The 125,540-nt window shown below is 39.9% G+C and overlaps 3 protein-coding genes and 1 pseudogene across 4 annotated transcripts; 2 read left to right on the plus strand and 2 right to left on the minus strand.

Moving 5' to 3' along the window:
- Positions 1-11,999: 11,999 nt before the first annotated feature.
- PSMB1 (proteasome 20S subunit beta 1) lies at positions 12,000-30,120 on the minus strand. Its single transcript, XM_063096980.1, has 6 exons — positions 29,941-30,120; positions 25,188-25,295; positions 21,838-21,919; positions 20,359-20,488; positions 13,730-13,836; positions 12,000-12,329 (listed from the first exon to the last, which is right to left on the minus strand). The coding sequence occupies exons 1-6, from the start codon at positions 30,051-30,053 to the stop codon at positions 12,144-12,146; spliced, it is 726 nt and encodes a 241-aa protein (XP_062953050.1). The 5' UTR covers positions 30,054-30,120; the 3' UTR covers positions 12,000-12,143.
- Positions 26,488-27,275, plus strand: LOC134378186 (large ribosomal subunit protein eL33-like; annotated as a pseudogene).
- Positions 30,121-32,459: 2,339 nt separating the features above from the next.
- TBP (TATA-box binding protein) lies at positions 32,460-53,693 on the plus strand. Of its 2 annotated transcripts, none has more exons than XM_063097342.1 (8): positions 32,460-32,549; positions 35,621-35,825; positions 39,632-40,056; positions 44,666-44,753; positions 48,535-48,626; positions 50,885-51,052; positions 52,250-52,344; positions 53,047-53,693. In XM_063097342.1, the coding sequence occupies exons 2-8, from the start codon at positions 35,772-35,774 to the stop codon at positions 53,124-53,126; spliced, it is 1,002 nt and encodes a 333-aa protein (XP_062953412.1). In that variant the 5' UTR covers positions 32,460-32,549; positions 35,621-35,771; the 3' UTR covers positions 53,127-53,693. The 2 variants fall into 2 exon arrangements, with proteins under 2 accessions (XP_062953412.1, XP_062953411.1); XM_063097341.1 differs by having other exon boundaries at positions 32,466-32,549; positions 35,624-35,825.
- Positions 53,694-55,593: 1,900 nt separating this feature from the next.
- Positions 55,594-62,909, minus strand: PDCD2 (programmed cell death 2). Its single transcript, XM_063097446.1, has 6 exons — positions 62,623-62,909; positions 61,809-62,051; positions 61,299-61,430; positions 58,534-58,637; positions 57,222-57,335; positions 55,594-55,777 (listed from the first exon to the last, which is right to left on the minus strand). Exons 1-6 carry the CDS (start codon positions 62,903-62,905, stop codon positions 55,619-55,621), a joined length of 1,035 nt encoding a protein of 344 aa, XP_062953516.1. The 5' UTR covers positions 62,906-62,909; the 3' UTR covers positions 55,594-55,618.
- Positions 62,910-125,540: the final 62,631 nt, after the last annotated feature.

Consider the following 125,540-nt stretch of genomic DNA (forward strand, 5'->3'; position numbering starts at 1 on the left):
AAGTGTGAAAAGACGCACCTGACTTGCGACTTTGCCACGGGCCTCGGTAGCTGCCAAAAATCGCTCCCAGACTGCCATTTTCCTTCTTTGCATTTCCAGAAACATTTTCGGTTTCTTTGCCTTCACAGGCTGAGAACAACATTTACTTGTTTTTCTAAACTTTTTTCTTGTGTAAAAACTGGTATATATTAACAAAAAGGAAAAACAGCAGTAATCTCACCATCCACTGTAACCACTTTCAGTACTTTGATGTATTTCTTTCCAGTCCATTTGCTGTGTGTGTGTGTGCATTTGTCAGTATGTGATTTTACATTTTTACAAAAATCAAACCAAACATGCTGTTTTTATCCCAATTTTAAAATTTAGTAGTGATGATAGGCCTGGCAGAGAAGTGGTCCCACTGTATAATGTGTAGATCTGCAAATCCAAGTCACTGGAGCTTGAATCACTGCAAGAGTTGACCGTAACTGTGTGGTCACCAAGTACGGGATATTCTGAAATGGTTCTAAATCTAAATCATACTATATATACACATGTGTTTTTTTAAGTATAGAATTAAATGTGATTTAGTACTTTTAACTTTATAAGCATTCTCATATAAATTGGTTCACAAATCAGAAACCAATCCATGATTGGTAAACCCAATTTTGGGGTCTGAAAATAGTCATCATATCCTACTGGGTCATTTACAAAATTCACACATATAGAATTTTAAATGCAAAACAGAGGAAATGAATGAGAAAAACAGGTCATGAATCTCAGGGCTGTTTGCAGGAAGGTGACCCCAAGGGACCCTGGGGAGTGGCCAGGGGCTGGAGGCCAATAGGGTGCCGAGCCAGACAGAGGGAAGAAACGCATCCGGGCCAGCAGCAAGGGCATTCATTAGTAACAAGGAATTCTTTAAGAATCAAAGATATTTAAAGCTGCCAGCCAAAGTTTTATTTGCAAGAAACCACTGAATTGATTTAATTAATTATTTTAACGTATAATCATTAAGCAATAATAGTAGCCATGGAACTAGATCCAGGGGCGCAAAGGTGACAGATCTTTGCCGTCTAGGGAGTCACCTCTGCGCGGGACGGGTCAGAGACAGCTTCGCAGACAGGTACACCTGAGCCAAAACTGTGAGGGATAGACAAGAGTTTCCTGGCAGAGGGAGGTGGGGCGGGCTGTGTTTCCCTCCGGAGAGTGGGGCCAGCAGGTGAGACTTAGTAACAGTGACCATCATTCACTGAGGACTGCTGTGTGCCAGGCGCTGGGCCAAGGGCTCGACACACATTTTCTCGTGACTCCTCACTGGATGCCTGTGAGGAGGTGCTGGTATCACCCACATTTCACAGGTGAGGAGCTAAGGCTTAGGGGCGTCCAATACTTTGCCCGAAGCCACACAGGTAGGAAGGGACAGGTTGGGCCTGGTACCATGGCTTTTGGATTTCAGAGCCTACACTCTCCAACTCTTTGACTGTCTTTGGGCAATGATAAGCAGCTTGGTGTCGCCAGAAAAGCGAGGATCAGAAGAGCAGGTGAGTGGTGACCAACCCCTAGGAGTGCACTGTGACAAGAGCCTGCCTGTGTCCAGGGGGCTGCAGACACACCACGGCCTGAGCAGTGTCGTGACAAGGCCAAATGGCATTTCCGCTGCTCACTCTGGCAACGGTGCTAGCGCACACCTGAGGACAGGAGCCCACTCACAGGCACTGGCCGCTGCCTAGCCCTTCCCGAAAGGTCAAGAAAAGGAAAAGTCTTCTTAGTCCTCACACTTTACTTCAGGTAAATGTCCAATTCTTGCTAGATTTTCCAAAATATTGCCCCTGGACCTCCATTCTAACGTGATATTTTTTAAACATCCAGGGACTCATTGGAAAACTCAGGGTTCTCTTGGCACCCAAGTCCACTGGCTGCTGAGTGAGCCCAGCTCTGACTCATTTGGGGTGGAAATTCACATAAATCCCCTCCCAGTCTATATCTTTTCTTGAAGTCTTCCTTAGTTCAATCTACTGGCACATCCACTTGTCATGGCTGCACCTCTCTAAAGGAAGGGGACAGCTGTGACCTAGCCCAGGCCACCAGCCACCTTTGCATGGAATGCTTTTCCTACAGAAGCTTATTTTGGAATGTATCACGCAGGAAATTGAAATAAACAGGATTTTTCTTTTCTAGACAATTATTTGAGATAAAATCTGCTGCAGAAGGCAAGACAGTTTCTGCCTAGACCCTGACGTCACGAGGGCAACATGTGGTGCCCACCATGTGTCAGCAGGCAGTGAGTGGACACCCTTGCTGTGTCTGGGCTCCCCACGCACACTCGCCACATTCCCAACGAGGCCAAGAAGGCAGGGGACACCCTCAAAACGTGCCGGTAGCTGTAGTTCAGGAAAATAACAGAGAACAGCATTTTATGCCACAGCATAACAGTTTGAATTCAATTACTCTTCAAGGTGGTACAAACATAAAACAAATAGGTGTACAAAAGCTTTCCCTAGACTGTGGGGGATTGATTTGTGGCAAGCTATTAAGGGAAGTTCAGGGCAGCCAGGCTATTTTGAGACCGGTATCTTGGAAGACCCTCTCTCTCTCCCACAGACCTTTCCCTTGGCATCACTCTCAGAGACAAGCTGCCAGCCTGTGAGCCCACCCTGATGCAGGGTAGCATTTCTCTAGCCCGCTCCTTTTAAGGTCATCAGGGATCTGAGCCCCCACAGCAGGGAGCGGGTGAGGCAGCTGGGGCCTGCAAGAGTCATCCCTACGAATAGCTTGACTCTGATGTTTCTAAAAGGGAACCTTGGCCACCTGAGCCTCCCCAGAAGACGCCTAAGTCACATTTACCCTGCCGCTGCCATTGGTATCACGCAGAGCCATCTGCATAAGCTAGAACACGAGGGGACTTGGTGAGACACTTCAGCTGGTGGGTTAAATGTGGCTCACAGCTGTCGCTGAAGCACACTCCCCAAAATAGTCTCAACACAGAAATAACAAAAATACTGGCAGAGGTAGCAGTGAGACTAACAGCAATACATTTTTATTATTTTCCTTGAATTAACATATGTAAATCAGGTTGTTAACCTGCAATGGGTGTAGAAAACTGAGAGCGTTAAGTACAAGGGTTAAACTGTGAGAGGAATCACAAGAACAAGAAAAAAAATTCTCAGTTAATGGACCAGATAGTCTGGAAAATTTGTTATTTGAGAAAGCAAGTGACATTTATATCATAATATAAAACACAGAGCTGAGTACCATGACAGAATAGAAACCTGTTTCTTAAAAAAAGTGGAAGAAAAATGCATTGCTTTGAAGGAGAAGCTGAAAAATTGTGAAGGGCTTCCTGGTAAACCTGGACTCCCTGGGTGCAATGAGCTACTCCCCCAGGACTGTTCATGCAAAGGCAGGTGACCACCGCTCTGGGCCGGAGGAGAGGGGTCCTGCAGGAGTGAAAGGCTGAAGTCCTGCCCAGGGCAAGTCTGTGATTCCATAATCTAAAGAAGGTTTGTGGCTTTTTTTAGAAATGGAAGTTTGTCTCACATTGGCATAAACTCAAAAATCAATGATATTCTGAGAAATGTCATATCACAAACAGCTTCTATCACAGTACATTATTGTTTAACTAGTAGAAACAGGTCTAATTTGCTCACTTAAGCAATGATATGGTATGATTATGATACTATAATATTTTAAAATATGGTCATTATCTTTTAGAGGCAATAAAATATTTACTGATGAAATTATAGGATTTCTGGGATTTGCTTCAAAATAATCTGGGGGGTCAGTGGGGTGGGGGAGTGAATAGTTACTGAAGTGGGTGAGGGTACACGAGGAGGATTCATATACTGATCCCTCAAGTTCTCTTTGGCATGTTCCATAATCAAATACATGAATGAGTGAATGAATGAATGAAACATTAGAGGAATTTAACGAAAAAATACCTGTGCTTAGTATAAATCAAAGCATGCTGGGCACGTTAAATGATAAACAAAGATCTTGCCCTCTAGGAAACCCTAGTTTAGGACAGACACACCTACACCTTTGTCCACGTGAGATGGAAGAGTCAAAATGAGACATGCTGAAGCACCCGGAGGACCTCGATTCAGACCGGCTGTAAACTCTGAGCAACTGAAGATCTTATATCCATGTTTTCTCTCCTTTAAAATTCCAAGTTTATTTTCCTCTCGGATTTATGAGGAACACAGGACAAATACATTTATCCAAGTGACAAGAGAAAATAAATATGCCCAAGCCTACATCAAACCTGCTGACAAATCTTGACTGAGAGATGTTTCCTTCGGATTCGTGAACACTGTGAGAGAGAATGTTTTGTATCTTATCTTTAAAGTGTGGACACATCACTATTCACAGCTTCCAATGGAATAAAAAAGCATTGTTCATTTTCCATTTGGCTTTTCCTTATTTTTTTGGTGGGCATATGTTGACTCTAAGCGTTTATTGGCCCAATATTTTCCAGTGAAACTACATGCTTCAATATCATTTGCTTTATTAGAATTTGGTAAGGGCCGGCCCGTGGCTCACTTGGGAGAGTGCCATGCTGATAACACCAGGGCTGCGGGTTCGGATCCTATACAGGGATGGCCGGTTCGCTCACTGGCTGAGCATGGTGTTGACACCACCAAGTCAAGGGTTGAGATCCCCTTACCGGTCATCTTTTAAAAAAAAAAAGAAAAGAATTTGGTAATGTGTGCTAAAGGTTGAAACTCCTTTTCACTTTCATGAAGCCTGAAGGAAGTCAGGATTTTCTGTGATTTTCTCCAAACAACTCAAAGGCTTTGTACACATCTGTCTAAAAAGTCTGGGGTTTTTCTTATGCAGTTTCATAACCCAGGTAAATCACAGCATTACTCTGGCCCTGCCATCACCTAAACTGCCCAGCAGTCTTCATGCACAGAAGCAGCACTGAAAAGGCTCATACTCCTCAGTTAGCAAGTCAAAATCTTCCTCCAGCCAACAATCCACCTCAGAATATGTGTGGCTTATTAGCAGTCATGAAGACAATGGTCTTTATTACTTACCAATTAGGAGATGTTCAGGTATATCGATTGAAGACAACATGGCTGGGTAAAAGTGCAATACACTCTCAAACAAACTGATTTTTCACCAGCTCAAACCAAGTTACCAGTTCGATTTTTCTATTAGATTGATTACCAGATTGCAGACACAATAAAAATAAAATATTTTACAAAGTTTGGTTGGTCCTTTTGAAATCATGCAAAAACTTAAGAGGAGGTATTACATGTAGAATTCTAAATTTATGAATCAAGTTAAAAAAATTTTTTTAAATAAATGATGAAAGTCTATCATAGGAGATCTATAAAATAAAACCACCCATATTGAGCTATTCCACTATATTAATTTGGATGTTTTTTCTTCTGTATTATGTTAATGTTTTCACATGCCTGCATTTATTGTGTACAATTTTCATTTTGTTGATTTTTCTTTAATGTTCTGCCCTAGTCTTCTGCCATGTTGCTACAAGGTCTTCATAGCCACCACTTTTACTGTCTGCATGATATTCCATGTAGTGAATAAATTACTTAATTGTTTCCCAATCATTGGTTATTTAAGGGATTTAAAACTAAAACACTGCTCTTGCAACAAGTTTCTTATATATCCAGATGTGCTTGTGCCAAGTCGTCCACCAGCAGTGGCTGCACTAAGCCTATCTCACCCTTTTCTCAGAGGGAACCAGGAAACACTTCATGAGAAGGAACATAAGGCTTTCACAAGATGATTTCAGTCCCAATATGAGGAACAAACAAGTAACACTAGGTACTGGCTAAAAAAGGAGAGAAGCATTGCCTCCTTTCTGTTCTGTCTGCAGAGGGCTGGTTCCCAGCCCCTGCACCATTCGCCCCAAGCCCCTGCCACCCTCTAGTGGCCCTTGCTATAGCTGCACCCCTACTCCCCCCGCCCCCCCGCCTGCTCGTTTCCCCGGGCCCCAGGTTCTCATCCCTTTCCAGCATGTGATGTGACACACATTTCTCCCTTGCTGATTGTCTCGCTTCTCTGGTGTGATACAACATGAGCACTGAGGGAGGAGGAGTTGGTCTGTTCTGTCACGGCTGTGTCCCCAGTGCCTGGCAACAACAGTTGTTTCCTGGTGTGTTGTGTCTGCTCTCCACCTCAGGACAGAGGGGAGTTTTTCTCTGTATTCACTACTGTATCCCCAGGACTCAGAAAGTGCCTGGAACATAACAGGAGCTCAAAAAATGCTGCTGAAAAAAGGAATAAATCGAGCACAATCAATGTCTGAATAAAATATCCTAACTCAACCCCTAAGTAAACATAAATAAGCAAATTCCAATTTCTTAGGAAAATCATATTTTAATATCTAATGCTGTCATAAAGTAGCGATGCTGGCTTTGGTTGCTCGTGTTCTTTTTAGAGCCTGCGGAAAGGATTGTCATGAATCACATGGGCTCTCTGACTCTCACTACTGAGTCGCCGCCTCTCTGTCTTTGTTCTCTGCTCCTTCCTCTGGGTTCACACCTTCCTCCCCCCAGAAATGCTGACCTTGGTTGAGTTAAATGGCTTTCTGGAAAAGTTCTCTGTAAGAAGTTTCACAAGGAAAAAATTTCCCCATAAATTTCCTAGGAATGCTTCATGCTTCCTGACATTTAAGGCTTTCAGAACAAGATGGCTGGCAGGTCTTTTGCAGGTTTGCCTAAGCCTGTGAAGGTTCCAGAGAATATGTAAGTAGCACCTCCCAGGAAGCAGTAAGAACTAGGCTGGTGCAGTCCCACAGGATGACTTTGGTAGAAGCTAACTAACATCCCATGTTTTTGCAGATGACTCTTCTTAACATGCTAAATGAAGAGGTAACATAGCAAAACCATCACAGATCAGCAGTCTTTTCACCTTCTGGGTCACTCAGCAGTTCTCAACAATCAGTTCTAAAAAGCAAGTGAAAACTGTCAATAAAAGAGTTGAGAATGCAGACAAAAACTGAATCCAGCTATTACTTTAAAAATAGTTAAAAAGAAGTATTTAAAAAGAAAAACAAAATGAAATAGAGACTCAAACAAGTCTAGGACAAGCATTGGTGTTTTGAGGTTCAAATATTTGGTCAGACTCTGTATTAAAGCATACTTCAACCTCTGCTTGAGGAAATAGTGTCATTACAACTACACTTTCTTTTACCTTCAATTATGGCAGGTCTGCCTTGGACTTGATTTCTCATCTGTGCAAAAGAGAAAAAAGCAAAATTACCTGTAACATTCAGGGAAATGCATCGAACTCCTGCTAGTGGCACATGAAGGCAGCACAGGTCACCTCCTGGCAAACTAAGTTAAATATGAGGAAAATAAGTCTCTTCTTCCATTTTCTTCGAGTCTAGTTGAACACTACTTGAAATAAGTGGCCTGCCCTCTGGGACCTGTAACTTTGTTAATCAGAGATTTTGTTTCAAGACTTTATGGAAATTTTCCACTACTACCACCTACACAAAATCCTCAATCAAGAATCTCAATGGCATTTACAGACTTGGGTACTTAGATCATCATAACATCAAGGTTCATTTGAAAGGAATTTATTGAAGTACAAGAAACAAAAAGGACTTCTTGGAAGCACAGAACAAAGAAAATCCAGAGAGAGAGAGACGAATAAAATAATACTATAAATCAGTTCTGTCACTAGTCAACTGCCTAGACAAAGCATTTAATGTATCCTCTGGCTATGAGTTTCACTAAAAGTTTTCCTTACAAAAGTATTTAGGTCCAGAAAAATTCTGTGTTCTGATTTGTGTCTCCCCAAACCACAACCAGACCCCCTCCCCTCCTACCCTACTTCTAGCCCCCTACACACACCAAGGACATCGCAGTATAGATCACTACCAGTTTTGCTGTGTTTATCTCCTTCTGTCCTTTCTATTTTGATATGAGGATGAGCTGAGAAGGAGCATCGACACGGTGTCCCTCCTCCCAGCTTATTAAATGAGATTCACAATTAGGCTGAAGCTTCCCTCACAGGAACTCAGCGAAGTCTGAGAACTGGGAAAACGGGCAGCAAACTGTGGTCCTCACAGAGGTGGAGTGGCCCGGCTGGACAAATCAACACTGCCATCTGGTGGCCTCTGGCGGAGAGATGTGGGGCCCGGGCATGTCTCCACGTTCACCAGGACCTCAGCCAACTCTCCAGTACTGTCTCACTGCAGAAGAGGTCAGGCCATTGGTCTGCCTGAGGACAAAGCAGGGTGATGACACTTTAGATCACCTATAACTTCTAAGCAGCCAGCTCTGCAGACATAGATCCACACCCCATGTTGATTTTTAAATATTTTCCCATTAGAGAAGAAATATTTTTCAAAGGAGCCACTCAGACCAGGGAGAGCAATATGGCAGCTAAAGTCACTAGCAGAGCAGGTGCAGGTGGAGCTCTGTTGGGGCAGAGGTGTGGGCACCGGGCCTGGATGAGAGGATGCTTATGGCCGTATGGTTGCAGGCCTCTTTCATTGGAGCTAACAAACAGACAGTCACCACCTTGAAATGCATATAGATACACAGACTTTTCTTGTCTAAGAGAGAAAACGGGCACAGGAATATTAACAGGCAGACCAGTAGTGATCCTGTGGGTGTAATGATGCTCTCACACCCTTTATCCTGGTGAACAGAACTCAAGTTTACTATTTAATATAAACTGTATCAAGTTCATAGACACTCAAAAGAAATTTATAAAATCTGGAAAAGCAGGAAAAATCTCCGTATAGATGATAAAACTTTATCCGGACTTAAAAGGGTATGACATACAAAGTTCAAGGGACATTGAATGAAGTCAGACAATATTAGTTGAATCACTGAAATAAGAATGAGGACATCACAGCCACTTAATGAAGCAGCCAGCTAGTCAAGGACATCAAAGAGGTAGGAAGCTGAGTAGGGAGGCAAGGCTGACCTGTGGAGAGATCTGAAGGCCCAGAAGCAATATCTGAACTTTATGTGGTAATGAAAACCACTGATAGGTATGAACAGCCGTGGCGGGTTTGCTCTGCATGGGCCCAAGATGTGCAAGGCGCGGGGAGGCAGCAGTCATCTTGCTCCTGTGCTCAGTTGGCCAGGGCACCACAGGCTGTCATATAGCTATGCTGTTCTGTATCTGCTGGCTCGCCTGGTGTCCTGGGCTCCACTGCACACAGCTTGCCCCTTTCCCACAGCCTGTACAGTGAGTTTCAGGCTCCAGCACCAAACAGAAATCAGAGCCACAAGTAGACCTAACCAGCTCCATATTGTGTGACTGTATCTCATAGGGGTTGTTTCTCTGAGTGAACCTGTCTGCTGAGGAGTTAAAGGAGTAGCTCTCAAATTGTGTATGCATAATAGTCACATGGTTATTTGATTTTAAAAATGCAGATTTTCATGTCCCGGCTCAGAGACTGGGGCAACTTCTGGAGTGGGCCCAGAAGCTGGTTTTGAACAAGTGCCCTATGTAATTCTGATATAGGGGACCCACCAGTGACACTACTAGAATCTCAAATACAGGGAACAGGAGACCCTAGAGTTGGGAAGTATGTTAACATATATACACTCTAGGGCTGTGAAGGGCTCACCAAGGTTACAGGTACAGAAAGCACAGGAAAATGAAACGTATCATGGTAATAACAGACATTTTGGTAATAAAGACCATTTTCCTACTAAATTGTCTATATGCCTCTCAGGTAGGCTTGCAAAGTCACTGTGTCTAGAGCAGAAACTATGGCTGCATGTGAAATGTGGAGGCACAAGAGTGGCACTTGCTGGTCACAGACTCAGCTCATGTTTCTAACCTCCCCAGGCAACACAACCCCGTGGAGCAGCCTTGTTGAGCAGACTGCAGCAGCACAGTACTCCTGCCCTGTTTTCTGTTAAAGAAAAACATCTACATGCACTCAGTGTGTATAAAAGCAGTCATGGCTAACATCTTTAAAAAGTAGTTTTCCCTCAACAATTTCTAATATTATCGGATTCTTTCAAACCCTTTCATTCTGCACCGCAGGGAGGAACGTAGATCTGACTTATGAAGGAGTCTCTACACAAATGGCAGCCTCCTAATCAGAACCTTAAAGGCTAGCTGTAGAAATAAATCATATTTCTAAAAAGCCACCCAAATGTGTGGTGTCTGAGTTAGCCCTTGGAGCCACATGCCAGCACATTCTGGACAAGACGGTGTTGACTTCCAAAGTGAGACCAAATTTGTAATCTATGAGAATAATAGGGAGGGTAAAATAATTTGCAGCTGAAGGTGGGAAAAAGACATCATGAAACACCAATTATGTGCCATCAATCTTTACTCTATTTGTAGAACTTCCCTAGAAACCTTGGGAGGGGAGGATCTTATAGAAAATTCTAGACACAAATAGAATTTAAAACAGTAAAAAGTTGAACCCCCACATTTTGGCAATCGTTTAGAAAAATAAAACATACCTAGTCTACATAAGGATGAAAAATGTATACTTTGAGTGGGATAGTCTACAGTTTGTGTCATCGTGGTTAGTTTTAGGTGTCAGCTCGAATGGATTAAGGGATTTGTAGATAGCCAGTAAAACATTATTTCTGGGTTGTCTGTGAGGGTATTCCCAGAGGAGACTGGCTATGAGTCGGTGGACTAAGTGGGGAAGATCCACACTTGATGTAAGCAGGCACCATCAACCAGCTGGTGGCCCGGGAGAAGAAAAGGCACAGGAAAGAATTCATGCCTGGAGCAGGGACACCCTTCTTCTCCTGCCCCGGGTATCAGAACTCCAGGTTCTACGGCTTTTGGACTTGGGACTTAACCAGTTCCCTCCCCCACACCTTGTTCAGTCCTTCGACCTTGGACTGAGATCCCATCGGCTCCCCTGGTTCTGAGGCCTTTGGACTTGGACTGAACCACATTACCAGCTGCCCTCTCTCCAGTTTGCAGACGGCCTATTGTAGGACTTCGCAGTCTCCATCATCACGTGAGGCAACTCCCCTAATAAATCCCCTCTCATATCAATCCATATACCATATCCTATTGGTTCTGTCTCTCTGAAGAACCCTGATACAGACACCGTAAGAGAAATATGAACAAGATCTTACCATTGTGTCCCTAGTACTTGTGATAGTGAGTGATTGTATTTAACAGATATGTTTGCAGAATGAATTTTTATGTTAGCTACTAGTTTTTGATAATTTGAACAAAATTCTTTTTAACAAGAGGCAAAATAAACAAAAGTGGTTTCCTTTCTATGATTAACTGCCAATATATTAAAAATACCATTACATCATAGGTTGTTCTGCTACAAAGCAAATCATAACTCCTAGGTTATGTTGTATAATTTGACTTGTTCAACATCAAGAAAATTACTCAAATATTATAATGCAGTTAAAATGTATTTAAAGTTCAAAAACAAGAAATTCTTTAAAACTCTGTCAACATTTAGTTCTCAATTTTAACATTACTAAAGTGCTTGTAAAAATTATCCCAGATTTCTGCCAAAGCCCATGTCAAGGGTTATTTGCTTTTACTATTTTCTTTTATTCTGGTTGAAGATTTTTCTCCAAAACAGTCATTCCAGACTGCTTGCTTAACAGTCCCAGGAATGAAAAAATCTTAAGATATTCCACTTACATCCATTAAAGTCTTAATAAAACACCAATAAACTCTGCCTCTTCTGGGTAGTTTAGAGGCCCCTTCAGGCAAGCTGGTGGACCAAGAGCCTTCTTCATAAGATAAGTTGGCCAAAAAGGTCAACTTTTCCAAACAAATTTCTTGCTCATAAATGTAAGGAGAACCCAACATGACCTGTTTTTCATTTTTTTTTTTTTTTTTTTTTTGTCTGTGACCGGTAAGGGGATCGCAACCCTTGGTGTGGTGTCGCCCACATCGCGCTCAGCCAGTGAGCGCACTGGCCATTCCTATATAGGATCCGAACCCGCGGCGGGAGCGCTGCTGCGCTCCCAACCACTGCACTCTCTTGAGTGCGCCACGGGGCCGGCCCTTTTTCATTCTTAAAATACAAAAATAGCCTCTGAAAGGTAGAAAAGTGTGGGAAGAATAAAGAAAATGCAAAGAAATTTTACTTCCTAAATCAGTCTTGCTTAGAGATACATTATAATGAAACGAGTATTTCAGGTTTCTTTTTTAATTAAACAAATTTGCCCAACAGTTCCATTTTGAACTGATTAATAATCACAGCACGCGAATCAGTCCTTCCTCAAGGGGATGGTCTCCTCCCTGATGCCCTCTTTGGTCACAATGCAGATCCTGAGTGCGTCTCCCGTGTACACGTCCCTCTCAGCCGCAGAAATGAAGACGTCTTTCACTAGCCGCATGGCTCTGTCCAAGGACAGTGGGACATGCTCTACGTTCTGCATATTCTTAAAACCAACCTGGTGGACAGGAAATTCGTATGAGGTGTCACGTGACAGTAAGTATAAAAGAAGGTTCAAGCTTCCCCCAATATCTTCCCATGTCTCAGGATTTATAATGAATATATCACGCAAAATTAAAATGTCCCTCAGACTAAAACCCCTCCAGACCAGCTGAATTACACATACCAGAAACCTGACAAATATTCCCCAGCAAAGATCCAATTCTTGAGAAGTACATAATCTAGAGAGGTGGACATATGCCAGCAGAGTATTACAAGAGAATGTGCTTTAACTAAGAAGGAAAGAAAAGCTATAGAGCCCCAAGCAGGCGTCAACTAAGTCTACTAGATAAAGAAAGGCTTCAGCAGAGAGGACATCGCAGTACATGAGTGGGGACGGGTAAACTGAAGTTGAGGAGCCAGAACATTTCAGGCTGAAGGCATGGGATGGAGGCAGGAAGAGCATAATGCTGGGGACTGACTGAATTGTGTCCCCAAAGTTCACATATTAGAAGCTTAACTCCCAATGTAACTGTTGAGAGTGGGAAATCCTATTACGATAACTGAAAAGTGGGAGCTTTGAGAAGGTGATTAGATTGTAGGACCACGCTGTAGAGAATGGATTAAACATGATGATCACAGGTGTGATATGAGGGCTTTAGAAGAAGAGCACGAGAGGTTAGTCTCTCTCTGCTCCGCTATGTGAGACCCCTGGGTTACTGTTGCTACCCCCAAGACTATCACCAGATGTGTTTCCTAGATTTTGGACTTCCTAGCAATAAATTTCATTTTCTTACCAATTACCCAGTTCCATGTATTTTGTTATAAGCAACAGGAACAGACTAATACACCTATCATTCAGAAAAAAGCAGGGTGAGTGTGTGGCAGAAAAGCAATAAGCAGAGGAGCAGCAACACGTAACATATTTTGGAAAAGTGAGCAGGTGCATCAGGGAAGTGAGCTTGGAGGCAGAAAGGATGTCAGGAAAGAAACTCAATAATCCAATAATGCAGGTCTGAACTTAGCGAGCAGTAATGAAAATGTAAAAATGCACTTGGCAGTTAGAATACACAACTAAGTGACAAAGAAATGGTGAGTAAGGGGGAGAAAGACATTTCATGACCTTCAGGTAAAGATGGCAAGAAGAGAATTGAAAACATGGACCAATCACTGCGGATGTAAAAAATGTGGATGTCATGAGAATACAGGAAAAAAATTAAAGCCATGGGCGCAGGTGAGGACCCCAGCAGAGCTGTTAGAACACACACAGATGGGAAGGTGTGAGAGGGCAAACCAGCCAAACAAACCCCGCAGTAATCTGTAAGAAAGGCTTTGTTTCTCCCTTCTCCTAATGAAGAGGAGAACGTGGAGGAAAGCACTTCACTTGAACATCACGACCACCTGACTCAGTCTCATTACCTGGTTGTCAAGCAGCGGCTGAAGCATGGCACTTGCTGAGCCTCCAGCCTTGAAGGAATCTCTCTGGTAGGACCCCACCGGGTCAAAGCTGTACACGGCTCCCTTCCCTTAAAGCAGAAAACAGTCTCCATGAGGATGGTATCCCGATCACAATTCCAAATCATGGTAAAAATAAATCCAGTCAAACAGTGATACAAAGTGGACTACCAACTGGGCTAAAATTTCAGCCAACAGTCAGGACACATTTACTGTGTACAGGTGACACCCAGCAGACAGCCTGGCTCCTCACCTCCACCAAAAGAACTCGGAATGTGGTCAGAGCCAAGAGCCCAACACGGATGCTCAGATACTGAAGCTAACCTGCCTACCGGAAACTTTATGCTCTCTTCAGCTAATGTCACCAACTGCCAACCTGTGCACCGCCTCCCCCACCCCCAACACGTAGGTGGTTTCACAGATGCACTGGTTAATAGGTCCTGCTCTAAATTCTGACCAAACTCCTCATGACATTCCTAAAACACAAAGTAGTATAGTTTTTGTATAGACTTGATAGTTAGAAATTTTCCTAGTGAAAGAATAGTAAAAAACTTTTTTCCTAGTGCTAAATATGTGAGCAATCACACAGAAAACTTACTTGTTCATGTTTTAATTAATAGTAACCATACTCTTGTAGCATCAGTCCTATAAAAACCAGTATTTTAATAAAGGAGGAATTTAATATAAACACAAAGCCACCAACAAAAATTTACCTTTGCTTAAAATGTAACCACTTGCTTTGCACTACTGGAGTTATAAAGAATCACTTTTTTTTTTTTTTTTTTTTTTTTGGGTGAGAAAAACGGAATCTGAATTCACCCATTCTTAACACAAGTTACAAAGAAATGGGAGTGGATGGTGAAATGCACCTCTCAGACTCTTCTAAAGTGAGCATAAATTATGCCTTTTTTGAAGAGCAATCTGGCAGCAGAATCTATCAAAATGGAAAAGTATATACCCCATAATCCAGTGATAATCTCACTTGTGTAATAGGAATTATTCTACAAAAACGCTTACATAAACACATAAAGCAATAGGAACAAGGAGGACATTTCTGTATTATTTAAAAGAGCAAAAAATTACGAGCAACCAAAAATCCACTAGTAGAAAAATGGTATACCCACATAATGAAGAGCACAACAGGGTTAAAAGGTAAGAGAAACTTTGGAGCCAGTCTGCCTAGGCATGCGTCCACCACATTCTGACCATGTGGCCTGGTCAGACTACCTTGTTTCAGTTGTAACACAGGTATGATATACACAATCACCTCAGAGAGCTATGAGGTAACCTGCATACAATACCCAAGGTAATTTCTAGTACTCCAAATGTGTTCCTTATATGTTAGAAGAGCAAAGGATTACTATTATTTGGCAGCCTAGGAAGAGGAGGACTTATGTGCTTATGATGGGACTAGGCAACATATCCACAAGACAATGTACAATGAAGAGTTCTGTAATATGTATTGTATGATCCTACTTTTGTTTAAAAGCATAAAAAACCTGCATATATGTTTGTATAAGCACACATAGTCTGGAAAGATAAACTGTAGTTGGTTATCTCTGAGCACAGGACTGGAGGAAAGCAAAGAAGGGAATCACTTTGCACACTTCTGTATTGCTTATTACAAAGAACACGTCACTTTGCAATTTTAAAAAAGGGCTTTTAAAAACAACTGTGTTCTTGGTGTGAGAAATTATGAACCATCTATGAGGTATGACTTTAAAAAAATGTAACTGATTTTGAAAACACATTATACAAGAGCTGAAACACTCTAGTAGTTGCCCCAGGAGACATGAACTAGAGACATCTCCTTACTATATCCATGGACAACTGCAACCGTTAGCTTTGTGTATTTTTTTTCCATTGCAGAATCATATGATTGAATTCCCAGCTGGAGAAGGCAGCACCTAAAAAAACATGGGAAAGTGTTTTTGCTGGAAGCAAACTTGGGACACGAAAGATCACAGTGAGCAGTCCATTAACCTCGACACACTAATAAAGAAAGAGATATGAGGTGTAAAGGCAAAAGAACGATCCCATCAGGCAACAAGTAAAACAAGGTGCAAAAGCTTTTCTCAAGGGTAGAACCAATCTCAGAAAACCACACACAACAGACTCGAGGAAAACAAACAAGAGAGGGCAGGAAATGTTCAAGAGCAAAGCTTCCAAGACACCCTAGGAAAAGCAAGAGAGACACTTGTAACACCAGTGCAGAATGGCACAAATCATGATGATGAAGTGCTTTTCCTCACCAAAATAAATTCCAAAAAGCACAATGACTTCAATGTAAAATATAAAAATCAGCCAACTCCTAGAAAGAAACACAGGTAAGCTTTGGATGGGGAAGGCCTTTCTAACAAGGTAGGAAACTCAATGCCATAAAGAAAAACTGATGGATTTGACTGTATGAAACTCAGAAACTTCTGTGCAGCAAAAGACATCCCCCAAAAGTAAGAAGAAAACACTCTTGGGAGGCATCTACTACATTCCTTTCAGAGAGCTGACACAGGTGAATGGAGGTTTTGTAAATCAATAAGACTAAACTGCAAATAAGGAAATGAGCAAAGGTTAAGATGAAGGAGAAATGAAAGAGGCCAATATACATAGGAAAAGATGCCCCCAAATATATATAAATTAAAACAATAAAATATTTAATGGGCAAAGATGTGCTTTAAGATGTGTTAATTCTGATACTGGGAAGGATACATAAAAATTAGGAACTCATGCCCTCTGCTGGTAGAAGTGTGCTGCAACACCATTTCTGAAGGACAGGCCAGTCATGTCAACAAAATGAGAAAAAAATTCCTCTAACACAATAACTAACTAGGAATTTATTCCAGCAAGATAAGGATAATCAGAGAAGAACACAAAAATGTATGTATAAGGATGATCATTGTATTGTTTATGTTAAGGAAACTAGAAACAATCTAAATGCCCTTTACAGGTTAGGTAAATTATGGTATAGCCATACACTGTGTAAGTCAGCCATTAAAAATCATTATCTGTGTCTATGTTCACTAGCTTAAATCTCCATGATAATATATCCAATGTATGGTTACAAAAAACCATACATACCACAGTCTTACTTATTTAATAGTGCATGAGTGTGTGTATAAATAGGTATGTACTTACTATTTTCATTGCAGAAAAACTACAGCCATTTTTACTTTGGGGGTAAAAATTTTTAAAAGCCTGACAGCAGCTAAGAGAGTAAAGGCACAGAGGTCAAGTAAGATGGCTGTTGACCACACTGTCCTGAAGGTCCCCACCTCCATCAACACAGGAGACAAAGTCTCAAGACATGAGCAGAGGCTCTGGACTTGGGGGCACCAGGCTCAGAGTAGCTAGGGTTAGAGAGCAGGAAAAAAAAGCATAAAATGGAAAGTTGACGTAAGCTCAGCAGAGATCTCCAGCTGGCTTCCTTTTTGTAGGTATACAGGGCTTCTCCCCTCACCCCACCCCTGGCAAAAGATTTAAGGAAGCTTCATCTGAAGGAAATGCTGATTGCCTAAGCACCCAGCTGAAGCCTGTCAGCTGACAAGCCACGCTAACACAGACCTTCACAATCAGATTTTGGTATATTATTCTTCAATATGAATGGACAGCCAAAAATCAACAGAAATTTGAGGGAAGCCTCCAACATAGAAGATGGAGGCCAAAAGTAAACAAAATGAAAAAAAGCAATCTGACAAAATGCAGAGAACACAAGAAAATGTCAAAGAAAGTATAAAAATATCTAACAAAACCAGGAAAATTTAAAAAATAAAAATAAAGCCAGAAAATAAGAAAAAGCTCTTGGAAATTAATGACACCAGAAATAAAAGCATTCAGTAATGGATGAAAAGTTATCATTGAGGAAATCTTCATCAAGGAATATAAAAAGACCAAGAGATAGACAATATGTAGGGCAAAAAATAAGAAAATATAGGGTAATCACCCAGGTATTTGTGGAGAAGGTGGGGAGGCAAAGAGGAGAAAAAGCAGGGGGTTGGAGGAAGAGGAGAGAAAAAGGTAAAGAAAGAGGACACAATAAATGAGAAAAGACCCTAGACAAGGCGCATCACTATGAAATTTTAAAACACCAGGGTAAAGATCCTAAAAGCAAATTCTCAAAAACGGTCCCGATTTTTTTTTTTTCTTTTTCAGAAATCTCATGGGAGACGTACACCACCAAAATAAGGAAATAAACCAAGAGGAAGGCATGAGATCCAGGAAACAGGGAATCCAATGCCAAGAGTAAGCCAAAAAAAAAAATTCCCATGGTGATAGCCAAAGAAGCCCCAGGATGGCAGCAAGGTAGGCCTAGAGGAACTGGTCCATCCTGGAACAAGAGGCAGAGGGTCCACAGATCATGTGAGCTTTGACTGTGGGATGAATCGTATTCAGAGTGCATGCAAAGAACAAAAGGTTTAAAGAAATCCAAGCCAATTAGATATTTACAGAAAAAACAAAAGTTGTATAAGATATGAAACAGCATACTACTTGGCACAACAAAGATCAATATTTATCTGATTATAATAAAAATATGAAATATGTACTTTATCAAAAGTGTACCTCCTGTAGAAGGATGCTCATGAGGAAGAGGACACAAAAGAGCTGAGAACCAAAAGATACCATCACCTACCAGAACAAAACACCAAAAGATGGTTTCTTAAAATAATGAAGTACAAGTATAGTATTTAGGAAAAAACATGTAAAAGAGCTGAAAACTGTCTTGGGGCAATGGAAAAAGAAGGCAGAAGACTGCTTTATTGTATACACAAATTCCTCTATATAATAAAAATTAAAGACTAATTAAAGCAAACCAAACAAAGAGGAAAATTAAAAAGACAGTTCTAGATACACCTGAGAATACCACCAAAACTTGAAACACTGTCCCATGAAAACCAAAGAACATGGCTCTGAAGTCAAACAGGCCCAAACCCAAATCTTGGGTCTGCTCTTCAACAGATGTGAGCTTTCCCAGATTAGTCTCTCTGACTCTCAGAAAAACTCAAAGGACATTGTCCAGCTTGCTGAAATTCAATGGTTGCTACTGTGATGTTGCTAAAATGTGAATCTATTAACCTGACATTCAAGCCAGACATAAAGTCAGTCAAAAGAGGCATCAGCAGCCTCCAGCACGCTAGGTGAGGGAAGCTAATCTGTGACTGAAATTTAATTGCCTAGGTTACAGGTAATTCACTTCTACTTACCATTTCTACACTTTACATTTTCTTAGTTTTCAAGTAAGGCTGAAAGCCTTAAAAAGAAATTGTGTCAACCCAATCTGTCTATACCTAAACCACTGTAGATAAAATGAAGAGTCAGAGAGGGACAGAAAAAAAACCTCATTGAGAGATAAGGAGCTGAGAAAAGCCAGACCCTTTCCTACCCAGAATTTCCCCTCACAGATTGTAGGGTCTCCAGGTCCCCTCGCTTTCTATGTCCTGCCTGAGGAACACACAGTGCCTTGACCATTCTGTGACCTGGCCAGCTGCTTATTCTCCCATGGATGCTTGAACTGAAGTCAGGCCTTGTACACTCCCAGGCACTGATAAAGCTATTTAGGTTGCTGTTTGAAAACACTGAGAGATTAATGCTGTTTGTAAACATGTAGAAACTAGCCCTGGGCCTGAGCCAAATTCCTTAAACCCTCACATAAACTCTACAACTGGACCTCTTCATTGCAGACATACCTAGGTGGAACCTCTTTTCTTGCTATCCGTGGTGACAATCACTGCAGCACTCTGTATGTAAGTTACCATAATATCACCCTGGCATTGAGTGCTTCCTTCTTTGTAATCCCAACTGGCCTTGGGGCAGTCTCTTATAGGAACTCCCCTACTGCCACTTTTGAGGCAATTCCAGCCACAGGTTTAGCCAGATGGAATACAGAACATGAACTTACTCCAATGAAGTCCTCATCCAGGCATTTCTGTAACTTCTTATCACAATGCACTATTTTAAATGGTGGCACAGATCTGTCCTGAGAAAATGTATTTGGTTTTCGAAGCAACCAAAAGCCAATCCAAATCAGAACTGGTGGAAAACATCAATGCCCATGATAGGGTAACGTAGCTTTGGGTCAAAAATGTCAAGTAACAAGACTGATTTTCTCAGGCACTCCTGGTCTATGACCGAAAATAAGATGTGTTTCAAAAAGGTTCTGGGGAAAATGCATGTATTAACTGACTTCTAGGTCATTTAATGACCCAAATGACTTTTAAGACATCACTTTTCAAAAACTTTTTGAAGTATGTTTGTTAATAAATTGTCATTACTAAGAATCATGTTTAGGTCAAGCTTTTTTAGGTCAGATTTCTTTCTGTAAGATAAAAAGGCAAATTATCTACTACTAACTCACGCAAGATCCTGTGCAAACAGTAAAACAACTGCTCAACATTCACTATTAGAGCTTTAATACACCACTTGCTGTGTGCCCTTAAATGTCATTTCTTCTCCTTTTAGCTTCAGTATCTTCATCACTTTCATTTTCAGAAAATGAAGGTACTGGGCTAGATGTTGTTTATGGTTCTTTTCAACTCTGGATGGAAACACACACAACTAAGAAATGCCACCCCACTCCATTTTCCAGAAAGACAGAATTCTACCTTCTTCATCAAGTCCACCGATGATGTTGTAAACATAGTAGGGAAAGAAGCGCCTTGAATACAGGATTGTAGACAGCATCGCAGCAATTGCCCCCGTAGTCATGGCCTTATTATTGGAGTGCTTATACATCTGCAATTATTGATAAAAATCACAGGCATGTAGAGACAGGATTATAGACTAGAACAACGAACGGTGTACTAAGCAAGTGCACATCTCAGTGAAAGGGGACAGCATGCCTGTTTCCTTCATGATCAAACACAATACCAGTAAGATAAAAATAATTTGTTACACCCTATAATTTGGGGCTATAAAAATTTTAAGGAAAGTATGCTGCGTTTGCCCTCAGCTCTCTGGTTTAAAGACCCTGCTTTCCATGCTGCCCTTATCACAGGCACTGCTGATTCAAGAGCAAATGCACAGACAGGGCATACAAGGTGACCTGGGGAGAGTGTTCCAAATCTCTCTCTCCTTCCCTCTGCATCTGGACCCGTAGTCAACAAATTATAGACTGTGGGCCAAATCCAGCCCACTGCCTTTTTCTGTAAAGTTTTACTGGAACACAGCCACATTCATTCATTACATATTGTCTATGGCTACTTTTTCATTACAGCAGCAGAGGTGAGTAGCTGTGGCAGAGACCAAATGGCCCATAAAGCAGAAAATATTTACTATCTGGTCCTTTACAGATAAAAGTCTGCTGACCCTTGATCAGTCCCAGATATTAAGTCCCTCTCTTTGTAGAGCAGACACCTATGAGAACAGAAGATATAAGGGTACCATCCTTAATGTGCAACATCCTAATACAGAACAGTGGTCTTTATCCTCAAAGCATCTACGGTGGAGAACACAAGTATCCAAAATAGGATCTTGGGAAGACAATACATTAGACTAATAGGCAAAAAAGAACAGGATCACCCCTGCTAATGTTTTCATGTCAAACCTTCTGTTAGTTGGCTATCCACTGAAGCTTGTGGGGTGACAGGAGTCAATGGTTTATTCTGTGCCTCTTGTCTAAGCTCCTGGCTTATTCCTTCCTACTTGAGTTCACAAGTCCTGCCAACTAAGAGCACTATGCTGTGAAGAGGGAAAACATGCCAATGGATGGTTTTCCAAGCCAAGCTCATGTCTAAAGCCTGCCTGGGCTATCTCCTGCTGAAGAAACGCATATATTGTTTATTTCTGAGGGAAGAGTACCTGCAGAAGCAGTGTCCCTCCTAGGCTACCTCTCAAACAACAGAGAACCAACCCCTTATATTGTATAGAGATTTTAACAAATGGAATGTACTGTAGTTTCATATTATGCTACTTTAAAGATCCTGCATTAATGGTTTCATTTCATTTCTAGTATACAATATAGTTTCACCTGCTAACCCAGTGCTTCTCCAAATATTCTGAGCAACAGTCATGTTGTAGGCTTAAAAGAATCTCATGAATTTTTATTAATTTTTAATAGTGTAGACATACATAAAAGCATCTACCTTTAGCCTTGCTTCAATAATCTTTGTCAGGGTAAGACAGTCTCCATGAAAACCACTGCACCCAATGACTGTTTTGTCTGTTCTGTAAAAAGCACATTTCAGGAAACTGAGTTAGTTTGGCAATAGTAAAGCAAAACATGTCTTGGGCAATTTTAAATTTAAAACTCCTATTCCCATTATTACCAAAATGTTAATGAGACAACTACCCAGCTCTTTTTTGGGGGGTGGGGGGTGGGGGGGGTGGAATGTATACCTACATCTCACTCTGTAGACCAAATAAATTATAGGTAGATCAAAGACAATAAAAAATGCAACTATGAATGAATTAAATGGATGAATTTTTTAAAACAATCTTGGGCTGGGGGAGGCTGATTCAAATATGATACAATCCAAGGGCCCCAGAGAAAAGTTTCACAAATTTGACATATAAAAATTTAAAACTACAGAGAAAAATGTGATGAACAGTTAAAATATTGGTAGCACATACAACCAAAATCTAATTTTAATTTCCTTAGTCCATAAACGATCCCTACAAATAAGGAAAGCATTCAAAACATGATGGAAAGATGGGTAAACTTCTGTGAACACGTAAGCCACAGAAAAAAAAGACACAAGTCACCATAAACATAAAAAAGGCTCTATGTCACTCAGAAATGCAAATGTAAACAAGAGATGATTTCAATTGATTAAACTGGCTAATAATGCCTATCTAATGCTGGTCAGGTTGTGGAATATGGGTACTCTTCAGAAACCTGGACTCAGTATAAACTGGTCTAACTTTCTAGATGGATAATTTGGCAGTATATAGTAAAAATTTAAATGCACATCACTTTCATTCAATAACTCCACTAGAAATGCATTCCATCAATATACTCATATAAATTTGCAAAGATATGATCTAAGCTTACCTGTGAGTATACATTTTAATAGCTCCCCCAAACAAAACAAAAATGTCCATCAGTAAGGAACTGATTAAATTTTACTACATCCATACAAATTCAACCCTGTATCTCAAAAATTCTCAAATCCTTCTACCAATCTATAAGGAAACTTCAAGATCGTGTCAAGAAATACTTAGCAGAGACCACATAATAAACTCTTCCTTTTGGAGATTTATGAATGACTCACACAAACATACAAACCATACTTGTCCTAGTAGGGAGCCACTGACACCTCGGGGGTCATCACCAACAATTCCTGATCCATCCCTACAACTAACCTCACTGCAGAGTTAAAAACCTCCAAACTCCCATAAGGCTTTACTGCCTTTACTACCAAGATGGGTTGACAATACCAACAGGGAAGGACAAAATCTTCAAACTTCAAGAAGCTTTTCCCAAATATCCAGGTGCATCAAAGGAATGGGAGTTTTCATGCAAAGAGTAAAGAGTGAATATAGAGAATCAAATAGGCCGGGAAAAGGCTCGCTTGGCTCTAGGTCAGCTCCAAAGGGCATGGGATAAGGAGTACATAGGTATTTGTTAATATTCTCTATCTACCTAAAATATTTCATAACAAAAGAATGGGTGTTCACTTCAGTAGCAACTAACATCAACTAAAATAGATGTTACCAAGGTGAGCTAAAGCTTGCACAAGGATGGTATCTATATTATTTTTTTAAATTTTACTTATAATACTGCTTTTAAATTAAATTTTACATCTTAATAGAGGAAAAAAGGTAACATGGGGGTACTATGAAACTAGCGGAGAGGAGAAAGAGATGAAAGAAGTGGACAGAAAGAGAACTAGGATGATGAAGACAGACTTCAATAGTTTTTTAGGTTAAGATGTGAGCCATTCCTGGCACTAGGACAGGGAACAGAGCTGTCTCTTCTTCACCTAGTCCCTGCAATATCACAAGGTCCTGTCCAAAGGACCCAAAACTCATCAATCCCATCCCTACCACAATTCAGGTTTAATAGGCTTTTGTGACTAACCTAGGAATTAATGACCATTTATAAGCATTTTCAAAACTATAAAATACGAACCACTGCTAATGTGCAAGATGCACTTGAGTAATTTACACAGATGTTCTTTCTTTCAGCATATATGGATTTTCATCAGTTTTAGAAAAAATATGGCTAGCCCATTAAAACTTTGAGCCACAAATATAATTGCTTAGGGTATCTAAACTGAACGCTTCAGGTAAAAAAAAAAGGGGGGGGGCAGATTTAAAAAACATTTAACAGATTAATGGTGTCATGGTTTAAATGTTTGTCCCCTCCAAAACTCATGTTGAAATTTAATTGCCACTGTGATGGTACTGGGAGGTGAGACCTTAAGACGTGTTTAGGTCATAAGGGCGCCACACTCATGAATGAACGAAATTCATTAGCACAGGAGCAGATTGGCCCCCTCTTGCACACTCTCTCTCATACTCTCTCTCTTTGCCCTTGTGCCATGTGATGATGCAGCACAAAGGCTCTCGCCAGATGCCAATTCTTCAGTCTTAGACTTTCCAGCCTCCAGAATAATGTGCCAATACATTTCTGTTAATTATAAATTATCTAGTCTGTGGTATTCTGTTATAGCAGCACAAAATGGACTCAAACAAATGAATAAAGGGATGGAAAGATATGTGCTATGAAGTAATTACAGTAAAATGCTAATTGTAAGATCTAGGTGATGGCATATGGGTGTTCACTATTACCTTTGTTATATATTTGAAATTTTTCACAATACTGGCATAAAAACATTTACGTTACTATATTAGTCCATTTTTGTTGCTTATAACAAAATACACGGATTTTGGTATTTTATAAAGAAAAACAAAATTTATTGCTTAATTTTTTAAGTTTCTGACGCTGGGAAGTCCAAAGTGGGGGCAATAGTGACCCAGGGGTCTCATATGGCAAGATGACGGAAGCAGAGAGAGAGAGACAGACTCTCCCCTTCTTTAAAAGCCTTCAGAACCACACACTTGACCACCATGTTCAATCCATTCACTACTGCACAGTCCTACAATCCAATCACGTCTTCAAGGCTTCACCTTTCAATTACCACAACAGGATTTCCCACCCCCTTAACAGTCACAATGGGGGCTAAGTTTCTAATACATAAAACTTGGGGGGACACAATTTAAGCTTCAATGAGTTTTGCGGGGGCATAATTCAATCCACTAGTTACCAAAAGCACTGCTGGTACCTAGATATGGCAAATATTATAAGGACTACACACTGAATTACTAGGAAACACCAACTTAGAAAATTGTTTTCTAGCAAAAACACAAAACGAGCTAACAATAGGCAAACTAAAAACTCATGAAACAAATCATTTATAAGTGGAATCTCTTGCAGGATTAAGTTATCACAAAGGTGTTGTGAAATATGTCCTTAGAAGTATTTACTTACAATTTGTAACATTTTGGGCTGTCCCGGGTGTGAATTGAAAACCCTTCACTCAATCGAGTGTCAGAAGCAACAATTGAAAAATCTTCTCCAGCAATTGCCAATACAGTACTGAGGAAAAAAGTAAGGAAAATGAATTAATTCTTCACGACGGTAATCCTCTCTCTCCAAATACATGCTCCACAGCAGATACTGGGGTAAAGTTCACTGGATGGGAACAAGAACAGGACTCAAATGGAAGAGGAAAGATTAGGAGAGAAAGGACCCCTTGCTACAAGTCATCCGGAAAAAAACATAAGCCTAAATCGGGGCAAAGGCTTGTTGGCAGGAGGTAACAGAAAAGCCACTGAATTATCATCATCATCAAAAAATTAAATACTTACTTTGTGCAAGGTACTGATAATGGTAAAACAACTAGACACCATGTCAGTGTCCTTGAGGACCGTGTATAGACAGTGGTACTACAACACAAGCTATACAAGGGGATTAGCTTTTTTCATTTCTTTATATGAAAGGCCTTATATAACGTGTAGTACACAGCAGACACTCAATTATCTGTTGACAAATGAACAAAGAACAAACCTTTCTCTTTATGGTTGTACCATTTAAGATAGCTTACAGCATGAATTCCAAAAGCAGGCTGTCTGGGTTCTAATGCTGGTTCTCTCACTTAGCAGATATGAGGCTAGGGGTAAGTTACCTAACTTCTCAATGCCTCAGTTTCCTCATATATACAACAGAGATCATAATAGCGGCTACATCACAAGGATGTTACAAGGATTAAATGAGTTAATAATCATAAAGCCGTTATAACAGTGCCTGGTATATAGCTGGTCCTCTAGTAAGTGTTAGCTTTGATCATTGTGGCATACACATGAGGCAGCAGAGTGTGATGACTTAAGTACCTGAGATTGACCTGAGACAGAGACCTATCCTTGACACTTGTTAGCTCTGTGACCTTGGACAAATTCTCCAAGTGCAAGTTGATGATAACAGTACCTGTGTTACAAAGCAACGGTGATAAATAAGTGACATAATTTACATAAAGCACCTAGCACAGTGCCTCACATAAGTGGTGGGATTTGTGCTTAACCTCTAAAGTAGAAAAGGATGGCATCCCAGGTAATAAGAACTGAGGGAAAAGAGAAACAGGTAATAATTCAAATCGTACATTCGAGCAACTTATTCAGGTGGCACTTTTTGTGTGAGTGGAGGGACATTAAGGCTTATGCGATGGACAGGAATCCTACTAAATTAGATCCCAAATGCCAAGCTAAAGATTTGGGCATTTTTGCTGGAAACCATGAAGGTTCCAGCAAGAGTGAGAAAAGTTCCACCTGCAAAGTGGAGTTTTAAGAAGACTACTCTGATAATAATGTTAATATGTGAAATGGGACAGGCACTGTTCCAATAAGACGAATGCAATAGGAATGTAGCAGGGTAAATAGGAAGAAACTGGGTAAATCCAAGAAAACATTACAAGCACACTAAACAGACAAGTTTTTGCATCACCTAAACATGTCAGGAACTGGGAAAATTAATGACAACATCCAAGATCTTAAACTTGGATGAGCAGAATGATGGCATAATTATAAGGAATATCTTAAAGGAGGAGAGGAGCTTGAGAGAAATAATTAGCTTGCTTTTTGTTTTATTATCTTGAGTTACGGTGAGAGCAGAAAACCCAGGTAGAGGCCTTTCTCTCTCTGCCATCTTGCAGCCTGTGGAGGCCTGCTGGGAACAGGACTTCTAAAAGGCACATGTGTGTGGAAGGCTGTGGTCCAAGACCACCTTTGCTGGCTATAAGCAGGGTCTCTGGAACCATAAGGAGCACACAGCTCTTCTTAAAACTGAAGGTGTTTATGCCTGAGATGAAACTGAATTCTACTTGGGCAAGAAATGTGCTTATGTTCATAAAGAAAGAACACAGTGATTCCTGGTGGCAAACCAAACAAAACCAGAGCAATCTGGGGAAAGGTAACCTGTGCCCATGGAAACAGTGGAATGGTTCATGCCAAATTCCGAAGCAACTTTCCCACTAAAGCTATTGGATACAGAATCCATGTGATGCTATACCCCTCAAGGATTTAAATTAATGGAAAGTGAATAAATAAAAGCAGTTTTGTGCTCTTGTATTTTTAAGTGGTTTAAAGACTTATTGCCCTAAATTTAGTTACTATATGCTTAAAATGGTGGAGGTTATTCAGCATTTTCAGAGCACAAGGAAGTCAGAGCTATATGTAATGGTGCTTAGAGATTTAGAAGACAACGGTGTTTTAATGTATCTCAATACAAGGCCTTATGGAGGGGATAAGTGAGCTCTGAGACAGTAGAAAGGCAACTGCCTTCCTCATTAGACTGAAGGTAAGTGAGAAAAGCTTAAACTTATTTTTTTTTTATAGTACTTTGTAATAGTATGTACTTGTCCAGGATAGATTAGTTGGAGAAATTTAAGATTAAAAATGGGAACTGGGAACAATTTGAATGGAGATTATATGGATGGTATTTGGCAGCTCATCCGGATAGGCTGGGATGAAATACCCTTGGGCTTTGTGACTGGACAGAGCATTCCAGTACAGAACACTTGACCGGGAATAATACACAAACTGAAAATATCAAATAAAAAGCCATATGGATCCACCGCAGAAAAAGTCCTGTGGTGTATGGGGCTTGGGAATAGTGCATGGACAGGTAGCTTTCTTTGGCTTTGTGTTTTAATGTAATAAAGTGCATGACTGAGATATTTTAGCATATTACAAAGCAAAGTAAGCAGGGCTCTGGAGTATTTTAAACCTCCTAAAGATGTGCTAAAATAAAAATTTGAATTAAGGCATCAAAAAAAAGAACATCCAGGTAGAAATGTTTTATTGAAGTAGCCAGAATTACAGAAACTGACTTGGAAATTGTCCTCCTAGGGATGAGAGGTGTTGAGAGTGCTGAGTGACAAGGATGGAGGCTAATGATTTGGGGTTTAACCACATTTAAAGAGTTAGAGTAGAAAAAGGTAGAGAACTAAGGCTCATTTTGTAGAAGCAAAGGCTGCCTGAGAACCAGCTGCAATAACAACTGAAGAAAAAGAACAAAAATTGAGAAAAGGTAACTTGATTTAATAATCAGAAACTTGTAAGCAAGTTTTAGTATAGCAATGCCTTAAGCTGAATTACAGAGTGTTAAAAAGAGAATAATGAGTACTGAATACTGAACACCTTGAAAACTCTAACTATAAAGAATTTATGGACTGGCTGCTTAGTTCAGTTGTTAGATTGTGGTGCTGATGAGCATGGTGTTAGAGCAAGGTCCAGGGTTCTATCCATCCCTGAACAGGCCAGCTTAATTCTAAAAAAAAAGAATTTATAACTGCCTTATGAAATGGGTCTAACAGCCCACAATGCAAAAGCATACATACGTAACTCGGTGGTGAGAGCTATGAATTCAAGTCCTGGCTCAACTTCACATCAGCTCTGTGACCAGGATAATCTAACTTCTAGAGGTGCTCCATGGGGCTAATACCATCTAACATTCACCTCTCATGAAGATTAAATAAGATAAGTGCTTGCAATTTACAAAATGTGTTTCTCTTGATTCTCAACTATGAAGCAGCTAAGGAAAATAAGGAAATTTAGATTCAAGATGTTGAGAGGCACCCAAAGACCACACTGACCTTTAGCGACAGAACCAAAGCTAAAATCAGTCTTCCCATTCTCTAACATACACCAAACTTCTGCATTAATATTTCAAATTCATAAGGACCTGATTAATGTTTCTCGTTTTCTTAAAGAACCACTTGTTTGTTCGAATAGGGCGTGTATGTTTTAAGGCACAAGGTTTGATTGGTAAACTATGACCACTGTTTCAATTTACAGCTCTTCATTGTCAAAAAGTACTAAATAGAGCGTCTTTCTACACCTTAACTCTTTAGAGTATTGTCAAGGAAAATTATTGCTTAGGATAAAGCTAGTAATTTAAAAAACAAAAACAACCTGAACATAACATGCAAGAAGACACATAGTAAAAGGTCTCTTATTTTTTTATGAACTTAAGTTAAACGTTTAGGGGGGAAAAAAAAGGCACTGACGTATGAAATTAAGTCTGGCCACGGGCCAGTCCATGGCTCACTCGGGAGATCGTGGTGCTAACGACGCCAAGGCCACGGGTTCGGAACCCATATAGGGATGGCCGGTTAGCTCAATTGGGATAGCGTGGTGCTGATGACACCAAGTCAAGGGTTAAGATCCCCTTACCGGTCATCTTTAAAAAGTAATTTTAAAAAAAATTAAGTCTGGCCAACCAATTACCCCTCCTTATTTTATTTTTTTGGCGGCTGGCCGGTACGGGGATCCGAACCGTTGACCCTGGTGCTACCACACCAAGCTCTAACCATCTGAGCCAACCAGCCAGCCCCTCCACCTTCTACCTGCAATAGCAGAAAATGACTAAAGAAATGTGGGATTAGACATTTCGGCTACAGACACAACCGTGCACTTAACAACACCGACCGACCAATCACAACTTGTAAGCTGCAGATGGTGAGCCTCTCCATCCCCTCCGCCTGCTGGCCTGAGAAATGCGCTCAGACCCTACGAGAAGGAAAGGTGCATTCTCAGAGGTGTCCCCAGGGCAGGGCGACAGCGCGGACGCACTTGGCTCAGGGGACCGAGGCCCGCGGGGCAAAGGCAGCCCTTCCCGCCGGGACCCCGAACGAGCCGGGGGGGGGGAGGGGCGCGAGCGAGAATGCGGCGGCTTCCGCGGCTCTTACCCCCCGTTGAAAGCGTAGGGCGAAAAGCGCAGCTGTAAAGGGCCCGCGGCGCTGCGCGGCTCTACCCCCATGTCTCTGCCGGGCCCCCAGAACATGGCTGCGGAGGACAACATCTCGCGGAGGCGATGCCAGCTCAAGCTCCTGCTATCTCACGGCGAGATGGCGGCTCTGGCCGGAAGTTACGCCACTTCCGGCTTGTCCTCGCCCTCCCTGCGGGCTTCTCTATCTTGCACTCCTCGTTGCTCCTGGAGGTCAGCGGCGTCCAGGCCCGGCCTGTGAGTAGCCAGGCGCCGCCTATTCCAAGAAAGCGGAAGACATGTAAAGGGTTTTTTCCTAAGAAAACATTTGAATTCGATCCTGATGGACAAACTTTCAAAAGTCTAGCTGCTGTGGGTGGAATGTGTCCCCCAAAAGTTCATGTGTTGGAAACTTGACCCCCACTGTAACAGCATTAAGAAGATGGGAAATCCAATTACGGTATTTGAAGAATGGGGCTTTTGGGAGGTGATTGGACTGTGAGCCCTCCTGAATGGATTGATCCATTCATGGAGTAAAGAGTTATCGTGGAGGGCCTGCCCGTGGCTCACTTGGAGAGTGTGGTGCTGATAGCACCAAGGCCAGGGGTTCGGATCCCCATATAGGGCAGGCCCGTGGCTCACTTGGAGAGTGTGGTGCTGATGACACCAAGGTCACAGGACCGGATCCCCATATAGGGCTGGCCCGTGGCTCACTTGGAGAGTGTGGTGCTGATGACACCAAGGTCACAGGACCGGATCCCTATATAGGAATAGCCTGGTGGTTCACTTGGGTGAGCGTGGTGCTGACAACACCAAGTCAATGGTTAAGATCCCCTTACCGGTCGTCTTAAAAAAAAAAAAAAGAATTGTCAAAACTATGGAGCAAGGAAAACTCAAATACCCTGTTGATGCTAGTGTAAATTGGTCCAGCATTTTGAAAAGGGATTTGCATCACCTGGCATAGTTGAATATATACATACCTTATGGCCCAGCAATTCTAACCTAGGTTTATATCCTAGCCAGAAGACATGCACAAGGATGTTCATATAGCATTTTCTTTTTTGGTGGCTGGCCTGTACGGGGATCTGAACCCTTTACCTTAGTGTTTTAACACCACGATCTAACCACCTGAGCTAACCAGCTAGCCCAGTATTGTTCTTAATGGCCCCAAACTGGAAATGAGCCAAATATCCATAAACAGCAGAGTGGATGAATTAATTGAGGTATGGTCATACTCTGGGATATGTCATAGCAAAGAAAATTGACCAACTATAGCTAGTCAAGAGACACAGGGAAGATACATCAACATCGATAAGTCTTATAAACATAAAGTCGAGCAAAAGAATACATGCTCTGTAACTTAGTGCTATGCAATGAGCAGGAAGGGCATGTTGGCCATGTTGTGGGAGGGGTGTGCTGGCAATATTCTGTTTCTTTACTTGACTTATAACTATTTGTTAAGCTGTACATGTCTCTATGCACTTTCGTATCTTAATGTTATACTTTTATTCATAAATCCAAGCAGGCAAACAAGCAATTAGCTAATACAGGATGGACTACCTGATATATACATGCAATTCTGGAACCAGAAAATATATTTTTAAAGTAAACAAAGGATATACAAAGTATTTTCTTTAATAGTACGGACAGAGAAATATTCTATTTATTCAGGTCTCCCTACAGGTTAGCACTGTGCCAGGTTTGTCCTGGACACAAAAACAGTATAAAATGTTTCCTATCCTTAAGGAACTCATTGATAATGCAAAATACAAAAAAAACAAACAACAACAAAAAAAAAAACAAGTAAACAAGCAGCGCAATATATGATGATGCACAAACGAACCACAGAAGGGAGAAATCAGGATATGCTGGAATCTAATCAAGCATCAGGAAGCAGACTAAGAAACAACTACCCACAGTCTCTTGTGACAAAGTGAAAAGAGTGCATGACATGGTAGTGGCAGAATTAAAATATAAATGCATCTGTAAACACTGACCATATGTTTTTGTTTTTCTTATCATTTTGCATGTTTGAAGATTACCAACATCCACTGCTAACGTGAAAAGGAGCACGTGCTTCGGGTGTGCCAGGAACCATTGATGCATTTTCTCCAATCTCACATCTTTGAAGGGTAAGTGCTATTATTATGCAATTTTACAAGAGAAGAAACCTAGGCGGAGAGGTCAAGTAACTTGCCAAAGATAACACAGATGATTGGTTAAAAAAAATAAAAAATAAAATTAACATTTAAAAATCAATATCTTTCCTACATCCCGCGAGGACCAATTAGAAAAATCTATGGCAACGCGGCCCCGCCCCGGAACTCCTGAGGCACCCTGCCTCTTGTTTCCGTTAAGCGAAAACGCACAGGAAAATACAGGAAGTGACGGAGCGCCCACACTTCCCATGGCCGCTGCTCTAGCGCGGGCCGCCTGCTGAAGCCGAGGGAGGAGCTGGCGGAAGTGACATAACTAGTGCGCGCCAGGGGTTCGGTGGGGTCGGGGGGGGGGGGTCGCTGTGGCGGGTGCCTGGGCCGCCAGCGGTGTAGCTTCGTCTCTGCGGCCCCTTAGTGGTCTCTTCGGTGACTCGAGGTAACAGCCTTTTAGCTTTTTCTCTTTTCTGAGGGCTCGGGCAGGGGCGACCACTGCAGCGAGGCCGGGGCCGGTGGCGGGAGGAGACGCGGAACGGGCGCGCGAGCCCCGCGAGGGACGTTCTCCGGCTCATGCTGCTGCCGCTCCGGCCTGTACCGGCCGCTCGGCCGCCGCGCCCGCCCGATGTCCTGCTCTGCTGTGTTTCCAAAGTGGCTTCCCGTCGTGTGGGGTGCAGGACAGTCCCGCGTACGGAAGACCCAGAGTCAGCCCTGCCCGGCCCTTCCCTCCGCGTTTTCTCCGGGTTAGGAGGCAGGTTCACCCTGGCCTTGTCCCCTTGTTTTGCTACCAGCAGGGGTGGTTTTATTATAAAGTTGTGCTTGAGGCTTTTTAATATTTGTAAGAAGCGGTGTCTACCGGACTGCGGTCCCGATAGAGTTTAACTTATAAACACACAACACTTTATTTTACTAGGCCTCTATCTCTAGGCTTAGGCCAGCGTGGTTTTCCAAAACTCTGGGTAGGCTTTTCTGTGAAAAAATTATGCTTGCTTGAGTTATGCAGACACTAGAAGGCTGTGTAGAGTTAATGTGATTGCCCCCCAAAACTATCTAATTTGATGCTTCAGTTTCCAAGAGATGAAGACACTCTAGCTCTTTTCTGAAGATAAGTTAGTGCAGTAATCACTGTCAGGGAAGATGGTCAGTGCCATTGCTGGGAGTGAGAGAACCTCTGAACAGCCTGATCTTATGAAAACCCAGCCAGGTTTCTTTGGTAGACTTTTAGTTTGCAAAAAGTGGTGTGAAGGCACCAAAGGTTCCGGGTAAATACTACGGTGCTTTAAATCCTGCTGTCACTATCGTTTCCCTCAACTGTAGTAATGACACCTTAAACTGAACTTCTAGCCTCTACTTTTACTAACCTGAACCCACGCTCTTGCCAAAGTAGATCTACTCATACTGCACGTCAGAATCCCGTAACTGCTCTTACTGCCTATGTAATAGCATCTCAAACTCCCGATAGCGTGACTCCACTTCTACATGCAGTCTCTTCTCCTTCAGTGAGTGACCTTCCATACAGTCATACTATGCTTGTCGCTTGCAGCCTGCATGCCCTTTCAATCTTTGTCTCTTTGTGTTTGATTTCTCTTCTGCTCGAAGCTCCGAAGGTAAATTCCTCCTCACCTTGTTACACCCAAATTAGATGGTCCCTGCTTTGTGAAAACACTGCCCTCTCTTCAGAATACTTGGTCATTAGTCTATATTGTCTTCACTTTCATAGTGTACGTGCGTTCATTCATGACCCCATGTTATATGCCAGGCATGGTGCTAGGTGCAGAGATTGCAGAAACATGTATGCTGGTTTCTGCTCTCAGGGAGCTTAGCTTAGTGCATATCTGCTGTTAAAAGCACTTAGTTTTTACAGTAATTATTTGCATACCCTTCATATTGAACTTTGATGGTAGGGACTCTAACCTCTATTTCTGCAGCACTTCTGTTATTCTTTTTGAAGTTTAACAATGTCAAAAAAAAGTATGATTTTTTTATATTTATGATATACAGATGGTCCCTGACTCAGGGAGGTTAGGATTTTTAGGCTTTACCATGGCTTGAAAACTATATGCATTCAGTACAAACTATACTTTGAGTATCAGTACAACCATTCTGTTTTTTCACTTTCAGTATAGCATTTAATAAATTACATGAGATATTCAATATGTCAAATATATATATATATATATATATATATATATATATATATTTGGCAGCTGGCTGGTGCCAGGATCTAAGCACTTGACCTTGGTGTTACAACGCTGAGCTCCAATCATCTGGCTAACTGGTCAGCCCTCAATCCTTGATTATAAAACAGGCTTTGTGTTAGAAGATTTTGCCCAACTGTAGGCTAATGTAAGTATTCTCAGTACATTTAAGGTAGGCTGTGCTAAACTAAGGTGTTCTGTAGATTAGGTGTATTAAACACATTTTCATCCTATGGTATTTTCCACTTACTGGGTTTATTGGGATGTAACCCCATGTACGTCAAGGAGCATCTGTATTTCAGAAGCAGAACTTTTTGTGTTTTGGTCTGCTTTTCAGTGATGAGTATGTAGGATAGATAGTCTTTGGGGTCCTTTGCCCTCTGAAAGTGTTTGTCAGATTCTTTCATTTATTCAGGAAATATCTGAATGCCTACTCTGTACCAGCACATACTCCAAGCTCATATGGGTCTTTGGACATATAACTTGTAACCTTGACAGCTGTAAAATCTATGTGAGAAAATCTTTTTAGATGATCATAAATGTTTTAACTGAAATATAATAATAGCTAATTGTCCTGTGCTTATTGTATGATAACTAGATACTCTTCTTGATGGGTTAACTAATTCAGTCAGTCAATCCTATGTTGACTCAATCAGTTCTCACAGCAACCCTGAGCAAGTTAGGGGCCCATCCGAACTGAACTGAACAAAAGCTCTTTTAGTAGTCACTTGGATCTTTCATTGGAAAGTAATTTCAGATGTGTAGCCAATAAGATAATGATTTAAGAAAAGCCAGATTTAGGCACAGTTTGCATTAATGTGCTCTAAAGAAGTAAGGTTATTATATTTATAAAAATAGAATGTTTTATTTATCTTTGTATTTATTGAACTTTATGCCTAAGACATTGTGGGGAATGTAAAATTGAGTGGAATTTTTAAAAACCTGAATGAACTTGGCCTAGCAGTGCTGTGTATACAGTGCTTAATAAGTATTCTGCTTGGTATTATAGTTTACTTGGCAATTAGTTTTCTCTAGGTGTTTTCCACTAAAAGTTTTTAATTCTGTCATGACACCTTAATTTTGAGTATCATCATAGTATTTAAACATGTAACAAAACATTTTTGTTCTGTTGGCAATTTTGCATGCAGTCACAGGAAAGGTGGAAGGAATAAGGCTTTAGGATTATAACGTAAAAAGAAATGTATCCCAAAGTAGCTTCTTTGCTTTTCTTGTGTTTTGTGTAACCACAAAATTGGCTTATAACATTGAACCAGTTACCTGTATGCTCACATTAAACTTCAAACTTTTTTCAAAGCAGCATCTCTGTTTCTTGGTGTGTGAGGAAAACACAGAGAATTGAGGAAGTTCCTGAGAAGAGTGTGCTGGGGATGCTCTAGGAAAAGACTGAATGCTGAGACGAGTTCCAGTCCTAGGGTATCTGGTTTGCTCAAAAGAAAGTGAACATCATGGATCAGAACAGCAGCCTGCCACCTTACGCTCAGGGCTTGGCCTCCCCTCAGGTAATACAGCAGGAGGGAGGGCAGACATCTGCACTGCTGGAGACAGTATCAAAGGGAAGGAAGTGCATTTAATGATCTGTTATTGAAAATTTTTAAAGCCTCCCTTATTTTGTTTGTTTGTTTATTTTTATTTTAACTTCTCAATGTACTTTGTAGTTGATTTTCATGACCCTTTACCCATTCCTCTTCCTCCCTCCCTCTCTCCCCTCCCCCTCACATCATATCTGTTCACTTGTCTTAACAAGTTCAAGGAATTGTTGTGATTGTTGTATCTTCTCCCCCCCCTATTTGTTTGTGTATTTATTTATTAATTTTTTAGCTCCCACAAATAAGTGAGAATATGTGGTGTTTCTCTTTCTGTGCCTGACTTGTTTCACTTAATATAATTTTCTCTAAGTCCATCCATGTTCTTGGGAATGGTAGTATTTCATTCTTTTTTATAGCAGAGTAGAATTCCATAGTGTAGATATACCACAGTTTCCTTATCCACTCATCCGATGATGGACATTTGAGCTGGTTCCAACTCTTAGCTATTGTAAATAGTGCTGCAGTAAACATTGGAGAACAGGTATCCCTTTGGCATAATGATTTCCATTCCTCTGACTATATTCCTTGCAGTGGAATAGCTGGGTCATATGGTAGATCTATCTGTAATTGAGGAACCTCCATACCATTTCCATAAAGGCTGTACCATTTTGCAGTCCCACCAACAATATATGAAAGTTCCTTTTTCTCCACAACCTCTCCAGCACTTATCATTCTCAGTCTTTTGGATATTAGCCATCCTGACTAGAGTGAGATGGTATCTCAGAGTGGTCTTGATTTGCATTTCCTGAATGCTGAAAGTAGGAGTGGGTACAGACTTCATGAATATGACCCCAAAAGCACAGGCAACTAAAGGAAAAATAAACAAATGGGATTATATCAAACTAAAAAGCTTCTGGACAGCAAAAGAAACCATCAACAGAGTGAAAAGAGAACAACCGAGTGGGAGAAAATATTTGCGAAATATACATCTGACAAAGGATTAATATCCAGAATATACAAGGAGCTCAAACAACTTTACAGCAAAAAAACAAATAACCCAATTAAAAAATGGGCAAAGGAGCTGAATAGGCATTTCTCAAAGGAGGATATACGAATGGCCAACAGACACGTGAAGAAAGCCTCCCTTATTTTGTTGAGAAGTTCTGTTAGGCTTTTAATAGACACAATAGTGTTTTATTTTATTTTTATTTTTATTTTTTTTAAGATGACCGGTAAGGGGATCTTAACCCTTGACTTGGTGTTGTCAGCACCACGCTCACCCAGTGAGCGAACCGGCCATCCGTATATGGGATCCGAACCCGGAGCCTTGGTGTTATTAGCACCGCACTCTCCTGAGTGAGCCACGGGCCGGCCCCGACACAATAGTGTTTTATTTGAGGAGTTTGTTTGAAAGCTAAGTTATGTACTTGTACTTGTCTATAAAACAAGTTTTCAGTATCCTCTGTTGAACTATAATTTACATACAGTAAAAATGCCCATTTTAAGTGTATATTTTGATAATTAAATGCACCTGTGTAAATTATAGAGCATTTCAGTTACCTCAGACAGTCCCTTCCTGCCCCTTTGCAGTCACTTTCTTAGCCCCAGCTAACTAGTGAATCTGCTTTTCGACACTGAAGATGGGTTTTGCCTATCCTCGAATTTCATATGCTTTTTTGTGTGTGTCTGTCTTCTTTGCCCAGTATAACATTTGTATATCAAAAGTTAGTTCCTTTTTATTGCCAAGTAGTTCTCCATTGTGTGGATGTACCACAGTTTATCCATTCTCCAGTTGCTGGCATTTGAGTTATTTCCAGTTTGGGGCCATTAGGAATAAAGGAACTATCAACATTTGTGTACGGACTTTGTGTACACTGTGCTTTTATTTCTCATGGTTAAATACTTAGGAGTGGGATTGCTAGTACATATGTAAGTGTGTTTAACGTTGCTGTATAAAAAACTGCCAAACTGTTTTCTAAAGTGGCTGTACTGTTCTGCAGTTCTGCCAGCAGTGTGGGAGAGTTCTAGCTGTTCCACATCTTCACCAACTTTGGGTTGTCAGTCTTTTTACCTTTAGCTATTCTCATGGTTGCTTAGTAGTATGTCACTGTGTTTTTAATTTTTATTTTCCTGATGAATAATGATCCTGAGCATCTTGTCAAGTGCTTATTGCTTATTTATATGTTTTCACTTGTAAAATGTCCTTCATATCTTTTGCCCACTTTTGAATGGTTTATTTGTTCAGCTTCCTTTATTGAGCTGTAAGAGCTCTTTATGTATTCTCTTTACTAGTCCATATTCAGATGTATGTATTATAGATGATTTCTCCCAGTCTGTGGCTTGCCTTTTAATTTTCTTAATGGTGTCTTTCAAAGAGCAAAAGTTGTTAATTTTTTCTGAAGTCTAATTTATCAATTTTTTTTTTATGGTTAGTGCTTTTGTGTCTTAAGAAATTTTTGTCTACCCAAAATCATAAGGATTTATTACTTGTAGTTTTAGCTTTTACATGTGTGTCTGTAATTTATTTTGGGTTAATTTTTGTATATGATCTAAAGTAAGATAGACCATTTAAAACCTTAGTCTTAGTATTTTAAACTGATGTAACCTCAGTTGTTTTTCTCGCCAGTATTTTTATAGAAATAAGTCACAGACATAATAGAATAATACCTGTACTGTTAGGGCTATAGTATATATTTTCTTCTTTCATATTCTTTCTGCCACTATGTGAGTGAAACAATTTAATGTAAATATCTTAGACATTTTTAGCTTGTGCTTTCGGCCCAATAAAGTGGTGGAAGTGGGAAAGGATTGTGGCTCTTTTTGGGGGTCTTACACATATTTGATACTCTAATGAAAACCGTGGACTCTCACAGACAATTAACACAGAATATTGCATATAATGTTAAGAGGTTCACAAAGCCATTATGAGCTCTCTGCAGGCTCCATGGGGTCTGCAGATTTAGGTGCCATGGGGAAAGCATTGGGCTGGGTCTTAGGAAAACTTGATTGTGATCTTGGCTCATTTACTTATGAGCTCTGTGATCTTAGGCAAGTCATTTAACTTCTTTGGGTGTCAGTTTTCTTATCATTAATATGTGAAGAACAGCTCTGTTTTCCCTTTTCCAAAGAGCTGCCATGAGAGATAGATAAATTAATGAATGTAACAGTGTCTGGGAAAGTTCAGAAGCATTATAGAAAAGTAAACTGATACTATTCGATAGATTTTGTTGATTTACACTTTTGGGAGAGCATATGATCAACCTTTTTGAAATGTGTTCTAATGCTAACACTTCAGTACTTTTTATATGCATATCATTGTATTGAACACTGTTAAGTGAATATCTGTAGGGTAACTATATAATTTATCATCCAGACTGGGACAGATACTTTGAGAGTGAAATGTGGAACTACCCAGATGCTAGGGTAATAGTTTAAATAGGGATGTGTGCTCTCTGTAGTTATCTCCCTCATTCTTTCTAATGATCTTAGACCATTATTATCCCCTAGATATGCCTGAAAGGTTAGGTAACTTCCTCAAGTTCTCACAGGTAATAAGTAGCAGAGTTGGGTCCCAAATCCTAAGCTCTTATCTACTATGTTATATTGAAGAAGAAAGTGATGTGCATAAGAATAGCAAATTCCTCCGTAATAATGTTTAATAATCCATTATGCTCAGAAGGCATTTGTCTTTACACATCTCACCTGTTGTTCTACCAGGCAAGTCCCACAAAAACTCAACACCAGCCAGCCTAACCCATTGTTCTTCTTGCTTTCCACAGGGTGCCATGACTCCTGGAATCCCCATCTTTAGTCCAATGATGCCTTATGGCACAGGACTGACTCCACAGCCTATTCAGAACACCAATAGTCTGTCTATTTTGGAAGAGCAGCAAAGGCAGCAGCAGCAACAGCAGCAGCAACAACAGCAGCAGCAGCAGCAGCAACAGCAACAGCAACAGCAGCAGCAGCAGCAGCAGCAGCAGCAGGCAGCAGCCACTGCGGCAGCAGCAGTTCAGCAGTCAACATCCCAGCAGGCAACACAGAGTGCCTCAGGCCAAACACCTCAGCTCTTCCATTCACAGACTCTTACAACTGCACCCTTGCCAGGCACCACTCCCCTGTATCCCTCCCCCATGACCCCCATGACCCCCATTACTCCTGCTACACCAGCCTCTGAGAGCTCTGGGATTGTACCACAGCTGCAGTAAGTACTTGGTGGTGTGTCTCCTCTCCCTTGCTCTAGAGGGATCCCTTAGAGCTCTGTTGCTGTTCTTTGTTTTCAGGTATTTAAGAGAGTTGCACTAATGGTATTTATGTAATTTGTTTTATCTCACTTGAGAAAGGGAGGCAAAGCTGTCTTTGTGAGTCAGTGCCGTCAGTAGAAGGTGCTCTTAACATTTTCAGAAATGTGGCTGCTTGTGTTTATATACTTGGGCCAGTAAAATTCAATCGGATTTTATTGTTACTACAGACATTTTCCTGTAGCTGATGTGCTAAATCACAACCTAATGTAGTCTCTTTCCTGTGGGATATTTTAGTTCCTTAGTCACAGTGTCAGTATAGTTCAAGTAATCTTTTTCTTTTTTACTGTGGGGGCTGCAGATAAATCTTTCAAGATATCTGTCCTTCCACAGATGAGGATGGCTGTTCTTGTCCTAAATGGGTTTTTCTGTCTAAATGAAGTGGGTCCTATATGTGTGGGGTACAGGGGCAGGAAAAAATTTCTTCTGCTGGAAAACAGGCAAATATTTCCAGGTATCAGTCAATAGGAAGTGTATATAGCTTTTACTTTTAGGAAGCTTATGGACAAATTAAAGGGTTATTTACAATCACTATATCACCTCAGTTTTCTCATACAGTTGTCCCCCTCTTTCCTACTCCCTTTAGGTCTGGTATTTCCTATTTGTACTTAATCATCTCGTTCGTTACATGTATGGTTGTCATTTATAAGCCATCTTTGATCGCTTTTGGAACTAAGTAGTGTGTAATCACGAATCCTGATTGTTATTCAAAGACCTAAATCTTCCTTCCACTGTTTTGTTTGATCCCTCTCCCCCAAACAATTGTAAAAACAAAATAATTTTAATTTTAATTTTAATGATTATGGAGCAATAAGCTTTTGTTAGTTCACCTTTGTCTATACCACTCCCAGTTGTCTTGTATGTTTGTCTTACTCCCATGGACATTTAAGTTTGCACTTCGGGTTTAAATCATAAGTTATAACCAGTTTGGGTTGGGTGTTTGTTTCTTGCCAGTGCCTTAGTCTTTCTGATATTCCACAAAGCATCTAGTCAGCCACATTCCTGAGTTTCCACTATCCACTAAGAGCCCTACTGGGTGGGAATTCAGTGGCCTCTAAATCTTGTAGGTTTACGAAGAATTAAGGTAAATATTTAATAAATAAAAATATGTAAGAATACATTTAACAATTATGTGACTAGGTTTGTGATAGATGCAACAAAATTTACTTAATACAGTTCATAAGTGGACAAATGCTCAAGGCAGGTATGTATACAAAGGTGTTTGGAAGGAAACAGATGATGTAGAAATGAAAACCTTCATTGGGTTGATCAACCTCACAGGCTTTATGATTGTGTGTCAAAGGACTGCCATCCTCTTTTCAAGCAAATTATAAGCCATCAAGTTTTCAAAAGTACTGCATTTTGACAGTACAAGAAAAAACAGCAGAAGCAGTAGTGAGCTAGAGCCTACTGGGTATATGTTGTACATCTGGAATCAGTATTCTCAGGATGGTGCTCCAGGTCCGTGTATAACAGTTGATGGGCAGTTAATAGCATTTAAAAAGCATTGCCCATTTCAAGTGTGTATACTTCCAAAACCAGAAAAGTATAGAGTACAAATTTGGGTTGCTATGCTTACATTTTTATTGGAATTTCTAATAAAGTTTTATAAATTAATTTTTAAAAAAATATTTTATGTTCATTGTTCTTTATTAAAGAGGAAAGATCAGCAAGTATGGTATATTAAAACAGAATCTAGGAATTTGAATATAATAAAGATTCTCAACAGTCAAAATGGATAAATGTATTTTACATATAAAGTCTCTGTGGCATTCACTACCATTTTATTTATTCATTTATTTATTATTTTTGCTAAAAGGGAAATTTATTTAATGTAAATGCGTACATTAATAAAAAAGAAAGATCTCAAATTAACAATCACCTTTGCACCTTAAGAAACTGGAAATGAAGAGCAAACTAAGCCCACACATAGCAAAGGAAGTAAACAATAAAAATTAGAGCATAGATAAAAGAAATAGAAAATAGGAAAAAAAATAGAGAAAAATCAATGAAACTGAAAGTTGGTACTTTGATGAGATCCACAAAATTGACAAACCTTTACCTACATGTACTAAGAAAAAAGAAGACTCAAATAACCAAAATCAGATATGAAAAAGGGGTCATTACAACCAAATTTACAGAAATCAAAAGGGTCACAAGAGAATATTATGAATAATTGTTGGTCAACAAATTAGATCATCTCGATGAAATGAATAAATTCCTGGAAACCACCTACCAGGACTGAATTATGAAAAAACAGACAGTTTGATCAGAACCATAGCAAGTAAGATGAGGGATTATTGTTTTTCAGATTCCTGATGTAGGACTCCCTTGAGGATTTCTTGCAGGGCTGGTTGTGTGGTGGTGAACTCCTGCAGTTTTTGTTTGTCTGAAAAATATGCTATTTCTCCCTCAGTTCTGAAGGATAGCCTTGTTGGGTATAGTACTCTTGGCTGGCAGTTTTTTTCTTTTAGTATTTTGAATATATCATCCCATTTTTTTGTGGCCTATAGAGTTTCTGTTGAGAAGTCTGCTGATAGTCTGGTAGGGGCTCCCTTACAGGTGACTTGATACTTTACTCTTGCTCCTTTTAAGATTCTCTCTTTGTCTTTGAGCTTTGCCAGTTTGACTATAATGTGTCTCAGAGAGGATCTTTTTGGGTTGAATCATTTTCAACATCTTTGAGCTTCCAGGATCTGAACGTCTGTGTCTCTCCCTATACCTGGGAAGTTTTCTGTTATTATTTCTTTGAATACTGTATTTAAATAATATTAAGTAATATAAATATTATTAATAATAATATCATTTAATATTAAATAATATTATTTCTTTTCCATGCCATTTCTTTTCTTTTCTTTTTCTTTTTTTTTTTTTTAAAGGTGACTGGTAAGGGGATCTTAACCCTTGACTTGGTGTTGTCAGCACCACACTCTCCCAAGTGAGCTAACCAGCCATCCCTATATAGGGATCCAAACCCGTGGCCTTGCTGTTATCAGCACCACACTCTCCTGAGTGAGCCACGGGCTGGCCCGTGCCATTTCTTTTCTCTTCCCCTCCTGGAACATCCATGATTTGAATGTTTGTGTGCTTAAGGTTGTCTACTGGCTCTTAGATTTTCTTCAGTTTTTTAAGTTCTTTTTTCTTTTTCTTTTTTGTCTGCCTGGGTTATTTCGAAAAGGCTATCTTCAAGACCAGAAAATCTTTCTTCTGCTTGTTCTAGCCTGCTGCTTAAGGCTCTCAGTTGTGTTTTTTATTTTGTTGAGTGAATCTTTCAGTTCCATGAATTCTGATACATTCTTTTTAATGTCTTAACCTCTGTAAATTTCGTCCTTCATATCCTAGATATTTTTTCTCATTTCATTATGTTGTCTGAGTCTTTTTGTATCTCAGTGAGTTTGCTTAAAATTGTTGCTTGGAATTCCTTTTCAGTCATTTCAAGGCTTTTCTGCTCTACAAGGTCTAGTATTTGCGAATTAGTATATTCTTTTGGTGGTGTCACATTTTCTTGGGTTTTTGTATTTCTAGTATCTGTACGTTGATGTCTAATTATCTGGTAGAGCAGTCGTTTCTTCTGTTTCTATGGAGTGGGCTTTCAGGAGAGAGAAGTCATCATCTTGTTCTGGTCTCTGCTGGTGACTCTCCTTGTGTCAGTGCAGTCAGGTGTCTGGCAGGCTGCCTGCATGGCAGCTGTGGCTACTGCAGTGGCATTGAGCCACTTTTGCAGCAGCTGTGGCTGTCATGGGCCACCTGCATGGAAGTAGTGTTTCCAGCATGCACCTTGCCTGCTTCTGGGCAGGGGATGCTGCCTCTGGCTCCTGCCTAGGACCGTGGCTGTGCTCTCTTTCCTAATAAAGTTGTTTTTTACTATATCTTTATTATTTGTTTATTTATTTATTCTTTATAAGTTACTCATAATATGGTTTTAGGAATAGTAAAAAATGAAAAGGGTCCATTGGACCAAGATGGCTGCTGATGATATCTATTTATTCTGATTTACTGAGATTAGAAGAAAAGCAGGGTTTTTTTACTTTGCCAAAGATACTGAATTCTTATTCTTCCAAAAGATGCTTATTTTGAGAGAACTAGGAAAATCCATGCTTGCTTGTATTCATTATAAATAGTGGCTTTTCAGAGTGGGGTGGTAGTGGTATTTCAGAGCTCATGGATGATAATTGAGTTGATTTAAATGAAGGCCAAGGGCATGGCTCTGGGGACAGACAGACTCAAATCTTTGCTTTACCACTTAGGAGCCATGTGCATCCTGAGCAAGTTACATAAACCTTAAACCTCAGCTTCTTTGTCTGAACATGGGATATAAGAATAGTGCATTGTAAGTATTAAGTGAGATAATCTATGTAAAATAGTTAGCATGGTGTGTAATACTTGTTAATCAGCAATTTTTTAAAACTAAAGCCCAGTGAAAGAATCAGATTCTAGATAATCATCTAACACCTCATCTTGTAAAAGTTAAATAATTTAAATAACCATGTTTTCTTTTCAAATTCCTTGCAGAAACATTGTATCCACGGTGAATCTTGGTTGTAAACTTGACCTAAAGACCATTGCACTTCGTGCGCGAAATGCTGAATATAATCCCAAGGTTAGAGCTATTTTAATGTATTTTAAACTATTTAATAACACAGGAATTTACTTCTAAAATTCCCTAGATCAAAAAGTTTGTATTATATTTTGCTTAAGTTTCTTGACAACAACCAAATGAAGATCTAAAAAGTAAAATGTGTATTGTTTTTTATCTTTGGTGTTTAGTGACTAGAAGAAGTTCGCTCATTCAATTCATATTTTACTGAGTATCTACAACGTAACAGTCCTAGAAGTACAGCAGTCCACAGGATAAACTAAGTTTATATAGTCATTGTGATGGGATGCACATGAAATTGGAGAACACAATATGTACTGTGATCCTATTTTTGTTTTGGAAACTGTATAGAGATAGAATGACATGATGTCTGGAATTACTTCAGAATCGTCCTGTGGGAGAATTGGGATGGGGGCACTTGGATGAAACAAGATTTGCCAAGAATTAATAATTGTTAAAGATGGATAATAAGTACTAGGTGGTTTATTATATTTTTGTGTCTTTGTATAACTTTTAAATTTTTTTTATAATTAAAAGATTGGGGGATGGGGGAACACCACAAGATTTCTCACTTTAAGTTAGCAGCCTGAGTACATGTTAAAGGCTTTTGTGCTTGCACCCGTAGAAAAGATATTTTCTAAAAAATAGTGAACATTTACATTAAAAAGTGAGTGGACATTCTCAGAGGCCCAGACAGAATTGAGGTATCTGAGTCTGGAAGGAGATGATCAGGTTGAAGAGTCGATCCTGCAGAAGACAGCTCTCCCAACGTGAGGCATCTACCAAAGAACCACTCAAACACATGTAAACTTTTATATGAGGGAGCCCAATATTAAATTTATTTCATCTAACAAAGGAAAAATAAATTTTATATAAGAAAAAGAGTGGGCACAAGGAAAAACTTGGGACAGTTCTTAAAGTACAATCTTTGGCTTTCATTCCTTCCAGGGGAAGCTGCTGATAGCTGGTAGCTTGCAAAGAGGACAATTAGGCTATTGTGCCCCTGGGCGGCTAGGTGGGTTATCAGAGAACACAATTGCAGTTATTTATGGATTCTCCAGAAACCTTGAGAACTTACCTATGCGTGTGTGTGGCAGCTGTCTCTGTGTAATGTCTGTCAGTGTCTGTGTTAGTGCCTCTGTCTTAGTTGTGCCAGGTTAGCACCATTTCCTTTAGCACTGTATCTCAGTTCCCTCCTTTTGGTTAAACTCCCAGTCCAGGTTGACCATGAGGTCTCTCATAATTTCATTAGCTGAATGTCATCTTGGAACATGGCTGTGTAACAGCGTTTAAGTACCTGGATATTAGACATTGGTGGAAGGAGAAAAGAGCAAAACAATTTTCAGAATCATAAGAAATATGTGGAACCTACTTCATGTTCATTTTTTTAGTTTTAAAAAAACAGGAGAATAATTCCCAAGAATCAGCTTGGTCACTTTTAGCTAACCAAGTTTTTTTTCTCAATTGATTAATTGACTTTTATGCTTTTTTTTTTTCTCACTCTGAAATATTTATGCAGGTGAATTAACTCTTGGCTGATCATTGAATAGTTGTGGACAGTTCTGTTACCTGGGACTTTCTTTCTTAGCCAGTGAATTTATGAGATTTGTCTAAAGCTTGAGTTCTTTCATTTGCTTTTTTCGAGCCATAGTCCAGATCACGTATTCTAGTTCAGGAAATGATAGCCAGAGTAGAAATTCGTATACAAACCATTGAAATCCATGTTTTTGTATCCTTTTTATAAGTTACCTGAAGTTTTGTTTACAGTGCTTGGAAAAGCTGGATAATAAACTGAGTGGTAGAGCAAACAGCGAAAAGAGTTAATATTAAGGGGAAGAAGTGAGAGAAAGAAGAGGCATTAAACCATGAAACTTAAGTCTGTACAGTCCTGGGTCTTGATTCAGAGGTGTTGGGAGGAAGCTGTGTTTTCAGGAGTCGTTGCCTTCTTGGAGGCCTTTTAGTGAGACTTGGGGTCGATCTCCAGGCAGAATTGATACCCAGTTAGAGGATTCTGAGTACTACATGTAAACTGGGGAAGGAATCAGTACGTCTGTATCCTGATGCCTGAAAATAGTATTTTTGTTAAGAACAGTTGAAACGTTTTATCCTGGGCAGTTTTGAGGCTGACTTCTCTTGATGTCTCATTGCACTGTCTGCTGCCTGTGTGTGCAGTGATGTGTTTTTCATAAATGTAGCTTATATCTATTGGGCATATGACTATACAGGATGTTAGTTTGATGGTACTTGACAGTGTCAGAGTGTAATGGGTTGAGACTGTTAGAGGGGGAGACAGGCCAATTCTCATACAGTGAGAATTCATGGGGATTCTGAGGTATAGATCATCTTGTCATTAGGGCTAGGACTAAGACTTTAGGTCAAGGAAAATAAAGCTCTTTTTGGAAACTTGGACTATATTTTAGCATTGGTCTTTTAACAAAGAAAAGCTCCAGGCTGGCCCCGTGGCGCACTCGGGAGAGTACAGCGCTTGGGAGCGCAGTGGCGCTCTCGCCGCGGGTTCGGATCCTATATAGGGATGGCCAGTGTGCTCACTGGCTGAGCGCGGTGCGGCCGGTCACAAAAACAAACAAACAAACAAAAAAAACAAAGAAAAGCTCCGATCAACCATAAAACCTGTTTACAAACTACTATTACTGATATCTAAATTTTTTGATTTGGTACTGAATGTATGACATGTAGCATCTAAGTTCACAAAGGTAACCGAGGGTCTATGTAACCACTTACAGTGAGAATGTATGACATGTAGCATTATTAGTATTAATCTCTCATCTATCATAATTTTATTTAGTTGAATATATAATTTCATAATTTTTAGTCAAGTGATATTAATTTTCTGCCCAATAAAAATAGAAATTTAGTAAATTCAAAATAATTAGTCTTTTCCTGGGATTTGTGTAGAATAAATATAATGATAGCATTTTTACATGGTGATAAAATCACAGAGAAGACATAGAACAGTTTATTAACTAAAATTGTTAAATCAATCTAATTTGTCAGAGTCATCTTGATTAGAAATATATGGATTTTTTCTTGTGTAATTATAAACTAAAGTTTCTGAGTTACTTAAAAGTAATGCTTTGCTTTTTATTATGTAATCTAGTAACTGAGATCATTAATTCAACCCATTTCCCCGAGTTATAATTTTAGCAAGGAAAAGTTTCCCAAAGAGCCAACATGTTTAAAACATTAAGAAGCAGAAAATAAAAGAAAAAAATTGATCTTTTTCTTGTTTTGCATCTATGTAAGTGTGTACTACATTAATATTGTTTTCAAATGCAAATTGGAAAAAGGATTACACTTCATTACATATTAATATGCATGTAATCTGGTTTATTAATTGCCCTGGAGGAAAAGGCTCATCAGTTTATTTGACTAAAAATTCATATTAAAAAAGCAGAAAAGTTATAGTTAGAGAAGTTAGTTATGATCAGCAGCAAATATGAGGTAGAAATGGAGGCACTGGTACTTATTAAGAATGTAATTAAAGAAGCACATTTTGCAAACATTACTTATATTCCCTTGGTAGAATGCATAATGTGAAAAATACACAGATCTTGGTATACTTTATTCAGTAGTCACAACTGGTTAATTCTGTTTCCTACGCAAAGGAATACTTGTTACGTGCAATGTAAGCAAAACCTATACAGGCATACAGGACAAATATTTTATAACTATATGTCCCAGGTCCTTCCCACTAGTTGTGATGTTCTTTGACGTTGTCTAGTTTGTTGTGACCTCACTAATGATTTTTTCCTGACCATTTTAGCGGTTTGCTGCTGTAATCATGAGAATAAGAGAGCCACGAACCACAGCACTGATTTTCAGTTCTGGGAAAATGGTGTGCACTGGAGCCAAGAGGTAGCCTTAAGGAATTCATTCTGATCTATGGCTTGTGTTATCTCATGGTTTCTAGGTTATTAGGCTAGCATTTTAACATGTCATTGTTGTTTTCTTATTAAAATGGTTGATTCTGACCACTTTAGACAGCATTGATTTTATTTTAACATCAGATATGAGTTTTGGACATATGTTACAATGCTTATTTATCCATAGAATTCAGTTGCATTTTATCTGTGTTTGACAATAATACAACATCAAAACTAGTAACAAAGATCCCTTTCTGTAAAAAATTTTATGTATAACACAAATTCATCCCCAAGTGAAAAAAAAAATAGATCAAGAATTACACAGTTTCTTTCTTTCTTTTTTTTAAAAGATGACCGGTAAGGGGATCTTAGCCCTTGACTTGGTGTTATCAGCACCATGCTCACTCAGTGAGCTAACTGGCCATCCCTGTATAGCATCCGAACCCGTGGCCTTGTTGTTATCAGCACCCAAGTGAGCCACGGGCTGGCACAAGAATCACAAAATTTCAATGATGCTGTGGGGGCATAGTAAACTGTGTTGGCTCTGGCAGTGTGACAGCACACATATGTTGGCCACAGATACCTGCTGTCCTCATGGGACTAGTTGTAATTTGGAGTGTTTGAGTTATGTGGTTCTTAAGGAATGTACCCATGTTATACAGTGTCATTGCCTATATCCTACATTTGTTTGGAGTGGTGCTGTTTAACAAAGTCCACATACTTGGTAGAAATGAAGAACTAAGGAGAAATTAGTAACATTAGTTTCATAAAGCTTGAACAAATGAACTAAAACTTTTAAAATAAAACATGATTAAATTGCACTTGGAGGTGTCAACACACATTATGGTCTGTGGATGTTTTTGCTTATTCTGAACTTTGAAATAGTCTTTTAAGGAAAGGAAAGTAGTATGTTTCTGTTGCTTGTAACAGAAATAGCTGAAACTGGGTAATTTATAAAGAAATAGAGTTTATTTCTTACAGTTTTGGAGGCTGAGAAGTCCCAAGTCCAGGGAACACATCTGGTAAGGGCCTTGGTCGTGGTGGCTCTACAGCGCCGTAGGGTATCACATGGCAGATATGGCAGAAGCAGAGAGTGACTCACTTCCTTTCTCACTCTCCTTTTAAAGCCATCAGAACCACGCCCATGACCACCATTAAACCATCAGTGGATTAATCCATTCACTAGGGCACAGTCCTCACAATCTAATCACCTCTTCGAGGTCCGTGCTCTCAATTACCATAACAGGATTTCCCACACTCTTAACACTGTTACAGTGGGGGTCAAGTTTCCAATACATGAAAATTTGGGAGATACAATTCAACCTATATCAGAAGGCCAGTGATTTGGACATTGTGGCTCCTGGTCTCCAGTTTTTTCAGAAGGCAGGACATGGATCTGTCTTTGGCTTTCGCTCCTCTTTGGCCCAAACATGCAGTAGTAACTCTTCATTTAGGAGCCTTTTTATTTGCTTGTTTTCCCCTGGATGCAGCATCAGACGCTCTTGATTTATCAATGGATGCCAGATGTTTCTGTTTCTGTTTCTGTATCTTCCCAAGATAGGCTTTCATACAGGCTTTTCATGCTGCATTTAGCCCTCTTTGTCCCACAGCATGTGCAGGCTGAATATAGTATATGTTGTTGTTTATCAAGATAAGAAATCACGAATAAATTTTCTTGAAAAAAAAAAGGACTACATGTTTGTGTGATTAATTTTTGTCCTTGATCCCTGCACTTGAGTCTTTTGTTTATGTCATTACTGTTTCCATTCTCCTCTTAAACTAAGTTGCTAAGTCAGAGTTTTATCTCACAAATGATGTCTTAAGAATGGATAAAGGGAGACTTGATATGAAAGAGAATAAAATCAGTGTATGCACTTTAATAATAAATCTCATCAATATTTTCCTATCAAAATGAAGCTTGTTAGTTTTTAATCTCAGTAGAAATTTGTGGGCTAAAATATAATAATAGTGATGGTGATGAGGATATCACCCTTCACACCCGTAAAATCTAGGGCTATCAGTAATTTGGTGAGTTGGAAGGGTGATCATTTTGGTAGGCCTGCAGTTTTCTGTCAAGGACACTGGAATAAGTATAATAAAATTGTTAATGTCTGTCGATCTTTTCTCCTATTGGAAGGGGGGTGGCCAGTACACATTATTAGTTTCCTAATTTAGACTTCTTATAAATTATGCATCTGAATATTTTTGCTGGCTCTGAATATAAATAATTCACTTTTTTCCTTTCCCTAGTGAAGAACAGTCCAGACTAGCAGCCAGAAAGTATGCCAGAGTTGTGCAGAAGTTGGGTTTTCCAGCTAAGTTCTTGGACTTCAAGATTCAGAACATGGTGGGGAGCTGTGACGTGAAGTTCCCCATAAGGTTAGAAGGCCTTGTGCTCACCCACCAGCAGTTTAGCAGGTAAAGTCTGGAATGTATTGTGATTGCTTTTGGCAACCATTTTAGAATCTGCTTATGGTTTAGGAAAAAACATTTAGAATATTCAGTATATAAGAACAAATGTTGTGGTTATAGTTGCCTGTGTTATTGAAGTTTCTTCCTGATGTCTTCCCTCAGTAATACCAATTATCCTCACCAGCCACCTACTTCCCATGTCACTTGGTGACACCCAAAACTCCCCTTTACTGGAATGAATTTGATTTCACTTCTGTATGAATTGACTCCACGACCTCTTACATCAGTCTTCCCCAGTTTGAAAGACTTCTCTTTCAGTCAGCGTGTATCAGCTCCACCAGCAGCGTGTGAGGTTGAGTGAAAGGAACACTCTTTCCACTTGTCTTCCCTGCTACTTGCTGTTGAAGACTCACGAGGCAGGTGGCCCTGCCCACCTTGCACCTCGTCTCACCGTCTACTCTTGCTCTTGCTCGCAGCCACGCCAGCACTCCTTGCCCCTCTTGCCCCAGGGCCTTTGCCTGTGACACTTTTACACCTGGCACCCTCTTGTTTTACTTTTCACCCATCCCACTCTTCCTCAGAGAAACCTGAGTTTTTTCCCCTAGGTCAAACACGGATGTAGGGAGAGAGATTCTGACTGCTTTCAGTCTCTCTGACAAAATAGAGATTACTAGGATTGTAATAATATGCACCCGTAGTCGATTCAGCCAGACAACTTAATTAGGAATAGGATGATTCTCAAGCTAGTATCGGGTGTACTGCTTTGGTTAAATTAACTGACCAAAATTGCCAGATGGAGGATATTTCAATTTAGGGAGGTGAGATGTGATTAAAAGGCAAACTATCACTATTAGACTTTAGAAATAAATGATTATTAGGATCTTGTAAGTTAGTATACTTAAACTTGTCCAGAATGAATGTTGGTAAGGATCAGAGACTGTGTAACAAATACCAAGCTCTTGTTCTTATGTCAGAAAATCCAGATTCAATGGAATTAAGGTAAAGTGATAGGAGGACAAATGCCATTATTAATTGGTCATGAAGCGTTGATGATAAGTCAGCCTCACTTGCTGGAAGAACTGTGCTTTATCTACTGATTAGTTTGGTGGTTTACTCAGTATTTTTCCTTGTGTAAATCCTCATTTTATCTGAAAGCATGGGAAGCTCTTAATTTCTAAACTACTTTTGCCATTTTCCTTCTAGTTATGAGCCAGAGTTATTTCCTGGTTTAATCTACAGAATGATCAAACCCAGAATTGTTCTCCTTATTTTTGTTTCTGGAAAAGTTGTATTAACAGGTAAGTTGAAACAGGAAGTAGCATCTGAGAGTTCGAAAAAGTTCCAATGATGGCATTTTCTCAGTGTTGAAAAGAAATTTCAGTGTTGGGCTAGTTGGCCAGCAACTTGTAAAAAGGCCTTTGCCCTTTTTTTCTTTTCTTCTCACCTGAACACTCTGGTGAGAAACTCACCCACTAGAGGGAAAGAGTGAGAACAAGGAAATCCGACCACGGCCCTTACATCAGCCCTACTGGTCCTTCCGCCAGAGCATGACTGCGTTTACAGTAGGCAGGGAGGAGGGCAAGCATGGCATTGAAAGAGAGAGGGTGTTTTCAGTTGGAATTAGTCCTCTGAACTTTGAGATTCATCAGCAGTGTCATTGTGAGTCAGCAAAGGAAGATTCATGAGAGCTTAGTTGAAAGCAGCAGTTGGGAGAATATACGATTCAGTCTTCACAAGGGATGAGCTGTAGAGTGGGAGTCTGGAGTCACCAGATGCACTGCTTTTGTAATTAAAAAAATCATTTTAAGAAAATACTTTTTCAAAAACAAAATTGGGATTGTGACAAGGGATTCCACCATTCATGTTTTAAAGCCTGCATCTTAAATGGGTACAGAGAGAATCGTGCTTGCAGCTTTGTTTTCAGGTAATAATTTTACCTTCTTAATATGTTAAGCAATGACATTTCAGGCTCTCAGCTCTACTCCAACTTGTCTTCGTAGGTGCTAAAGTCAGAGCAGAAATTTACGAAGCCTTTGAAAACATCTACCCTATTCTAAAGGGATTCAGGAAGACGACGTAATGGCTGTCATGCACTCCTGCCTCCCCCACCCAATTGGTTTTTTAAACAAATCAGTTTTCGTACCTTTAAATGGTGGTGTTGTGAGAAGATGGACATTCAGTTGCAGGTTGCAGCACCAGGTGATGTTCTTCTGTATGTCAGCTGTGGGGTGCCAGGAAGGGGTGTTGTTTCTGCACTGAGAACACCGCGCAGCATTACTGTGAGTTCCTCGTACTGTGCTGCTATTTGGGCAGCACTGCCCATTTATTTATATTTAGATTTTAAACACTGTTGTTGAGAGGTTGGTATAAGGGACAAAACTTTAAGTGTTAAAGTCACCTCTACAGTTGATTGGGCTTTTTATTTTAATTTCTTCCCCCATAAACCGCAGTTTTTATATTTCTACCAGAAAAGTAAAAATCTTTTTAAAAAGTTGTTTTTCTAATTTGTAACTCCTAGGGGTTATTTTTGTGCCAGACACATTCCACCTTTCCAGTATTGCAGGACAGAATAGATGTATTAATGAAAACGAATGGCTGTACATATTTTTCTTTCTTCGGAGAATTCTGTACAATAAATACAGTTTATAAAAGTGTTCGATTGTTGTTATAAATGATACCCTGTAAGAGTCATGTGATTATACTGTTTTTTAAAAAGTTGTATTTTAGATATAATGCTTGAAAGAAACCATTTTGGTGTTTATTTTTTGTTTCAGTCAACATTTCATTGTATGTTGCAATGAAGACGGATGAAGTACCTGAGAACTTACAGTTGTTCAAGAAACATGTATTTATTGCCTTCCATATATTGAGCACCTCCTGTTTCGTAGGTACTTTGCATACTGTGCCTGGAACCCTCACAGAGCAGCAGTTAGGTTTCATTCCTGTTTTAGAGATGAGGGGATTTAGGCCCTAGTAGAGGGACTTGCCCCAGGTTACATAGCTGGTAAATGGCAAAAAAGGTCTCTGAGTGAGTCCCTCAGGTGTAGACACTGGTGCCCTGTCCACAGTCTGCCAGTTCTCTGGTGTAACATTTTTGGTGTTGTTTTTCTCATGGAATTTCAGGTGGACATTTGTAAGTTCTTGGGTTTCATTTTTGTTTTGTTTTTAATTTGTAAAAGTACAGTTTCACACAGCTCAGAAGTATGTAATCAGAAGGGGGAGGTCCTTCCTCTCCCTTCTGCCTGTTTCTATCCTTTGTTGGTGCTTTTGGTCTCATTTTTGGGAAAAAATGCTAAAGCATATATTCCATTTTGTAGCTTTCTTTTCAGTGTATCATAAATGTATTTCCATGATATGGAATCTAAGGAACTCTTACGTACCTTCATTTTTTGAACCATTCCCTTAATTACGGGAATTTACATAACCTCCAGTATTTGCTTTTACAGACAGTGCTGCAGGGAACATTTGTGTTTTTGTGGACAGATATTTCTGTAGTAAACTTTCCTAGACAAGGAATTGCTGTATTAAAGACTATTTATACATTCTGTGTTTTGATAGGTCAGTTCCAGATTACAGTCCAAAGAGAAAAGTGTATGAAGTGCCCTTTTCTTGCATTTCCCAATCATTAGTGGTGCCAGTAATGTATGGATTGATTGGGAAGATGACATTCTAATATTAACTACTTCTGTAGAGGATAGAAGTCTCTCTCCATGTATGTAGATCTTTACTTAAGTTCCTCAGTAAAGTTTTACAATTTTTTTCATACAGGACTTTTACATTTCATAAAAATTAATTCCTTAATTCCTAAGTATATTATGGCTTACTGTTTTGTCAATGGAATTTTTTCATAATGAAATTGCTGTTGATGTATATTCCTAATCATTTTACTGAACCCTTATTACTGCTGTTGGTTCTTTAGTTGATTGTATTGAAAGTTCTAGGCATGTAGTCAGCTATAAATAGTGATTTATCTTTTCTAATATTTCTTTTTTTTAATCTCAGTGTCTAGGACTTTTATATGCATACCTGTATAAAAATATTTTCTTTAACTTAAGGAAACCTAACAAAGCAAATGCACAGCATAATGTGTTAACCAGAGGCAGACACCCTTGCAGCCACCACCCAAGTGAAGAAAGAGTGTCACTTGCTGTCCCAGCAGCCACACCCCCATGTCCCCCCAAAAAGGAACTATTATTCTGACTCCATAATAATGACCTAAACACTAACAAAGGTTAGTCTTCCACTGAAAAATAATTGGTGTTTTTACGCCTGTTTTAATATGTAAGCCTCCCCCACCCCTTTTTTCCTTCCAGTTTACAGGCGTTTTGGCTTGTAGAGCTTCTTATAGTCTGGGTCTTGCTAACTGAAGCTCTTGGTATAGTTCAGCGTGTTCCTCTGTTCTCTATATTTCTTACAAATTGGCAGCTGGTGTGCAATTCCTAGATTTATCCTAACCCTCAAGCAACATCTTTGTACTTCTATCTCTGGTACAGTTATTTCCTTAGGATAAAGTACTAGAAGTGGAAGAGCAAGGTATGAGAAATTAGTAATGTTTTTAAGGCTTTAATGTCTTTAAGATGTATCTGTTACATCCTGCTTCCATACAAATTCCTCTGTATAGCCAGTGCCCAAGCTACAGCTTTCAGCACAGGTGAAGACAGCCAGGACACCCCAGTCAACACTTCTGCCCAGTCTGTCAGCCTTTAGGTAGTTCAGCAGCTGAGGCATGACCTGAGAAGAGGGCAACACAGTTAGAATGCTGCTTTAAGGCAGGGAGCACCATCTGCTTTTAAGAGACCTTCTTGGCCAGGGTGATTATAGGAATCCTGGTCTTTCAATCTCCACACTACCCAGCAGGATTATAGACATTACGTAACTAACATATTTAACAATCTAAAAATATAGTCGTCCCTCAGTATCCATGGAGGATTGGCTTCAGACACCAAAATCTGCAGATGTTCAAGTTCCTGATATAAAAGGGCATAGTATTTGCATATAACCTATGTACATCCTCCCATATACTTTAAATCATCTCTAGATTACTTATAATGCCTAATACACTGTAAATGCTATGTAGATAGTTGTTATACTGTATTGTTTAGGGAATAACAGTAAGGAAAAAAGTCTGTACATGTTCAGTACAGACGCGGTTTTATTTTTCTGGATATTTTCAATCCACAGTTGGCTGAACCCACGAATATGGAACCCATGGATATAAAGGGCCAACTGTATTTTGCAATTTCAAAGCCTCTCTCTACTTTATCGGGGTCTCTTTTCCATTTGACAAAGAAGTTTAGTAGTGGCTTAGTTTGTATCATTTAAAATCTGAATAGCAGATTTTGTTGTTACTGTGGCTCAAGAAACACTAGTAGTTATGCATACAAAAAGGAAATCTGTTGATTTATTTGTATAGACTAGAGAGGGATCTTCTAAGTAGTCTAATCCCAAAGAGTGAGAAGGCAGAATAGCCACCACAATATGAAATTCCTTCGCATAAATCTTGGTACCTCATCATGGGCATCAAGAGCTTTGGCACTAAGAACCAAGCAGAGTTTTGGATTCAGTCCCCATAATTCCTTTTTTATTCAAAGAAACAAATATTACCCACGGCTTTGTAAGGTTAGTTGAAGAGTATTTCTACCCTACCCAAATGGATTTTGATGCTATCCAATGGAGAAAACATTTCTCTTGATGCTTATTACATCAATTCGTTCTAACAAATCCAGAGATCAAGATTAAATAGTAAGGGCTCTAAAATACTCCTTTCACAAAGGATGGAAAGACCTTAATTAATGGAACAAGAGAATAAGGTATATTATTTACAAAAGTAACAATCGAGGCACTAAAAATAATGACATAATCAATCAATCACACTGGAAGGTGGAGGAGGGTCTGGATGGTGTGACTACATTTCATCATCATCACAGAAGTCAGTAAGCAGATAATGTCTGAAAAATAGGAAACTGACAAATATCAGAAAGAGCAAGTTATATAGAGACAGACAACTATCAGAATGAGCCCTGGGGTGGGGCAGAAAACTGCTGATTTTCATTATAGGGCACCTTCCATACTATCATATTGACCACTGCGCACATATTACTTTGTTGAAGTATTTTAATGTTTAAAGACATAAATCAAGGTTAAACACTAAAATAGTCTTTATTTAAGGTCATACCTGGAATTCAAATATTCTCTTGGCACCACAAGGGCAATCTGGAATATCCTTTTCTTGAGGGATATTTTCACCAGAAATCCAGATGGGGGCAATACCTCTGCCATATCTGAGAATCTAAAGTCAACAAAGATCATATTCAAATCATCAACACCTTACCTAAAAGTTTCCCGTCGTAACATGTTGTCTTATGACCATGTGGAGAAACTCCATACATGCCCCTACGCTCGATGGAGTGCTGACAGTTCCCCCATCAGAGCTGTCTGTGCCAGTGTGCACCGTTGATGCCTTCTCAACTTCTTGAAGGTGATTATTTCAGGTTATCTGACTCAGAGGACATCAAAATTGTATTTCCTAGATGATGCTTTTACTACCTAATATATTATCAATCATCGTAATCCTGGGAATTTATGAGGATACTTCAAAAAGTTGATGGAAAGATTGTGTTATCTTTCGATTTTATTTTTCCACAAGCTTTCTGAAGAACCCTCGTATTGTGAAACCACTAATAAGCCTGTTCTTCCCCATTACCAGGTTCTATATCCAAAATGCTGTCCAGAGTCCGTGTCTACCTTCATACAAGAACCTCAGTTAAAATTTTTAAAAGGGACAAATCCCAAGTGAAACATGGTTTCTGGATAAAAATCACAAACATAGGTAAATTTCATCGTAATAATCTTCTTGCAACAACTGAGTGGTTTTCCTGTATTTTGTTAAAAGTATACACATTGCTAAAAACCACCTTCTTAGTGTTTAGGACCTAGATCTATTCTTCCCATAAACACCTGGATATTTATTTGATCCAGTGACTGGTTTATGGGAATTTAGCTGAGTTTTCTTTAGTGATTTATGTTTATGGTGAGGGAAGTTTATGGAAATAATGTTGTGTTAACATGTTGTTTCGGTTTTACAAGCCGAAAGTACCCATTGGAAAATGGGAAGGCGGAAAAAAAAATTGTGTGTGTATGTGTGTGTATATGTATATATATTTGCCAATGGTGCCTAAACACCATGTATCTTAGACAACATCTCATTTATCTCTCATTCCTGATGCTCTCTTTAGAAAGTGAATCGTATATGATTAACAGTATAACCTTTAATCTTTCAATAACTATTAAATGGAGTGGTACTGCCAAAACCCCTTTCTATATGGCATATCTGTGTGAAGAACTTCTATAACAAGATAACAAAAGTCTGCTTTTATAGACTCCTGAGGAACAGACCGTGCTTACTGTTAAGAGTTACTTCTCAGTTACTATATTCGTAAAACATGACTTGAAAAGAATACAATGAGGAGGTATGAGTTCTATTTTACCTGTTCTGGTTCAAGGGCTATCTGAGTTTTAAACTTCTGGAAAATTCTGTCTTCCCTGGATTCATGTTTTGCCATGGAATCCAGTTCTTCCTCAAGTGCTTCACCTGAAAAATCAACATAAGTATTATGGAAAACAGGAATAATCCCCACAACTTGACAGTTCACACATGCTGAGGGAACAGAGTTTTAATCAGATAGCTTTCCTCATTCATTCATTAAAGCTGATGCTTTAAGACCATCTGAATTTCCAGGTACTCCATGCAGCATTATTTACTATGCAGGTTTCCATTCAGCATTTCTCTTTAAAACTTCATATTAACAGAATGGCCAAGTCATGGGCCTGGACTATACCCAGCACATCACAGTACACCCAACAAATGTAAGCCCTGCTTAACCACCATTATCCTCAAGCTGTGTGGACTCTTCAAGTTTCTTTGTGTCTCATACATTTCTAGCTGATATATTCACTCACTCAGTCATCAAATTCCTATGTTCTCCAAATTCCTTCCTGGAATTCTGGCTACTGCTGCCCCCAACAGTATAACCTTTAGTCCTTGTAACATGTATCAAAATATAACTTTGATATCCTTTGAGTTAGTTACACTGAAATAACCGCTTTGATGAAGTTGGGAAGGCATTAATGGTGCTCACTGGCACAGCCAAGTCTGACAGGAGCAAAGTTTCAGTGTAACCTTTAGTACACTAAGTGCTATTCCCTCAGGCCACACTGCCTCTTGCCACCCTTTCCCGTGGGAACTCAGGTCTCAGCTAGGACACAGCTACGTCCAGGAAGCATATTTTTTTCTTTTGGGAAATTTTCAACATACACAAAAGCAGAAATGCTGTAGTGAATTTCAGTATCATTTTTGGACCCACTAATTTAAATATATTTGATGTGTTTTAATACACTGCAATTAGTATCCTTGTGGATGTTCAAACTGTCCAACTTTTGCCAGTGGTAGCCTTTTCATATTGGTTCTTGATTCCTTCTGACATGACCCTAATAATCTTTGATACCTTCTTTGATCGCTGGTATCACCATGTTCCAATGTTATTTGAACATCTGCTGCCCAGTTCTGGAATCAACCATCTCTCCAGAGAGCCTAGAGCTCCTTTTAGGCAGATGTGATATTTAGACATCACCATCTGGGCATCAGGGATACCCAGTGCTACGGAGTTTGTCATTATTTCTAGGCCTTTACAGTGGATTAAACACGTGAGTTCATACTGACACTTCCAATATAAATTTAGACCTACAGAGTTTTTATTTAATCTTATCAGTCTATGTCATCTTTCTCCCACGTCCAACACCTCAGTTCTCAGTATCATTTGCTTTATCTCCCAATGTACACACAACGATCTCAAAATAACAATAGCAACAACATCTTTACTGAAAACACTATTTTCTTTCAGTTTTTATTCTTGGGGTATTCCCACTATGGATGACTGTCAAATCACTATGTTTTGAAGTCATTTTTTCTGTGGTTGTATGACTAAATTCAACAGTTTCCCTAACTTTTGATGTTAAGAACTGCTTTTTAAATCTGATTTTACTTAATAATTATATGAAATACTTGCATGGTTTCACAGTCACATCTACATAAAACATGGCGTATTCAAAGTCCACCTTTTATCCTGGACCCCTTCTCTCTATGCTCTCGTTTCTCCTAAAGGTAAGCATTTTCATGACTTACCCTTTTTAAAAATAAGCAATAATGCACATCTATAAAGACACATGCATGGCCTCTTCTAGGAAGTTTTTAGTGACATCACATGCATTCCTATGGCACCTGTACTCTTATCACTTGTCACATGGAATTTAATTTCCCTAAGTATGATTTTGGGCCCCTTCTCCAGGAGACTGAGCACCTGACCACTGGGGTGTTGCTTCCTGTTGTATCCCAACTGTCCAGGACAAGCTTGGGCACAAGCAAGGCTCTCAAATACACGTGTTTTGGAATGTATGACTTGTATAAACTATAAACCAGTGAGCTGACATTCCAATTTAGATTTTGTAAATCTAATTTTGTGGTGGTGAAGAGCTCAAATTCTAGAGTCAGCAAGATTTAGGCTCAAACTTATATACTTAACAGTTATGTGACCAAAGCAAGTAACACCCAGAACCTCAATATCCTCACCTACAAAATGGAGCAGAGTTTCTAACTTAATTGAGTTGCTGACAGTATTTTAATGAACTTATATACAAACAGCCCTTAGTACAGAGTAAGTGCTAGATAAATGTTGGCTACTATTATAAAATAGTATGTGTGTGTGTGTGTGTGTATATATATATATAAACTATTATAAAATGCCATTATAAAATAAGTCTCTAAGGTATTTGGTCAGTATAGGCACTACCTTAGAGTATGAGCTGTAGATAAACTGACAAAATCATGTATCTAAAACCAGCAAGATGAAAGAGAAACTAACTTTTAAAGAGTCCCTGCTGCACACCAAACATTGTGCTAGGTGCTCTATCTCGATCTCAGACCCAGAGGGACTTGCCAAATTCCCATCACCTTGTGCAGCCCTACCCAAGTGACCACCTGGATACTTCCTCTGTCTTTATAGGGAGCAGAACGTACATGATATATGACAGGAAGGGAGGTACACGAAGGAAATTTTCACTTGAGGCAGTATCTGGAAATTACAGGTTACAGCTTTCAAAGTGAGAGTTTTTTCCTCTCAGTATCTCTACTGAGCCCTTTCTTTTAAGCATTATATTTAATCACTTAATGAATGAATTTCTGAAACTGACTCCTTACCAATGTTCCGTACAACCTCTGAGTCATTTTTCTTTTCCATGACTTCAGGCATAATCTCATCCTCTGTTTCTGTTACAATTTCAAATTCTGGAAAAAGGAAGTTGTGGTCTGGAACTGTATATTCCAATTGATCTAAAACAAAAAAAGTTCCTAGGATTATTTGTAATCATTTAGTTTTGAGGACGGTCTAATATTCTATTTCTAAAGTATCATATTGTACATAGTAACAATTTTCCCTAGATTAACTAGTAAATGTATTCCTGGCATTTTCGATTAGGGGTTATAAATTAAGTGCCTATATTAAGGCAAGGCTGGTGACCTACTGAGTGATTAAGACTTCACAGCCTCTTTTTAATAAAGGTGTTCATATTACCAGTTATGAAAATTTAGAATATTAATATGCCTCTTCTAATTTTAACTTTAAAATTATCCTGGAAATAAAATATTTGGGTTGACAGAAGCTGTAAAACTGAGGTGAGATTTAAAAAGGAAAAAAAAAAGCCGACTCACTTGGTTGTGTACAAGCCTGCTTATGTCCTGATCTCCAGTCTAGAGCCTGATGGTCCTTACTGCAATAATGAGCCTTGTGGCATCTGGAGCATGTCTTGGGGCCTAGGCAGCCACAAACCCTGCAGAGATGTGCGCCAGACTTAAGTTGGAGACACACAGATTCTTCTGTTTCGCGGGGAGGATTCTCAGAAGGTGGCTCATATGAGTAAAAGTCATTTTTCCTGGGTAGCTGATTCCTAAAAACTAAGTCAGAATGAGGAGAAAAATTATAAATATTTTCATAAGACAAAATAACAAAATATTTGAGCCTCAATTCCACATAAGACTGAAAAGACACTCATTTCTTTAAAAAAAAAAAAAAAAAAACAGAAATAGCTCTCAGGGGGCTTATTTTGTGGAAGGAGAGAAAAGAAAATGAAAAATAAGAAGCCTTTAAAATCCAGAAAGGAGTTTGTCTGGCACACACAACTGAGTTGGCTCTTGGAGCTGGTTCGAGTTAATCAAATTAATAACGATACCAAGCATTAAAGTCAGATTGAGAAAACGTGAAAAAGCTAACGGGACCTTTTATCTTCCCATAAAAGACAATTTCTATTACCCGACTGTAACCACCCATACCTAGTACCAATTGGTTAGTCAAGGGGCTGGTGTTACGAGTAAGCGTGGGTACAGCTGTGAGTTCATTTGGTAAAACCGTGGACGCCGCTGGAAGAACGCGCGAGCGGAGAGCCCGGCAGACCGGGCGGCAGCAGCGAGGAAACGCGAAGATCACGATCACGGCCCCGGCCCCCGGCCCCGACGCCGGCGGGCGCACCTCGCAGGCCGGCGCAGCACGGCGGCTCCCGGCAGCAGAAGAGGAAGAGGCCGCGGTGGAAGGCGTCGGCGCGGCCGGGCAGCGGCGCGTACACCTGCAGCAGGAAGGCCAGAGGGCGGCCGCAGAGCGCGCAGGCCAGGCCGCCGGGCCCCGGCAACCCCGCCGCGCCCAGCCAGGCCGGCCGCCCGCCCACCTTGCTGGGAAACTGCTCGCTGCGCAGCCGCCACGCCGGCGCCTCCTCGGCAAAGCCCAGCTCCACCGGCCCGGCCACGGTAGAGGCCATGGGGCGCGCTGCAAACATCAGACCGCGGCCCGGCGCACGGCCGGAAGCCGGAAGCCGGCTGCCGGAAGGGAAGGCAGGGCGAGGGGGCGGGATAGAGCCCCCTCCGGCCGTTGGCGCGCTCTAGCCGCTACTCGTGGCCCCTGACGTCGGGGCGAGGCCGCCCGGCGCTCGTGTGGGCGGGGCCCTGCTGGGCGGAGCCGGACCCTGTCCTCAGGGCCGCCCGGGGCTTGGCGGCGTCGCGGTCGGCCCGCGCCTCCTCCGCGACCCCAGGCAGGCCCCGCCCAGGAATCCGCGGGCGGGGGTGCCTCAGGCGGACGGACCGCTGGCCGGGCGGGGGACCGCGGCGGTAGCCCTCGGAGTAGCGGATATTCACCACACTCACTAAGGGTTACGTTAGGGGGGTTAGGGTTACAGTAGGGTTAGGGATTGGGGTTCGGGTTCGAGTTAGGAGTTAGAGGTCCGGGGTTTGTGTTCAGGTTAGGGTTGGGGGTTAGGAGTCAGGGGTCAGGATTAGGGTTTGGGGTGGGGTATCTGGTTTGGGCAAGGGTTATGGGTAGGGGTTAGGGGTAATGGGCTGGGGTAGGGGTTGGGCATTGGGGTTTAGGGTGAGGGTTAGGAGTTGGGTTAAGGGTTTGGGTTTAGGTTGGTGTTATGGTTGGGGTTGAGGTTTAGGGTTGGGGTTAGGGGTTAGCATTAGGGGGTTAGGGTTAGAGAAATGGTTAATGTTAGGCTTAGGGCTGGGGCTAGGGCCTAGGTTTAGGGGTTAAGGTTAAGGTTAGGCTTTAGAGGTTGGGGGATCAGGGTTAGGGTGTTAGGGTTAGAGAGTTAGAGGTTAGGGTTTAAGGTTTGAGGTTGGTGTTAGGGGTTAGGGTTAGAGGGTTAGGGTTAAAGTATGGGTAGAGTTTGGTGAGGAATGAGGGTTTAGGGCTAAGTTTTAAGGTCTAGGGACTAGTGATTGGGGTTAGGGTTTACTGTTCAGGGTTAGGGTTATAGGGGGTGTAGAGCTAGGGCAGGGTCTGGAGTTCACAGGCCCCTTGAGCCCGTTGTCCAGACTGGGTCACAAACACTTCACACGCAGGTCTACAGCTTGGTAACAGGAAAAGGTCCTTGGAGCCTTGGGTGTAGAAACAATAGACTTTATTTTTAGACGCGAGCTCAACCACCAGCTGTTCAGAGCCCTGCCTCACATACTGAAGAGCACACAGAAATAGCAATAAGCTGGAAGATACTCAGGCATGGGCACTAATCCCACTCCCACACAACTTTACCAAGGATGTGCTGCATCACACCCAGTCGGACCTGAGGCAAGGGGCCCTGACTAAACTATTTTCCTCACAGAGGATTAGGGTTAGGTATAGGGTTAGGTTTAGAGTTTTTGGTTAGTGTTAGAGGGTTAGGGATATGCGTCAGGAGTCAGGGTCAGAGGGTTAGAATTAGATGTTTAACTCCTTTGTTGTGCTTCTTTCTCTTTGTGTTCCTCACACAGGGGCTCCTCCAGACCTTTCCTTCTCTAAGTCATTGTACTCACCATGAACTTCCTCACCTTTGGGAGTAGGCCTCACTTCTACATTTATTCACAGTGTTGAAGTCATCAACATGAGAGGTTTTCTAAATAATCTTTCCTGTATCAAAGTCCTGGATCTTTGTTCTTTCTTCAACACTTGCTCTTAGTGAGGACAAAGGTGTCTCTGGCCTCTTTCATATCTGCACTGGCTCCTCTTTCTCCTCCTGCCTGTTCTGAGATGTGGGAGTCCTGTCCAGGATCTGTCCCTCGCTGGCTTCCGTCTTTCTTCCGAAGCTTCATCTCAGGCACCTCTTCATGTGTTACTCGAGGGTAGCTAAATCCCAATTGTTTACCCTTCTTTGCCCTAGCAGTTCTCCAGAACTATTTGTAGATCCCTAAGTCTCCAAGTACTCTCAAGCCTCATTGTCCCATCACCATTACATAGTTCCACTAGAAGAGCACCCATCACACTGGTGCACTACTGTTTATTCATTTGTTTGCCTGCTGTGTGCACTTCCTGAAGGCAGGGCCTGGGCTTTGCAAGCTACATTTCTCCTCCTCATCATGCCAGTGGGCTGTGGCAGCAGGCAGGCCATACAGACTGCAAGCCTGTCTCATGTTCCTCATAGGTACACTTCAACTGGTAATTTTTCATTTGCTATTCTTTTGTATGCTATTCTGGTGAAGTTTTGTTTTTTTGTTTTCCTAAAACACTGTCGGACTCTGAATAGGGAGTGTGTCGTTTGAATGTTGGCTCTGGACAATTCTGATCTTTTTGAATACAACCATACTAGACAAGAAGTAGTGGTTTGGTTTCTGCCCTATCCCACAAATGACTTTTTAAAATTTTGCATACAAAAAATAGAGAAAATAAAACTTTAGCTATACTACTCTCTAATTGTGGAGAGTCTTTACTTAAACGATGAATACTTATTGCATGTTTCAAATTTGGGGCCCATATACAAGCTATGAGGGAACTTCTTACATGTGTCAAGGGATTTACAGATTGATACACCTATTTCCTTATGACATTTAATATTTCAGAATATGTGGCTTCAGGGACATCACCAACATCTTTCTGAATATCCACCATTGTTCTGGTTTCATAATGAAAAGAGATATTTTTCTGAGGTGATTGAAGGAGAAAATGAAGGGGATTAAGAGTATATACCTGTAGTAATTCTCATATATGAGGGGTCTTCAAAGACTTTGTGGAAATATTTGTATTACCTTTTTAATTCTATTTTTTCACAAACTTTCTGAAGTATCCTCGTATGTACACGTGGATATTCATAGACAAACACACACATGTGTGAAGTTGATCCTCATTATTTGTGGATTCCATATTTTCCAATTTGGAAATTTATATCCATGCCCTAAATTAATATCCATGGGGCTTTTGTGGTTATTTGCGGACATGTACTGAGTGGTGAAAATTTTGAGTCTCCCTGCATGCATGTTCCAACCTGAGGATGAAAAGGGACATTCTGCCTTTTTTCAGCTCTCATGCAGTCAACAAGTATCCTTTTTGTAGTCTATTTAGTTTTTGCATCTTGTGCTTTATGTTAGTGATTTTGCAGTGTGGAAGTGCTGTCTAGTGTTGCTAAACACAAGAAGGCCATAGTGTGCCTTATGGAGAAAGTGTGTGTTAGACAAGCTTTGTTCAGGCATGGATTATGGTGCTGCTGGCCATAAGTTTGGTGTAATGAATCAACAGCATATATTTTAAAAGGTGTCTTTAAACATAAAACAAGGTTATGTATTGACAGGTCGAAGAAAATGTTGTAGCTGCACAGTCTGTGGGAACCCTGTATTTTCCCTAGGTGTAATGGCTTAATATTTACTAATTTAGTGTCCAGTACCGTGAATAATGAGAATCGACTGTGTATGTGTATTTGTTTGTGTGTATGTGTGATATGTACGTGTGTATGAGCGTGAGAATGACAGAGATCCCCTGGGATGGAGTCAACTAAGCTCCAGAGAGAAGAAGAAAAGAACAGGAGAGCATCAGGCACACAGTTGTGGGGAAGAAGAAAGGAGCTAATGGGGCATGCATACAGTGACAGTTCCCTCTGCTTGCTTTTAAGTGTTCACAGAAAGCCTCGTTTCTTTCTGCAGTGAGCAGAAATGGTCTAATAGAGTATAGGGTAGAAAGGACTATGCAATTAGTAATTCATGTGTGCTGAGCAGTTTGGGAAGTGACTCTAGCACTGCCAGAAAGTTGCTTTGTTCTAAAGACACTGAGGAATTTTATCTTTCTCTTGTATTTTTAATTATTACTCTGATTTACCTTGGCCATCTTTTTTTCTCTTATACCTCCATTTGGGTTGTTTTCCTTGTTGTAGTTTAAGATCCAGGAAGATTTACTGGGTCCATGGAGAGGGTTTCTCGTCATTCAACCCAGCACCAGCACACAGCTGGGTTGAGTCCATGTCAAGGTATCTAAACTTCAAAAATGAAAATCAAACCAACGAACATGTTTACCTCACCAGATTGTAGCAAGCTTGATTTTGTTTTTTCCCTATAAGTTTTTGGGTATAGAATGAGGTAGGGCTTGGAGATAGCAGACTAACCAACTGTTCTGGTAGAAGCTGTCATTTCTTTTAAAAGAATAGAGAGATTAAAGGGATTGGAAACCTTTATGTGTTATTCTTGGATATGGACCTGTGTCTCTCAAAACAACCCATGCCTTAATGGTATTGTTAGCTTTAATATTCTTTTATAATTTGGCCCTGGTCTCTCACTTGCCAGAAAAATGGGTACTGTCATTTTTAAAAGGTAGTGAAATAAGTGGTATTTTGGTAGTCTCTGTGAGGCTGACTCTTATAGGTAACTGATAAGTATGAAGTGGTTTTTACTCTCTTAAAATTCTTGGGCAGGGCCGCAATAAACGAGGAAAATGATTACCATTCAATTGAAGTTCTACAAGAAGATTCTTGGTTTGGGGAGTAGCTTGGGATATTTGAGTAAAATGCACCTCCTTTACTGCTTCGTATACTTTCGGTGCACTGCATTCCAAAGCAAAGTTCATGCAACTATCAGAGGATCCACTTTTCTGTGTGGCCATTCTATCATCATTACCTCCTCCTCTGTTAAAAGAAGCTGCCTTTGAGGTAACAAGTCTTCATTAGTTTATCCTGTCAACTAAAAACCTGCATTTCAAAATAATCACTAACTACCAAGCAGAAACTAGCTTTGTTTAGATGATGTCTGTTGATTCTCTAGAAATCTGTCAGGCTCTATATTCTACAGCAGTTCTTGGCTGAGCTACTTTTTTGTTAAATGCAAAATGATTTTGAAGGAATTTTAAGTTCTGAGGTCTGGACTCACACTTGTGATATTGTGGCCTTTTCACACCCTTAATGTGTTTAGAAAATGCACTATTTTGACTCTTTTGAAACATCTTTGTGTGTTGTAAAATGAAGACAGGACTACAAATAAAAATAACACGAGTGCTCTATAAAAAGAGATACATTTGTGCTTCTTGAAGTCTGGAATCTTCTACCTTATATTCAAAATACAGAGGATCTTCTCCCATAGAGAAACAAATTTAGGATGACGAATTTGTACTTTGAGATTATAAAAGGTGAAAGAAGACAGAAAGAAAATAAGCCTGTGTCCCTTTTTGTATGAAAAGGAAAACTCGCAAAAAAAATCAAAACCTTTTATTTTTGTTGTATGACTTAATACCTTTTAGAGTGCCACCTTATAACACCAAGGTCATGGATTCAGCTCCCCATACAGACCATGCACTAGATAAATAAACAGATAGCCTAGTTGCACTTTTCTTTCCCCAAAATACAAAAAGCAGTAAACGATGTTTGCAATAGCTGAGAAAGTTTTTTTTTAAATATTATAAAAACTTTAGGATCTAATTGCTTCCAAATTTAACCTGATTTATTTTAGAATAAGAAATAATGCTGTAAAATAAAATTCTTGCATTCTAGAGAGTATTAGAAAGAGCTGTAATAAAAACTGTATTGTTTTAAAGCAGGCTTGAATGAATAAATATTTTGCATATCAATAATAGGCTATAACATTACTTGGAAGGTGCTGTCGATTAAATTGTGTCTCCCGATTAAATTGTGTCTCCCGAAGTTTCAGGCATTAGAAACTTAACCCCTACTTGACAGTATTAAGAGGATGGGAAATCCTATAATGGTAATTTAAAGGTGGGGTTTAGAAGAGATATTTAGATTGTGAGGAGCATGTCCTAGTGAATGGATTAATCCGTTGATGTTTTAATGGTGGTTAAGAGCATGGTTCTGATGGCTTCAAAAGGAGTGTGAGTCAGGAAGTTAGTCTCTCTCAGCTCCTGCCATATTCTGCATGTGACATCTTGTGTTGCTGTGAAGAGTCACCACGCTCCAAAAAGCTTTCACCAAATGTGTTCCCTGGAATTTGGACTTCCCAGCCTCAAAAACTGTGAGCAATAAATATTGCTTCTCTACAAATTACCTAGTTTAAGGTATTTCTACTATAAGCAACAAAAATGTACTAATACAGAAGATTTGGGGATTGTAGAGTTAGGGCTGGGTTTGGAGCTCACAGACCCCTCAAGCCCATTCACAAACCCTTCAACGCAAGTCTATGAGCTAGGTAACCAGCAAAAAGGTCCTTGGAGCCTTGATTGAAGTGGGAATAGTCTTTATTCAGCACATACACATCTGAGAGCTAAGCAGTCTAAAGAGAAACTCAGAAAACTCAACTGCTACAGCAAAGTCCAAAGGAAAAACTGAGGAGCTGCCAGCAGACTAAAACATGCTCTATTTTTAGACGTGAGCTTTACCAGCCAGCTTCTGCTTCACAAACTGAAGAACACACAATAGCAACAAACTGAAAAGATTCATTGGTGCACATGCACACTAACTCCACCCACACACAACTTGTTTACAAGAAATATGCTGCACTACACCCAACTGGACCTGAGTTGAGGGAGCCTGACTAAACTATTTTCTCCACACAGATGTTCTAATTTGCATTAAACATATTTACACTTTAAAATGCCTCATGAATTAAGTAAAGCTTTACTAAAAGCAAATGCTAAGAAATATGAACATATAAATAATTTTGCTATTTTAAGATCATCATTATCTGTTTTTCCAGAGAGCACTGTCAGATGAAGCAGGAAAAATGGAAAAGCATGGCCAGTCCTCCAAAGAAAAGGGAAATGCCAAGTCTATGGACAAACCCAAACAGTAAGCATGCCTTAGGACCATGCAGAGGGCATCCAGGCTACAGTGGGCTCTGTCCATGTAGAAATGCAGTCTTCAGTGCATACTTGTATGAATGAGACAAGGCTAAACATCTTTTAATGTGAATTCTGTTTTCCTCTCAACTTGGCTTTATTTAGTTAGGTCCCTTCATGAACTGTCAGGAATCCCCAACTTTTTGGAGTGATCCTTTTGCATTTGTTCCAGTCCACATGGTTTAGTTAGGGTATATTGTGTTCATGTTTTCAATCATCAAAATGTGTTTTATTGCCTTTGTGACTTTTGCTATAATCCACTGGCTATTTGGGGTTTGTTGTTTAATTTCCACATAATTGTGAACTCCTCAGATATCCTTCAGTTACTGATTTTCAATTTAAATCTATTTTGTGGGCAGACAAAATACTTTGTGTGATTTTAATCCTCACATTTATTGAGGCCCTTTTTTTTTTTTTTCTCAGCTGGCTGGTATTGGGATCCAAAATTGAGGCCTAGAAAACAGTCTTTTCTGGAGAATGTTCCATATGCTCTTAAACATAGTCTGTATTCTGTTGTTGGGTGGTGTGTTCTACATATTTATGTTTGTTAAGTCAATTTGTTTTATTATTTATTTGTTTATTTATTTACTTTGAATATTCATGAGATACAAAGCTGATTGCCCCCCCCTGCCCATGATGTGGGGGCCAGATCCATATTGTGGGCATACCCATTACCAGAAATTGCTTTTGTACCCTTTGTCCCCTTCCAATTATCCCCCAAACTCCCTCCCCCTCCCCCTCTCCCCTCAACTTCAATTTGTAGCCCTAGAATGTTCCCTCCCTCTGTTGGATAACGGCACTACTGTGGTCTTTCTTTCCTGCCTTCCTTTCTCTCTTAGCTCCCACATGAGTGAGCACATGAGGTATTTATCCCTCTGTGCTTTGCTTCTTTCACTCAACGTAAGTTTCTCCAGGTTCATCCATGTTGTTGCAAATGGGAGTATTTCATTCTTTTTTATGGCAGAGTAGTAGTCCATGGTGTATATACACCACAGTTTCCTTATCCAGTCATCTATTGATGGACATTTAGGTTGGTTCCATATCTTGGCTATTGTAAACAGAGCTGCAATAAACATGGGAGTGTAGGTATCTCTTCGACATGATAATTTCCATTCCTCTGGATATATCCCGAGAAGAGGGATTGCTGGATCATATGGAAGATCTATCTGTAGTTGTTTGAGAAACCTCCAAATTGTTTTCCAAAGTGGTTGTACTAATTTACATTCCCAACAACAGAGCAGTAGTGTTCCCTTCTCCCCACACCCTCATCAGTATTTGTTATTCACCATCTATTTTATTACAGCCAATCTAACTAGAGTGAGGTGATATCTCAATGTGGTTTTAATTTGCATTTCCCTGATGACTAGTGATGTTGAATATTTTTTCATGTACCTGTTGGCCATTTGTATGTCTTCCTTTGAAAAATGTCTATTCAGCTCCTTTGTCCATTTTTTAATTGGGTCATTTTTTTTTTACTGTATAATTGCTTGAGTTCTATGTATATTCTGGATATTAGTTCCTTGTCAGATGCATAGTTGGCAAAAATTTTCTCTCACTCTGTAGGTTGTTTTTTCATTCTGTTGATTGTTTCTTTTGCTGTGCAGAAACTTTTTAGTTTGATATAGTCCCATTTATTTATTTTTTCTTTTGCTGCTTGTGCTTTTGGGCTCATGTTCATAAAGCCTGTTCCCTGACCTAACTGCTGAAGTGTTTCACCTGTATTTTCTCTTAATAACTTTACAGTTTCAGGACTTATACCTAGGTCTTTAATCCATTTTCAGTTGATTTTAGTGTATGGTGAGAGATGCATATCTAGTTTCATTCTTCTGCATATAGATATCCAGTTTTCCCAGCACCACTTGTTGAAGAGGCAATCTTTTCCCCAAGGTAGATTTTTGTTGCCTTTGTCTAATATCAGATGGCTATAAGCCTGAGGAGTGATTTCTGGGTTCTCTATTCTACTCTGCTGGTCTGAATGTCTATTTTTATACCAGTACCATGGCTGTTTTGGTTACAATAGCTCTGTACTATAATGTGAAGTCAGGCACAGTTATGCCTCCGGCTTTGCTTTTTTTGCTCAGGATTGCTTTGGCTGTTCAGGGTCTTTTGTTTTTCCATATGAAGGGTAAGATTGTTTTTCCATTTCTGTGAAAAATGTCATTGGTATTTTGATGGGGATTGCATTGAATCTGTAGATCACTTTGGGTAGTATACACATTTTCACAATGTTAATTCTTCCAGTCCAAGAGCATGGAATATCTTGCCATCTTTTTGTGTCTTCTTTAATTTCTTTCAGAAGTGGTTTGTAATTCTCATTGTTGAGGTCTTTAACCTCCTTGGTTAAATTGATCCCTAGGTATCATACTTTTTTGGTGACAATTGTAAATGGGCTTACTTTCTTTATTTCTCTTTCTGTTAATTCGTTATTTGAGTATATAAATGCTACTGATTTCTGGGCATTTATTTTGTATCCTGCAAAGTTACTGAAGTTATTAACCAGCTCTAGGAGTTTTTTGATAGTCTTTAGGTTTTTCTATATATAGTATCATCTCGTCTGCACATAGGGAAAGTTTGACTTCATCTTCTCCGATCTTGATTCCCTGTATTTTTTTCTCTTGCGCAATTGCTCTGGCTAGTCTATGTTGAATAGAAGTGGTGAGAGTGGACATCCTTGTCTTGTTCCTGTCCTTAAGGGGAAGGCCTTCAATTTTTCCCCATTCATAGTAATACTGGTGGTGGGCTTGTCATAAATGGCTTTTATTGTGTTAAGATATTTTCCTTCTATACCTAATTTGTTGAGAGTCTTTATCATGAAGGGATGTTGAATTTTGTCAAATGCTTTTTCAGCATCTATTGAGATGATCATATGGTCTTTGTCCTTGAGCTTGTTGATGTGATGTATCACATTTACTGACTTTTGTATGTTGAACCCTCCTTGCATCCCTAGGATGAATCCCACTTGATCATAGTGTATAATTTTTTAAAATATGTTGCTGTATTCTAATTGCTGATATTTTGTTGAGGATTTTTGCATCTAGGTTCATCAAGGATATTGGCCTGTAACTTTGTTTTTTTGCTGTCTTCATCTGGTTTTGGTATCAGAGTTATGTTGGCCTCATAGAATGAGTTTGGGAAAGTAGAGTCTGTTTCAATTGTTTGAAACAGTTTCATGAGAATTGGTATTAACTCCTCTTTAAAAGTTTGATAGAATTCAGCTGTAAAGCCATCTGGACCCAGGCTTTTTTTTGTTGGAAGACTGCTTATTACTGCTTCAATCTCCTTGCTTGGTATTGGTCTGTTCAGGTTTTCTACCTTTTCTTGGTTCAGTTTTGGTAATTTATATGTATCTAGAAACTTATCCATATCTTCCAGATTTTCAAATTTGTTGTCATGCAGTTGTTTATAATAGTCTCTAATGATTCTTTGTATTTCTGTGGTGTCAGTTGTAATGTCTCCATTTTCATTTCTGGTTTTTGTTATTTGGGTCTTCTCTCTTCTTTTCTTTCTTTCTTTCTTTTCTTTCTTTTTTTTTTTTTTTTTTTTTTGTTAATCTAGCTAATGGTGGGTCTATTTTTTTTATCTTCTCAAAAAACCAACTTTTAGTTTTGTTAATCTTTTCTAATGTTTTTTGGGTCTCTATTTCATTTAGTTCTGCTCTGATCTTAATTATTTCTTTCCATCTACTGCCTTTAGGTTTGGATTGGTGTTGTTTTTCATGTTCTTTGAGGCATAGTGTTAGGTCATTTATTTGGAGTCTTTTCATTTTTTTGATATAAGCATTTACTGCAACAAATTTCCCTTTTAGTACTGCTTTTGCAGTATCCCACAAGTTTTGGTATGATGTATCTTTATTTTCATTAGTTTCTAGAAATTTTCTGATTTCCTGTTTAATTTCTTCTTGGACCCATAAGTCATTCAGGAGCCTATTATTTATTTTCCATGTATTTGTATATCTTCCAGTGATTTGCTTATTGTTTATCTTCAGTTTTAGTCCATTGTGGTCTGAAAAGATTGTTGGAATGATTTCAATTTTTAAAAATTTGCTGAGACTAGATTTGTGACTTAATATGTGGTCTATCCTGGAGAATGTACCATGAGCTGATGAGAAGAAAGTGTATTCTTTAGCTGTTGGGTGAAATGTTTTGTATATATCTGCCAAGTCCTGTTGGTCTAAGGGGTAGATTAAATCCTGTGTCTCTTTGTTGACTTGCTGCCTGGAAGATCTGTCCCATACTGAGAGAGGGGTGTTCAGATCACCCACTATTAATGTGTTAGGACCTATCTCCTCCTTTAGGTCTAAAAGTGTTTGCTTGATAAATCCGGGTGCTCTAGTATTGGGTGCATACATGTTTATGATTGTTATGTCTTCTAGCTGAATAGTTCCATTTATCATTATATAATGACCTTCTTTGTCTTTTTAAATGTTTTTTGGTTTAAAGTCTATTTTGTCCGATATAAGAATAGCTACTCCCACTCATTTTTGGCTTCCATTTGCATGGTATATCTTTTTCCATCCCTTCACTTTTAGTCCATGTGTGTCTTTACAGGTGAGGTGGGTCTCTTGAAGACAGCATATACTTGGGTCTGTCTTTTTAATCCAGTCAGTTAGTCTGTGTCCTTTGAATGGGGAGTTTAGTCCATTCACATTCAGAGTAGTTATTAAGAAGTGTTGTTTAATTCCTGTCATTTAATTGCTATTTAGGTGGTTTAAATATCTTTTGATCATTATTTCCCTTTTTATTTCTCTTCTTCATTGTGAGTTGGGGATTTAAGGCAGAATGGTTTAGCTTCTTTCTCTTTCTTCCTGGCATTTTTGTTTTAACTGTGGGTTTTGCTTTTTCTTGTGTATTCGTAATGATGGTCACCATTTTTCAGAATCCAGATGAATGAATGCCTTGAGAATTTCTTGCAGGGATGGTCATGTGGTGGTGAACTCCCACAACTTTTGTTTGTCTGGGAAATACACTATTTCTCCCTTATTTCTGAAGGAGAGCCTTGCTGGGTAAAGAATTCATGGCTGGCACTTTTTTCTTTTAGTATTTTGAATATATCATTCCTCTTTCTTCTGGCCTGTAGGGTTTTGGTTGAGAAGTCTGCTGTTAGTTTGATGGGGGTTCCCCTATAAGTGACCTGACACTTTTCTCTTGCTGCTTGTAGAATTCTCTCTTTGTATTTGAGCCTTGCAACTTTAACTATAATATGTCTTGGGGAGGATCTTTTTGGGTTGAATCTGTTTGGGGACCTTTGAGCTTCCTGGATCTGAAGGTCTGTATCTTGCCCTACACCTGGGAAGTTTTCTGTTACTATTTCCTTGAGTAGGTTTTCAGTACCTTTTCCCTTCTCCTGCCCTTCAGGAATACCCACAATTTGGATGTTAGAGTGCTTGAGATTGTCTGCTATGTCTTTTAGGTTTTCCTCATTATTTTTAATTCTTTTTTCCTTTTTTTTTTTTGTCTGCCTATTTCAAAAAGACCATCTTCAAGCTCTGTAATTCTTTCTTCTGCTTGCTCTACTCTGCTGCTCAAGCTCTCAGTCATGTTTTTTGTTTCATTGAGTGAGTCTTTCATTTCTAGAAGTTCTGCTACATTCTTTTTTATGGTATTAATCTCTGTAGATTTCCTCCTTCATATTCTGGATGTTTTTTCTTGTTTCATTGTGTTCTGTAATTGAGTCTTCCTTTATTTCTTCAAGTTTTCTTAAGATCATTACTTGAAATTCTTTTTCAAACATTTCAAGGATTCCCTGTTCCATGGAGTCTGACTTTGGGGCATTGCTGTATCCTTTCAGTGGTGTCATTTCTTCTTTATTATTTGTACTTTTAGTGTTTTTTCACTGATGCTTGGTCATTTGGTAGGAGGTTTCCTTCTTCCGTTACACTGAGGTTGGCTGTGGAGTGGCCTTGGTTGCTACTGCAGGGGGTGAACTGTCTTACTTGACAGTAGGTGTGGTGGTGGTTATGTTAAACCACTTTGGTTCCCATTCTAGACTCTGTGGTCATAGAATGAGCCCCTAACATGTGGCATTCTGCTGGGCCGAACTTGGTGGGTCATATCCATAGGCTGGTGCTACCCCCGGGTCTGAGGTGGGATGAGGGGCCATGTGGAGCCACGTGGTTCCACTGGCTGGCTGGCACTGGCAGGCTCACCTGTGTGGTGCCAGTTCAGGGGGGTGGGGTGGGGCCTGGAGCTCCCCCTGCCTGGGTCCAAGGCAGCAGAATGGGGGGGGGGCACATGGAGCCACATGGTTTCGCTGGCTGGCTGGCCAAGTCAATTTGTTTTATAATGTATACTATAATGTGTAATATAACCCAAAACTTATATACCCTTGCCTGTCTTTTGCCTAGTTATTCTGTCCATTACTGAAAGTTGCCATTGGCATCTCCAAATGCTTATGGAGAACAGTCTACTTCTCCCTTAATTTCTTGTCTGTTTTTATTTAATGTTGGGCTTCTTTGTTAGGCACATGTGTCTCTAATAGTTATGTTGTTCTCACGGCTTGACCTTTTTGTCACTATAAAGCATTCCTCTTTATCCCCAGTAGCATTTTTGTTTTAATGTTTGTCTGATATTAGTAGCTGTCTTATAGTTCTGTTTACATTGCATGTCTTTTTTCATCTATTAATTTTTTAATCCAATGTGACAATTCCTGCATTTAAAAAAATCCATTTCTGTTGTTTATAATAAAATACCGGGAACTGGGTAATTTATAAGAAAATGAAATTTATTGCTTACAGTTTAAGAGGCTAAGAAGTCAAAAGTCCAGGTAACACATTTGGTAAAGGCCTAGATGGTGGTGACAGTGACCCAGGGGTCACACATGGCAGAAAACGGTGGAACAAAGAAAGAGATAGTTCCTCATGAATTCTCCTTTTAAAGCCCTCAGAACCACATCCCTGACCACCATTCTTAATCTATCCACTGTGGCATGGTCCTACAATCTAATCATCTCTTCAAGCACCCACTTTTCAATTACCATAATAGGATTTTCCACCCTCAACAGTTACAGTGGGAATTAAGTTTCTAATATATGAAGTCTGGGGGACAACAATTCAATCAATCCACAGCAGTGGGGTACAGTGTGATGTTTCAATCCATCTATACATTGTGATATGATCAAATCATACTAATTAACATATTTATTACCTCACATTCTTATTTCTTTGTGGTGAGAACATTTAAAATCTGCTGTTTTAGCAACTTTGAAATACACAATACATTACTATTAACTGTGTTTACCACTCTGCAGTAGATCAACAGAACTTATTCTGCCTCACTGAATCTTTGTGCCCTTTGATCAACATATACCATTTATCAGCATGTCCCCATTTCCCATCTTCCCCCATTTCACCTCTAAGTAAACTGGAGGTTATTAGTAGCTTAGGTTTGACTTTTTTATAGAGCATGTATAAATGAAATTATGTGGTATTTTTCTGTGCCTGGCTTATTTCACTTAACATGATGCGCCCTAGATTCATTCATGTTGTCATTATTGACAGAATTTTCTTCTTTTTAAATACTGAGTAGAAATGGATTATATGTATATATATATATACACCACATTCATTTTATTCATTCATATGTTGATAATTGCTTCTGTAGTTTCCATATCTTGGGAGTTCTGAATAATGCTGTAATAAATATTGGAATGCAATCTCTTCAACAAAGTGATATCAATTCCTTTGGTTATATACCCAGAAGTGGCATCACTGGATCCTATGGTAGTTCTATTTTTAGCTTTTTGAGAAAATGTCATGCTCTTTTCAAATTAGCTGCACTAGTTTACATTCCCACTTACTGTGTACAAGTGTTCTCTTTTGTCCATGGCCTCACACACACATGTTATCTTTCATCTGTTTTATAATAGCTATTCTAACATGTATGCTATACGGAGAGTGGACTTCTGTGGAGTGGCAAGGCAAAAGCTTGGATACAAAGGAGCTGCAGATAGCTTGTCTTTTGCTCCAGATCTCCTTTAGGCATGTTTTCTCTCACACATAGGAGAAGACAGTGACATGTTCAGACATCAGGGACCACCCGCTGAACTCTCAGGAATGGGGCTTGCTTATGGTCACATGGCAGGTTGGGTACAGCCCTGCCACCCCCAATTTAGACCCCTTGAGATAAGCTTCCTCTCCTCTGGTGCCCACATTTTCTGTAAGGACCAAAGGGCCCCGAGACTTACAAAGGGTGGCTGTGCAGTCCTGTGGGTGATGGATCTTGGACATGACCGGTGCGTTTATGCACACAATAAGCACAAAATATCCACCAGCCTTGTCTTCCACTGCAGCACCAACCCCCTCCCCCTTTCCATTACAAGAAGCCTAATGACTTCTGTGAAACAGAAACCCTTTTGCTTCTGCAAGGGTGAAATTCTCCACCCTGGTCACAGAGTTTCCACATTAGCATAATGCCCCTCCTTGATGGTATCAGCCAGCACTTGGTGCCCTATGTAAGCTCTACTAACCCCACACCTGGTGCTGTCCTCCATTTTGAGGGCAGCCCTGGGCTGCCCTGCACTTTGAGCACAGCCCAGCAGATTCTTTTCCTTCAATAAAGCTTGAATGGTACATGGCATCTCAGCTCACTTTTTTTCAGTGGGATGCCCATGCTTTTTCATGGAAGGGAAAGAGAAATAGATCACACATAGTGAGATAAAGGCTGTGAAAGGATACAAGAAGGAAGAGGCATGTGACTGGGTGGGGGCACGGTGCTGCTTCAGATGGGGTGGTTCGGGAAGGTCTCCCTTAGAAGGCAGTATTTGAGCTTAGAGCTGAAAGATGATGTGAGGGAAGAGTGACCTGTATTGTCTGGGGAAGCACGCAAACAGCCTGGCAGAGTCCATGAGGCAGGAGTGTGCTTGGAGGGTGTTTCTAGAACACTCCCACTCATAAAGTGGGGAGGCGAGATGGTTAGGAAATGAGGCTGGAGACAGAGTGGGGCCTAGGCTATGTCAAGGATGCTGAGCATCTGGAATATTGGGTTCGGGGATGATAGAGACATGTGGGAACCTCTGGATGACCCCTGGTCCTCTACCTAATTTAATGCTATGTTGTTGCTATTATAATTATCTAGTAAATTTTTAGCAGGAGCCCCTGCATTTTTATTTTTCACTGGGCCCAGCAAATCATGTAGCTGGTCCTGGCTGGCAGCCAGTGTCCCTGAGCTCACTTTGATGAACATAATTAATCCAGTTAATCAGGGCCTCTACCCGGGGCCCCAGGCTTCCCACTGCAGGGAGGAAAGAACTTGAGTTGCCAACAGAGCAGGCAGAGGGTGTGGGTGCCAGCCTCCGTCTCTGCTGCTGTTACTCAACACAAACCTATTGAGCACCCCCTGTGAACAGGTGCTGTGTGGAGCTCTTACATGGGCTCACATTCTGGGCTGGGGAGACAAAGAACAGACAAATAGAAATACTGAATCAGGTTGTGAAAACTGCAGTTAAAAAATAAAATGAGGCAAGGGATTAAAACTTAGCATCCAGGGTCTTATAAATGCCAAGGCACTCATCACCACTAAAACATCTGTAACAGAAAGTAAATTGGTCATAACCCTTTGTTCTAAATTTCTATTGTTGCAGGAGGCAGCAGGAAGTCAACTTCCTGAAGTTTCACTATTACCCAAAGGTCACATTCCTTTCCAGGCCCAAATGCAAATTTGTCTTCAGAAGTGACTAATGAACTATGTCCCATAGCCCACTGAATACAATTTGTATTCAATACAAATTGAATAAGCTGTGTTCTTCATTTACATAGAAGACCTCAAAGAGAACTTGGGCAGAAAGTTAGGTGGTCACCTAGGCTGTATAAGACAACCCCTTTGTTTGGGGAGACACTACTTTGAAAGTGATCCCCAGTGTTCTCCTTACTTGTGAGTAATGAAGCCTTTTCTTCCTACCTTGGCCTTAGTGATTTTGCTCTCTCCGAGAGATGCACCCCATATAGTCTGGTAACAAATTTCCTGGTACCCCAGGTGAGACTTGTCTGGTTCTGAGTAAGGGTTCCAGTCTTGTTCCCATCTTGTCCCTGGCTAACTCTCCCTGTAAGACCCATGCACCATGCACAAATCCCACACACACCAGGATGGCTCACCTCACAAAGACCACGAGACTGAGACCGCTGCAATCAAGCAAGAGGTTTTTACTCCAGCATGCTGGGGTCGCTCCGTTTTCAGGTCAGAAGTGGCCCCGAGCTCTTAACTCATGCATCTTTTATACAGTTTGGTAGGCAGACTTTGGTAACAGGATGGGTTGTACACCATTTATTGGCCACTTTAAGCAATTCTTAAAACCATTGGGCTTTTAGTTTTGGGCGGGCAAAGGGAGGACTGAGGTATTGACCAACGGTCTACTCTTCCCTTCCCCCCTCTTTCCTCCCTTGGTGTCCAAAGATAAGGAACTGGTCATGCTGTTCCTGGAATCGAGTGAGCATACTCCCTTCCTGGAACTGGGTGTACTTTGGGCGGTTTGGGAAGTCCCAACCTCAGGGACTTATAAAACCTTGCACAAGCTAATTACAGAAGCAGAAAAGCTAGTCAGTTAATATTCAAGGATAGGGGAAGGGGTTCAGGTCCACATCCCATGTTACTGACTTGTTACTGAATTGGGACTGGGGCATACCTCTTGGAGCTTGGTCTTGCAGAAAGAGGAAGTCTCCTCACCAATTGGCAAACTTCAGCAGCTTTCGGGAATCCCATTACCAGGTATTGTAAGATCTGTGCACCATGCACAAATCCCACAGACTGGGACGGCTCACTTCACAAAGACCATGAGACTGAGACCAATGCAATCAAGCAAGAGGGACTTTATTCCAGCATGCTGGGGTCACTTAGTCTCCAGGACAGAAGCGCCCCGAGCTCTTAACTCAAGCATCTTTTATACAGTTTGGTAGGCAGACTTTGGTAACAGGATGGGTTGTACATCATTTATTGGCCACTTTAAGCAATTTTTAAAACCATTGGGCTTTTAGCTTTTGGTGGGCAAAGGAAGGACTGAGGTATTGACCAACGGTCTACTCCTCCCTTCCCCCCTCTTTCCTCCCTTGGTGTCCAAAGGTAAGGAACTGGTCATGCTGTTCCTGGAATCGAGTGAGCATACTCCCTTCCTGGAACTGGGTGTACTTTGGACGGTTTGGGAAGTCCCACCCACAGGGGCTTGTAAAACCTTGTGCAAGCTAATTACAGAAGCAGAAAAGCTAGTCAGTTAATATTTAAGGGTGGGGGAAGGGGTTCAGGTCCACAGTATTTCCTCCAAGGGTGAGTATCTCTCCTTTTCCCAAACCGGCTATCTAGAGCATTTGGTAGAAGGAAAATGACTGAGGTTGGAAACTACACATAATGTATCTTGTCAGTCTGTTTCTGGGACCTGGCAAATCTGGGAGGTTTGCAAGACACCTTCATCTTAACCAGAGGAAAAGAATCAGGTCAGGGACACCTGACTGACATGACTCTCTCAGGGAGTCTAAAAGTTATCATTTTGGTATTTCTGGGATAAGGTGAACCATAAACACACTCCTTATACCTCTCTCTGTGTCTTCTGTTCTGTCCTTTTTCTTCTTAAATTAAATAGCCAGGGGCTATAACCTAGCAATAGGAGATTGGTTTTGGGAGTGACACTACCTCATAGGCAAATGAGGGAGAGGTATCTGTAATTGAAACTTCAGGCAGACAAACTTAATTTTCCTGAACCTAAATTTACAGGGCAAAGACACATGGCATTTAGTGCAAAATAATTTAAATTTGACCTGGGCTAAAAGTTGTGGGATCTGTATTACCACCAGCCCTTTCAATAGACCCCTGGGCCATTGGCAACAAACCTTAAGAAGATGCATTAGAATAAGGTAATAAGCCCTCAGTTCCGGAGAAGAGCCCATTAGGGTGTATTCTCCAGCTCCAGAAAGTCTTAGGCTAAAATACAGATGATTTTCCTTTGCAACTCAACATGGCCACCATGTACTTTAGGAAGCCAGAAAAAAAAAAAAAAAAGGCCAGAAAATGGGTCACTCAACTACTGCACCATCCTATGGTAAAAGACATGATAAATGGGATGATTTCCAGTGTCCAGTGTTTTATGGCCCTATACCAGAATGGGGCCTTACAAAGAAAATGTATGCTCTGTTCTCTTTACAAGGGACTATCCAGACCTCTGGCACAAGCTGGGTCACCAGAAAGAAACAGTGTTCTTCCTATTCTAAAAAGCCTCAGTAATGAAGACAAAGAGGCCCTTTGCCCTGTGAGGTACTAAGACAAGGGAGAAGGGGAAGAAGCCACACTTTCAAGAGCCCCAGAAACCTCACTGCAAGCCCCTCAGATCCCCTGTCAAACCCAAATGCTCCCACCCCAAATCAGGAACCACATCCTGCCCCAAACCCTCCTGATTCAACAGCCAGTCCCAGCCAAGGGCAGAGGAACCTTTCCTTCCAACATCTACCCCCCTCTCCAGGCAGCACCTTCCCAAGTGGGAGCTCATAAGCCTGGGCTGGGGGTACTATTTCTCTTCCACCAGGTCCCAGATGGGGATGGGAATTTGGCCCAAATGCATGTACACTTTACCACCTCTGATGTCTGTAACTTGTACATGCAAAGGGCCTCTGAGCCAGTCCAGAAGAATTTCTCTGTCTTATGCAGGGCGTCTTCAGCTGTAATCCAACCTGGGCAGATACCCAAACCAACCTTCCTGCTGTTCTTCCAACTGCATAAGAAACACGCCAGTCAGGCTTCTTATCCCATCTGGTAGCTGGCAGAACAACAATCAATTTCTATTTTTAAAAAGTGTAATTTTACTAATATTATTTTTTGCATACTAGGATGTTGTTGCAGAGCAGTTGGGAGGAGGGGGAGAGGGGAAAGGGGAAGGAACTGGGAAGGAAGAAGGAGGAAGGAGGAGGGGTCAGGTTGAGGCCTGTTGCACCCCCAACATTCCCACAGGGGAGACTGGAGGGCTTCAAATGGTGGTTTGGTCATTGCCGGGCTGGGTGCAAATGTCAGGGGACTGTAGCAAAAGCCCTCACCATCCACCATCCCAGCTGGGGAATCCAGGGCCCTCTTGCTGTGCCTTGGTGGTTGTCACTGGGTTGGCCACATGTGTCAGGGGGCATGGCCGAGGGCTGAGACCCCCCACCACCATGCATCAGGAGAGCCTGGGCACTTCCTGTGGCAGCTCAGTGGTCACAGCTGGGCTGGCCGCGGGTGTTGGGGGCATGGCCAAGGCTCAAGGCCCCCCACCTCCCTGGCTGAGAGAGCTTGGGGCACTTCCTGGGGCTGCAGGGTGGTCATTGCTGGGCTGGCTGTGTATGTCATGGGGTGTGCCTGAGTCCCTTGTCCCCCACCCTTGGGATTGGTTGTGTGTCAAGGGGCATTGCTGAGGCCCGGGCCCTCCCCCCTTTAGTCCAGGGGACTTCTAGTCCTAGGTGTTATAGGTGTTCATTGGTGAAATGAGAGCTTTGCTAGTTAATATCAAACTTTGTCTCGTTGTGGGTACTTTGTTTTTCTTTCAGTTCTGTGTTGGATTATTTGCTGTTCCCACCACTTAACCTCTGCACTGGAACTAAGTTGTTGTCCTTTGCTTACTTCTAAAGTGGGGTGATAGAGTTTGGATGTGTTGTCCCCACCAAAACTCATGTGGAAATTTGATCCCCAATGTGGCAGTGCTGGAAACTGATTGAGTCATGGGGGTGGATTCATCATGAATGGATTAATGTTCTCTCTGGGGGTGGGGGGGCCTGAGTGAGTTCTTGCTCTGTTAGTTCCCATGAGAGCTCATTGTTTAAAAGACCCTGGCACCTCCTCTCTGTCTCTCTCTTGCTTCCTCTCGCCGTGTGATCTGCCTGTACCCACCGGCTGCCTGCCACTTTCTGCCATGAGCAGAATTAGCCGGAGGCTTATTCCAGATGCAGCTGTCCCAGAATCATGAGCCAAATAAACCTCTGTTCTTTATAAATTACCCAATTGCAGGTATTTTTTTTATAGCAACATAAAATGGGCTAATACATGGGGGAACTTCCTGTGGGGACCAGCACTTGAGCTCTGTGGTTGAGCTAACTTGCTGCTTTGCTGCTGATTCCATAGGGAAGGCTTTTTGTGCAGCTCAGGTTTAATGGTTGACTCTATAGGTACTTCTAGCTCTTGAGAGATCCAGTGCACCTGGGTTTTGTAGAAACTCTGATCTGGGCCTGAGTGTTCTCATCAAACTGCACCCCATGCAATTCTATATTCCTGACCAGTCTCCTCTGAGTGGTCCTACACTGATTGGAGTACAGATCTGCTGCCCTTTCTGTGTCCCAGTGTTCTCCCAGTGGGCCCATCTCTGCCACTGCCCATGCTGCAAACACTTCCCATGGGACGGTCTGTGCACCGGTCCCTTGCAATGACTCACCGGCCTCTGAGTGGCTCGTTTTTTTCAGCTGTTCTGTCTCCTTGCTCCTTTGTGGGTCCACAGGAACCCTATTGGTGGTCTGCTGGCCTGGGGGCCATCAAGGCCCTCTTCTCCCCTGCCACCTCCAAATGCCTTTTTAGTTCACACGACTTAAGTGAATCTATAATAAATAAGCTGATTTTAATTTTTTTGATAAAATAAAAACAGAAATACCTTCAAAATTGTCAACATTCATTTTTGCCTGGGTATACTGGTCAGAAAGGACTATATTTGTCCCTCTTAGAAGTTTTAAGGTCATAAAATTATGAACCCAGTCTAGAACAAAATAACTTTTGATCATGTAATCATTTCATCAATGACTAATTTAATATTGGTTTAATAAAAACAGCTGTATCTGTATCTTCTGAGTTATCAGCAAAATACTTATATGTTCAACTTTAGGTGAACACCTGATATTCACAGGCTATAAAGTGGTTAACAACAACAGCAATAAAAAACTTAGTAGGATGACTAGCCTTGTCTAATATCTCAGTTTTTATAAGTAATTTAAGTTTAATTCTTAAAATACATACATAAATTAGGTAAATGTAAATGAGGTAAATGTTCATAAATAATTTTTTATGTGATTTAAAATCTTAAAGTTATGTTAAATTAACTGAAAGATATTCATTAAATTTCCAAATAAGACATAAAAACTAAAGTATAAGTGAGCTTAACAATTATGTGTGTTCTTAGCTTTAAATTTTATAAGAAAGCTAAACATATTTGGGTGTATTGATATACATAAAACAAAGTTATTCAAAAAATTAAGATTTGGGAAAATATGTTTCTAAAATTATAAAATGGTTCTCATTTATAAAACGTTGGCATGTAACAAACAGTTCAAAATTGAATGCTTCCTGGGTTTTCACAAAAAAATATAGTTACAATTGTTAGTCTAATCAATATACATAATTTTGTTTACAAAGTGTACCAAAAAAGATGTGCTTTTGATTTTAAAAAATTATTTAAAAACATAAAATTGTGTTCTTAAAAAATAATAGCTTTATCCAAATTCAGAGTTTACTAGATGTTGTTTCAAAAATAAAAATAAAAACATGGTAAAGGTACACTAATGTGAAAAAGGGAAATATGAAAAAAGTCATGACTATAAAGATGTATTTTTGGTAAGGAAGGTTAAAAAAGAAAAGAAAAGAATTTTGTATAAGAAAACATTGCATAGTAAATTTTTATCTTAAAGTAAACTTACTATTTAAGAAAAGGGAAGAATAGAAAGTCTAAAGCATGTCATAGAAATGTCTGACTAAGGTTAATAATGGTTCCTGAAGGGTGAATTTATAAAAAGGATTTTGTGTGTGGTTACATTGGTCATAATTAGAATGAAATTACAAGTCTTTCTAAAGATTGAACTTTGATATTAAAAATACACTGATGCAAAACTATATTTTCTTCCTGTATGTTAGAACAGAAAGGTTCTCTTGAGGTATTGATCTGCTCTTAGTAACATTACAAAAGTTTTTTTTTTTATTATTTTAATCTTTAATCTGTTTCATTAATGGCCATCTTCTCGACGATAGTCATTTCTTCCTGAGATTCATTTAATATCCCTATTTTCAGGTTGGAAATGCTGTCTTTTTTATTTAGAATGGTGATTTTCATTTCTTGAGGTAGAATCTTTCTTTTAAAGCTTCTTAGATTCATGCCTCAGGAGTTCATCTTATACTGTATCTTGCTGCATGTAATTTACAGGCCCTACATCATAGTCTGCAGCTCTTTCTTTTTCTCTCATTGAGAAGGTCTTGGATGACTCAGCAGTTATCTGATGCTAAAATCTCCTGTTTTGAAAGCCTAGAAAATCAATGTTTCCTCCAGTATATTTTGATTCTGTACTCCTGGCGTGTGTGTGTGTGTGTGTGTGTGTGTGTGTGTGTGTGTGTGTGTGGCTGGTAAGGACATCTAAACCCTAGATTTTGGGGTTATAACACCATGCTCTAACCAACTGAGCAAGTCAGCCAACCCCCATTTTTTTTAACTGGCTTTATAGCAATTCTAGAATTAGGCAACACTTCATTTTAGGCAATAGAATAAATGCTCCCTTTGCTTTTCTTGATGTATTTAAATTTTCACTCTCATTACCTTGGATACATTCTTTCTGTGCTTGATTAAGTTGATACCTTTTCATCAGGTTCTGTTGTGAGGTGCTCACACAGAGGAATCCAAGACCAACATTGGTTTTATAGCTCTTTAATAGTTGACAGCTCTTTTTGGTGTTACAGCTCTTTTTGATGTTACAGAACTTTATTGCTGGCAAGCAAGGAGATTACTGGGGAGTGAGGTCTAGACCAGTGTCTCCCCGAACAAAGGAAAGAGACAGTCTTTATAGCCAAAATTCATGCCCTAACTTTCCCCAAGTTCCCATTCAGGTCCTCCTATGTAAATGAGAGATGCAGCGCTGCTAATTCGTATTGGGTGATTATGGGACACAGTCCATGGGTCAGCTCTGGAGCCTAATTTGCATCCAGACCTTAGGGCAGTGGGGGAGACTGTTGTTGTCTCCTATTAACACATGGATACAGGTGGGCACAGGAAGTAGGCAAGCCAAGATGCAGGAGCCAGAGCTTGCCATCAAGATAGTCAAGCATAAAATCTCTAGAGTGGTTTCTTGAGTGGAAAAAAGGGAAAGGTTTAACAGCTAGAGAATGCTCAGGGTTCCCCACTACAGTTCTACCTTCCATTTATTATCCAAGCCAGCTTTCCATAAGAAGATGCAATCACGCTACAGGAAGTTTATCTTTACCTTTTTGGTGACTGGCCTTTAAAAAAACTTAAGATTTTGTGTTTCTTTCTTTCTCTCATGGATGGCCAGTATGGGGATTTGAACCCTTGGCCTTGGTGTTATCAGCACCACACAATGCTGAATGAGCTAACTGGCCAGCCCTAAAGATTTTGTGTTTTATTAAGATAATTTCCTATGTTATCTTTATTATGCTTTTAATTACTCAGAATAACTGATCATTAAAAGAGTAGTGGTTTTTATATTCATGTAACTTTTTGAGTTGTTTTTAAAGTTTTTTGGGCCTGGCTTGTCAGCTCAGTTTGTTAGAGTGCTGTGTTGGTAAGACCCAGGTCAAGGGATCCCCATACTGTCCAGATGCCAAAAAAAAAGTCTTTAGATTATTACTCTGGTTAAATAAATAATTATTATTTTAAATTGGCCTGTGACCCTGCTATGATCAACTGTTTTCAACATTTTGGCATGTTTAATGGGCTTCCCCAATATCAAAAATCTAAAGCAAGTCTTTGAGATTTTCCAGTTGGGCCTCTGGATAGTCTTAAATGGCTTCTCACTCATCTGTTTTAGATATTAAATGATGTAGGATTATTTGACAAACTATGTGGAATGAATTTTTTGGTGACATGAAATACTTGATCTTTATAAATTTACATTTATGTTGTTAATATAATTGTCACAAAATTATACAGAATTCTTACAACCTAATATGTTATCAGTCATATTTTGGTATTTTGTTAAATCTTCATTAAGGGCATATGCAAAACCATGACCTTGTGCAAAGGCCATTACAAACACACAAAAATACTTTGAAGACCTCTGCCCAACAACTGTCTCTCAGACCCCAAACTGGCTTCATCCTTGTTATTAATTCTTGTGCCAAAAATAATAAAAATTATTCCCAAACAATTATGTAATTCCTCATCACTTTTATTTAAAAACCCTTTGTCTTTCTTTACCTCCCTTCCCACTATAATGCCCTAGGCCCAGGAAAACTCTCTATATATGGCTACACTGTTTTTTAGGTTAGCAGGAGAATCTATAAAATAAATTCTGAGTTTACCTGCTATATCAAAGGGCAAGTAAATTAATAGATGTCATATAGATAAAATATTTTGACATGTTAAAATAGTAAGGAAGATTTTAGCAACAGGAACTAACTCTATTGAAGTAGGGGAGAAAGAAAGACATCAACTCCCAGTACAACAAGGATAAGTGGAACTTTATAGCCAATGGTAACATGAGGGGGTCAGTGGGTAGAAAATTACGGGGAGATGATATCAAGAGTGGGAGGATTCTTGTCAAATTGACTTATAAAACAAAACAAAACACCAGGGTCCATGGTACGATTCCTAAACCAGCCAGCCATCATAACACAAACAAAAATGAAACAAAAAATACAAGAAAACCCACAACAACCTGAGAGCAGAAATTTTGCTAAAGACAGGCCAAGGTCGAGGCCAAGTTAAGAAGAGGGATCAGAGGAGCCTAATGTCTGTTCAAAAAGAGACTCTTTGCCACACTTTTGATGGACATTATCAACTGCCCTCCAAAGAATTTGTGCATCTGCTATGAGCCTAGCAGTATGTACAAGATGTCCCATTTTCCACTGCTACCAACCAGTTGTTTTCATTTTTTATTTTATTTTTATTTTAAAAAAAATTTTTTAAAAGATGACCGGTAAGGGGATCTTAACCGTTGACTTGGTGTTGTCAGCACCACGCTCAGCCAGTGAGCGAACCGGCCATCCGTATATGGGATCCGAACCCGGGGCCTTGGTGTTATCAGCACCACACTCTCCCGAGTGAGCCACGGGCTGGTCCCAACCAGTTGTTTTTAAACATACTTCAGCATGCCTCTCTAAAAATAATTTTTAAAAATTCTCATATAATCCATTTCCAAAATTACACCTATTGAGGTAAGCAGTGATTGCACAAAATTATTTAGTACCCAAACCATATTTAAGTTTCTTCCAATAACCCCTAAATGACCTTTGCAGTTTGTTTGGGCAAACATTTTTCTGGACATTATCACTAATCGATGAGGCAATGAGCTGCACCTCTGTGTTTATTCTCTGTTGTATGACTAGTGTTTGTCATAGGCAAGACAGTGGAAAAGCAGAAAATATCTGTCAATGAGACAACTAATATCTTATTAACAAAAAATCCAGGATATAATACAGCCTATACAGTATGAGCACCTGCCTTTTCTATTTTAAAAAGTTTTTATTTTTAAAAACTAACTTTTTATTAGCACATAATAATTGCACATATTTTTGGGGTACGGTGTGATGTTTCACTACATGTGCACAATGTATAATAGTCAAGTTAGGATCACTGACATATTTTAGAATAATGTCAAATTTACATAAAAGTTGCAGAAATTGGACCCAAACACCCCACATGCCCTTCACCAGGTTCCCCACCTGCTGACATGTCTGAGGCTTGAGAGTGGGTCGCAGACTCGACGCTCATTGTTATCCCAGTGTGAAGTTCTAAAGAACAAAGACACTGTCCTATGTGGTGACCACTTACAAGAGTCAAAACAAAGTGAACGACAGTGATAGATGTTAAATCCGATCCTCAGATGTCATGAAAATGTTTCTGCACCTCTGCATGTGCCTCAAAATCCAAATCCCCTCCCCAGAGTCACAAAGGAAAAAAGCAGCCTCCAGAACCTTTTCTGTGCATCCTACACAATGTTACAATCGATATAGTTATTCCAACCTGCTTTTCTCTCATACAAATGTCTCTTGAATATCATGCAGTGTCAGTTAAGTATATCTAATAGTTAAAAAGTTGATTTAGTTAATTTAGATGGAAGTGAATTTAAATGTCTCTTCTTCATTTTAGAAATCCATTGCACAGGTATTTGCAGTGTGCATGGGCACAGCTTGATTTTGCCATTTTCTCCCCATGTTTTGCTACCACCATTGGAGTTCCAGTGACTGTCCTCAGACCATGTGTGTTTTGTAAGTTCCCCTAGGAAAATAAGTCAGAAAGGGAAAATGCAACTTAAATGCTAACCTTCTGCCACGTGGGCTACTGCAAAGCTTTTACCAACTGGTCTTCTTTCCAGCTAGGACAGGAAAGTCTGAGCCTTTGTGTCACTGTCACTAAACAGCACCCCTGTCCTCCTTTTGAAACAATCTAATGGACTGAAAGTAAAATCTCATGTTTTTAAAATTTCACCCTTTGCTGGTGAGGTCAATTAAATGTTAGTCTAAATATACCAGCTTATATGAGGAAGTTGAAACCGAGATGCCTGCTTAGGAGAGTCGTGGCCACAGAAGGTGCTCAATAAAAAGCATACATGAGCATCTTTTCATTTACCTCCTTTTTCTTCTTATCTGAGGACTTTTGCTGGGTGCCACACCCTGCTCCAAGCAAGCGATCTGTGCTGATTTCATTTTAGTTTTCAATCTTCCATATTGTAGAATCACCACAGAGCACCTGCTGTATACCAAGTCTGCATTAATGTAGGAAGTTCAGCAGTTCACTTCTTTCTGCCCAGGTAAGTCCTCTCTCAGGTACAACTTACTTGTTTTGGTAGCAGCTCCCTCTTGACTTTTTTCAGAATCTGGTTGGGTTAAGGTGTGTGTGTGTGTGTGTGTGTGTGTGTGTGTGTGTGTGTGTGTGTGTGTGTGTGTGTGTGAATAAATAAATGAATAAATAAACAAATAAATAAATATACACATCCCCTTTAAGACTGTAAAAGACTTTTTGTCCTTTCTGGGCAAGTCTTGTTTGGTAACAAACTTGATAAGTCTTTGGTAAGTGCACTTTCGATTTCAGCTTTAAACTGAAAGGATTGCACACACTCATACTCTAATTATTCTTTTTCTTCTCTGTTTCTGATAATCTAAAAACAAATTACTTTCTTAAAAGGGTGTGGAAAAGACAACCTTTAAAAATCATTAAGGTGGTCACCACCTTTGTAGGGGGACCTCAGACTAAGAGAAAATCTGTGAATGTCTATACAGACAGCAGGTATGCTTTTGTAGTTGCTCATGATTTGGGGATATTGTGGAAGCTGAGAGATTTCCTCACTTCCAGTAAAGACAAAATAATAAGTGAGACATATGCCAAAAAATTATTGAATGCAATACAGTTTTTTGCTGTTCTAGCTATTATCAGCCTTTGTCTACTTGGTACCCTACTTGGAGTATAGCCCTCAGCATTTGTAGTGACCAAGAAACCCATTTTACTGGACAAGCCATAAAGCAAGGGGGTGCTGTATGGCTGGTCTGGCAGCATTTCTATTGTGCTTCCCATCCCTAGTCCTCTGGACTAGTCCAACACACATAAACAGTACTTTTAAGACCCAGCTGGAAAAGTTTATGGAAAATTTCCACTTGCCATGGCCAAAAGCCCTGCCTCTAGTGCTTCTGAATGTAAGAGCTACTCCCTGGAGATTACACAAGCTCTCGCCTTTCAAGATAATTGCTGGGGGCCCATGCATTTGATCCAAATTTCTTTTGACCCCAAATTAATAAAAGGTTAAAATGCTTATTATAAAGATAATATCACAACTATAAATAAAAATTATGCTCTGACAGAACAATTTTTTCACAGTACACTCCTGGGAGACAAAGACTTTAAGCACCATAACTTACAACCAGGAGATTCTGTCAATTGAAAAAGACATTTGTAAAAAGATTTTCTCAAACCACACTAGAAAGGGCCATACCAGGTTCTTCTGACTAATGCCTGCACTGCCAAATTTAAAGGAATGCATTTCTGGATTTCTGTATCTCATTTTTAAAAAAATCAGCTCCTGAGTGGTCCTGCACTCCTGCCAATAAATTAAACTAGAAATTCTCAAAATTTAATGTAGATGGCATCTGGGTAGATTGTTTTTTCCCAAGATGAACAGACTAGGCCTATGTATGTTTTCCTTTCTATTAATTCTTACTTTCTTTTCTTTCTATTTCTCCTGGAAAGGAAATTCTCTTATTCACATTTCCCAGCCACATGTACAAATTGTATCTCTGGACCCTCCTATGGGTCGGACTTTCTCATCCACCTTCAGTGACCATCCTATGTCTTACCTAATCAAAACAGTGGTCTCCTAATTGGGCCTTAGAAATATGTAATGGGTCATAACTCTTAAACATTCCTTGAGTCTCCCTACAATATGTAAAAATAAGTTATTGGGACCTATTCTGAAATTCACCACCGCCACCTGGCTCGATCCCAAGCCTGGCCCAGCATGCACAGAGCAGGGAGATGTCCAGTAGGGAAAGTGGAAGCTCGGCAGAGACCACAAACCCTGTGGTACCACCCCATGGCCCAGCTGCCTGGCCAAGTCCATACTGACCAAGGAGATGGCTCCTCAGAGAGGCCCAAGACGCGAGACAACCACACACGCAAAGCAATAGTGGCCAACTGAGCAGAAACTGGGGTAGCCATACCAAATTGGCAACTCCAGCAACATCTTAGTCAGACAATAGTGTCAAACCTGTGGACTGTGAAACCCCCTGCCACAATGAATAAACATCAAAGAAAAGATACCAGAAATACAAAAAATCAAGAAAGTACACCACCAAAGGGCAATAACTCTCAAGCTCTAGATCCTATAGAACAAGAAGCCCTTGAAATGTCTGACAAGGAATTTCGAGTGATAATTCTAAGGAAACTGAAGGAGGTACAAGAAAACTCAGCTAGACAACATGATGAAATGAGGAAAAGTATACAGGACCTGAAAGAAGAAATGTACAAGGAAATCAATGCACTGAAAAAAAATGAAGCAGAGCTTACCAAACTCAAGAATTCATTCAGCGAAATAAAAAACACAATGGAGAGTTTAACCAGCAGGCTTGCTGAAGTTGAAGAGAGAATCTCTGAACTTGAAGATGGGCTGTTTGAAATAACACAGGCAGACAAAAAAAAAAAAAAAAAGAAAGAAAGAAAGAAAAAAGAATCAAAGGCATTGAAGAAAATCTGAGAGAGATATCAGACAACCTTAAGCACTCAAATATCTGAGTCATGGGTATTCCAGAAGGGGAGGAAAAAGGAGATTGCATTGAAAACATATTCAACAAAATAGTGGCAGAAAACTTTCCAGGTATAGGAAAAGTCACAGATCTTCAGATCCAGGAAGCTCAAAGATCCCCAAAAGTATTCAACCCAAAAAGGTCTTCCCAAAGACATGTTGTGGTCAAATTGGCAAAACTCAAAGACAAAGAGAGATTCATAAAAGGTGCAAGAGAGAAGCATCAAATCACCTATAAGGGAGCCCCAATCAGACTAACATCAGACTTTTCATCACAAACCCTAAAAGACAGAAAGGAATGGGATGATATATTCAAAATACTAAAAGACAGAGATTGTCAGCCAAGAATACTCTACCCTGCAAGGCTATCCTTCTGAAATGAAGGGCAAATAGTATATTTCTCAGACAAACAAAAACTGTGGGAGTTCACCACCACACAACCACCCTTACAAGAAATCCTCAAGAGAGTACTGGGTTTGGTTCCTGAAAAATAACTACCACTGGCATAAAAACCCAAGAAAAATCAAAACCCACTAGTATAATAAAACTGGCATTCATGAAGAGAAAACAAAGAAAAAGGCTATCTACAACCTAAGGAACCAACAAATACAGAAAACAAACAGTAAATCAGAAAGCAAGGAACAAAAGACACCTAAGACAACCAAACAATAATCAATAACATGCTAGGAATAAATCAACACTTTTCAAAAACAACTCAATGTAAAAGTCTTAAATTCCCCAATCAGAAGACACAGACTGGCTGACTGGATTAAAAAGGAGGACCCAACTATATGCTGCCTTCAAGAGACCCACCTTTCCCATAAAGATTCACATAGACTAAGAGTGAAAGGATGGAAAAAGATTTACCATGCCAACAGAAAAGAAAAACGAGCTGGAGTAGCTATTCTTATATCTGATAAAATAGAGTTTAAACTAAAAACCATAAAAAGAGACAATGAGGGACACTACATAATGATAAAAGGATTGATCCATCAAGAAGACATAACAATCATAAATATATACACACTCAATGTTGGAGTAGTCAGATTTATAAAACAAACTCTATTAGACCCAAAGAAGGAAATAGAGACTAATACCATGATAGCAGGGGACCTGAACACCCCACTGTCAATATTAGACAGATCATCTAGGCAAAGAATCAGCAGAGAAACACAAGATCTAAGCAAGACTCTAGACCAATTGGACTTCGCAGATATCTAAAGAACATTCCATCTAACAACCTCAGAATATTCATTCTTCTCATCAGCACATGGATCATTCTCCAGGATAGATCACATATTAGGTCACAAGTCAAGTCTCAACAAATTCAAAAAATTGGAATTATCTCATGTATTTTCTCAGACCACAATGGATCAAAATTAGAAATCAGTAACAAACAAAATTCTGGAAACTATACAAACACATGGAAATTAAACAGCATTCTACTTAATGACATATGGGTCCAAGAAGAAATCAAGCGGGAAATCAAAAAATTTATTGAAACTCTTGAAAATAATGATACATCATACCAAAACCTGTGGGATACTGCAAAAGCAGTACTAAGGGGAAATTTATCACATTAAATGCTCACTTCAGAAGAATGGAAAGATGGCAAGTGAACAACCTAACAGTTCACCTAAAAGAACTAGAAAAATAAGAACAATACAAACCTAAAGTTAGCAGATAGAAAGAAATCATTAAGATCAGAGCAGAATTTAATGAAATTAAAACCCAAAAAACAATACAAAAGATCAATGAATCAAAAAGTTGTTCTTTTGAAAAGATAAATAAAATTGACAAACCTTGGCATGGCTAACAAAAAAAAAAAGAAGAGAGAAGATTCAAATAACAAAAATTAGAAATAAAAAAGGTGATGTTACAACTGATTCATCTGAAATACAAGAAATCATTCGAGACTACTATAAAGAAGTATACGCGAACAAATTTGAAAATCTGGAGGAAATGAATAAATTTCTTGACACACACAAGCGCCCAAAACTGAGCCATGAAGACGTAGAAAATCTGAACAGACCAATAACAATAAAGGAGATTGAAGCTGTTATCAGAGGCTCCCAACAAAGAAATGCCCAAGACCAGATGGATTCACAGCAGAATTTTACCTAACAGTCAAAGAAGAATTGACACCGATTTTTTATACACTATTCCAAAAGATTGAAACAGATGCAAATCTCCCAAACTCATTCTATGAAGCAAACATCATCCTGATACCAAAACCTGGTAAAGATATAACCAAAAAAGAAAACTACAGGCCGATATCCTTGATGAATATAGATGCAAAAATCTTCACTAAAATACTAGGAAACGGAATACAGCAACACATACTTAAATTATTCACCACAATCAAGTGGAATTCCTTCCAGGGATGCAAGGTTGGTTCAACATACGCAAATCAATAAATGTGATACACCATATAAATAAAATCAAACACAAGGACCATATGGTCATCTCTATAGAGGCTGAAAAAGTATCTGATAAAATTCAACATTCACTCATGACAAAGACCCTCTATAAGTTAGGTATAGATGGAAATTATCTCAACATAATTAAAGCCATATATGATAAACCCACTGCCAATATCATCCTGAATGGGTAAAAGCTGAAAGCTTTTCCTTTAAGAACAGGAACTAGACAAGAATGCCCACTCTCACCCCTCCTATTCAACATAGTGTTGGAAGTACTAGCCAGAGCAATCAGAGAAGAGAAGGAAATAAAGGGCATCCAGATTGGAAGAGAGGAAGTCAAACTGTCCCTGTTTGCAGATGACATGATTCTATATATCGAACAGCCTAAAGCCTCTACAAAAAAAATCTTGGAGTTGATAAAGGATTTCAGCAAAGTAGCAGGATACAAAATCAACACATAAAAATGAGTAGCATTTCTATTCTCCAATAGTGAACATGCAGAAAGAGAAATAAAGAAAGCTTGTCCATTTACAATAGCCACCAAAAAAGTAAAATACTTAGAAATTGAGATAACCAAGGATGTGAAAAATCTCTATAATGAGAACTACAAACCACTGCTGAGAGAAATTAAAGAGGATACAAGAAGGTGGAAAGATATCCCATGCTATTGGATTGGAATAATCACCATGGTGAAAATATCCATACTTCCCGAAGTGATATACAAATTCAATGCAATCCCCATCAAAATTCCAATGACATTTTTCTCAGAAATGGAAAGAACTATCCAGACATTTATATGAAATAACAAAAGAACACACATAGGAAAAGCAATGCTGAGTGAAAAAAATTGAGCTGGAGGCATAACACTACCTGACTTTAAACTATACTACAAAGCTATAATAACCAAAACAGTATGGTACTGGCATAAAAACAGACACACTGATCAATGGAATAGAATAGAGAATCCAGAAACCAACCCACACACCTACAGCCATCTCAACTTTGAAAAAGGCACCAAGCCTATGCACTGGGGAAGAGACTGCCTCTTCAGCAAATAGTGCTGGGAGAACTGGATATCTATATGCAGGAGAATGAAACTAGACCCATACCTTTCACCATACATTAAAGTCAACTCAAAATTTATTAAAGAATTAAATGTACACTCTGAAACAATAAAACTTCTTAAAGAAAACATAGGACAAACACTTCAGGAAGTAGGACACAGACTTCATGAATATGACCCCCAAAGCACGGGCAACCAAAGGAAAAATAAACAAATGGGATTATATCAAAGTAAAAAGCTTCTGCACAGCAAAAGAAACAATTAACAGAGTTAAAAGACAACCAACAGAGTGGGAGAAAATATTTGCAAAATATACATCTGACGAAGGATTAATATCCAGAATATACAAGGAATTGAAACAACTTTACAACAAAAAAATAAGTAACCCAATTAAAAAATGGGCAAGAGCTAAATAGGCTAATAGGCAATAGAGCTAATAGGAAGATACATAGATGGCCAATAGACACATGAAAAAATGCTCAACATCACTCAGCATTTGGGAAATGCAAATCAAAACCACACTGAGATACCATTTCACCCTAGTTAGGATGGCTAAAATCCAAAAGACTCTGAACAATAAATGCTGGCGAGGTTGCAGAGGAAAAGGAACTCTCATACATTGTTGGTGGGACTGCAAAATGGTGCAGCCTCTATGGAAGATGGTATGGAGGTTCCTCAAACGATTGCAGATAGATCTACCATACGACCCAGCTATCCCACTGCTGGGAATATACCTAGTGGAATGGAAATCATCAAGTTGAAGGTATACCTGTTCCCCAATGTTCATCACAGCACTCTTTACAATAGCTAAGAGCTGGAACCAGCCCAAATGTCCATCATCAGATGAGTGGATACAGAAAATGTGGTATATCTACACAATGGAATACTACTGTGCTATAAAAAGAATGAAATACTGCCATTTGCAACAACATGGATGGACCTTGAGAGAATTATATTAAGTGAAACAAGTCAGGCACAGAAAGAGAAATACCACATGTTCTCACTTATTGGTGGGAGCTAAAAATTAATAAATAAATTCACACACACACACACACACACACACACACACACACACACACACACACACACACAAAACCGGGGGGGGGGAGAAGTTATAACAACCACAATTACTCGAAGTTGATATGACAAGCAAACAGAAAGGACATTGTTGGGGGGGAGGGGGAGGGAGAAGGGAGGGAGGTTTTGGTGATGGGGAGCAATAATCAGCCACAATGTATATCGACAAAATAAAATTAAAAAATAAATAAGTAAATAAAAAATAACTTAAAATAGAAAAATAAAAATAAAAATAAAAATAAATAAATAAATTCACAAATAACCTGGGAGGGAGTGCAGGGAAGAAGACACAACAATCACAATTCCTTGAAGTTGATACAAGAATTGAACAGAAAGGACATTGTTGGGTGGGAGGGGTGAGAGGTAGGTGGGAGGGAGGTTTTGGTAATGGGCCACAGTAATCAACCACATTGTATACCGACAAAATAAAATAAAATATTTTAAAAAAATAAACGTCAACCTCTTGCTTCCCCTGATGTGTTTTGGATACAAAGATTAGATAAGACTCAACCACTGTTGATATTATCTGTTGAACAAAAATTAATTACAGATTCAGGGATTGATGTTACGATAATTGCTGAAAAGGATTGGACTTCATTATGGAAAGTAGCTTCTTTACCAGTTACACTTACTGGATTAGGCAGGTTCAAAATTCCTTTACAAAGTAAAAATCCTTTGTTGTGTACTGTCCCTGATAGACAAACTGCCTCCATTATGCCTTATGTTCCAGATCTACCTCAAACCTTATGGGGCTGAGACCTCGCTGCTGAATGGGATATCTCCTTCAAAATTTATTATGATGGCCACGGCCACACTCCCACCAGTCAAATTACAATGGACCCCTGGTCCTCTGGTTTGGGTGGAACAGGGGCCTCTTAAAGGGGAGAAATTAAATCAAGCTACTTTACTTGTTAAACAACAGTTACGAATGGGACATTTAGAGCCATCGCATAGTCTTTGGAATACTCCCACTAAATCTTTTGCTACTGTTAGACAGGGACCCACTGAGCCTTATATAGATTTTATTAATCATCTTCAAGATGCTATAACTAGACAAATTGACAATGCTCATGACAATCCAGAACTGCTATCACACATTTATTTACATTTAATCAAACAAGTTAATAATGCTGGTTTACAAGTAGCTCAAGATAAAATTCAAAAAAAGGAGCCTTGGAAATACCTTGGTTTTTCAATCACTCAGAGAAATATACGGCCACAAAGTATATCTTTCCATATTCAGGAGCCTGTTACTCTAAATGACTTACAAAAATTACTTGGCCACATTAACTGGCCCCACCCTTTTATGGGCATTTCTACTTACCAATTACAACATTTGTTTAACACCTTGAAGGGAGACCCTGATCTGTCCTCCCCTCATTACTTATCTGAAGAAGCAAAATTAGAATTAAAACAGATTGAATCCTTTTTACATTCCAGACAATTAACACATATTGTTACACCTCAAGTCATTCATTTCATTATTTTAAACACCCCATATAGTCCCACAGGTTTGCTTAACCAATTTCTTCCTCACATAGAAGTCATTAAATGGATTTTCTTACTCCATCAACAAAAAAAGGAAATTATATGCTAAATTAGAACAATGTTATCCAGCTACTCACTAAGGGAAGACACTGTTGTCAAGTGCTTATTGGGTATGATTCTGATATTATTAATCCTGGTCTTTCTAAAACTGATTTTTGCACTGCCCTTGAACAATCAGAGTCTTTACAGATAACTATGGCTGATTTTGTTGGAGGGATACAATTCTCATTGCCCCATAATGAAATTTTGCAGGGACTCCAAATACTGCCCATACAGTTAGGATCCTGTTTGTCCCCTATTCTCCTCCCTCAAATGCTGTGTTTATTGATAGTTCTGGCAGATCAGGAAAGGAATCTATAACATGGCAGGAACAGGGAAACTGGAAATATTTTGTTACTATCCATCATAAGTCCACTCAAAGGGCTGAATTGGCAGCTGCCATTGCAGCTTTACAACATTTTTACAATCAGCCACTTAGTTTAGTAGCTACTCCACCTACATAGTTGGAGTCTTACAGGTAATTCAAGATGCATCTATCCATGAGGAAAATGATTTTCTTTTATTTCAAATGTTTCGACATTTCCAAAAACTTGTTCAAAAAAGACATCATCCTTTCTGTGTAATTCACATGCATTCTCATTCTGGTTTTCCTGGCCCTTTATCAATTGGAAATGATATGGCTGATCACTTTGTTATGTATAATAATGTTTTACAGAATCTATTGATTCTCATCAGTTTTTTTCATCAGGGTGCAAAAGCTTTGGCTAACATGCATCAGATCTCTTACAGGCAAGCTCAAGATATTGTTTATGCTTTTCCTGATTGTCAGAGGTTTTCTAAATCTAATTTCCCTTGAGGAGTTAATTCTCGAGGAATAGAAGGTAATGAAATTTGGCAAATGAAAGTCACTCAGTATTCCACTTTTGTACATCTTAAATATTTACATGTTACTATTGATACTTACTCCGGCCTTGTTCATGCCACTGCCCAAACAGGAGAAACTGCTAAACATGTTAAAAGACATTGTCTTTCTGCCTTTGCTGCCATGGGGGTTCCAAATCAAATTAAAACAGTCAATGGACTGGCATATACCTCCAAAGTCTTTCAAGTATTCTGTGACAACTGGAACATTAAACATGTCACAGGAATCCCATTTAACCCCACTGGCCAGTCAATTGTTGAAAGAACTAATGGCCTTCTTAAATCTCAAATAAGTAAGCAAAGGAGGGGTCATATAGATATAGCAGTGGCCCCTCATGAACAGGTCTTTAAAGCTCTGTTTACACTAAATTTTTTAAACTGTAATTACCAAAAATTAACGGCCACAGAATGACACTTTATACCTCCTAAAAAGAGACCTGGACCCTTGGTTTTATTCTGCTACCTGCCAATGGGACCACAATGGTTGAGACCTGTCCAATTGTTAACATGGGGGAGAGGGTATGCATCTGTTCTCTCACCCACAGGCCTGCTATGGATTCCTGCTAAGGCTGTTAAACCTTATGTGGAACCCAAACCAGATGAGGAATTGAATCTAATCCCAAAATCTGAATGCCTTGCCATCACACCTCAATCCATCTCACCAGGGATAGTACACATTAGACCACCAGTAATGATGGTGCCAACAACCACCTCAACTCTGACCTACATCAGACCACCAGTAATGAAAATAATGACTACAAGCTCCAAATTGACCTGGGGTAAATTTTAAAAAGCAACAGTCAAATAGCTTTCAATAGCTCAGCCCTTAAGCTCAGTAACTCATTTGAGAAACAAAAAGTAACCTAAAATCTACCTGTTTTACTAGATGGTCTCAAATTTTCTGGCATCTTAAACAGACTTCTAAATTCTCTTCTAGTCTCATCTATGTATTCACAAAATCCTATGGTAGAATTCTATGCTATTTTCTTAAAAGGAAGAAAATCTTCTCTGCATCTTCTTGAAAAGGCTTGCATACTTTGCTTTACAATGTAAACTTGTTATCTTGCTTTCTTTAAGGCAGGGTGAGGCCTCACCAATAAGTCTTAAAAAAAAAAACACACAATCTAAACCTGACTGTCCTTTTTACTAGTGAGCTTTTTTTACATCTTGAACAAAACCTAAAAAATCGTTCTTTGTTCTTGTTGTTCATGTCTGCATATATGGGTGTGTAAGCTGTATGTTATGTCTATATGTTCATGTCTATCTGTGTAATTGTGTTGTTTGCAAAGTACCAAATTGGCTTATAATTAATGTGCACTCATTAAATAAATAATATACTTTTCAAGTTATTTTGACAAATTTTCTAAAGTTTTGATAAACATATTTTCAAAATTTGATTTCAACCTTTTGCCTAAATTTGTCTTTAGGTCAATGGCCAATATGTCTCCTTGTTATCTCAGCTCTGCCTCCTGGCCATGCTGAGAGAAACAATATCTTTTAGACATTATCTTTGTAAATACCACCCTCTGTCTTAAGCTCCACATGGCTCCAAATGCCACATGGAAACCTGGGACCCAAAATGGCTAGTGTAAGGAAACCTATGCCCAATATTGCATTGGCCCTAGTTAACATTAACTGATAAGGGTATAGATCTAATACACCAACTTTTTGGCTGGGAAACCATAAATATGTATTTGGTGAAAATAGTTAAAACTCAAACTGGACTTTGTGTAATTTGTTCTGATAAAACCTATTTACTGACCTGAATGTATAAAAATGTTCTTATCAGCACACATCATTGCCTGGGTTTACTAATCAAACAGGATTACTTGAGGTCTTTTCACTTAACTGCTCTTAATACAGAATTGTAAAAGGTTTTCTTTGTCCCTTAGATAATTGGTTTAAGAAACTTATTTCATAATAATTTCTTTTGCTCTCTGCCTTTGAAATGCTCTGTAACTTTGGTTTACTTTTTGTAATAATTTGTGACTTTATTTAACTAAGTGTTTTAAGCCTTTTGTTACTTGACAAAGCTTTCCAAAACTGAAAGCTCAACCTTTTGGTTTAAACTAACTTTGAGGGGCCGGCCCGTGGCGCACTCGGGAGAGTGCAGTGCTTGGGAGCACAGCGGCGCTCCCGCCGCGGGTTCGGATCCTATATAAGAATGGCCAGTGCACTCACTGGCTGAGTGCCGGTCACGAAAAAAAAGACAAAAAAATAAACTAACTTTGAGGAGTTCCAAGGCCTAATTTGTTAGGATTAATTAATGAGTTAGAATTAATTTGGCCTAATTGCTGCTTCATCCTGCTGTTCATCTTTCTCCCCAATGTAGGACAGATCACCACCTGGGAAAGGGCCTTTCCAGCAGCATGGGATTTATACAAATAAAAGTAAGACCTTTTCAATCAAGATATTTATCATCAATGCTTTTATGAGGAATGCCTTGATCATAAAGGGAGAATAACGTCTTCTCTACAAAAGCAGTCCTCTAAATTTTCCTGGCCTTAAAGAGGGTGTTTGTAACTTGGATGAGACATCTTGTTCTTAAACAAAAGACTCGTAATTGATAAAAAATTTTACAAAGACTAGATGCTTTGAAAGCAGTAATGTCCTGGACAGGTGAACATTAACAAACCCTATGGACTCAGAATCAACTACTATATGGAGCAGAATCCCATTCCAGAGTTTCAACAATTGGTAATTACACCCAATTCACAGCACCTGGATTGATGCCACTGCAGCCACCCTGAGAGATGATGACATCATCAGTCCTCACCTGAAGTAAATTAAAAGGATTTGCCATGCTAAATGATACAACTTTGCTTTAAATCCTTTTGTCTTAACTGTGAAAACCTGATCGATAGCTGTCCCGCGCTACCGTCTCGCCAGCAAGAACGACGCGGCACACAAAGGATCCTTCTGCAGATCAGCTTTAATGCATCTTGAGAGGGAGAGCATAAGCTTGCCAAAAATGGAGACCCCGAGCGAGGGAACCCGCGCCCTTTATATAGAGACTGCTCCTCGCCTAGGACGTGCTCCTACCTTATTGGTGGCTGCCTAATCGGCCCAGGCGTGTTACCGAGCAGCCCTGCCCTCCACCGGAAATCAGCGCCATCTTGTAATGGCGATTTCGGGCAGCTCCTCACATCTCCCCCTTTTTTATCATTTAAAGCGGCTGGTACAAGCTCGGCGGTCGCGGACAAATTAGCCAGCGTTCCTGTCTTGGGTCGTCCCTCTACAGACTTTGACCTTACCCGTCATAGGTTGACCCTATCGCCACCGGGCACCATGTCTTAGGTTGGTTCAAGTCTGGGGGAAGTTGCCCGTCTCTGGACACACTGGAGCCTGTTGTTACACATAGACCTGTTTGAGCAAGGGCGAACTCCTCTGAACAAGCTTCAGGGAGGCCAGCCAACAGGAAGGGGGAAGGGGAGTCAGAGCAGGCTAATCCTTAAGCATGGACAGCCAAACGTCAGGGTTGGCCCCCTGTTCCAGGGCTAGAAATGCCTGGGCGATGACTACCCTGTCTCTCTGGGTCTGGGCTTTTAATCTGCAGACCAACCATAGTAGGAGCACAGTTCCCCCACATAAGAACATGCCAACCCCAATCACTCCTGCCCACTCCTTGAAGTGGGACACGGCCGTTTTAATCCATGAGGACAGTCCGGCTGCGAAGGAGACATCCACTCTTGTTGAATTCACGGACACAATGGCCATGCGCAGCTGGTTTATCAGGTTGTCAAATTCTCTCGTCCAACCTGTTGAAAGATGCTGGGATAATTGTTTAGACAAATTTGCAGCTTTGGTATACTTTTTATATTGGATACTGGTGACACATAACCCTGAATATTTCCATTGACACCCCAATTGAGCAATTTGCCATAAAACGTCTATTTGTTCCTGCACAAGATCCACCCGCTGGTTAACCACCATTAATCCTCCCTTCAGCTGAGCGTTTAGCGCAGTCTGTGTTTCTAGGGCCTGTGTTACCGCGGAGGACAAATTATTCAACGTGGTGGCAGTCTGTACCGTGGTAGTCAAGGAGACGGCAGCAGCTGTGGCTGCACCCGCCGCCAGGGATACGGCGGCGACTATTGCCGCAGTGAGACCAAAATCCCTCCTCTGCCTGAACAAGACCATAGTATTGGGAGCTTCTACTGGGACAGGAATCCATCTAGGCATTCGAGCAACTATGGCCAAATTGAACAGCGTAGCATTCCAGCACTGTGCATAAAAGCAAGTATAGTTATCACAAGCAATCTGACTCCTCTCATCACTAATATTAGTTAAAATAAACATGAAAGGAGGATAAAGGCAAACTGGTGTTGGCGGGACAGAGTAATTTGTTCCAAGCTGTTTTATGGACACAGTGGATTCAAAGGACTCAGTCACATTCCACTCAAAAGAGGCATTTCCCCAACCACCGCCTTTTGAAAAGGCAAACGGTGAAAGGTCCGTGCAGCTGCCATTTACCCCACACAACAGCCAAACATCAAATGGGTTGGAACGGATCGCCATCGTGGGGTTTTGATATGTCCAATTTAGGCCTGAAGAGGTAGCATTATACTGGGTACCCATATAAGGCGAAAAGGTAAAGTAATTTTTTAGTGCCCACCCCGCCTTTTTAGACTGGCAGCCCGTCCAGGGCGGGGTATCTCCCTCCCTTCTGGGGCTCAGGCAATCCTTTTTTAAATGTCCCGGTTGACCGCATTTAAAACAAACTCTCTGGTTCCGCCCCTGTCTTGGCTGTCCCTGTCTAGGCAGTCTCTGCGACTGGAGGATGGCAGCTGCCAGCCCTGCATTGGTCAGGGGTCCCCCGAGTTCTCGACAAACTCTGAGCCAATCCTGTACACCTTTACCTTTTCTGGGCGCTATGGCCGCGCGGCATTCCTGGGTCGCCTGCTCAAAAATCAGTTGTTCAACAAGAGGCGCAGCCTGATCAGGGTCCCCAAAGATGCGCCCCGCTGCTTCTGTCATTCGAGCCACAAAATCTGAGAATGGTTCCTGAGGTCCCTGAATGATCTTAGTAAGTTGTCCAGAAGCTTCCCCTTTTTTGGGGAGTGCCTTCCAAGCCTTAATGGCAGTGCTAGAAACTTGAACATAAGCACCCCATGGGAAAGCCGTCTGATCAGCGGCAAATGGGCCCTGGCCTGTTAACATATCAAAGGTCCAATCTCGCTGCTCGGGGGTCAGTGCAGCAGCGTTTGCCCTGGCTTGAGCTTGTGCAGCCTCATGCCATAGCGCCTTCCATTCCATGTATTGACCCATGGTAGGGAGCGCTGCCTTAGCCAACATTTGCCAGTCAGCGGGTGTCATAGCCACACCAGCAAACCTTTCTAGCATTACTAGAGTAAAATTGGCATTTACACCATATTTTCTAACCGCCTCTGCTAGATCCTTAATTTGGGTGTACTCGACGGGGGCATGAACTCTCCCTCCGCCCTCAACCTCAAAAACTGGGAAGGCAGCTTGAACCTTTTTCCTCACTTTATCAGAGAGGAATGAGAAGGGATTAGAAGACTGCACGTAAGGAGGAGGCACCGAAGGCGCAGGCCGTGCGGGGGCCACTGGGGGCGGCCGGCATTTCCACTCCCCGAGTGGTCTCCGCCGCCTGTCGGGATGATATCTCTCCTCCTCGTACCTGGCCGCTTCTTCCTCTAAATCGGACTCCTCGCTAGGGCTGAGGGAGTCAGAGTCGGGTTCATCTAGATTTAAGTCCTCCAACTCTTGTTCTACGGCCCTCAGCTCTCCCATAGGGTAGAAGCCTCCTTGTTTCCCCTCCGCCTTCTGTCTGGGGTTTAAAACCCCTTCCTCCCCGGCAGCTTTGCCGGGAGCGTCACTTTGATGTTTTAGAATCTCTCCCTCGTCCGTAGACTTACCGGGAGGGCCCTTTTTCTTATGGGAGACGTCTCTCCTCCTGCGGGTACCCATCCTCTCACTCCGTTCAGTTTCTGACATGCTGTCTTGGACCTCCTCTAATGTATTTTGCCCTACTATCACTACCGGTTTACAGCCCTCATCTTCTAAGCAATTTTTAATAAACTTCCAAATGGTCTTGGTGCCCTGACGGAGGTCTCCCTCCGCGTACTTGCGGTCAAGGTCTCTGCCTAGTTTGTTCCAAGAGCTCAAAGTCAAGGAGCCGGAACAAGCAAACCACGGCGCTACACGATCTACCTCTTTTACAAAATTTTTGAGCACACGGCCCCCTACCTTTATATCACGTTGTCTCAGCACGGCCTCTAACGCGGTAACCATGGACTGAGTGGAACCCATAAGGCGCCCCACTCCGTGGGAGGCGCTGTGAGACGCGCCGTTCCCTTACGTACTAGAGGCTCACACAGGTCTCTGGTGCAGCTGCTTATCTACGTCAGTCTGACCACACCAACGGGCGATTTCAAAACCTTTTAAACCAACCGGATTAACCCCAGACCAAGAACAGGCATACCTCTCCGAACTTACCCTCCTGCAGTTCTGAATCCTCCCTGTCTCCAGGGGGTCTCCGAAGGTGCTGACGATGACACAAGTTCCCGGGTTTCGGCACCAAATGTCCCGCGCTACCGTCTCGCCAGCAAGAACGACGCGGCACACAAAGGATCCTTCTGCAGATCAGCTTTAATGCATCTTGAGAGGGAGAGCATAAGCTTGCCAAAAATGGAGACCCCGAGCGAGGGAACCCGCGCCCTTTATATAGAGACTGCTCCTCGCCTAGGACGTGCTCCTACCTTATTGGTGGCTGCCTAATCGGCCCAGGCGTGTTACCGAGCAGCCCTGCCCTCCACCGGAAATCAGCGCCATCTTGTAATGGCGATTTCGGGCAGCTCCTCACAGATAGCTTTTGCTTTTTCTTTTAAATAAATAAAATGGGGGGAGATGTGAAGTAAGCATAAAGCAAATGTACTTTACAGGGCCTGGTTTTCCAAAGCCTTGCAGTTTCAAATATTGACCTTGCAAAGAACAGGAAAATTTCCCCAGGCTATATAAAGTCTGTTGTAAGATAAAGATTTGTAACACAGCAAGGTTGCTGCCTCACAGACAGGTTACTGATTGATATGTAAAGATACTGGGAAATTGCTGTAAGATGAGAATTTTTGCTAAAATCAAGCTTTTGTTAGTGGATCGACTTAATTGCATTATAGAATGTCATGTTGCTTTTCTTACTGAATGTTACCAGCTTCTATTGTTAAACTTGTTAAACTGTACTGAGCAAAAACCCCACTTGTGTTCTCTTCTTATAACTTCCTGGTCAGGAGAATAAATGCAGGAAGAGAACCCCAATTCAGGGTTAATTTCCCAAATGGAAGGAATGCCTCACTCTTGAGGGTTCCAGGAGATTAACCCCTTTTTGGGGCTTCTCACTGCTCAGAAGAGATGGACTTTGAGTAATCTTTGGTGGCTCTGTCACCCAGGGGAAAAGGTGTGACAAATCCGTGGGAGGCAAAGCAACAAAAATAAATAATGGGGATTAATTTATGAATATATAGGTTTTTTTTCCAATTGACTTAATGTAATAAATTATGTTAATAGATATTCTAATACTAAATTATGTTTTCTTCATTTTGTTTACTTTCTTTTTAAATTCATGTCATTATTTATTTATTTATTTATTTATTGGTTGCTGGGTGTTATGGGGATCTAAACCCTTGACCTTGATGTTATAACACTGAGCTCTGATCAACTGAGCTAACTGGCCAACCTCATGAAGAAATATCTAATAAAAATATTCACCCACTGCCTATTCATAGTTTTCAACTAAGTGTTAATAACCAGCCATTTGTTTACCCTGTTCTTTCTCTATATTTTATTTTTATAACAATAGTGGGTGTCTTGTGCTATTTTTCTCATTATTCTGATTTGTAGATGGCAAAGATTATTTGGTTCATCTACTTTTATGTGCAGGTGATATTCCTGTCACATAAGCAGGAATGCTGCTTAGGTTCAGGATTTTCACCCATGTTTCATTAGTTTTCACTCTTTCATGGAGAATGCCCATAGGCATCTGAGGGGGGGTTAGAATATAAAATCTCTTCTTCCTTACAGTACAGGAAGACAGTTTCCTTCACAGTCCTCATTTAACATTATTTCCTCTGCTTCTCACAACCGTGACAGGTACAGGAAGTTCCAGTCCACCACCCTGGGCAGCTCCTCCCTGTGGGTCTAATACTTGGTTCTGCAACTCAGGCTGTTCCCACTGTCTTTGAAAAATGTTTTTCTGGCTTCTTCTGAGATTGACTGCCACTCTCCCCACATTTCATGGTACTCACACCCTGGCTTCATAATTCACTGTTTCTGAAGGCTTTTATTTTGTGCAATAGAGTTTCAGATGTCTTCTAGTTTCAAAGAAAATGGAATCTCCTGTACATTACTCTTCTCTTTGTTGTTTTAGAATAATTTTCACAAAGAGAAGGGGGAAATGCTAACTTTAAAGTTTACTACTGCTGTAGATTGATTGAATTTTTTCCCCCAAAGTTCATAATTTAGAAGCTTAATTTTTATTGTAACTTTTGAGGGTGGGAAGTTCTATTATGGTAATTGAAAGGAGGGGCCTTAAATGTGTGATTGGACTGTAGGACCATACCAGAGTGAATGGATTAATAATGGTGGTCAGGGGCATGGTTCTGAGGACTTTAAAGGGAGAGCACATGAGATTGTCTTTCTGCTCCACCATTTTCTGCCATGTGAGGCCCCTGCATTGCTGTAAATCCACCACCAAAGAAGACCCTCACCACATGTATTCCTTGGACTTTGGACTTTCCAGCCTCTGAAACTGTAAGCAATAAAATTTCATTTTCTTACAAATCACCCAGATCCAGGTATTTTGTTATAAGCAACAGAAACAAAGTTACAAAACTTTGTTACCAGAGAAGTGGGTGTTTCTTATAACAAATACTTGAAATTGAGGAAGTGGATTTAGAACTGGGTATTGGGCAAAGGCTGAAAGAATTTGAAGGAATGGGCTAGAAGGAGCCTAGCTTCTGGTGGGAGTTTAGAAGACAAGAAAATCAGGGAAAGTTTGAAACTTATTAAAGACTGGTTAAACGATGGTCAGCAGAATGCTGATAGTGGCCAGTAAAGGCCATTCTGAGAAGATTCAGATGTAAATGAGAAGGGACTTACTGGAAACTGTAGCAAAGATCACCCTTGCTATGAACTGCCAAAGAACTTGGTTGCATTCTGTTTATACCCCAAAGTTTTAAGGAATGTGAAACCTAAAGGTGCTAACTCAGAGTATTTGGCAGAAGAAATTTCAAAGCAGCAAAACATGCAGGAAGCTGCATAGCTAGTTGCAATGGCCTATGCTGAGTTATGACAGAAAAGTGATGACATAAAGCCAGGAGGGAAGCTGAGCATATAGGTTTGAAAAATTTGCAGCCTGGCCATGTGGTAGAGAAGAAGAGAGCATTTTCAGGAGAAAAATGCAATGGTGTTATTAAGATTAGTACAAAAGAGAGGATTTATCAAGAGAAGGTGGTAAAAAAATCCCTGAAGACATTTCAGAAGCCTCTGGGGCTAACCCTTCCATTACAGGCCTAGAGGTCTAGGGAGACAAAATGTTCATGGGGAACAGGACTGAGGCACCCTCCATGGGCTCATTTCTCAGGGCCACCTCAGTAAGCTGCTTCCAGCGCCAGCACCTCAGCTTCTTTGGCTGTTCCATCTATGGCTACATTGGAGCCAGGTGTGGCTAAACCCAGAGCTTTTCAAAATACAAGCCAGAAGACTTGGTGGCATCCACATGGTGTTACATTCACAGGCTCACAGAAGGCCAGAGTTATGGATGCTGGGAGACTCCACCCCAATTTCCAAGGATTATGGAAAAGTGTGGGAACCCAGGAAGTGATGTCAGAAGGGTGGGGTAACCACATAAGGATTTCAGCAGAGAGGAAATGTGGGGTCACAGTTGCAGCAGAAAAACCCCATCAAGGCCATGCCCAGTGTAGTCACAGCAGCAGGACTGCCATAGAGACCCCAGAATTGTGGAGCTACCAGAGTGAAAGGCCATGCTGGGAGAGATGAAGCATGGCCTGAGGCCAGGAAATCCATAGAAGTGGAGCTTCCTGAGTACTTATGAAACTAACCCCCATGCCAGCATGAATAGGACACTGAACATGGAGTCGAGGATCATGATTTCCCAGCTTTGAGATTTGATTCTAGTCCTGCTGGGTTTCAGACTTATTGGGGGCTTGTTACCCTTTCATATGGCCTATTTCTCCATTTTTGAATGGAAATATGTAACCTATTATTGTCCCACCACGGTATCTTGGAAGTAGATAATGTGTTTTGACTTCACAGATGGGACTTTGATCTTTGGACTTTTGAGTTGAAACAAATTAAGACTTTGGGGATGGAATGAATGTATTTACCTGTGAGAAAGACATAAACTTTGGAGTTCAGGAGAGGAATGCTGTGGACAGACTGAATTGTGTCCCACAGAGTTCATATATTAGAATCTTAATTCCCACTGTAACTCTTCAAGGTGGGAAATCCTATTATGATAATTGAAAGGTGATTAGATTGTAGGACCGTGCCAGACTTAATGGATTAATAATGGAGTTCAGGGGTATGGTTCTGAGGGCTTTAAAAGAAGGGCACATGAGAGTCTAAATCTCTCTCTGCTCCAACATTCTCTGCCACATGAGACCCCTGCATTGCTGTAAAGCCATCACCAAAGACGACCCTCACCAGGTGTGTTCCTTGGACTTTGGACTTTCCAGCCTCTGAAATGGTCGGCAATAAAATTTCATTTTCTTATAAATCACTCAGTTCCAAGTGTTTTGTTGTAAGCAACAGAAATGGACTAATACAACTCTCAAACAGAAATCTCAGCATTTCAACATGAAAACCTTGGTTCACTTGGTCTCAGGACCCAGAATCATGTTTTTCCTCCCAAGTCCAGAACCATCCCTTGCTCATTCCTATGCTGGGACTTCCTCAGCTTCATGATTTCTGATGTGGTGGTACACAAGTTTCACTGCTGGACCTCTTATTTCACTTTTTTGTCAACCCCCTAGCAGACCACTTCTGTAACTATGACATTAAATACCAGCTTTAGGGCACCGATTTCCAAATTTGTATCTGCAACTGTGATGTTCACTCTCAAATCTATATTTTATATTCACATATGTATTATGTGTCAAAATTGAAAAATAGTTCATTTGAACTGAAGCTACACCAAAGTAAACAATAATCTTTCTAAAATTGCCTACTCTAAAAATTCTTCTTAAATTCTTATTCCCATTTTTCTCTCTCTCTCTCACTTTGATTTAATATTCCATATGAATTGAACACAACTAGTTAACATATTTTCTTGTTTCTCTGGTCAGAATGTAAAGTCTATAAAAAAAAGGAACATTATTTAGATCATTTCTGTTATAGGAACAAGTAAAAAATCACAAGTGCTTATAACCTACATGATAAAGATGTGTTAAAAGAATAAATGTCTGTGGTATAGTTTGAATGTCCTTCCAAAACTCATGTTGAATATTGATTCCCACTGTAACTGTTAAGAAGGTGGGATAGCCAGCTATGGTGTTGGAAAAGTAGGGCTTTGGGGAGGTGATGGATAGAGAGGGCTAAGCCCTTGTGATGCATTGATCCATTCATAGATTAATAGCTTAATGATTTAATGGGCTGTAAGTAAGTAGACTAGGGGCTTTATACAGAGATGAAGAAACCATGTGGACATGCTACTCTCCCTGTGATACCCTGTACCAGCTCCAGACTCTGCTAAGAATTCCCACCATGTAGAAGGCCCTCACCAGATGCATCTCCTGGACCTTGGTCTTCTCAATCTCTGAACTGTAAGAAATACATTTTAGTTCCTCATAAATTACCAAGCATCAGCATCAGGTGTTCTGTTTTAAGCAATGGAAAACAAAGGGATAGCCTGAGAAACTATGTCCATGAGAATGGAGGACACAGGGGAAGTGAGAACATTGAAAAGTTAATAGCAAAAATAACTATCAAAGTAGAAATGTATGGATTTGATTTTAAGTATATATAAAAATGTATTCAGCAAAATAAGAGGTGAAGGTATACATGTGAGAGCCCTCCTTGGAGATTATACAATGTATGTGTTTGATGCATGCAAAAAAGCTGTTCTCAGTCCTGGGAGCTGAGGGATAATGGTGTAAACAGCTAAATGTGGCAAAAATTCATTGGGATTTATACTTTCCAGCCTCCTGCCATGTGTGCACTGACTGACCTGGAAGGCTCTGGTTTGGGGGTTCTTCTACACTCCATGACACTCACATTCTCCATGAAATGGAATTATAATTAAATAGCATTAATTATAAACTGAAATGGCTTATTTGTTTAGTAACACAGAAATTGTTGCTCCTGGGAATTACTGTAAAGTAACTCACCCAACGACACCAGGCTACTCGAGGCCCCCAGCACTATGTCCCTGTATAGGGTCCCCTAAGCAGTGCACAGGTCCTGCTACTTCTCCCAGGGAAATTTCACAGCCATGTTTTCAAATGACACCAGTCCCTGTAATTCCACATTTCTTCTCAAATTGAGTCACCAGCCCTGGGTCACAAGACAGAAACCTGAACATCCACCATTCCCTGTGTGCGTGTGTCTTACGTGTATCTTTTCTAAGATGCCGCTTCCCTGTAGTCCATATGAGTGGAGAAAAAAATCATAGTCAAAGTCTCCTGGGATTGGAATAACTTATTAGTTACTAAAATTTCTGTTACAAGGCTGACATTATAGATTTAGAATCATTCTTCTTGCTAGGGATAAAAGTATGAATAAAATTTGGTTCTTCCAAGAAACTTATAATTTGATATGAAGACATATGTATGAATACATAGAAGAAATAATGTGTTAGAGGAACCAATTTAAATGCATGTTCAATGTGCATTGGAATAAAAAGGATGTAGAAAATATGGTTCTACTTTGTATTCAGTTTGCAATTTGCTGAAATGCCAAAGATGTTTAGCTCTTCCATGGGAACACATCTTCTCATGACAATGAGGCAACAGCAAAAGTGCGGTCACAAGAGCAAAAAGAACACCCCCCCCACGTTAATGGAACCACACGCAGCACCATGTCCAGGTAAATGATTTGGGGCGGTGATGAGATATAAGTGCAATACTGAAGCAACTGATTACAAAGTAATTATGTATTTAAATATTTTACCTAATTCAAACAACAAAATATTTAATGCACTTATTATTGATTTTTAATTATGTATAAATGAAAAGCACTTATACAGGCATCCCCAAATTCCGTTCCTACACACAAAAAGGTTGCTTGTGCTCATCCCAGGGTGAACACTGCCACTTCCAAATCCACAAAATCTAAATAATTAGGTCCTGTGAAAACAGATAAGTTACGTGACCAGATCCACATTTTGTCACTCACTAGGAGAATGCAGAAGGGCTGAAGGTAGAGTCAGAGGGGAAGAAAGCAGAGTGACAAATGACTATCTACATAAAAACACAGAGCACTAAGCATACAGAAGAGGGAAATAATACTATAAAAGGCGAAATAAAAAAGCAAGAAAAAATGTGGTTGTGCCAATTTTGCATATCAAATCAAATTTGTTTGCAGAGAGTAAAAATGTAGTTTTACCCACAGGCTGTCTACCTGAATGCAGCCAGTTAGGTACTGGTGCAGTAAAGAAAAATTTTAAAAAATGAAAGAAGAATATAAGGGGCAGAAGTAATATAGACCTGATACATGGACACATTGTGCTTGAAATATCTGTAGGAATGTCCACATGTTGAATAGATTATGATTCCAGAGTTGAAGAGAGAGCTGTAAGCTGAAGATACAAATTTGAAAAGTATCAGAATCTTGAAAGTACCTGAAGCCATAAGAGTAAATGAACTTAAAATATTTGGGGGAAAAAATACAACAGAAGACAAGTACACAATGTGCAGGAACACTAATGTTTAAAGATAGAGGAAGATAAATGACTCTAAAGACTGAAAAAATTTTTCTGAGTTTATTTCATGAATAAAGAAAGCTCAATTTTAAGAAGTCTACCAGTGTAATTTATCATATCCATAGTGTTATAGAGAAAAAGCCTTTGATAATCAATATAGACATCTAGATGGTACTTTTATAAATATACTACAGATTTTTATTGTGTCACACACACACAAAAAAAAGGCTAGGAAGTCATCACCTCATCCTAACAACAATTTAAAGGTAAAGAGGCTGAAAAATCAAGAACTCTTCTGGGATCACTAAGAGAGAAGAGGTTACAAGGTAAGCTGCAGCCCCCAAGATGAGAGAGGCAGACGGGCAAGTACAGAGTCGTGGCTTATAGGAGCAGAGACCTACTGGCAGAAACTGCCTTGGGAACTTGTGCCTGAACAGGAAAACCTAAAGTGTGACTGACAAGCTGCCAGAGGCTCAGTGTGGACAACACTGAGGGTTAAAATCTCCAAGGGAACCCAGTTATAGGTGGACACCACAATGTTGTGAAATTTACCTCCAAGAGCTGGACCAGGTTCCTACAGAAAAGTGTAAACAAAACTCCCTCTCGTTCCCACCTGTGATAGGGAAAAAAGAAAATCCTTTTGAAACATGCCAGAGCACTTATTTCTTCTCTCAAGAAGAGAGAAAGTACTTAACTGGAGCCTAACCTGCTGCACCATTATCAGAGCCTAACTGACCCAGGTGAAGGAAACTACCCAACTCAAACCCACTCTAGGATTCCACATGGAAGAAGAGAATTATCCAATTTCAGCTTACTCCAGCCACCCTGTCTCATCTAAGGGAAAAGAAAAAAATAATAAATTGAGAAACAGTTGTGAACTTCACAGTCAAAAGAGTGAGAGGCTCATTAAGACATGGAGACCAAATTAGTCCATTTTTGTTGTTTATAACAAAATACTTGGAACTGGGTAATTTATAAAGAAAAACAAAATTTATTGGTACAGTTTCTGAGGCTGTGAAGTCCAAAGTCCATCTGGTCGTGGCAACAGTGACCCAGGGGTCTCACATTGCAAGATGGTGGAAGCAGAGAGAGATAGAGACAGACTTTCCTCTTCTTTTAAAGCCCTAAGAACCATGCCCCTGACCACCATTTTTAGTTCATTCACTACTGCATGGTCCTATAATCTAATCACCTTTCAAGTCTCCACTTTTCAATTACCATAATAGGATTTCTGACCATCTTAGTCACAGTGGGGGCTAAGTTTCTAATACATAAAACTTGGGGGACACAACTCAAGGTTCAGGGAGTTTTGGGGAGGGACATAATTCAATGCACTGCCAAGACTCAATCATAGAACCAAACATTTCCGCTATGGTTTGAATGTTTGTGTCCCCTCAAGATTTATATGTTGAAACTTAATCCCCAATGCACTAGAATTAAGAATTGATGCTTTGAAAGGTGATTAAGTCATGAGAGAGATTAGTGTGCTACAAAGGCTAAGAAAAGCTTCATTGTTCCTCTCACCATATGAGGACACATGGCAGGTGAAATCTATAAGAAATAAGTCATCACCAGACATTAAATCTCTTGGAGCACTGATCTTAGACATTCCAGCCTCTAGAACTGGGGGCAGAATATGTCTGTTGCTTATATATTACCCACTTGAAGGTATTTTTGTTAAGCAGCTTCAGCAGACTAAGATAACTTCTCATTGTACACATCTTATGAACACATTACTGAATTCACATTTGCAGCACTTCCTTTTACCTACTCCATTACATCTGGCTATAAGGGAAAAAATTACTGGATATTCTGAAAGACAAAAAACAAAACAAAACAAAAAATAAAAAATAAATACAATTTGAGTGACCGAGCAAGAATAAAAACCAGACATGGCTATGATTTTGGAATTATCAGACCAAAAATTTTCAGAAACTCTGATTAATATGCTAAGAACTCAAGAGAATAAAGTAGAAAACATTCAACAACAGATGGGCAATGCAAGGAGATAGAAGTTTTTCAAAAGAACTAAAAGGAAATGCTACAAATCAAAAACACTATAACAGGGTTCCAGATGGATGACTAGGGTCATGAAGCTCTCACCTCTGACACAAAGAGAGTTCAAAAGAATGAATAGATAATCACATGTTGAATAGAGTGTCTAGGAGAAAACATCAGAATTAAGGAAAACAGTAAAAAAGACTCCTTGAAGTTCAAAACTTGAGGTGTCAGTACAGAAGGAAAAGTGTCCAACCACAGCAACCTTGCCGAGTGGTTCACTCCAGCTGAGAAGCTGCAGGGTCTCTCTCTGGAGTCTGAAAATCCAGCTATGGCACCAGAAACCCCCCTCAGTGTTGCCAACCCCAGCTGAAAAGCTAAAAAAGAACCCCAGATTCTCTCCTGAAGGTGCAGGGTTCCACTTGAATTCCTTGTGACCCTACCCAGTGTGCCAACTTCTGCTGAGGAGCTGCTAAGTGCCTGATTGTCTCTCTCAAAATCCAAAGTCCTGGTCATGACCCCAACAATTCCTCGAGTGTTGCACATTTAAGCTGAGGAACTTCAAAAGTACCCAGCATCTCTCTCAGGGGCACAGATCTTATATGCAACACTAGCAAGCCCACCCAGGGTCCCTCAGTCCAACTGAGCAGCTTCAGACCACCCCAATGCCTCTGCAGAGAGTCTCAGGTCCCAGCTGCAGCCCCAGCAACCTTCCCTAAGAGGGGTCACTTCAGATAAAGGGCTGAAAACTGCTCCAGTACTTTTCCCAGAGGTCTGCAGTCCTGCCCATTACTCTGTAGATCCCACCCACTTTAGCTGATGAACAGCCAATTGCCACATCACCTCTTCTGGAACACAAAATTTAATGGCAACCCCAGCCACCTTGTCCAGTGTTGCACACTTCATCTGAGGAAGCACTGAGCACACTAGCACATCTCCCAGCAGTTCAAGTTTCCACCTGCAGCCTCAGGACCTCCACCCCATGTCACCTGCTCCAGCAATAAGCTGCCAAGCACCCCATTGTCTAGGCAACAAAGGTTCCAGGCCACAAAACACACATTAGGAAGTTAAAATAATAGAAATCATACAACAGATGCTCTCAGACTACAATGAATTTAAAATATGTTCTCTGATACCACAACTGTGCTATCAGAGCAGAATGATAACTGGAAGATTGCCAAATAGAGTGGGATTAAACAATATATTTTAAATAATACATGTATCAAAGAAGAAATCTAAAGACAAATTTAAAAATATTTTTAACTAAATGAAAATGGAAGCAGAACTTACAAAAACTTGTAGAATACAGCAAACAGTGCTTTGAAGGAAACATATGTAATTGAATGCATATATTAGCAAAAGGTCTAAAATCAATAATTTAAGTTTTCATTTTTGGAAATAGAGGAAAAAAGAGCAAATTAAAGGTCAGAGGAATAGAAATAATGAGAATTAGAGCAGGAATCAATGAAATTGAAAACAGAAAAACAATAAGGAAAATCAACAATAGCAAAAAGCTGGTGCTTTAAAAAGACCAATAAACCTGACAAGACTATAGCCCACTTAACTAAGAAAAAAAGACAGAAGACAGAAATTACTATTATCAGAAATGAAAGAGGGGATATCACTACACATCTTGTGGACATCCACATTATAATAAAAAGAGAAATACTGTTAACAAGTGTCTGTGCACATATTTGATAACCTGGATGAAATGGACAAATACCTGGAAAGACACAATTTACAAAAATTCACACCAAAAAAATACATATGCAATCTAAGTAGGCATATGCCTATTAAGGAAATCAAGTAAATAGTTAATAAACTTCAAAACAGAAAGCACCCAGCCTAAGTGTGTTCACTGGTGAATTCAAGCAAATCTTCTAAAAAAATTATACCAATTTCCTACCACATGGAATACTTCCCAATTCTAATTAATAAAAACAGGATTACCTGTATACCAAAACAGATGAAGGTATTAGAAGAATAGAAAACTATAGACCATTTTTTATCATGAATAGACATGCAGAAATCCTCATCAAAATATTAGAAAACCTTATTTAACAACGTGTAAAAATTATGAAAACTACCAAAGTATAATTTATCACAAGCATGCAAAATTGGCTTAACATTTGAACATCAGTTAATGTAATCCACACACAAAAAAGCAGATGGTCATATCAATAGACGCACAAAAGCATTTGACAAAATATAGCACCTAACATGATTAAAAACTCCCAGAAAATTAGGTATAAATGGAAAGTTCTTCAACTTGATAAGGACTATTTACATGAAACTATAGCTGATATCCTTAATGGTGAGAAACTAAAAGTTTTCCCACAAAAAAAGATAAAAACCACAATAAAATCCCACTTGGAACTAATAATTGATCATAGCAAGATTACAGAAAACATAGTTAATATACCAAAGTCATCCTCTTTTCTATATACCAGTGATGATCAAGTTAATTTTGAAATGAAAAACACAACATTATTTACATTAGCACCCAAAAAGTAAAATTGCAAGTCTTTAGAAGTTAATGTTTAGAATACTTAAAGAATTCCCACAACTCAACAACAAAAACAACAAAGACAGAAGACAACCTCCTTAAAAACTGGGCAAATGACTTGGATAGACATTACTCCAAAGAAGATATTCAAATGGTTAACAAACTTGTGCAAAGATGCCTAACATCATTAATCATTAGAAAAATGAAGACCAAGGGCCGACCCCGTGGTGCACTCAGGAGAGTGTGGCGCTGGGAGCGCACCAGCACTCCCGCGGCGGGTTTGTATCCTATATAGGGATGGCCGGTGCACTCACTGGCTGAGCGCGGTGCGGCCGGTCACAAAAAAGACAAAAAAAAAAAAAAAAAAAAAAACCAAAACCTCAATGAGATATCACTTTACACCAAATAGAAAATAACAAGTGTTGGTGAAATTAGAACATTTGTACAGTGTTCATAGAAATATAAAATGGTGCAGCCACTATGGAAAATAGTAGAATGGCTTCTCAAAAAATTAAAAATAGAATTACCATAGTACCTATAAATATAACTTCTATGTATGGGGGTACTTCAAGTCATTCATTAAAAAATAGAAGTAAACTATAATATGAATCTTTTCATGAACTTTTGAAGTGCTCTTGTATATATCCAAACTAATTGGTAGCATGATCTCAAAAATATATTTGCACAACCATGTTCATAGCATCATTACTCACATAGCCAAGAGAAGAAATCTAAATGTCAGTTGATGAAAGAACAGATGAGCAAAATGTGGTATATACACACACAAGAATATTAGCTCATTTTAAATACAAAAAAAAAATCCTGACGAATGTGATAACATGAAAATGTGGGGATGTTAGAGTGAGCAAGACTGAAGCCATGACAGGACCTAGAAAACTGGTTAGGCTGTAGAACATTTTTAAAAAGATAGCATTTTCTATTCTCTTTCCTCCAACACTCTAACTTACCTTTCTTGCTAAGCAGGAAAACAAGGCTGCTAAAAGCTAATCAGTGCCTTGAAAAACTAACAATTCTTCTTTAAAATTTACAGAACTCTTAGAAAAGGCTGAGCAGAGGCACCAACAAGGAAACACACGACCAACTATGAGAAAACAGCTCGCTGGACTGTGCAGAAAAGGAGGGGCTGGCTCTCTGCTAAAACTCCCCCCGTTCACTCCCTCACCTCCTCCCCTAAATCCCTTTGGTCAATCTGAGCCTTTGAGAAACATTTGCCGACCATTTCCTCAGGTCACTGGTGTTCCTCAATAAAGCTCACTTTCCTTTTCACCAATATTTGACTTTTGAGTATGTTGTTTCTTTTTCTTTTTCTTTTTTTGTGACCAGTAAGGGGATCGCAACCCTTGGCTTGGTGTCGTCCACACTGCACTCAGCCAGTGAGCGCACCGGCCATCCCTATATAGGATCCAAACTCGTGGCCTCGGTGCTCCCAGCACCGCGCTCTCCTGAGTGAGCCACGGGGCCGGCCCTTGAGTATGTTGTTTCTGTTTAGTGGAAGGCAGCCAGACTTGGGCTTGGTTAACAAGGACAATTTTAAACTAAAACAAGCAACTCCCCAAATGACAATATTCTGTAGTCCCACTGATATAAGTAAAATTTTAATAAATAAAAAGTAGAATGGTGGGTGCCAAGTACTAGGAGAAGGGAAAATTTGAAAGTTGTCACTTAATGGGTACAAAGTTTTCGTTTTCCAAGACCAAATAGTTAGGGGAGCCAGCCAGGCAGCTCAGCCGGCTAGAGTATATGGTTATGACACTAAGGTCAAGGGTTCAGATCCCTGTACAAGCCAGCCACCCTCCACCCAAAAAGTTCTGAATATCTGCTGCACAATAGTGTGAGTATATGTAACACTGCTTATAGGTAAAGAAATGTTTAAGATGGTAAATTTTATCTTGTGTGTTTTTTACCAAATTTAAAATTATTTTAATTATTTTAAAAAATTATTTTTAAAAGCCAATAAAGAATCAAAATGAAATATTTAAAAAATTGATTAACAGAAACAACAAATGATGAGGAGGAAAGTGAGACAAATAGAAAATGGCAAACCAAAATCCAACATTGTTAATAATCAGTTCAAATAAAATTAAACTAAATATTCTACTTAAAGCAGAGACTGTCATACCTGATAGGAAAGTAAGATGGAACAGTATGCTACCCACGCAGACATACTTCAAATCCAAAGTTCACCACCACACGGCCAGCCCTGCAAGAAATTCTCAAGGGAGTCCTGCATGTGGAATCTGAAAAATGATAATCACTACCATGAATACACAAGAAAGAACAAAACACACTGGTAGAACAAAAATGCAAACAAGAAAGAGAAAAAAACTAAATTTTACCACCACAAACCAAAACAAAACTAAAAACATAATGACAAGGAAACAAAAGCAAACAAACTCTCAGTCTTTTTGGAAGATGAAAAGGAAACAATTCATTTTTCTAAAACCAGTAAGTAAAAGAGAATAGTCAAGAATTTATCCTGTCCTTTCTATATGAGTTTTTCCTCAGGGTGACCATAAATAACTGAGCAAATATTCCTGTCTATTGAAGTATCCTAGCTAGTAAATAAAGAGGGAATAAAATAATTAGAATATGGTATTTTGCAGCCCCCTATTGAAATAATGGAACTAGCAAGTGATCACCAGTGTCTGCTAACGTCATAGAGCAACGATGAGACACCACGGGCCTCCTGCTGTCAGAACATGCACCTCTGAAGCCAAATCTGACCTGAGTGAGACGAAGCCTCAAGTTTCAGCAGCCAATCATCAGGAAATGCAGGGGATGGTGGGACACATTAAATGACACTACTGGGGTGGAGCCATCAAATTCAGACTTTGGGCAACTTTATGAGGTAAAGGGGAAAAATTAGATGAAGAGAGAACCTAGAGATTAAAAGAAACATAAGAGACCTGACATGGCAAACAATGCAACAAGCAGAACTTGTTTGGATCCACATGTAAACAAATCAATTGTAAGAGATTAAGAGAGAGGGGGAGAGAATTGGAGAAATTTAAACATATTTAGTGTTTGGTCATATTGTAATTCTTATTGATTTTTAAAATGTGATTATATACTGCAGTTGTCTTTTATGAAAGAATTCTTCTGTTTCCAAGACACACACTGAAATATATAAAGATGAATGCTATGATACTGGGATTTACTCCACATAATCCAAGGGGAAGGCAGAAAGTGGGCAGGGGGTAAAAATAAGATAAAGTGGCCATGAGTTGATTGCTGTAGCCAGATTTATTGCATACATATTAATTTTTCATAGTAAAAAGTTTTTTTAAAAGATTAGGTCAGGCAAGAATCAATAGATCTGAATCTATGGGAAATTTTGATGAGGAGTAGAATACTTGCATGGGCTTACGGTGTCTTCCCATAGATTCTTTATTACTTGTAAGGGGGAAAAAAATAACAGTGGTTATATAGTGGAGAAATTAGACAATACTTTGACTGGTGATCAAAATAAACTCACCAGGTAAAGTGAAGGACAGATTAACCTTGTGTACTCCAGATGTGATACCGAGGAGGACACACTGTCACCCATGAAGCGTTCTTGGTTCAAAAGCATCACCTCTATCTAATCATAAGGGAACACCAGGTTAACACTTAACAAAAACTATCTTATTAAAATAGAGGGACTGTATTCTTTGGACATGTAAATGTTGTAAAAGACAAAGAAAGATTGTGGAAATGTTTTATGTTAAAAGAAGCAAAAGAGAAATGACAAGTAAACCCAAGATTAGATCCTGTACTGGAGAACGATGCTCTGAAGGACACGACTGGGTCAACTGAGAAAACTGACCTGTGGCTGTATAAGAGACTGTCCCTATTCTTAGGAAAGTCACTCTTAAGTATTTAGGTGTAGGAGGCCATGATGTGTGTAAGTTACACTAAAACGGTTCAGAGAAAACATTGTGCGTGTGAGAGAAAGGGAAAAGCCACAAATGATAAAGCAAATGGGTAAAATATTAACAGTTGGTCAATGTTAACAATCAGGTAAAGGGTACACCAATGTTCCTTGTACTGTTTTTGTAAATTTTTTATAAATTTGAAATAATTTCCAAATAAAAACTTTAAAAATTAAGTGTTTGAATAATATTTAATGACACTGGGATATGTTCAATTGTAAATTTTCTAAAAACTCCATTTTGTCTTAAATAAAAATTTTAAATGTAATAAAATAAAATAAAATAAAGATATACTACACAGACACTCATTACAAAAGCTTAAGTAGATAAACAAATACTACCCAAATGAGACTTCAAGACAATATATATTACGAGAAATAAAGAGAGAAATTTTATAAACATACAAAGATCATATGAGAGGATGATACAGCAATTATCAATGTGGCTGTACCTAAACACAGAGCTTCAAAGTACTGTCATGTGTTGCTTAATGACTGAAATACAATCTGTGAAATGCATCATTAGGTAATTTCTTTGTTGCGTCATCATTGCAGAGTGTACTTAAGAAACCTGCATGGTACAGACTACTGCACACCTGCACCTAAGCCATATACTATAGACTATCGCTCCAACCACTGCCAAATATATGGTCTGTTGCTAACCAAAATGTCATTATGGGAAACATAACTGTACCTGAAACAACAGCCAACAGGAATAAAAAACAGAACTAAAGCAGGAAATTGGTGAATCCACAAGCAGAGTTGGAGAATTAATACTCCTGTCAGTAACTGATGAAACCATTAGATAAAAAATCAGAAAAAATACTGATCTAAATCTCAAAATCTTTACCTACTTGATATTTATAAGGCACAATGCAGAGCCATCACCAAAACAGAGCATACAGTGAGCTATAAAATAACATCTGTTAGGAAAAATAGGAAAATGCCAGTGCCCCTCAGATGTTCAGAATCTTGCCGAGCATTTGCTGTAAGTGTCCTCAGGTGTTCCTTGTTACTACTTAATGTAATTGCATATGGGCACCCAGGTCTCCAGGGTTGTGGACTTAAGTATAAAAGACTCACAGCTCTGATCCACAGTATTTCTCAGAACTCTCGGAGAAGCCACTAGGACAGTTGCTCCTAGATCTGAATAAAACCCACTCATTTTTCTGTACCTATGTCTCCTAGAACCTTTTTTTTCCTATTACCTAACTCACAGACCTGTGTGTGGAGGGCTTGTAACCCAATCTGTGCAACAGACTCGAGGGGTCTGTAAGCCCCAGCTTTACAATGTCTCAAGAATGAAATCTTATAAAGTATGTTCTCTGGCCGCAATGGAATTAGAATAGAAATGAACAACAAAAAGATATCCAGAAAAGGCTCAAAAATTTAATCATCCGATGACAAAATTCCAAATAAACTGTGACTAAAATGTACTCACAAAATAAGTTGAAGCGTTTTTGAAACAAAAATATTGTAACGATAATATTTCTGGCAAATGAAAGGTGGCCGCAACTTCTTTCCTACTTTTCACTCTGTGGTAGAAATTAATTCCACTTGAAACTTGCCTAGATATGTCAACTTCTTTGGCCAACAGAATGTAGCAAAACTTATTTTGAGACTTCACAGGCAAGGCTGCAACAGCTCCTGCAGCTTCACTTCTGTCTCTAGGAATGTTGATTTTGGAAATCATCTTGTAAGAAATCCAACCACCCTGGTGGAGGAGCACATGGAAAGATGACGAGCAGCTGTGCTCACTGACAGCCCCACAAGTCTCCAGCAGCCCCTGCAGCCACCAGTGAGCCTTCATGGGCAGCAGCCCAGCTGTGCTTCCACAGGATCCACCCCAGCTGCCACCTCACTGCACTTGTGTGGGAGACAAGCCTGCCAGCCAGACTACCTAAGCCAAAGAAAAAATAATAGTAAATTGTTTTAAGCATTCAAGGTTTGGGCATCAACTTTTAAGCAGAATAAATAACTGAAACAGAATTTGGTGCTTGGGAATTAGGTGCTGTAGTGATAAAAAGCTGAAACATGTGGCATTGTCTGTGAGACTGAGCAGAAGCTGGGCCTTGAGGAGAATGTGCCAGCTGGGAGGGCACCAAGACTCTTGGTGAACCCTGAGAGACAGTGAGATAAATTGCCCTGGAAATGAGAAAAAAAACCATGTGGGTCAGGTACTGGAGGCTTGTGAGCCTCACTGTTGCCTCCCACAACATGGAAAATTGATGGGGTGTCTCACCATCAGGGGTTTGCTAGAAGACACTTCTGGGAAGAATGTGTGGAATTTGCTATCTGATCTCCCATTTCTGCCATTAAGAAAATATGAGAGGAGAGAGATAAACTAAAAGAAAATTCAATTATTGAACAGAATTTAGAGAAAATATAAATGAGCCAGGGAGCCAGCTGGTTAGCTCAGTTGGTTAGAGCATGGTGCTGTAACATCAAGGTTCAGGGTTTGATCCCTGTACCATCAAGCCACCAAAACAAGACAAAACACACAAACAAACCAAAAACAAAACAAAACCAAAAAATGGGCTAGGGCTTGCCGGGTTTGAAATAAAACTGTTTTTCAAGACCAGCTCCGCCTCTTTTCCCTCAGAAAATTTTCAAAGTGGGAAATGGCTTTCTGGCAAGGATCTACCCCAGTGTTTTGCAAAACAATATAAAACATCAAACATATTTTCAGTCTTCTAAGGATCTTAGGGTGTGAATGAGAGACAGTGCCTGGTGAACAATAGGGCTTCTGAGGACATTATTTCATCACAGCTTTGGAGAGAAGGGGAGGCCACAGAACAAGGGGTTTGCTTCAGAGTGCGTGGGAGCAGGTTTCATCTAATGGATTTCAGGACATAGGACGCCCATGATTTATGAAGAAAGGATTACACTAAATCATTTCTTGTATCAAAAGGCAAGAGTCAGAAAAAATAATGAGAAATAGGACATTGGATCCCCAACCTCCTACAAGCAAGAAATAGGCAAACAATATTTCTTGCTTTATGTACATAAACTTTATGAAAAGTATGCATCTTGAAACCAAACAGTTTTGGTCAATGATGTATAGAAAACAATGTACATAATATACATTTATTGTAGTACACTTTTCCAGTAGTGGTTCCTGACAAAACACCTTTCTGTGTGCATGTCTTCATGACTTTCCCTCCCCAAATGACCATGGGTTTTGCCATTGCATTTACTTTGGCCAGTAAATGAGACACAAACATGGTTTTGAAAAGTATTTGCCCAAACAGTTTCCCTTCTTGGAATACTGTCATCTTGGGAAGAAGCTCAGTACTTGCCTGTTGGATTCACAGGGACCAACCAAGAGTCAGCACAAACCACCAGACATGTGAGTGAAGTCCTCTTCCAG

This window comes from Cynocephalus volans, chromosome 5 (genome assembly GCF_027409185.1).
Source record: "Cynocephalus volans isolate mCynVol1 chromosome 5, mCynVol1.pri, whole genome shotgun sequence".
In the NCBI taxonomy this organism is placed as follows: domain Eukaryota; kingdom Metazoa; phylum Chordata; class Mammalia; order Dermoptera; family Cynocephalidae; genus Cynocephalus; species Cynocephalus volans.

Bases quoted from the DNA above. Each gene is read 5' to 3' on its own strand.
- TBP (XM_063097342.1), top strand. From the start codon at position 35,772: ATGGATCAGAACAGCAGCCTGCCACCTTACGCTCAGGGCTTGGCCTCC. The intron at 48,627-50,884 runs GTAGCCTTAAGG...TCCTTTCCCTAG, and splicing joins GTGTGCACTGGAGCCAAGAG to TGAAGAACAGTCCAGACTAG. The intron at 51,053-52,249 runs GTAAAGTCTGGA...TTTTCCTTCTAG, and splicing joins ACCCACCAGCAGTTTAGCAG to TTATGAGCCAGAGTTATTTC.
- PSMB1 (XM_063096980.1), bottom strand. From the start codon at position 30,053: ATGTTGTCCTCCGCAGCCATGTTCTGGGGGCCCGGCAGAGACATGGGG. The intron at 13,837-20,358 runs GTAGAATTCTGT...TTCTGCTTTAAG, and splicing joins CGGTGGACTTGATGAAGAAG to GGAAGGGAGCCGTGTACAGC. The intron at 12,330-13,729 runs GTAATGAGACTG...CCTGTCCACCAG, and splicing joins AGCCGCTGCTTGACAACCAG to GTTGGTTTTAAGAATATGCA.
- PDCD2 (XM_063097446.1), bottom strand. From the start codon at position 62,905: ATGGCCTCTACCGTGGCCGGGCCGGTGGAGCTGGGCTTTGCCGAGGAG. The intron at 58,638-61,298 runs GTAAGGAGTCAG...TTGATTTTTCAG, and splicing joins AGAGGTTGTACGGAACATTG to GTGAAGCACTTGAGGAAGAA. The intron at 57,336-58,533 runs GTAAAATAGAAC...TGTTGACTTTAG, and splicing joins TAGCCCTTGAACCAGAACAG to ATTCTCAGATATGGCAGAGG.